Source organism: Bos javanicus, chromosome 17 (assembly GCF_032452875.1).
Source record: "Bos javanicus breed banteng chromosome 17, ARS-OSU_banteng_1.0, whole genome shotgun sequence".
Classification (NCBI taxonomy): Eukaryota; Metazoa; Chordata; class Mammalia; order Artiodactyla; family Bovidae; genus Bos; species Bos javanicus.
This window is the reverse complement of record NC_083884.1, coordinates 44,443,779-44,587,957: the sequence shown is the minus strand read 5'-3', so window position 1 is coordinate 44,587,957 and position 144,179 is coordinate 44,443,779. Positions and strand designations below refer to the sequence as shown.

General features: G+C 41.3%; 3 protein-coding genes across 23 annotated transcripts; 1 reads left to right on the top strand and 2 right to left on the bottom strand.

Moving 5' to 3' along the window:
- Window positions 1–5,066: 5,066 nt before the first annotated feature.
- On the bottom strand, window positions 5,067–33,138 carry ZNF84 (zinc finger protein 84). 6 transcript variants are annotated; one of them, XM_061384379.1, is made up of 7 exons: window positions 32,877–33,138; window positions 31,189–31,301; window positions 27,820–28,012; window positions 19,625–19,813; window positions 13,915–14,041; window positions 12,553–12,648; window positions 5,067–11,155 (listed from the first exon to the last, which is right to left on the bottom strand). In XM_061384379.1, the coding sequence occupies exons 4-7, from the start codon at window positions 19,676–19,678 to the stop codon at window positions 9,183–9,185; spliced, it is 2,250 nt and encodes a 749-aa protein (XP_061240363.1). In that variant the 5' UTR covers window positions 19,679–19,813; window positions 27,820–28,012; window positions 31,189–31,301; window positions 32,877–33,138; the 3' UTR covers window positions 5,067–9,182. The 6 variants fall into 6 exon arrangements, with proteins under 6 accessions (XP_061240363.1, XP_061240364.1, XP_061240365.1 ...); XM_061384380.1 differs by having other exon boundaries at window positions 32,897–33,138; XM_061384381.1 differs by lacking the exon at window positions 32,877–33,138 and adding an exon at window positions 31,351–32,833 and having other exon boundaries at window positions 31,189–31,243.
- Window positions 33,139–46,403: 13,265 nt separating this feature from the next.
- Window positions 46,404–75,939, bottom strand: ZNF26 (zinc finger protein 26). 3 transcript variants are annotated; one of them, XM_061384374.1, is made up of 7 exons: window positions 75,834–75,898; window positions 70,149–70,299; window positions 69,932–69,984; window positions 69,248–69,492; window positions 51,562–51,688; window positions 51,229–51,324; window positions 46,404–49,083 (listed from the first exon to the last, which is right to left on the bottom strand). In XM_061384374.1, the coding sequence occupies exons 1-7, from the start codon at window positions 75,835–75,837 to the stop codon at window positions 47,732–47,734; spliced, it is 2,028 nt and encodes a 675-aa protein (XP_061240358.1). In that variant the 5' UTR covers window positions 75,838–75,898; the 3' UTR covers window positions 46,404–47,731. The 3 variants fall into 3 exon arrangements, with proteins under 3 accessions (XP_061240358.1, XP_061240359.1, XP_061240360.1); XM_061384375.1 differs by lacking the exon at window positions 69,248–69,492 and having other exon boundaries at window positions 75,891–75,939; XM_061384376.1 differs by lacking the exons at window positions 69,248–69,492; window positions 70,149–70,299; window positions 75,834–75,898 and having other exon boundaries at window positions 69,932–70,053.
- A 62-nt stretch (window positions 75,940–76,001) lies between these two features.
- Window positions 76,002–108,291, top strand: ZNF605 (zinc finger protein 605). 14 transcript variants are annotated; one of them, XM_061384365.1, is made up of 8 exons: window positions 76,008–76,071; window positions 78,941–78,973; window positions 80,580–80,654; window positions 80,756–80,877; window positions 81,659–82,924; window positions 99,383–99,503; window positions 99,741–99,833; window positions 103,220–108,291. In XM_061384365.1, the coding sequence occupies exons 5-8, from the start codon at window positions 82,721–82,723 to the stop codon at window positions 105,013–105,015; spliced, it is 2,214 nt and encodes a 737-aa protein (XP_061240349.1). In that variant the 5' UTR covers window positions 76,008–76,071; window positions 78,941–78,973; window positions 80,580–80,654; window positions 80,756–80,877; window positions 81,659–82,720; the 3' UTR covers window positions 105,016–108,291. The 14 variants fall into 14 exon arrangements, with proteins under 14 accessions (XP_061240346.1, XP_061240349.1, XP_061240351.1 ...); XM_061384364.1 differs by lacking the exon at window positions 76,008–76,071 and adding an exon at window positions 76,088–76,274; XM_061384373.1 differs by lacking the exons at window positions 76,008–76,071; window positions 80,580–80,654 and adding an exon at window positions 76,088–76,282 and having other exon boundaries at window positions 81,659–81,682; window positions 82,764–82,924.
- The last annotated feature ends 35,888 nt before the right edge of the window (window positions 108,292–144,179 follow it).

Here is a 144,179-nt window from a genome sequence, read left to right as displayed (position 1 = left end):
AACATTTAAAAACATATATTTATTTGTTTTTGGCTGCTCTGTCTTTGTTACTATGTGTGGGCTTTGTCTAGTTGAAGAAATCAGGGGCTACTGCCTAGTGGCAGTGTGTGGGCTTTCCATTTCAGTGGCTTCTCTTGTGGAGCACAGGCTCCATGATACATAGCCTCAGGAGTTGCAGCTCACAGGCTTTAAAGCACAAGCTCAGTAATTGTGGTGCTCCGGCTTAGTTGTCCCAAAGCATGTGGAATCTTCCCTGACAAGGGATTGAACTGGTGTCCCCTGCATTGAAAGGGAGATTCTTAACCACTAGGCCACCAGGGAGGCCCTAACATTTGTTTTGTTAGACGTTTATAGGCTCATTGTGACCTGACCATGATCTGACCATGATCTGACCTCAAGGACTCACATTTTCCTAGGATGCTGGGGATCCCATCACCCAGCAGTTTCTCAGGGCCCTGGCAGAAGTGTCTTCTAGTCCCTCTTGGAGGTCAAAATTGGGGAAATTGGTGAGTAAATTACTCATGATAAATCTACATCAACAACCATATTTCCTTCAGTATTTATATTATGGCAGGGCATTTCTGGTATCTTAGTATTGGCCTCTGCCCAGTTCAGCTTTCAGCTAATTAACTAAACAGAAACAAAGGTACCAATAGATCAACAAAATCAAAATCTTGCTCACTGTAAAAGCTAATAGACATACTTCTGCCAAGATGGAATAAGAAAACAGAATTTATTGATATTATTAATGAACAATTCAATGTAAGCACAGAGAAGATTCCAGTTAGTAAGAAAATACCTATAACTTGATGTCAATACATCATATAAATTACTAGAAAACCAGCCTACTCAAACTTCCTGGATAATCTATGAAGCAGGGGCTTCCCTTGTGGCTCAGTGGTAAAGAATCTGCCTGCCAATGAAGGAGATACAGGTTTGACCCCTGATCCCATATGCTGTGGAGCAACTAAGCCCATACACTACAACTACTGAGCCCGTGCTTAAGAGTAACTCTGAGCCTATTAGCCGAGGCTACTGAAGCCCACATGCCTAGATCCTATTCACCACGAGAGAGGCCACCTCAATGAGAAGCCTGCGCACGGTAACTAGAGTAGCCCCTGATTGCCACAACTAGAGAAAGCCCATGCAGCACTGAAGACCCAGCACAGCCAAAAATAAAACAAATGAAATAATTTTTTAAAAAATTTAACAAAAACCTATAAAGCAATGTGCAGAAATGTGAGTCTTATGGTATCTTCAGTGCTGCTACTGCTGCTAAGCCACTTCAGTCGTGTCCGACTCTGTGCGACCCCATAGATGGCAGCCCACCAGGCTCCGCCATCCCTGGGATTCTTTAGGCAAGAACACTGGAGTGGGTTGCCATTTCCTTCTCCAGTGATGAAAGTGAAAAGTGAAACCGAAGCTGCTCAGTCGTGTCCGACTCTCAGTGGACCCAGGGACTGCAGCACCAGGCTCCTCTGTCCATGGGATTTTCCAGGCAAGAGTACTGGAGTGGGATGCGAGTTGCTAATCCTTTTCAGGGTGTTGCCTAGCTTCTGGAATGCATGTGGTGCATCAGGTCTCCAAGCTACTGGCAACTTCCTGCACAACTTGTTTGACTGGCATGATTTCACTGCTGCGGTGGAGCATGCTTCTGTGCATGTTCAGATAGTCTGGATCTCTTCAAGCTATATTATAACAATCCAGGAGTAAAACTGAATGTGTAGTGCTGTCTGCTCCATGGTAATGAAAAATTTTCCTTTTTCCTAAGAACGATACAAAGAATGCATTTGTGAAATCAAAGTCTGCATATTATGTATCTAAAGGCATGAAAATCTGCTTTAGAAACAATGCCACGTGTGCAAATTGGATCACTACTTGACTGAGCTTGTGTCCAGTCTATAGTCATTCTCTAGGCCTCGTTAGGCTTCTACACCATCTATGCTACCTAATTAAACAGGATTATGATAGGAATGGTCACCTTGCCAATCTTTAAGAACACACTAATCTCTGCCACCCTCCCTGCTGAGCCCTTTACCTGGAATGCAATATATATATATATATTCATTTACTATCTTATCTGGGGAGTAAGTTTCAGAGCCATCCATCTGGCCTCCTCACCATGGTGGCCCTTAACCAAAGACCAGGGATCCAATGCAGGGGTTACTCTAATGGCCAAGAATGTCAATCCTGTCCAACAGCAGTCTCTTCCACCAGGGCTGATTTGGCCACTATTGAACATCTAAAATAAGAGACGAAGACTGAGTCCCCAGTATAGTACCATTACTAGGAAAGACCAACTAGCACTTGACTATTTTGGCCCTCAAAAGGCCAGTGTTTGTCCTCACAGGAAAATCTAATATTCCAGGCATGTGTTTTCTTTCCTGCCCCCAGGGCCTCAGCCAGCACCACTATCCAAAGGCTTACAAAATGTCTGGTCAGCCAGTATGCTATCCCACATACACTGCATCAGTCCAGAGGACCCACTTTGCATTAAAGAATGTGCAAGACTATGTCCAGCACAAAAGGACCCACTGCATGTACCAGAAGCTGCTTCTGCAAGAGAGCTTTGGAACAGCCTAGTGAAAGCACAGTTGAAGCCCCAGCTCAGAAGCAATATTTTGCCAGGACAGGGTGCTGCCCTTCAGAGTCCAGTCTACGAAATGGACAAAAGCCAGTGCTGTGTTCTCAGAGTGGAAGAACCCAGCAGTGAGGGTAGGCCTCACCAACCACCACTACCAAAGGCCCTCCAGGGGCCCTTGTGCTTCCTGGACACCTCACTCCAGGCTGCAGAGTTAAGAGGTCTTGAACCCCACAGGAGACATACATTTCACCAGGGACAGAGCGTTTTCCACTTAATTAATAAAGACAGAAACGACTTGAGGATTGTGCTCCTTATAACCAGGGACCAGCAGGAAAGAGGAGCTGTTGTCTATGCAGGGTGTCTGATACATCATGGGGAGAATGGGCTGCCATCATACACAGGGCAGGGAGTCTGAGTTGATGCGGGTAACACACTGAGATCCTTCTTGGAGTTTCCTTGCCCACTTGTGATGGTAACTGGAGAAACACAGCAGCTTGGGTGTGTGAAGGGCATGGTGACCAGGGCTCAGAGCCCTTAGGAATGAGGATCTGGCTCACGCTGATGTCAGCAATGGTGGTAGCTGTGAGAATCTGGAATGCATAAAAGGTGAGAGCAAACAGTTGCAACAGGAGGGCTGTAGTTCTTCCTGATTTTCCTCTTCTTAGTCTCTCTCTAGGCAAACCCAACCTTGGAAGGGATGCTCTGTGCAGTTGTGGAGCTGAACCACCCAGATCCCTCTTCCAGGAACAACCTGATGCCCAGAGGCAGGGACTTCCTCCACTTGCCAGCTTATCCAGAGTTGGTCTCAGGGGAAAAGGGCTGCTTCACCTGAGATCACTCTCTCCTCAGGGCAGCCTGCCTCTACTGACTGACAGCTCAGGATTGTAAGGGCCTGAATGTCATGGCCAAATATGTGACACTTTTACGAGTGATTCTCTTCAGAGCCTTTGCTGGTCTGGCCAAGGTCTCCACAACCTACAGTGCAGTTGTGATTTTCCTCTGACCAATCCATTCCTTTCTCTTCTCCCATTACTTCATGTTGATTCTCAAAAAACATCTTGCACCTCAAAGTTCACCTCTGCCAGGAGCCAGCGTGAGGAACTCCGCCCATGGCAAAGGTCATGAGGAAGGAGGCTTGACAGACGTAGAGGCAGGATTGAGCTTCAGGAGTCCCCCTGGAAATTCTTGAGCATCTACCTCCAAAACCAGAGTCTGCCTACTTTACTGCTTTGTGCTCTCACCTCTGACTTTACGGGGGGCTATCCCCCACCACCATCTCTCTTTCTGAAAAAGAGTTAACTTACAGCTCCAGTTAATAAAGTTCCTGGGCGCGACAAGAGTGTTTTCGTTCACAAACCCTTCAGATGGCTCTCTAACTTGCCTGACAGGCTTACCCGGACTCCTACAGCTATGCATACAATTGTTTACAGTCTCCCAACCGCGAGAGGCATGGGAAGCTTAAGATATTCAAATAGTATAGAGCCTCTCGGAGAGTTAGAAATTGTTAGAATAGAACTAGTAGAAGATTTCATTGTTGAGCCAATGCTTGCTGCCAAGCTTCCACATCCCCTGTATTGTATCCTTGGAAGTGTATTAATTAATATAGTTGGTATGTAGAAAAAATAAGTAGTGGCCTTGGTGTTAACAACTTTATACCCTTAAGGTAATAAATTCTTTCCTTTGTTGTAAACCCACTGCACATCTGCCCTGTAGGAATGCAACTTTATCTAACACCTTCGGAGGATGGCGCCAAACTTTAAAATAATTACTCTTAGAGAAAATAAGTCTTATGGTTGACAAACCTTTATCAGAGTCATAAAATGTTAACAGGCCTTCTGGCCAGAAGATGATATAAATCACAGAAACTATTTGTATACGATAAGTTTGCAGAAAAGAAACACTGGTTTCGATAAGGATCAAAGACTGCTGACTTTGCATGATTTCACACCCCCTATTATCCTCTATGTGCAACTTAGGGTATAAAAGCCCCTGTTGAAAATAAATCTATGGGCCTTGCTCACTGAAGCTTGGTCTCCCCGTGTCGTTCTTTCTTGTTTCCTTTTCCTCCTTTTCTCCTCTGTTCTTCCTTCATGCCAAAATAATTTGGAGCACGGGGGTCCTCTGCAACCACTTATTTGCCTGGGCTTCTAAGACCCACTCGAGAAGGTGTCTAAGGTGGGGCACCTTCCGCTATTTGAGAGGGCGCCTGCAGCCTCTGTGGTCAGAGCAAGTTTGGTGTCACGAACTTTATTGATTTCCCGTGTAAACCAGTTATTATTGAGCATCTAATAAATCTCTCAGCCTTTGCTATACCTTAATCGCCAACGCTGTCATCCTGAGGGAATCCCTGGATCCAACCGGGGCTGGACCCCGGCACACCTCAGTATCTGCTTCCAGAGGCCCCAGCTTATGATACAGTCTGATCTTGCTGTCAGTGAGGAGCAGCACTTGGGTTGTAATAATGAACACAACTTGAACCAGCTGAAACAAACATGGGGATTTATTATAAGGATATTTGGGATATCTCACAGAAAAAAATCCAATAAGTCCAGGCAGGAAAATGGCAGAGATGAACCCAGACTTCAAGACGAGAACCAGATCCTGGAACCCAGCCAGGATGCTCATGACTTGGCTTCCACGGTGGCTTCACACTTCTCTCATTGCAGCTATGCCTCCTCATGTGGTAGAGAACACAGCCACTGACACCACTCACATTTATGTACCAAAGCTTCAGTTGTTAAAATTATATAGACAAACAAGAGAGTCCTAGCTTTCCAGAAGCTTCCTAATGGGAAAGATAAAACATGCAACGATTTTATCACCAGTGAAATACATGTACAGGTTCACATAGGTTGAATAGGTATTTAACAAGGAACAAAGGCATTTCAGTGGCAGTAGATCGACAAAAAAGCACACACACACAAAAGCGTAAAATGAGAGATTGTAGAACTCTCAAATAGTTTAAGGACGCAAAAACAAAACAAAACCAAAACTGTAAGAGGAAAGATAAAGTATTCAGAAATTATGAACAGGTATGGTTTTGTATAAAAGTCCTCATATACCATGAGGATATTACAGCTTAAGTCCACAATTGTGTGTGTGTGTGTGTGTGTGTGTGTGTGTGCATGCACGCACACACACGTGCTCAGTCATGTCCAACTCTTTGCAACCTCATGGACTGTAGCCCACCAGGATCCTCTGTCCATGGGATTTGCCAGGTAAGAATACTGGAGTGGGTTGCCATTCCTTCTCCAGGTGGATCTTCCTGATCCAGGGACCAAAGCCATGTCTCCTGTGTCTCCTGCATTGGCAGGTGGATTCTTTACTGCTCAGCCACTTGGGAAGCCAAGTCTACAATTAGCCATATGGTATTTCAATACAAGAGTGTATAGTCAGAATTGCATCTTAAAATAACTAGTATATATATAAGTGCAAAAAATGGACTGAAAGGATGAAAAGGGCAAAAAATATGCATACAGCTGCAAAAGTCATGGATGAATTAGTTAACTGGCATGCAGGCCAGCACTAGGTACTCAGCATCTGAAAACTTGTTGGTATTATGTTTGTAGGCTAACAAACTCAATGAAATTGACAATCTGGGCACATACTGGAGTAAATGACCAAATGACTGAGATCTTGAGTGTAGAGTTCAAATATCTATGGATGTATACTTTGCTATGTAATGCAGATATTGGTAGATATGTCTGGTATTCTTTGGGTTCATTTCATCTCAGGGTTATACATGTGATCAAAATGTCAAAGGAAATCAAAATATCAGGAACATATAGACCCATACAGATAATGGTGTCTGAAAATATCAAAGCCCACAAAGAAAAACTGAACACAAGGCAATCCTGGTATAGGTCTCAGAATTCATAGATAGGACCTCCAGAAGATCCAGTACTTAGTGTAAGGAATATAATAGAAAGTATGCCCTGCAGGATTGTTTCCACACCAGGGGAGGAGCCTGGGTGGTGAAAGAGGAAAGGGAAAGAGATGCTCCTCCTCTCAATTATTGAGCTTCACAAAACCATAGGTAAATCCAGCCTAACTTTAAAATTGGCTTTCTTCTTGATGCAGCATTTGCAGTAGAATCAGTGAGGAGAAATATATTTTTGTGGTTTACCAAGGTGTCTTAAAAATGTAACACTAAGAATCTCTAATTTCAGAATCAGAGGCCTCTTGTGACCCTTCAGAAGACAAAATGCCAGGTGAGTTCTACACCACACACTTGGGATGTGGAACATCAGGTATTTTGATAAACAAAAGCCCTGCTGCCAGCATCAGCCCTGGCACGGGATGACTGACATCAGACCCTTAGGAATCACATTCGCCCTTGGGATTCAATCAAAAGGTCAGTGAAGTTTCATCATCTCATAAAGGAAGTTCTAAGATTAACTGCTTAATAGTTCAAAAATAATCTAGAACAGGAGTGAGAAAAACTTGGAAGTTTTTAGACAACAGACTCCTGGGCCCAATCCAAGACCCAACAAGTCAATCACTGGGCTGAGGAAAGAGACCCAGGATAGATGGAAAAGAAAAAATGGAAAACAACAACAACAACCCACAAAGTAAAACACCACACTGTAACTACTTGTTTTTTACATAGGTCTGTTTCACCAACCTGGTAAAATGACCTTAAGGTATTAGTGAGAAAAGTCCATACATTTATGTATGAATAAAAATTTGGGAAATAGGATTTTGTTGAAATTCTGGTACAATAGTTCATGAAATTACCCTCATTTATTTAATATTCCAATTTTACAACAATGATGTAAAACTGTAGGTAAAGAAAAAAATGCTGCTAGAATCAAAGTTACCAAACACCACACTGTTAAAACGACTTGCACATGAGAGAAGACCTGATTTTTCCAAGTATGGAAACTAGACTAGACTTTTCTGATTTTCACCATCATACAAAAAACATAGTTGATTTTGTCGAACGACATTATAGAGAAATTACTACAAAAGTCTAAATAGACGTAGGCATGGGTCATGCATTTCCAGAAGGAACACCCTTATAAAATGGTAAGCACACATGGGAACTTTCTCTTGTGCATGATATGACAGTTGAAAGGCAAGTGAAACACAAATATTTCCAATGATGAAATAATAAAAAGCTTGTTTTCTGATACCTGTCTGGTAATCACAGAAATCTGCAGGAAGGCAAAATAGGCTTCCTGGGATACATAAAAAATATGGTTCTCACCACAAAATCTTCTGTCCTTTATATTCTCTGGATAGTGACTCTCAAATAACTAGTTTCTTCATCTAATTTTTACAGGATATTTTAGAAAACACCAAAAACATAATAGCAGCACACAATATTCATGACAATTCATCACAGTAAATTAAAATACAAGTTGTTCTTGGGTGACATAACACTTAAGATACACACACTGGATGCATGGAGGTACCTCGTTACACAAGGAGGGCATTCTGCTCCAAGTTAATGCCACTGAGCAGGAGTGCAGAGCCACAGTGCTCACTCCTCACAATTCACTCATACCATTCTGCAGTTCTACACTAGAATACTTATTAACCAGGTTTTATATAAACTGTTTCTCAGAGTCTAGGATCCAAAAGACTTTATATAATGTTGGCTTTTGCTACTAAAGAGAAAGGTCACTGACAACAATAGAGCCTTTTATAAACTAACAAATCACAAGGAAATGTGTTGATATTACATGCTACTTATTGAGCAGTAAGACATGTCCTATGAGTTACCATTTTTATAGTATTATTAAAATAGAAAAACCAGTGGCACATAGTATGTCTTGATAGACATCAGAGGCACTACAAGGCATGTACATCTCATGCTCCCAATTACATTACCATCTGTAATTCCAAAATACAAAACACAACCTGTGACACAGGAAAATAAGCCATAATTATATACCATGGAGAAATTTTGTATTCCAAAGACTCAATTTATTGACGTTTTTAGAAACTTCATACTTGAGCCTTAATATAATTTAGAACCAGTTATTTTTGGTACCCATGTCTATAAAGACTGCATGGCTTTCTATTATAGCATTATTTCAAGGGGCATGTATTTCTAATGTCTTTAAACTGTTAGGTATACCCACAGGACACAATATGGTGGGGTTACTTGCCAAAGATTGTCCTATATATAGGATTTTCAAAGAATTCATTCCTGAGGGCATCTTCTTATGTACAATGAGCTGTTATTTCTTGATGAAAATATCACCTCACTTGCTGTATTCATGAAGTTTTCCTTAACTCACTGGAATAGGGTTCATTTTCAGTGGTAATTTTTCCAATGGCTAATGAAATTTGATCTCTGGAAAGCTTTCTGATAGTCACAGTATTCTTCTGTACTGTTAATTTTCTACTGTAAAAGGTTTGACGACAGTTTGAAAGCTTTCTGAAATCCACTGCAATTCATAGGGTCATTCTCCCTCTAAGGATTCTAATATAATAAACACATTAGTCTGCTGAAAGCTTCCCTGACATAACCTATTTAGAGTTCCTAACTTAAAAGTGTATTCAGACATATAAAGTGATGTAACTATTATCTGAAAGATTTACCATAACTGATGAAGATCTCTGTCAAAGACTAACATTAACACCATTCTTAGGATTTCTTTACTGTATGAGTTCTCCGATGATTAATGAGCTGTGACTTTTGGGAGAAGGCTTTCCCACATTCACTGCATTGAAAAGGTTTCTCTCCTGTATGGATTCTCTGATGATTAACAAGCTGTGACTTCTGAGAGAAGGCCTTTCTACATTCACTGCAACTGTAGGGTCTCTCTCCCGTGTGTGTCCTCTGATGTGGTATGAGGTGTGACTTCCTAGAGAAGGCTTTGCCACAGTCGTTGCATTCAAAGGGTTTCTCTCCTGTATGTGTCCTCTGATGATTTATGAGACTTGACCTCTCCCTGAAGGCTTTCCTACATTCACTGCATTCATAAGGTTTTTCTCCTGTATGAGTTCTCTGATGTCTAATTAGTTCTGATTTTTCAAAGAAAGCTTTTTGACAAAGACTGCATCCATACGGTTTCTCTCCTGTATGAATTCTCTGGTGAGTATTGAGCTGTGACTTCTGGGAGAAGGCTTTTTCACAGTCCCTGCATGCATAAGGTTTTTCTCCTGTATGGGTTCTCTGATGTGTTGCAAGGCTTGACTTTTCACCAAAGGCTTTCCCACATTCACTGCATTCATAGGGTTTCTCTCCTGTGTGTGTCCTCTGATGTGATATGAGATGTGACTTCTGACAAAAGGCTTTCCCACACTCACTGCACACATACGGTTTTTCTCCTGTATGAATTCTCTGGTGATTAGTGAGGCTTAATTTTTCACTGAAAGCTTTCCCACATTCACTGCACTCGTAGGGTTTTTCACCTGTATGAGTTCTCTGATGCCTGACAAGCTGGGATTTCCTACTGAAAGCCTTCCCACACTTAGTGCATACAAAGGGTTTCTCTCCTGTGTGTGTCATCTGATGTGATAAGAGGTGAGATTTCTGGGAAAAGGCTTTCCCACACTGGATGCATCCATGAGGCTTCTCTCCTGTATGGGTTCTCTGATGGTTAATTAGACTAGACCTCTCTCTGAAGGCTTTCCCACATTCACTGCATTCATAGGGTTTCTCTCCAGTATGAATTGTTTGATGTCTAATTAGCTCTGATTTCTCAAAGAAGGCTTTTCTACAATCACTACATCCATAGGGTTTTGTTCCTGTGTGGGTCCTGTGATGTGTGACAAGCTGTGACTTCCTGCTGAAGGCTTTTCCACATTCTCTGCATTCAAAAGGTTTCTCTCCTGTATGAATCCTTTGATGATTGATGAGATTTGACTTTTCACTAAAGGCCCTCCCACATTCAGTGCATCCATAGGGCTTCTCTCCTGTGTGTGTCCTCCAATGTGATATGAGATGTGACTTCCGGGAGAAGGCTTTCCCACACTCACCACATTCATAAGGTTTCTCTCCTGTATGTGTCCTCTGATGGGATGTCAGCTGTGACTTTTGGGAGAAGGCTTTCCCACACTGGTTACAATTGTAAGGTTTCTCTCCTGTATGAGTTCTATGATGTGTAATAAACTGTGACTTCTGGGGGAAAGTCTTGCCACATTTACCACAGCCATAGGCTATTTCTCTTATATGTCTGCTCTGATGTTTAATGAGACTTGATTTCTTACTGAAGCGTTTCCTACATTCACTGCATTCATAGAGCTTCTCCCCTGAACGACTTCTGTGATATATGATGATCTGTGACTTCTTATAGCTAACTTTATCACATGCATAGTATTTTAACCAAGTATCAGTTTCCTCAGTCTTGGTATGGAGAAATAATTTATCAAATATGTTTAAGTCAGCTGGTTCCATTCTTCCATAGTTTGCTTTTGGAATAAGAAAATCTAAATGATGTTTTAAAATTAATCCATCTATGTCACCTTCTTTGTTTGATTTCCTTAAAGGAATAAAGTTCATGCTCAGATTAAACTTTTTTCCAAGTGCATCACATTCATGATCTTGTTTCATATTTTTAAACTTCTTGTTATCCTTGTGCCAAGTCATGTGACCATTTACTTGAAAGACTTGATCTATGAAGGAAAAAAAAAATCCCATAAGTCTTTCCATAGTCGTGTTTATTGAATAAAAACCTAGAAATGCTATTTGAGGGAACTAATGCCTTTTAATGTTTAGTTTCCTAGTATGACTGCAATGTCTAACCTCTAGGTATTGAAAAACACTTTAAACACTGTAAACAAGAACAGAAAGCAGACAGTAGATTAAGTTTAAATGAAACTGACCACCAACTTGGAGCAAAGGGAGTAATTGCTGAACAGGCTACATGGGCTCACTCCACAGGTCCTCAGTGTCATCTGCCCCCCTTCAGCCACACTCAGAGGACACTGCAGCTCAGGCCAATTGTGGGGCCCAACCAGCGTGCCCACATCGCTCCACCACGAGATGGAGAGATGGGCTGCAAGTGCATTTTTGGGCCATGTGCAGGGATGCCAGATACTCTGGAGCCCTAATATTCCCTGGGGCAATACTCAGTCACTGAGGGACAGGAGGCAGAGGGTGGTACTAGCTTTCTGGTTCCTCAGAGGGTTCCCAGAAGCACACTGTTCATGCATTCCTCTCTCACCCCATCTCACTTCCCCTTCTCCCACTAACACTGTGGAGATCACAGTCCCACTAAGTATCTCAGGGTCTGCTTTTGAGGCACCTTGAATTAAGTCAGTGTCACACAATAGGAAACGAGGAGGAGGGCCCAGCTGATCAGAGCAGTGCTGGATGCTTGGTGGTGCCACGTAACTCACAAAAGAAGGTGAGAACTGGGATCTACACTAGCTAGTAATTTGGGAAGTTCAGACTAGCCTTAGTTTTAAGTGGGAATAGAGAAGTCTTTCAAAAGATGTTTTCCAAAGGTAAAAAACTTAGTAAAAAAAAAAAAAAAAGGTAGAAAAGAGGTAATTCCATATACTCCATGTCTAAGCTACAGAAAAAGCACAACAGAACTTGACCAACTAGGGGAGAAGTGGACCAACAGTTTGGGAGGAATGATAATCCACTTTCTGATATAATAAGGCTGAACAGAAAGGGTTTCACATCAGAGACACCCAAAGCAAGGAAAAATAAAGCCCTGATGGTCAAGCACAGGTGTCTTTGACCACAGAGAGAAGGGAGGACAAAAGGAGATTAACCACATCAGGAGACAGAATACCTAACAAGAAGTCAAAGTCCCAGATGTGAAAGACTGGGAATAACGTCATGGGCCAAACCAGCTGGAAACATTTCACTTCAAGCTACGAGCAAAGAAGCCACATGTAATGTGATTCACTTCAGTAGCTCATGTTAACTGTCCTGAATCACCGTTAAGGGTTTGAGATTTTGAACAGAGCCCTCTAAGGCACATTTCAAGGATGCCAACCACCACCCTGCTGAGAATGACTTCCACCTTCTCTCCTCTCTCTGGTCTTCATACACTCACCTATTGAGCCTGAACTTGGAATTTCTCCATCTCCTGTCCATGGGTCTTCTCCTTGCTCCAATTTAAGGATGACACCAGGTTTCATAACTTCATACCCTGTTCAGGGAAAATCACAAAGACCTTGGCCCCTACTGCATGGCCTTTGAGGCCTCTGAAGAAGGAGCAAGGTTTGGAATTAGTTGACCCAGTGAAGCCACCCACATGAATACCAACAAAGTAAACAATCCTCAGAGGAATGGTAACAGTCTCCCCAGTGGATAATATGGTCTAAGAATCTTTGATTTCTATAACTCAAGTCCAAAACCATAAACCCTTCAGAGTCTCTGTAGTTGGTCTGCTCTGGTTCAAATTCAGGCTCATTTCCTAGCTGTCAGGCCTTGGGAAAAATACTTAACTTTTTTCTTTGTCTCAATTTCCTCATTAGAAGAAAAAAAAGAAAAAAAAAAAAGAGTGCAACACATCTGCCACACAGAATTGCTCTTACAATTGAGTCAATATAAGAACAATATGTGAAATTCGGTAAATTACATGCCTCAGGAGCTTTGTTGTTGTTCAGTCACTCAGTCATGTCCGACTCTTTGTGACCCCATGGACTGCAGTATGCCAGGCTTCCCTGTCCTTCACCATCTCCCAGAGCTTGCTCAAACTCATGTCCACTGAGTCAGTGATGCCATCCAACCATATTCAATCTTTCCCAGAATCAAGGTCTTTTCTAATGAGTTGGCTCTTCACATTAGGTGGCCAAAGTATTGGAGCTTCAGTTTCAGCATAGGTCCTTCCAATGAATATTCAGGATTGATTTCCTTTAGGATTGACTAGTTTGATCCTCTTGCAGTTCAAGTGACTCTCAAGAGTATTCTCCAACACCACAGTTCAAAAGCATCAATTTTTAAACACTCAGCCTTCTTTATGGTCCAACTCTCACTCACATCTATATATGAAAACTAGAAAAACCATAGCTTTGACAATATAGACCTTTGTTGGCGAAGCCTCAGGAGCCTAACTACCACTATTACTATTAGCTTCAGAGGCGGCACAATGAAATTAAGACTTCATTATTGGAAAGTGAGGTTCAAATACTTTCCCTGGGACTGTCATAGTCCAAGAACTTTGATCTCTAAAATTTAGGTCCAAAATCATTAAAAATTTTGCAAGTCCCAGAACTCTCAGAAACTAAAAAAGAACAAGCAAGGTACTAGACACAATATGAGGTCTTCTGGGAAGTTTTTCTTTTTTTGGCCATGCCACAAAGCTCTCAGGATCGTAATTCCCTGACCAGGAACTGAACCCAGGCCCCCTGAAGTAGAAGCACAGAGTTCTAACTGCTGGACTGCCAGGGAAATCCTGGGTAGCTTTTCTTACCTAGTGACACGAGACTGCTATAATTCTCCAACATGACATCCTTGTATAAGTCCTTCTGATGGGGGTCCAGTAGCTGCCATTCCTTCTGGGTGAAGTCCACAGATAAATCTTCAAATGAGAATGACCCCTGTAAGAGCACAATCCTAGTGAATCAGAAGCAGGAATCACTAGGTGATGTAGGAAACAAGTACCAGAGCTTAAACACATCATTCTTATCACGGCAAGTTACAGAATGTCTATTGGGTCCCAACTTTTGCACTCTATTTTGTGAGATAAAATGCAATTACGCATTCTTTCATCCTCTCATTTACATGAGAACTGAAATACATGACTTTAAATTTTCCAAACCACCAACAAAGTTTTCACTGAATGTCAAATTTGGCACCAGAAGAGGCAGTGACAAAAGAAAGATAATAAAACAATATCCTCAAAAACTTCTTAGGTTGTAGACATACACAAATATGTACACTTATAAATAAAGCAAGCTGCTTTAAGAGTTGAGGCAGAAAGGCCAGTGAGGGCATGACATGGGTCAGAGAGGGAGCCCAGCACTCCATCTATGGTCATATCAGTCTCTATTGAAGAGATGATACATGAAATAAAGTTTTAGGAAATTAGTAGTGGTTTCCAGAGAAAAGGGGGTACAAAAGCATTCTGAGTGACAGCAGATCCAAAATGGGAACCCAAACTGCTAGGGGTAACACAGTATAAACAGTTCAGTCAGACAAGGACACAGGGTACATTGTAGTGAATGGACAGCAGGCCACAGTGGGAGCAAGGCAGATGTGGTTACCACACCTTATCACTGCTGACAATTAGCCATTAGAGCTTTTACAGGATGGAAGTGATATAACTTAATTTAGGTTGCAGAAAGATACCCAGATATTTTAAAAATTAATTTTATTTATTTATTTTTGACTGCTCTAGATCTTTGTCGCTGTGCGTGGCCTTTTGCTTGCTACAGTGCACAAGCTGCTCAGTGAGGTGGCTTCTCCTGTTGCAAAGCACAGGCTCTAGGGCATGGGCTTTTGGTAGTTGTGGCATGCAGGCTCTAGAGCAAGCAGGCTTAAGTAGTTGTGGCTTGCAGGCTCTGGAGTGTAGGCTCTGTAGCTGCATGGGCTCAATTACCCCATGGCATGAGGAATCTTCCTAGATTGGGGATCGAACCCCTATCTCCTACATTAGCAGGCAGATTCTTAACCAATGGACCACTAGAGAAGTCGTGATACCTGGATTTTAAATCAAGATGGATTTCTGTCCCAAAGTCTTCTAAGATGACAAGAAAGCATAAACATACTCTTTTAAAAATTCAAAATACCACCAGAAAATAAGAAACCTGACTGTAAACAGCACATCACACACTTTGAGAGTGATGAAAGGGAAAAATCTACAATCAAGAATACTCTGCCTACCAAGGAATCTTGTTCAGATTTGACAGAAATCAAAAACTTTAAAGACTAAAGAAAACCTAAAAGAATTCAGCACCACCAAACCAGCTTTACAACAAATGACAAAGGAATGTCTCAAGGTGAAAAAGAAAATTAAGAAACGAGAAAGTCCACCAGTAAAGGCAAACACACAGTAAAGCTGGTGATCCACACATAAAGCTGGTAAGGTTAAAAGACAAAGCTTAAAATCATTTATCAATAAGCAGTTAAGGGATCATAAAATAGATGTAAAATATGGTAACAACAGTAATTGTGCGGGGAGGAGAACACAAATGCAGGCTTTAAAAAATGCATTTGAAATTAAAAAGATGAGCAACTTAATCACTTATATATACAGATTGCTATACAAAGACCTCATGGTAACCACAAATCAAAACATCTGTAATAGATATACACACCAGAAAAGAAAAAGGGATACAAGCCTAACATTAAAGAGAGTCATCAAATCACAAGAGAAGAGAACAAAAGACAGGAAAAAGGAGACCTACAGAAACAAATCCAGAACTTCTGTGTCACAAAAGAGGACACTATATAATAATTAAGGGATGAATCCAAGAAGAAGATATAATAATTGTAAAAATGTGCACCTAACATAGCACCTCAATGTATAATGCAAATGTTAACAGACATGAAGGGAGAAACTGACAGTAACACAGTAATGTGCTGTGCTGCTGTGTTCAGTCACTTCAGTCATATCTGACTCTTTGCAACCCTATGGACTGTAGCCCACCATGCTCCTCTGTTCACTGGATTCTTTAGACAAGAATACTGGAGTGGGTTGCCATTTCGTTCTCCAGAGGATCTTCCTGACCCAGGGTTTGAACTTGCCATCTCCTGTGTCTCCTGCATTGCAGGTGGATTCTTTACTGCTGGGCCACTGGTTTTATATATTACACACACACACACAAACACATAAAATAGGGGACTTTAACACCCCACTTACATCAATGGACAGATCATGTAGACTAAAGAATCAGTAAGGAAACACTGGCCTTAAAGAACACATTAGACTAAACTGGTTAATATAAACATAGAGAACATTACACTCAAAATCAGCAGAATATACAATCTTTTCAAGAGCATGTGGAACATTCTCCAGATCACTGCAAAACAAGCCTACATAATTTTAAGAAAACTGAAATCATATCAAGCATCTTTTGCAACCACAACATGGTTGAAGAAATCAACTGCAAGAAAAAAAAATGCAAAAAATACAAGCACATGGAGGCTATAATATGCCAGTGATTTAATGGACCACTGAACAAATCAAGGAGGAAATAAAAAAAAAAATACATAGAGCCAAATGAAAATAAAAACATGATGACCCCAAACCTACGGGATGCAGCAAAAGCAGTTCTAAGAGAGAAGTTTATAGTGATACAAGCTTACTTCAGAAAACAAGAAAAATCTCCAATAAACAAGCCAACCTTACATGTGAAGCAACTAAAAAAAGAAAAACAAAATCCAAAGTTAGTAGGAAGAAATCATACAGATCAGAAGAGAAGTACCTGAAATAGAGATAAGGGAAGAAAAAAAAAAGGAAAAGATCAATGAAACTAAAAATTGGTTTTTTGAAGAGACAAAACTGACAAACTTTTAGCCAGACTCATCAAGAAAAAAGGGGAGAGGGCCCAAATCAATAAACTCAGAAATGAAATTACAACAAACACTACAGAAATAGAAAGGCTCACAAGAGACCACTACAAGTAACTATATGCCAATAAAATGGTCAACTTGGAAGAAATGCAAGAAAAAGACATACAGAAAGGAAAAATGGTTGTCTGCGAAGGCCTTACAGATAGCTGAGAAGAGAAGAGAAGCTAAAGGCAAAGGAGAAAAGGAAAGATATACCCATCTGAATGCAGAGTTCCAAAGAATAGCAAGGAGAGATAAGAAAGCCTTCCTCAGTGATCAGTGCAAAGAAATAGTGGAAAACAATGGACTGGGAAAGACTAGAGACCTTTTCAAGAAAATTAGAGATACCAAGGGAACACTTCATGCAAAGATGGGCTCAATAAAGGACAGAAATGCTATGGAACTAATAGAAACAGAAGATATTAAGAAGAGGTGGCAAGAATATACAGAAGAATCATACAAAAAACATCTTCCTGACCCAGATAACCATGATGGTGTGATCACTCACAAAGAGCCAGACATCCTGGAATGCGAAGTCAAGCAGCCCTTAGGAAGCATCTCTACGAACAAAGCTAGGGGAGGTGATGGAATTCCAGTTGACCTATTTCAAATCCTGAAAGATGATGCTGTGAAAGTGCTGCACTCAATATGCCAGCAAATTTGGAAAACTCAGCAGTGGCCACAGGACTAGAAAAGGTCAGTTTTCATTCCAATCCCAAAAAAGGGCAATGCCAAAGAATGCTCAAAGTACTGCACAATTGCAGTCATCTCACATGCTAGCAAAGTAATGCTCAAAATTCTCCAAGCCAGGCTTCAATAGTACATGAACTGTGAACTTCAAAATGTTCAAGCTGGATTTAGAAAAGGCAGAGGAGCCAGAGATCAAATTGCCAACATTGGCTGGATCATCGAAAAAGCAAGAGAGTTCCAGAAAAACATCTACTTTTGCTTTATTGACTATGCCAAAGCCTTTGACTGTGTAGATTACAACAAACTGTGCAAAATTCTTCAAGAGATGGGAATACCAGACCACCTTATCTGCCTCCTGAGAAATCTGTATGCAGGTCAAGAAGCAATAGTTAGAACCAGACATGGAACAACAGACTGGTTCCAAATTGGGAAAGGAGTATGTCAAGGCTGTATACTGTCACCCTGCTTATTTAACTTATATGCAGAGTACATCATGTGAAATGCTGGGCTGGACGAAGCACAAGCTGGAATCAAGATTGCAGAGAGAAATATCAATAACCTCAGATACACAGATGACACCACCCTTATGGCAGAAAGTGGAGAGGAACTAAAGAGGCTCTTGATGAAAATGAACGAAGAGAGTGAACAAGTTGGCTTAAAACTCAACATTCAGAAAACTAAGATCATGGCATCTTTCATGGCAAATAGATGGGGAAACAATGGAAACAGTGACAGATTTTATTTTGGTGGGCTACAAAATCACTGCAGATAGTGACTGCAGCCATGAAATTAAAAGATGCTTGTTCCTTGAAAAGCATCTTTTCAAGAAAAGCTATGACCAACCTAGACAGCATATTAAAAAGCAGAGACATTACTTTCCCAACAAAGGTCCATCTAGTCAAAGCTACAGTTTTTCCAGTAGTCATCTATGGATGTGAGAGTTGGACTATGAAGAAGGCTGAGCACCAAAGAATTGATGCTTCTGAACTGTGATGTTGGAGAAGACTCGTGAGTGTCCCTTGGACTGCAAGGAAATCAAGCCAGTCAATCCTAAAGGAAGTCAGTCCTGAATATTCATTGGAAGGACTGATGCTGAAGCTGAAGCTCTAGTACTTTGGCTACCTGATGCAAAGAACTGACATTAGAAAAGAGCCTGATGCTGGAAAGATTGAAGGCAGGAGGAAAAGGGGACAACAGAGGATGTGATGGTTGGATGGCATTACCAACTTGATGGACTTGAGATTGAGCAAGTTGCAGGAATTGGTGATGGACAGGAAACCTGGAGTGCTGCAGTCCATGGGGATGCACAGTTGGACATGATTGAGTGACTGAACTGAACTGGAAGCAATGGACAAATTCTTAGAAAAGTACAATCTCTTAAGACTGAACCAGAAAGAAATAGAAAATATGAACAGATCAATTACCAGTAATGAAATTGAATTAGTAATTTAAAAACTACCAACAATAAAAGTCCAGGAGCAGATGACTTCACAGGTGAATTCTACCAAACATTTAAAGAGTTAATACCTATCCTTATGAAACTATTCCAAAACTTGCAGAGGAACACTTCCAAACTCATTCATGGTGCCATCATCACCCTGATACCTAAACCAGACAAAGGTATCACACACAAATAAAGAGAATTACAGGCTGATATCACTGATAAACATAGATGCAAAAATCCTCATCAAAATACTAGCAATGTGAATCCAACAATATAGTAAAGGGATTGATCATACACCATGATCAAAAGGAGTTTATCTCAGGGAGAGAAGGATTTTTCGGTATCTGCAAATCAATCAACATGATATACCACATTAACAAACAATAGAATAAAAACCATATAATCATCCTAATAGATGCAAAAAAGGCTTTTGACAAAATTTAACACCCATTTATGATAAAAACTCCACAAAGTAAGCATAGGGGGAACATACCTCAACATAATAAAGGCCATATATGACAAACCCACAGCTACCATCATATTCCATGGTGAAAAGCTGAAAGTATCCCTTCTAAGATCAGGAACAAGACAAAGATGCCCACTCTTGCCACTTTTATTCAACAGTTTTGGAAGTCCTAGCCATGGCAATCAGAGAAGAAAAAGAAATAAAAGGAGTCCAAATCTGAAAAGAAGAAGTAAAATTATCAGTTTGCAGAAGATATAATACTATACATTGTTGTTTAGTTGCTCAGTCATATCTGACTTGTTTGCAACCCCATGGACTACAGCCCACCAGGCTCCTCTGTCTGGGATCCCATGGGATTTCCCAGACAAGAATACTGGAGTGGGTTGTCATTTCCTTCTCCAGGGTATCTTCCCAACCCAGGGACTGAACACTTGTCTACTGCTAAGTCTCCTGCAGTGCAGGCAGATTCTTCACTGCTGAGCCACTGGGGAAGTCCCTGATACTATACACAGAAAGTCTTAAAGATGCCACCAGAAAACTACTAGAACTCATCAATAAATTTGGTAAAGTTTCAGGATACAAAATAAATACACCAAAATCCATTGCATTTCTATATACTAATAATGAAATATCAGAAAGAGAAATTAAGGAAACAATCCCATTTACCACTGCATCAAAAAGAATAAAATACCTAGAAATAAACTTATCTAAGGAGGCAAAAGACCTGTGCTCTGAAAACTACAAGATGCTGACGAAAAAAATTAAAGGTAATACAAATAGATGGAAAGATACACTATGTTTTCTTGCATTGGAAGAATCAATACTGTTAAAATGACCATAATACCCAATCTACAGATTCAATGCAACCCCTATGAAATTAGGGCATTTTTCACAGAACTATTAATAGAACAAATAGTATTAAAATATGTATAGAAACATAAAAGACCCCAAATAACCAGTAAAGAATCTTTAATAGAGCTGAATGAATCATAGCCTCTGACTTCAGACTATACTACAAAGGTACAGTAATCAAAACATTATGGTACTGGCACAAAAGCAGACATATACATCAATGGAACTAGATAGAAAGCCCAGAAACAAACCCACACACTAGGGTCAATTAATCTTCAACAAAGTAGGGGAAAACATACAACAAAGAAAAGATAATCTTGTCAATATGCAGTGCTAAGAAAACTGGGCAGTTACATGTAAATGAATGAAAGTAGAACCTTCTCTAACACCACATACGAAAATACACTCAAAATGGATTAAAGACCTAACTGTGAGACTGGATACTATAAAACTCCTTGAGGAAAACACAGGGAGAATACTTTTTGATATAAACCTCAAAAATAGTTTTTTGGATCTGTCTCCTAGAGTAATGGAAGTAAAGCAAAAATAAACAAATTGAATCTAATTAAACATAAAAGCTTTTGCACAGCAAAGGAAACCAGAAACAGCATTTAAAGACAACCTACAGAATGGAAGAAAATATTTGAAAATGATGTGACTGACAAGGTCTTAATTTCCAAAATATACAAACAGCTCATAAAGTTCAATATCAAAAAAACAAACAATCCAATCAAAAAATGGGGCAGAAGACATTAGTAGACATTTTTCCAAAGAAGACATATAGATGGTCCAAAAGCACATGAAAAGATGTCTAATTATTTTTTTTTTTAAAGTGCAAATCGAAACTACAATAAGGTATCACCTCACAGCAGACAGAATGGTCATCATCAAAAAGTCTAAAATAATAAATGCTGGAGAGGGCATGGAGCAAATGGAACCCTCCTACACTGTTGGTTGGAATGTAAATTTGTGTAGCCACACTGGAAAACAGTATGGAGGCTCCTTAAGAAACTAGTAATAGAGTTACCACAGACTTGGCAATCTCCCTCCTGGGCATATATTCAGAAAAGATGAAAACTCTTATTTGCAAAGATACATGCACCTCTTAAGTTCACAGCAGCACTATTTACAATAGCCAAGACATGGAAGTGACCTCAATGTCCATGGAAAAATGAATGGATAAAGATGTGGTACACAGTGGAATACCAGTCACAAAAAAGAATGAAATCATGCCATTTGCAGCAACATGGATGGACCTAGAGATTATCCTGCTGAGAAGTAAGTCAGACAGAGAAGGACAAGTATTATATGACATCACTTATAAGTGGAATCTAAAAAAGTAATACAAATGAACTTATTTATAAAACAGAAACAAACTCACAAATATAGAAAACAAACTTATGGCTACCAAAAGGGAAAGGACGGAAATGTGAAGGGATAAATTAGAAGTTTGGGATTAACATATACACACTACTATATATAAAATCCCATTGACAATCAACAAGGACCTGCACAGGGAGCTATATTCAATATCTATAATAACCCGTAATGAAAAAGAATCTGAAAAAGAATATATATATGCATATAGATATAAACGCTATAACCTGAAAGTAACACAACATTGTAAATCACCTATACTTTGATTAATAAAATACTTATAAGTGATTGTTCATATTAGTACTACTGATAAAAATTATATTTATATAACAAATGTACCAAAAAGTATAAATATTCCAAGTGTCCATCAAGTGGTGAATGGATAAATAAAAAATGATATATTCAACATAATGGAATACTATTCAACAATAAGAATGTGTTTCTGACATATACTAAAACATAGATGAACCTTAAAAATACTATGCTAATTGAAAGAAGCTAGAAACAAAAGATTACACTTTTATAAAAATCCATTTATATGATATTTCCAAAAAGAAAACCTGTATAGACAGCAAGAAAATTAGTGGTTGCTTCAGGCTGGGGATGGGAGGAGGAACCGACTGCAAATGTCACAAAGATTCTCTTGGGATTATAGAACCCTTCTAATACTGGATTGCAATGATGGTTATACAATATAAAGTTACTAAAAAAATTACTGAGTTATACACTTGTCAGTGATGTCAGTGGATACTACTGACATAGTTCAATAAAGGTGTTAAAAAGATAACAATATTAATCAATTTATGCCAACATACATGACAACTTAGATAAAATAGATATATTTCTTGAAAGACAATGTACTCAAAAGTGACAGAAGAAAGAAGGTCTGAATTAGTCCTTTAACTATTACAGGAATTGACCCTCAGAATTTAAAACCTTCCTTCAAAAAAACCACAAGTTTTAGATGGTTTCAGAGGTGAATTCTTCCCAACATTCAAGGAATAAATAAAATGATCTCATATAAATTCTTTCAGAGAATAAACAGTGCAAACTTCTCAATTCATTTTATAAGGCCAGCAGACCTCTAATCCCAAATCAGACATGAACACAACAAAAGAACATTACAAGCTCTTAGAGAATCAAAATTCCTAATAAAGTGTTAGCAAATTGAATTTAGCCATGCAGAAAAGGGGCTTCCCTGGTGGCTCAGACAGTAAAAAATCTGCCTGCAATGCAAGAGACCCGGGTCTGATCCCTGGGTTGGGAAGACCTCCTGGAGAAGGGAATGGCTATCCACTTCAGTATTCTTGCCTGGAGAATCCCATGGACAGAGGAGCCTGGAGGGCTACCATCCATGGGGTTGCAAAGAGTTGGACACGACTGAGCAACTAACACACACACATGCATAAAAAGTATAATGTGGCCTGACCAAATGAGGTTTCTTTCAATTATGTAAGATATTGATTCTGAAATCACTATTATATTAACAGAATAAAGGAGAAAAGCCATTATCATTTCAAAATGCAGAAAAGGCATATTGTGAAAATCTGTTCATTGTAAAATACTATCAACAAACTAGAAATAGAAGGAAATTTAATCTGATAATCATAATCTATAAAATATGTACAGCTAGCATCATACTTAATGGTAAAACACTGAGTGCTTGGTCTCTGAGGACTAGAACAGCACTGTCCAACAGAATTTCTTGTGATGACAGAAATGCTCATATCTATACCATCCAATAGGAGAAGGCAATGGCACCCCACTCCAGTACTCTTGCCTGGAAAATCCCATGGATGGAGGAGCCTGGTAGGCTGCAGTCCATGGGGTCGCTAAGAGTCTTACACGACTGAGCGACTTCACTTTCACTTTTTCACTTTCATGCATTGGAGAAGGAAATGGCAACCCACTCCAGTGTTCTTGCCTGGAGAATCCCAGGGACGGGGGAGCCTGGTGGGCTGACGTCTATGGGGTCGCATAGAGTTGGACACGACTGAAGTAACTTAGCAGCATACCATCCAATATAGTCACTGACAGCCACCAGTGTCTACTGAATATGTCAAAGGTGACTAGAAACTGACTTTTATATTTTATTTAATTTTAATTTAACAGTATGTGAAGCTAATGGGTATAGGTTATACAACTGGTTTTTGTGCCATTTTTTTGGGATGGCAGATTTCTGTGCTATTAGTGGTGGGTCCCTCCTGAGTTTATGGAACAAGGTAACTCATGGTGGGCTGCTGGAGTCTCCAGGTGGGCACTGGCCATGCTGGAAAACCAATCATTGGATTGGAGGGTTGGGGCTTTCAGAGAGATGCTATCAGTCCAACCTCCATGGAGCAGACAGGGCTGGAGGCTGAGTTCCATCAAATGGCCAGGGATTTAATCAATCACACCTACACAGTGAACACCCAATAAAAACTCTGGATATTTCTGCCTCAGGTTAGCTTTCTGGCTGGTAATCAGACATAGGCCAGGAGGATGATGTATCCTGATTCCACAGGGAGAGGGCACAGCAGTCCTCTGTTTGGGACCCTGCCAGACCTCACTCTGTGTCTCTTCATTTGGCTGGTCCTAATTTTTGGCCTTGTAATAAAACTAGTTTTAGGTATAGCACTTTCCTAAGTCTTGTGAACTGTTCCATCGAAACTGAGGGGGTCATAGGAACCCCCCAAATTTGCAGCCAGTTGGACAGAAGTGTTGTGTGTGGCCTGAGGACTCTCGAACTTACAGCTATCAACTAGTGAAGGCACTCTTGTTGGGGATGGTGCTCTCACTCTGCAGAGTCTGTGCTAATTCCAGGTGGCTGGTGTCAGAAGTGAGCACCTGTGATGTGCTATGTAGTGGACAGCGCAGGCCTGGGTGTTCCTAATGAGACAAGGGTGTTCCTAATGCCACCTCTAGTCTACAAAGTACTGCAGGAGGTCAGAACAATACAATGCGAGGAACAAGTATAAATATTGAAAACAACATGTAAAACTGTCATAGATGGCATGATTACATAAAGAAAATCCAAAAGACCCTACAACAATTAGAATTAGTTCATTGTGGACATTCTTCTTGGATATCACATCAAAACTAATCAACTGGTCTCACAAAAATGAGCTGCAATGTAGAATCTTCATTCATATTGGTAAACTTCTCACATGGTCACATTAAAATCTACTGTTTTATCTTGCTTCTTAAATGGATCATTTACTCATTAATGATTTTACAAATCATGCATTGGCCATGTGGAAAACTGGTTTCCTGAGTTTAAATCTCACAAAAAAAATGGCTTTACTAGTTAATTTTATAAACATTTAATGCTGAAGTAATTCCAATTTTACTAAACTCTTATATAATGTGGAAGAAACTTTTGATAAACTTTTTGACACTTGCATGATCTTGATAACAAAACTCAATAGGGATACTGCTAAGAAGGGAAAAGCAAAGGCCAAGTTACACATGAACACTGATTTGAAAATCCTAAACAACATCACCAAAGTACTATACTGAACAAAATATAAAGAGGAAAATATATCAAAAATAAGCTGGAGTTTATCCCCCAAATTCAAGGTTGATTTAATATTTAAAAAATAATAATTGATATTTACTATATTAATAGATTAAGGAAAAACATATCATCATCTCAGTAGATACAGATAAAACATATCTGTAAGTGGAAGAATGTACATCACAGGAGCTACAAATAACAGAAAAATCTAACAGCTTTAAAAAAGCACATTTATGTTTTTCAAAAAGAAGGACTAGATTTCATAAGGGAGAATATAAAAGTATGAAAAAGAACAAACAGATGAAACAACACACCAAAAATTGAAAAATAATCAACATTTATTTGTTATAGAAAGTCTTAGCAAACTAGGAAGTCAGTGGAATTTCTTTTTATTAAAAAAAAAAAGTATTGCTGATATTTTTATAAACATGGAAATCTAACCAAATCTAAAGAAAAATTATTAGTTAGTTTAAATGGGCTTATGAAGTTCCTGAATACCAAGACAATATGCAAAAATCTAGTATATTTCTATGTTTTGGCCATACTTTAAAATTATAACAAAATTTTATGATAACTAAATTTTAAGCTACTAATTGTAGGGCAGAAGAGGTACAAACTGAGCCTTGATGTAGTTTGTGGTACTAGAGAACAGCATTCTAGTTAGTAAATAAGAAAAATGTTACAAGGAGGGTGTTATCATTTTGCAGCTCCTAATGAAATGATCCATACAAGCAGTGATCATTTAAAGCCATAGCAAGACAAAGAGAGACCTGTGGGCATCGTGCAACTCCTGAAAGAAGTACCACAACAACTTCTGAAGCATTCTTGCCAAGAAGTCACACTTGAACCTGATCAAACCTCAGTGTGGAACTTGCTGTGATGATGGAAACGTTCTTTACCTGTGCTACCCAGTTCATGGCTGTCCAATCTGTGGCTACTAAGCACTTGAGAGGGGACAACTGTGACAAAAGGATTTAACTGAATTAACTTAAGTTCAGTGGTATGTGGCTGGTGGCTTCAGTACTGGACAGCACATCTCTGAATCTACCAATTTACAGGAAACCCAGGTGACAACACACCAGTAACAGCATGGGGATGTATCACCCACCACATCACTTATTCAGAGCCTTCAGATAGTGAGAAACTACAGATCAATGGCCTGGCCTCTTCAACAAATGATTTGGATAGAAAAAAATACGCAGTGTCAAGATTAAGAGACAGATTAACTGCACTGTATGAACTTTACTTGAGTCTGATGCAAACAAATGACAATTTATGAATTTATGAGACTAATGGAAACTTGATAGTGGCTGGATTTGATGATATTAAGAAGCTGCCTTCAGGGACTTCCCTGATGGTCCAGTGGTTAAGAATCTGCCTTGCAATGCAGGGGACAAGGTTTGAGTCCTGGTTTGGGAACTAAGACCCTACAGGCTGTGGAGTAACTAAGGCCATACAACGCAACTACTGAGCCCATGTGCCACAACCAGAAAGTCTGTGCACTGCAATGAAAGATCCTGAAAAGATGCAGGAAGAACCTGCATGCCACAACTAAACACTGACACAGCCAAATAGATAAACTTTTTTTTTTAAAGCTTTGAAAAATATAAACTGAGGAAATTGAATGTATATTTCTTAAAAAAGAAGAAGCTGTCTACATTGAAGAGCTTGCAAATGCAATGAATCTCAGAAACAAATGAAAGTGAAAGTGAAAGAAGCAAAACACAAATGAGCATGCACAACAGCAGACAAAACCAACTGCAGTGTTTGCGGATAAACACTTAGGAGTAAAACTAAACAGACAAGCAAGGAAATGGTTACAGAAGCTAGAGTCCTGGTTCCCTCTGTCAGGAAGAAGCTGTGATTGGGATTGAAATTGTGATTTCAATTTCTTGAAATGAAATGGTGGTTTCATGGGTATTCATTTGATAACACAGTAAGCTGCACTTTAATATTTTATGAACTTTTCTCCATGTGAATTCTGCTTCACAACTAAAGAGGTAAATAAATAAATAATTATGGTGATTAAGTTCGGCTTTGGCATACTACCCTTGGGTCACATTCTGTGGAAAACCATGAAAAATGGCTACAATACTCTTGTATTTATTACAATGTTTCTCCTGAGGACACTACCACTATATCATTTATTTAAAGGCTTCCCCAAGGAGTGACCAATAAATACTTACTTTCCATGAAGAATTTTGCTTTTTCATTTAGATAATACAATTCATATGTTTATTACACTTGTCGAGAATTTGAGAAGTTTATAGCTCATTCAGTAATTATGTAGGACACTAAGGCTTATAAAAATCGAAACTTTAAGAACTTCTCAAGGCCCTATAGTTATTGCATCACTGCTTTGATTTTGTCCCAGTTTGGATCTTCCATTCTGAGGGTATCTTCCCCTGACTTCTTAACAATGTAATATTTTGTTTTTCACTCTTACATACTCCTTCTAATCCCCTGGAAAAATAATGAGGAATAAACACAAACTCACCTGTAACATGGTCATTTCTGCAGCCTGTGTGAGATGATCAGCAAGTCTGAGTTTTGTTCAGTCCTGTGGCCTCTGCTTCTACCCTGAAGCTCTGGAGTGAGGTCTTTAACACCAGGAATGAATTTCTCTGCTGGGAATGCCTTTCTTGTCTCATACGAGCAGGCTTATTTGTGGGGAACCAGGATCTGTGAACCTGGGGACCAATGCACTTCAATTGGTATATTCATAGTGCACCTAAAATCCCTTCCTTTCTTGCTGGGAAATAGGAATGGATAATCATCTAATGCCAGAGTGTCTTTTCTGTATAACTGACACAGGACTACCAGGGATAGAAATAGAATGTGATACAAAAGAATGGCAGAAGTGCATGTCTCTGCACACAGATAAAGATTACTCAGCAGAAGTAATCCTGAGATTCAGTTAATGTCCACTGAGGACACTGAGGGACAGTGCTGGGAAGGACAAGGCAGCTTTGTGTTACATAGACTTTTGGAAAGCTTATGTGATTTGTATTAAAACAGATCTAAGTTTTAATCAACTTTTTCCTTTTCCTGGCTTTGTGACTTTGGGTAAGAACAAATAGAAAACTAAGGTTTAAAATCTATAACCTTCCTAATTTATGTCTGCCAATCATATCAATTTCTAAAGGAAGTATGTTAAATTCAGATTGGCCAGTTTTTCCTTGTACTTCTGTTGATGTTTTGATTATATGCTTAAAGTTATGTTGTTTGAAGCATAGAGACTATATATTTCTGGAGAATTAATCTTTAGTTGCTATGTAATGCCATGGGGATTCTGAGGAATAAATGAGATATTAAAGGGAAAGTGACTAGTTCCTGGCAATAACAACAGCTCTCACATCTGAGTCTTTTCAGTATATAAGACAAAATACTAAACACTTTATAACAACCCTCACAGACAACCCAAAAGGCATTTGACAAAAAAGCATTAAAAATCTCCATTTTATAGAACAAAAAATGAAACTTAGAGTGTGCCAATGACTGCACAACTATTAAGTATCAGCAATGAATGCTATTCTCTTTTTTGCTATGTTCAGGGTTGTTGACATTTAGTTGCTTAGTCGTGTCTGACTCTTTTTCAAACTCCATGGACTATAGCCCTCCAGGCTCCTCTGTCCGTTGGATTTCCCAGACGAGAATACTAGAGTAGGTTGCCATTTCCTTCCCCAGGGATCTTCCTGACCCAGGGATCAAACCTGCGTCTCCTCAATTGTCAGGTGGATTCTTTTATGACTGAACCACCTGGGAAGTCCTACATTCAAGATATTTACTTCCAAAATCATACAGTTATTGTGTGTATTCATGTACAGATATGTTCACACACTCACCCTACATCTCAGAATTAGCTCTTATTTCCATGCACACATTCTGTCACCTTAGTTCCACAGAAACACAAATGAAGAACAGCCTGCTCATCCCTATGACACACTAAAGCAGCACTTCAAACACCAACCTCTTCCCTTTCATGTCTTCCTGTGATTCAGCCCTTGGTATCAACTCAGAAATACATATTGAAGTTCCTTCCAGTTACACAAGAAATGATTCTTTTATATACCCTAAATTGTGAAAATATATTCATTTTAGAACTGGAACTGGCACACATAAGAACTAAACAAAGAGATCATAATTATTACAGAAGTAAAATATGATGACAAAACTTAGAAATGTATATAAACTAAATAAGAAAAATTTCTTTCTTGTGACCAAACATAACCACTCTTAAGAGGTGGTATAAACAATCTGGATATTTTTAACAAAAATATAAGGTCACATTTAAAAACTGTTTTTGCTTTCTTCCCACTATGCAAACCATCTTTCCAGGTCAACAGACATAGTACTGTAATATCAACAGCCTTCTTATTTAAACAAATAAAAAGGTAGAAAAAAAAATATGTATATCAGGAAAAAATACATAAAATATAGAAATATACATGACAAGAAATGTATACAGTTCATAGGCTAAAGCAAACTAAAACCACCGATGGGGACTATAAAAATAGACTTCCTCACACACAAATTGGTCTTTCTAGGACAGAAAGACTTCATAATTCAGCCCTGAATGATTTATATTTTTAGTCAATTCCAATCACAATCTCAAAAAAAATTTTTTTAACAAGCAATTCTAAAGTTCACCTGGAAGAAAAAAAGGTACAGGAACAGCTTTGGACATTTTTGGGAAACACAAGATAATGAGTGTAAATAGGTCCATGTAATATTAACATATATTGTAAAATTATATTAAAAAAAAGTATTTCATACTGTCTCCACAAAAGATTTACAGCTAAATAAACCATAACAGCCCAAATATGTAAATCTCTCACGCAATAAATGTGGCACTTCACACCCAAAGTAAAACCCGATTACTTAATGAATAGGAGAAGTGATTAACACTTGAAAGAAAATAAAGCCAGATATCTATCTCATATATTACAACAAACTACAGTTGACCCTTGAACAATTTGAGGGTTAGGGACACTAACCCACCTCACCACCCATGCATTCAAAAATCCTCAAATAATATTATAGTCAGCCCTCTATATCCAAGGTTCATATCTGCAGATTCAGCCAACCTCTGATCATACAGTACTGTGGTATTTATTGAAAAAAAACTGCATATAAGTGGACCCACGCATTTCATACCCCTATTTTTCAAGGGTCAACTGTACTTTCAGAGGGATCAGAACTTAAAATAATGAAAACCATGATAGTGCCTAAAGAAAACACAAGTGAGTATTTGTGTAGTTTGGGGGAAAATGTCCCTACACATGCTACAAAGGCAAAAGTAAAAAAATGTTACTTAAAAGCCAGTAGATTTAACCATTAAAAAAAAGTAATAACCTCTGTGTGGTTCAAGAAAAGTCAATCATAATACAAACATACACACATACCCCAGATAAGGATGATACACCTCTAGTAAATAAATAGGTCATTTCCTTTGTGTTACACTTTCACTTTATTTCATGGAATAAAAATTAAGCAGGCAGCCAAATTCACAATGTGATCTTTAAATTTCCTTTGTCAGAAACTACTTGGCAAAGTTTAGTTGGGTTTCAGAGAAAATTTATCAAGAGTAGAGAGAAATGTTGAAATGAGGCATAAGAATCTGAGGTGGAAAAAGTGTGATAAGCCATCAGTGTGGTAGTTTTTAAAAATTTGATATTAACTGCTCAGCACAATAGATTCGACCTTATTTTCATTTAATTTATACAAATGTTTTTGCAGGTTGGCTCTTGAGAGAGCTCTCCCTGAGTGCTCTTCCCCTTGACTTCCATGTATTCCTTCAGCAAATGGAAGCCTACCCCCTACACTATAGAATTTGACCCTTTTAACTTTATGGGTTTGAGTTTACCTCAGCAGTTTCCTGCACAGCACTGCAGTTCTCCCCATGACATGCTCACGTTCACCTGCAGGAGGAAGGGGCACCTTCATCATCATCCCAAAGTTCCCACTCAGCATCAAGTCCTGTGGAATTACAAGGGAAAAAGAACAACGAAAAGTGACATTTACTCACACCTATCATGTGCCAGGTTTCCCTGGTGGCTCAGTGGTGAAGAACTTGCCTGCCAATGCAGGAGACACAGGTGGGATCCCTGGGTTGGGAAGATCCCCTAGAGAAGGAAATGGCAACCCACTCCAGTAATCTTGCCTAGGAAATCTTGAGGACAGAGAAGCCTTGCAGTCCATGTGGTCCCCAAAGAGTCAGACACAATGTAGCAACTAAACAACTATGTGCCAGATGTTCTATATACCACGCTGTCTTTTTCGATGCATTCAGCATTCATTACAGAAGTAATACTGCACAAAAGTTCATGTGCCCCAAACAGATGATATATGCAAGAATGGTAGATTGGGGCCACTGGTTCCATGCAGTCTACCCCAGGGCCTGTGACCAAAGATCCACAGCAGCAGTAGAAAGAGGGATGGGCAAATGTCTTGGGCGTCCCTGTTTATATTCCCAGTATACGCATGATAGAGTCCCCTGTCCAGGGATGATGGCAGCAGGGCAGACTAAGGAGAAAAATAAGAGAAAGAAAAGATTTCAGGGGCAAGTTGAAAGAACTCCCCCAGAAAGGTCAAACTCCCCACTTGGGACAAAAAATATCCCACTTGGGATTGTAAGGGCTTTAAGCAGGATATGCAGCATATTCCCAATTTTGTTGTTTTTTTCTTAAAGGGAACAAATAAGGTTATTAACAATATACACACATTTATTGACTAAAAGATGTACAAAACGTTAGCAGTGACTATTTTCTGTTGATGGGATCATGAATGATTTTCATTTGAATCTGTTTATCAATACTCTAAACTGACGACAGTGAACATATTTTAAAATCCTTAATCCAAGAAAACAGGCAAGCAAAGTAGTTTCAGTCCAGCACCATGTGGTTGAAATAAACAGTAAGGAATCAATAAGTAATCAATAAAATAATGTGTTTTAATGACTGCAAAAAGCTTCCAAGCTAGGGAAGAAAAGGTCATTTCTTGCCACTCCCTCGGTTTCAGATGAAAAGCCTGAGACCCAGGAACTGTGAGTTGACTGTTTCAAGTGGCAGTTGTGGGTCAAAGTCAGAGACAAGGCTTGAGGCCAACGCTGTCCTCACCGCATTAGCAACTGTCAAAGTTGTCTGGCTTTTTTGTTAGTAGAGACGCCTCGGAAAAAATCCTACTGATAAAAGCAGAGGCAAGCTGGGTGGAGCCCGGATGGAGGCGAACAATCGGGTCGCCCCGCGTACACGCCCAGGGTGCCCCCACGACTGGCCGTGTGTCCCGAAGGTCGCGCGCGGCCGGGCACGCGCGTGGGAGACACCACCTGTACGAGCCGGTCTGGAAGGAAACGTCAAGGTGCTCAGCACTGGCCGCGGCGGAGGAAGGGCCTCCCCCCACTGCTAAAGCCCACCGGTGCCTACCGCAACCCAGCCACTGAGATCCAGGCAGAAATGCGGACGCCCACTTGCAGCCCTGGCACGACCCCCAACCCGGCCCCCACGAGCCCTCTCAGCCCCCGCCGCCCGCCCCACAGGGATCCAGCCCCGGAACCTGCAAAAAATGCCTCGGACCACGGACGCGCCGGACGGGGACCTGGACCCAAGTGACCGCCCCGCCCCCGGGCTTTGCGCGACCCGGGCAGATCCGCGGGATTCCCGACGGCCTGGAGCCTAGCCGGGGAACAGCGCGCGCACGAGCACGCGGACACTTGCACAGTGGCCTCTCGCGTGGTGGCGAAGGACAAAGAGAGGGTCCAAGCCGGCTGCAGAGGGTTGCGCGTGCGCGCGGGAAAGGCCCTGCCGAACTACACTTCCCAGGAGGCCCTGGGACACGCAGCGTCAGGAGTCGCTGGAACGCGGGTCGGTCTTGGAGAAAACAGAAAAATAATTGTAACACATTTATGGAAAACAGATAATAAAGCACAAAAAAAGCGAAGTTAATCTATAACTCAAGTGCAGTGGGGTAGGTTATAATTTTCACTATTTTTTTTTTTAAAGAGAGTAAAAGGCAGGATGAAAAAAGAAAATGCAGAGCCACAGACACTTAAGAGATTGAGAATCCACTCTGTATTAATAAATTCTAAATTCTTTATGGTTCTCAAGGAGTAGATGTGTCAGATTTGATCCGAGAAACGAGAAAACGTGGACGTGAATAAAAATGAAGACAGTATCAGGGAATCTGTGCCGAAAAGTATCCATTATTGCGTTTCCAATGAATTCTTTCAAACATCCAGTGATCAGAGAACTCTTATATTTAAATAGTTTTAGAGGAATTAGAAGAAGGAAAAGTTTCTATTTATTAAATAGCATAAAGGTACCAAAATGGACAAATCATGATTTAAAAGGAAGCACAGACAGAACTTGATTATTGCTGCCCATGCAAAAATACTGAGAAGTTATCAACAGATAATTTTTTGTAGGATATTTTGTTAATATTTTGTAGAAATAGAAATATTTTCGTAGACTGGAAACCAAGTGGATTCTATTCTAGAAATATAAGGGTAATCAGGGTATATATTAACATAAGTAAATAAGTTAAAGGGAAAAACTGATATTACCTCCACGAGATGAAAAAAATGTTTAACTGAAAAAATACATTATAGGTTTTAAAATATAAATTAAAAAAATTGTTTCCTAATTTAGCCTAATTGAAAAAATATCCATTTCAACTATTAAACCACTATGCTGCTTAAAGGTGGAATATCATTAGGAGTTAGGAACAAGGGATCCATACTCAGGATTCAGATTTTTTTTTTAACCAGGCTAATACTGGTAATTTCCTGGTGCTCCAGTGATTAGAACTCCTTGCTTCCACTGCAGGGAGCTCGGGTTTGATCCCTGGTGGGGGAACTAACCAAGATCCCACAAGCCTGAGTGGCATTGGGAGCAACAGAGTCTTAATCACTGGACAGCCAGGGAAGTACCCCCTACCATGCTGTTCTGAAGAGAAAACTATTCGAACTAATAAATGAATTCAGTATAATTGCAGTAGAAGATTGTAGATATCCTTTATCACCTTAAAAGGAAGTTACTTTCCATTTTGAATTTGTTAAGGACTTGGTCCTGAAGAATGGCTGGAATATATTGAATATTTTTCTTTAGCTGTATAGGTAAATAAATATGTATTTTATAATAACCTATTTCTGCTTTAAGATTAATAAACTTCAATATTAAATTATCTTGTGTTGGGAGCCGCTTTAGGCATTACTGACAAAATGGAGGCACAGCCCCAACTCCCTCTCCTTGTCCCGCAGGCATGGACCCGGGATGAAGGAGTTAGGCCTTGTGATCCTGACTTGTTTTTTCCTCCCCGCAGCTGAGTTGACTGAAAAGAATATTAAGGTGCTTATTGTTCTTGAGAGGAGCATGAGAAGGCACAAAGTCTTCTGCAGCTGTGCTCAGAGAATAATTCATAAAGTTAATCTTTGACATTCGTTCAAGGACCTTTACAGAAGAGTGTTCCAGGATGAGCACGTAGGCCGCAGCTTGAGGCCATGGGAGGGATTGCTATCTGAAACCTATTTGTGAGGGAAATGTTTATGGCAAAGGAGTTTGCTGAATTTAGGGCTTAGGAATAATTAAAATAGTTAGAAGCTAAAGATTTAAGGAATGTTGTAATGTTAGCATATTTTACTATAGCTTCTAGAGATTAGGAATTTTGGAGATATTAGTGGTTAGAAGCCTTTTAGAGAAAGTGAGCTCAGGATACTAGGGGCAAACAGGATTTAGAAAGATAAGAAAAAAACTGAGGAATGTGGTATGCAGCTCAGACATTAGCATGAGTTACTATGTATTCACAAGGACACATGAGAAGTAGATAAGAGAATTGCTGAGGCAGGAACTCCTTTTGAGGGGCAACAATGATTTATGGAGACAACAAATCTGGGTCAGGGGGAACTGAAAATGTCAAACCTCTGACCTAATGCTTTTGTAAAAGTATAAAAGAGAATCTTAAGCTTGAAATAAATATGCAGTCTAAGAAAACTGAGAGGCTGCTTCGTTTCTCGCCGACACCGCCCATCCCTTCAGGCCGATTCCCTGGCTGCTGGAGCTGGACTCCGGCAATCTTGAACATATTATTTACTTATAAAGTTGAACAATACTGTCCTTTTTTGTGTTGGTCCAGTTGTCGTTCAGTCGCTATGTCCAACTCTTTGTGACCCTATGGATTGCAGCATACCAGGCTCTTCTGTCCTCCCTCCAGTATCTCCTGCAGTTTGCTCAAATTCATGTCCATTGAGTCAGTGATGGCATGCAAACATGTCATCCTATGCCACCCTCTTAAATCTTTCCCATCATTAGAGCTTTTTTCCCCAGTGAATTGGCTCTTATTGGAGCTTCAGACTCAGCATCAGTCCTTCCAATGAATATTCAGGGTTGATTTCCTTTAGGATTGACTGGTTTGATCTTACTGAAGTCCAAGGGACTCTCAGGAGCCTTCTCCAGTGCCACAGTTAGAAAGCATCAATTCTTCGCTGTTCAGCCTTCTTTATGGTCCAACTCTCACATTCGTACATGACGACTGGGAAAACCATAGCTTTGACTAATGAACCTTTGTCAGGAAAGTGATGTCTTTGCTTTTTAATATGCTGTCTAGGTTTGTCATAGCTTTCCTTCCAAGGAGCAAACATCTTTTAATTTCATGGCACCTGTCACCATCCACACTGACTTTGCAGCCCAAGAAAATAAAATATGTCACTGCTTCCACTTTTTCTCCATCTATTTGCTCTGAAGTGATGGGACTGGATGCTATGATCTTAGTTTTCTGAATGTTGAGTTTCAAGCCACCTTTTTTATTCTCCTCTTTCACCAAGAGGCTCTTTAGTTTCTCTTCACTTTCTGCCATTAGAGTGGTATCATCTGCACATCTGAGGTTGTCTATACTTCTTCCAGCAATCTTGATTCCAGCTTGTGATTCATCCAGCCCAGCATTTTGCATGATGTACTCTGCATGTGTGTGTGCTCAGTCGCTCAGTTGTGTCCAACTCTTTGTGACCCCATGAACTGTAGCCTACCAGACTCCTCTGTCCATGGGATTTTCCAGGCAAGAATACTGGTTTGGGTTGCCATTTCCTTCTCCAGTGAGTACTCTGCCTCTAAGTTAAACAGGCACGGTGGCAATACACAGCCTTGTCATACTCCTTTCCCAAACTGGCATCAGTTTTTCCATGTCTGATTCTAACTGGTCCAGTTACTCTTCTACATAATAGATCATGTCACAATTTAGTGGCTTATTATATCTCACACTTTCCTGGGTCAGAAATTCAAGATAACCTCAGCTAGGCAATTTTTGTCTTAGGATCTTTCATGTGATTGCAATTAGTTGATAGCTGGAGCTAGACCAGCAGGTGCTGTAACACTTGGGGTGGTGTAGGCATCTCTCACTCTTCCAGTAGTCTCAGGCCTCTTTAGTTCATCTCTTTGTGTGAGCTGTTTGCACCTCTTCATAGCACAGCAGCCTCAGGGCAGTTGGACTGCTTACCTGGCAGCTGAAATTCTTCATCAGGAAGAGCTTCTGTGAACAAGGTGGGAACTGCATCTCCTTTTATGACCTGGTCTTGGAAGTCTCACAGCTTCATTTCTGCTGCAATCTGCTGTCTATGAACAATTCACTAGCCCGTCTGGATTCGAGAGGCAGGGGACACAGACCTCTCCTCCCCATGGAAAAAGTGACAAAATCATATTGTCACACTGAAAGAGGTTGCTGTGTAAGAGGTGCTCTTGTAGTCATCTTAGGAATACACAACTTACCACAGTCCTCTGGCTTTGACAGTTGATATCTGCAAACTATAACTGTCTTCTGTTCCAAGACCCCAAATGTCTCATTACATTGTGGCATCAGATTGATCAGTCTCATTCTAGAAATCAGGCCCTGCCTGGGGTGAGGCTCTTCAGGACTTCTCCCTTGGATACAACTCTTACGTGCTATTTCTCTCAATCAAAGTACCTGTTATCTTCATCTTACACACATGTAATGCAATAGTAAGACACTACTATTCCAAACTGGGGACAACAGGAGTCCTCATACAGCAGTTGCTGGGGATAGAGCAGCCACTGATCCATAGAAATTCCAAATCATGCTAGGTATATGTTACCAGTTCACTGCTCACGTAGAGTTCTCCATACCTCTTAGCAGCACCTTAGATCTTGGTTCTGCTGAGTCATCCTTCTTTATTCATAAAATGTGATCCATATTTGCCGTTGAGTATCTTTTTCAGCCTGCTTCCTGTCCAAAAATGATTGGGAGCCCAAAGATCTCTTTTTTATTTTGTCCAGCATTTGTCTTTTTCATTTCAAGGTAATTTGGCTGTTTTTATTTAGTTTTCATTAAAACATTTTTATTTAGTTAGTTATTGTTTTGGCTGTGCTGGGTCTTTGTTGTAGCATGGGCTTTTCTCTAGTTGTGGTGAGTGGGGACTACTCTCTAGTTGTGGTGCACAGGTTTCTCATTGCAGTGGCTTCTCTTGCTGCAGAGCGTGGGCTCTAGGGTCTGGGGGCTTCATTAATTGTGGCTCCTGGGCTTTAGGACACAGGCTCAATAGTTGTGTCACTAGGGCTTAGTTTCTCCACAGCATGTGAAAACTTCCCAGACCAGGGATCGAACATGTGTCTCCTGCATTGGCAGGCAGATTTTTTACCACTGAGTCACCAGGGAAGCCCCAGTATGGCTGTTTTTTAAAACTTTGTGGTGTATATGTATATATTTATACTATCTTTCTGTTTACAATTAGCTTTCACTTGTTCCTCTTCTTGCTGGGAACCCTACAATTAGCCATTGTTGTTTAGTCTCTAAGTTGTGTCTGACTCTTTGGGACCCCATGGACTGTAGCCCACCAGATTCCTCTGTCCATGGGATTTCCATTACTTGTGGTTGGAGGCATGCTAACTAAAGGGATAAAATGAGTGTCTAATAAAGGAAAATGGTGAAATTGGAACTTGTTTGAGTAGAAAGAAAAATACAGGACAAAATTACATAAGTATGGCTAATTGTAGGGCTTCCCAGGTGGATCACTGGAAAAGAATCCACCTGCCAATGCAGGAGACACAGGTTGGATGCCTGGGTTGAGAAGATTCCCCTGGACAAGGAAATTACAACCCATTCCAGTATTCTTGCCTGGGAAATTCCAGAGGAAACTTGTGAGCTACAGTCCACTGGATCACAAAAGAGTCAGATATGACTGAGTGACTGAGCAGGCATGCATATATCCTCAAAATATTATTTTAGGGATAAGACTTTGTCTTAGGGATAAGTCTTTGTTATCCCTTTCTTTGTCATGGAAGGTCTGTTTTTTTATGAGAAATTTCACAGAGGCTTTCTTGTAAGATCTTTTTTTTCCCTCTGAAGAGGTACATGAGGTACCCTCTGAGATTTTCCTGAAATCTTCCCTAAGGATCTTTTGATCCCTGAGGACCTTTCTTGCTTTAAGAATGCTTTCCTGGAATAAAAGACTGTACTGAGCCACTGATAATTCCTCATGGAGTGGTTCGTTTTTCAGTTCCTCTCTCCACTCTCATATTGTTATGAAAAGTGAAAGTTTTTAGTCGTTCAGTTGTGTCTGACTCTTTGTGACCCCATGGACTATAGCCTGCCAAGCTCTTCTGTGGAATTCTTCTGCAAGAATACTGGAGCAGGTAGCCATTCCCTTCTCCAGGGGATCTTACTGACCCAGGGATTGAACCCAGGTCTACCTGCATTGCAGACAGCATTCTTTGATGTCTGAGCCACCAGAGAAGTAGCATGAGAATAAGGCAGGTAGCACAGTAACACTGTGCATAGAAAACTCTCAGCTCTACCATTAGAGGTCATTATGTTATTGAACCGAACTTGGGTCCACTTGCTACCACCCAGCAAAGCCAAGCTACTGACACCAGGTTGTGGTGAAGGGAAGTGCAGTGTTTACAGCAGGTGCCCAATGTGGGGCCAAGCAAGGTGCATGGTTGGCTATTGCTTGATGGCTTTCAGGGAAAGTTTTTAAAGATAGGGTGAAGGAGAGGGATTACAAGGTTTGTGATCAGCCTGTGGACATTCTTCTGATTGGTTGGTGGTGAGGTAATCGGGGCTCAACATCATCAATCTTCTGGTTCCAGTCTGTCTGGGGCCTGCGTCCTGGTGTTCAGCATATACTTAACTTTTCCGTCTGCTGCAGGTTTCAGTATCTGCAAAACATTTCAAAGGATATAGCTCAGAACATTATCTATAGCCCCTGAAAGAAAGAAAGTAAGTGTAGTCGCTCAGTCATTTCTGACTCTTGGTGACCCCATGGGCTTTAGCCTGCTGGGCTCTTCTGTCCATGGAATTCTCTAGGCAAGAGTACTGGAGTGGATTGCCATTTCCTTCTCCAAGGGATCTTCCTGACCCAGGGATTGAACCTGGGTATCCAGCATTGCAGACAGATTCTTTACTGTCTGAGCTACAAGGGAAGCCCGTGAGGGGGAACTAAAGGTCTTTGAATTTAGCAGCTAAACTATTATTATTTAGTCTTGCTTGACTATTTTCCTTTCTTTCTGCATTTTCTTACTTCTCTGACTAAATTTCTTCTTTGGAACTTGGGGAAGGCCTAGGAGGCTAAGGGGCTTACCTTGTGGCTCACACAGTAAAGAATCGGTCTGCAATGTAGGAGAGCCAGGTTCAATCCCTGGGTTGGGAAGATCCCTTGGAGAAGGAAATGGCAACCCACTCCAGTATTCTTGCCTAGAGAATCCCATGGACAGAGGAGCCTGGGAGGCTACAGTCCATGGGGCCGCAAAGCGTAGGACACAACTGAGCAACTAACACACACACATACACTAAGAGGCTGAAGTTTTTGTACAGATAAGAGGCAGGGGGAGGACATGGATGGGAGTGGTGTTCTGTTTTGGGAAGACCCCATAGGGTCCTGCTTGATTCATTAAATGACAGTACTGAGAAACGTTCTGTGGCTTATAACAAAACACCTTTTCTCCCATGTTCCCATAATGCTTTCCTCATATCCCTTTAAGCCTCCATCAACAACCTCCTTTAGGATCTTTAGGCTCTTCTAATATCCTTCCAAAGGGTCCTTCAGTCTTTCACTAATATTTGCCTCAGAAGTCTGCCACATTCTTCTCACCGCCCAGAGCCAAAATCAGTGGCAGATGTTTTAAGATTTTGTTTCAGTAGTATCCCACTTCAAAGAACAAATTTCTATTCCAGTCAGTACTGCTGCCTAAAGTGTCACCCCAAACTATAGCATAGATAACAACAAAGGGGTTACATCTCTTGTGATTTCTGTGGATCAGGAGTTCAGGGAGGTTTCCTCATGCATTTGCTGTCCTTACGTGGCTGGAGCTGGGGAGTGTGGTGCTGGAGGATGTGGGGGATGAACGAGCATCTTTTCCTCTCCATGGAGCCTGAGCCCAGTCTCTCTCCCGGGATTCTCTGAGGTTTCTCCATGATGGGCTGCTCACAGGGCCACATAAGCTTCAAGAACATGTGTTCCAGTGAGGCAAGCAGAAGCACTTTCTCCACCCTCTTTTAGCTACAGACTAATCACCAGCCAACAAGACTCTAAGTGGGAGGACTGGCACAATCACATTGTAGAAGAAGATGCAAGATGGGACATATTGTTACAGTTAACTTTGGAAAATAAAATTTGCCACATATGTAAAAAATGGTTCATTTTTGGTAATTTCATATAGTTCAACCTAATATAGACATGAACAAATGTGTGGGGAAAGAAACAAACTCGAATTCCATTTTATTCAGAAGTCTTAAATCTATTAGGTTGTCTTCTAATTTTTTTCTATTGTGTCTATCCAAGAAACGTAATTTTCTATTGTGTCTATTTTTTGGTGTGAAGGTTATGGAGGATTGTAAAATGAATTTGAGAGTAATCTATTCTTTAAAAAATTTCTAGTACTGCTTGTATAACATAATGGTGATCAAGTGTTTCAATGTTTGGTAACAGTTTACTGTTCAATAATCTAAGCTTGTTACATTTCATTGAGGGAAGTTTTTGACTGCAATTCAGTTTCCTTATTTGCTATTGATTCATTGTTTTAGTTTTCTGCTTTGTCAATTATGGTAATGTATAATTTGCAAGAAAATGGAAAATTTTAATCTAAAATTTCATATTTAGTGGCCTGTGGTTATCCTTAGTATTTCCCTATTATTTTAAAGAATCTAAATTACCTGTATTTATGTCCCTTTTTATGTAATTTTAGTTAAAAGGCCTTCTCATGAATGTTCATGAATCTATCTGAGAAACAGAAAATTACAAATTATTAATATTTGGAATCTTTGTTTGCAGTTCCTCCTTTTCAACTTACCTCTTCCTCACAAAGGCAGACACTATCCTAAATATTTTGGTTATCATTATCTTGCTTTTTAATTCATCATCTTATCACTTACACATATGTGCCTAAGTAATATATAATTCCATTTCACTTTATTGGCCTTTAACTATGGTGTTATGTTATACACAGCCATCTGAGAATGACTTTTCTCAATACTGTATATCTAGGACATAAACATATTGTTTATTCAATTGTAGTTTATTTCATAGTTACATAATATTCCATTGACTATTTCATTGACTGTACATAATAGTTTATTCATTCTCCTTTTACATCTTTATTAGATTAATTTTGTTTTAATTGAAAATTTTATTGAGATAATTGCAAATTCACCTGCAGTGTAAAAAACACAAAGAGATCTCTTATACAATTTTCCCAGTTTACTCCAATGTTAACATTTTGCAAAACTATAGTATCACAGCCAGAGTGTTGACAGTGATACAATCCACAAGACTTAACTGTTTTCCAGTTTTACTTAACACTCATTTGTGTGTGTATTAAGTTCTATTTTATCACCTGTGTGTTTATGTAGGGTTTCACAGGTAGCATGAGTGATAAAAGAACCCACCTGCAAGATGCAGGAGATGCAGGTTTGATCTCTGAGTTGGGAAAATCCCCTGAAGTAGGAAATGTTTATGTATTAATGACTACACTTAAGATACAGAGCAGTTCCAACACTACAAAACTTATTTTGTATTTTGATACTTTTGAAAATGAATTCAGTGTATTAAATCCTATTTTATGAAAACTTTGTGGTGTGTAGAAGTATTAATAGGATTGATGTGGATAATCTGACGTGACATCCAAAGACCTTGCTAAATTCATTTTTCTCTTCCTAACTGTATCATTTACAAATAATTTCATGCTATTAAAAAGTTGAATAAATACTACAGAAACACAGAATTTAAAAAATTGTACAGAATTCCTAAATACGTTTTATCTATATTTACACAACATTTACATTTGACCACATCTGCTTTCTCTATAAAAGAACATATTTTTCTTGAAAGGTATGAGCATGAGTTGCAGGTGTGAGTTCTCTACACTCCCCAAAGCTTCAGTGAGTGTCTCCAACAAGTTCATTCTATTATCTAATGACAGTAAAATTATAAAATTGAGGAAATTAATGCAAACACAGCACTATTATTTAGCATACAAAACTTATCCAGATTCCATCAGTTGCCCAGAAAATGTCCAAGAAACAATGTGGGTTCATTGTGCAGCTCCCTGTCCCTTTAAGTGTTTAAACTGGAGCAGCCTTTTAGCCTCTGTCTTTTACATCCTCAATATTTTAAAAATTGCATGTCATTGTCATGGTAAATGGCCCAAACTTGGTGTTTGGTATTGCCTCATAATTTAGATTCAGGTTATGCATTTTGGGCTGGAATAATATATAAATGATGTTGTGCCCTCCTCTGAGAATCAGAGCAACCAGTTCCCTGATATTTGATTGTACCAATAGTTGCAATATTAGTTTTGTTTAATTAAGGTGGTAAATGCCAGATTTCTTGTTTTCCAACTATAAGCAGTAAGCATTTTGTGGAAAGATGTTCTGAAACTAATGAAACTGTCACCTAGTTTTAGCATTCATGGATGACTCTTGCCTTAAAGAATCACTGTGCTGGCTACCAAGCTGTGAGTTTCTAATCTGTCATTTCCTTTTGTATTTATTGATAGTCAATTTTTAAAAGAGTTTTCCCTTCTTCCCTAGTTGTTTATACATATACAATTATATATCAATGCAGATATATGCATTTTTATTTTATTCTTTTGAGTTGTAACCTGTTATTATTTGGTCCCAGTTTTGACCAAAGCCTTAGAGCTGTTTGTGATACCCTTTGGGGCTTGTTCTGTGGCCTAACGTGTGATCTGTGCTGCACAATATTTCACAGTACTTGGAGAGTATGCATTCTTCTGCAGTGGAGCCGAGTGGCTCACCTGTCTGTTAGGTCCAGCTGGTTTAGAGTATTGTGCAAGTTGCCTGTTTCCCTGTCAAGTGTTATGGGTTCAGTTGTTCCACCACAAAAGAGATATGTTGGAGTCTTCACCCCCCATCTCAGAATGTGACTTTAGAGACAGGGTCTTTATAGGGATAATCAAGTTCAAATGGTCATTAGGGTGGGCCCTAAACCAATGAAACTGGTGCATACATGTGTGTGTTCAGTTGTGTACAATTCTTTGCAACCCTGTGGGCTGTAGCTCACCAGGCTCCTCTATTCATGGAATTTTCCAGGCAGGAACTGGAGTGGGTTGCCATTTCCTTCTCTAATATGACTGGTATCCTTATAAAAAGAAAAAATTTAAACACAAATTAGACACACATAGGAGAAAATGATGTGGAGAGACAAAGGGAAAAGATCAATATGCAGAAGTCAAAGAGAGGCTTGGAGCAGATTCTTCCCTCAGAATCTGCCAACTCTGTTGGCACCTTGACTTCAGATTTCTGGCCCCCAGAACTATGAAATATATGAAAAATAAATTTTTGTTTCTTAAACTACTTGTTTTGCAGTACCTTGTTACAGCAGTCTAGAAAATGTATAAGATTTTGGTTGCAAAATAAGGTGTTGCTTTAGCAAATACGTAAAAATTTGGAAGTGGCTTTGGAACTGGCAACTGATGGAAGAGTTTTGAGGTACTTGATAGAAAAAGCCCCGATTGCTTTGAGGGCATTATTGGTAGAAATACGAGAATGTTAAGGTACTACTGGTGAGATGTCAGATAAAAATGAAGGACATGTTATTGGAAATTGGAGAAAAGTGGGAGATAACTTGACTGACATGTGTTTCAGTGGACAGAGGACAGAACTTGTGAGTGACGAATTGGGATATTTAGCTGCAAAGATTTCTAAGCTAGGTGTTGAAGTCATGACTTAACTTTTCCTTGATGTTGATAGTAAAACATGGGAGGACAGAGATAAACTGAGACTGTATTGTTAAGCAAAAGGAACTAGACTGCAAAGGTTTGGAAGACTCTCAGCTTACTCATATTGCAAAAAGCAAGAAAGCAAGCTCTGGAGAGAACACCAAGCATGTGGCCAGACACTGTTTGCTCAAGAGATTATGGGTATATGACTTATGAATCCAATCAATCATTTCGGTAAAAATGCTACCAACTTGGACTCAAAGGAATAGAAAGGTTAAAATGAAGGAACTTTGTCAAACTTCTGAGATTCTACAGGCAGGAAACAGGTTGATAGAGCTTTCTAGCTGTGGACACAGACTGAGGGTGGGGCCACTTTCTTGGTTCCAGAGGGCAAAGCCTCCTTTTCAATTCCAGAGAGCTGCCCCACTATTCAGAATTAAAGATTCAGGGCCACCATCCTACTGGGCTTAGAGGACAGAACATTTAGCCACAGATGATTATTCTCAGACCTTAACATCTAATGGAATTTACCCTGCTAGTTTTGGGGCTTCTCTGGGACTCATAACACCCCTTATCCTGACAATTTCTTCCTTTTGAAATGGGAATGTCTATCCCATGCCTATCTGATTATTGTATTTTGGTAGCAGATGACTCTTTTGGTTTCATAGGTTCACAAATGGAGAGGAATATTGCCCCAGGATGAATCATATCCCAAATCTCACCCATATCTGATTTGGATGAGATTCTGGATTTAGAGTTGATGCTGGAGTGGATTAACATTGGGTGGGGAGGAAATGTTGGGCAGGGGTGAATGCACTTTGCATGTGAGAAGGACATGAATTTGGTGGGGTTGGGGGGCAGGAGGGCCGACTGTTATGGATTGAATTGCATCCTGTCAAAAATACATTGAATTCCTAACCCCCAGTATCTCAGAATGTGGATTAGAGACAGGGCCTCTACAGAGATAATTAAGTTAAAATTAGGTCAATAGAATGAGACCTAAGTCAATATGATCAATGTCCTTATAAAAAGAGTACATTTGGACACAGCTGGTAACTGAGACATGGGGTACTGGCAGAATAAGCTTCCTCCTACAAGGAATGATCCACTTTTTCAGGGAAGGAAGGGCCTCTACATCGGGAGTTAGCAGGTTCTGGGGTAATACTGTATCTGCCACAACCACTCAACTCTACCACTGTAGTGTATAAGCAATTTACAGCCAGGTTATGGCTGGCTGTGTTCCAATGAAACTCGAGTGATGGACACTGAAATTTTAATTAAATAATTTTGTCATTTCATAGTTTGGAAAATTTTTAAACCATTTAAAAATGTAAAAGCTTCTTAGCTTGCCATCCATAAAAGTATCATCAATCTGTATTTGGACCATGGTTTGCAGTTTGCAAACTTCTAGGCTGTATCCCCGAGTGACAAGCATACAAAGTGTATCATGAGTTTGCTAGGCTGAGTCCTCAGATTCTTCACAGGATCCTCTACTCAAATGATCGATTATCAAGAGACACTTTTTCTAACATGTATACATAAGGGATTGGTGCACTTAAGGTAGATGACTCTGTACCTCAGCAACTGTGTCTTTGATTTCCATCATCTCAACCCTACAACTCTTGAGTAAGCAATTATTTCCACAATGTCAGAGAACTGCTGACAACACTCTGCGCTGAGATGAGATTCAGGCCTTCAAGTCTGGCCTTGTGTTTAAGAGCTGATGGAACCAGAACTAGCCATTTCATCTGATGTTCCAGATTTCCTCATAAATTTAAAAGTTTTCTAGGACAATAGCTCCTGAGTGTTGCCAGAATCTTACCAACAGAGTCCATGAGGTTCTTGGTGTACATAAGCAACAACACTATTTCATACTATGAGCTAAAAAATCCACTTTGGAATATAAGTAGAAATCTGAAAGATTTTATTCTTGTCTTAGGAATAAACCTAAACCACAAACCCCACTTTTCTTTAACAGTTTACTATCCAACAGTTTACTAACAGTTTATTCCAGTGACACTATTTACCAATTAAAGCCTTTCAGTTACAAGAAATAGAACTCATTCTTCTTAACATTAGCAGAAAATAATATTTTTATTGCAAATATGAGGAAGCACACAGAACACCAGAAAATTAGGTTCAGAATATCCAAAGTTATCCTGAGAAATTGAAATAGCAGGAACTAATTGATGGTCTTAAAACTGTGGTACAAGCATGAATTCTGATATTTCCCTTCTGGTTCATGTGAGACTGAATTAGAGACTCAAACTCCTGGAAAAGATGTTATCATGACTCAACCGTGGCACAATGCTCACCTATGGCTGGTGGGAAGGACACCCTGAGAGATACACCACAAGGATGTGCACAACATAGGAGGAGTATTTCTCCAGAGAATTCTAAGCCACTCTTATCAATAAATAGGGAGCAGACACCAAATTGCTAAATACAATCAATCTTCATTACCATGAGTGCTCTTGGAAAGCAGCCCTGTAAAAATGGACAGACCCACTTATTGAATAAGTAAAATCATTTGGAGTAAGATAAAATCCTTTCATTTATTAAAATTCAAGCTATTTTAGTTATATTGCTAAGAAATAAAGAGACAATACTGATACTTAGCATTTAATATAAAGAATATTGGAAGATGTTATTCCACAAATTATCAAATATAACAAGTTACATTTAAAAATAAAATACCAAAATTAAAAAAAATGCTATGCAGTATTACTCAGGAAAGTCACACTCCATGCCCCTGAACCTTCAAAATATGTTCTTTGCTATTTTCCTATTAGTTACATATTAAAAAATAAAACAAAACTACTTTATCCTCCACCAAGGACTTTCTTCACTCAAAAACAGCATCAAATCTGGAACATGACTCCCCATGTAACACATCTTCTATGGAAAAGTGCTTTCCTGATTTATTAAATTCATATGGACTTAATATGCATTTCCCAAATTAAATCTTCATAATTATGCTACTGTATATGATACCATTACTGCTCTTTATTCCTTCAACCATTCTCCTGTGTATAAAGATTTGCATGACTTATTTCTGAAAGCTTTTGCATCTTCATTCCAAATATGATTGGTCTCTCTCCCACATGACTAATCTGATTAGAATGTACTTTTAGGTGTTCCTACTTATATATCCTGCTTCTATTATCATCTGAATTCTCTTGAGGATCAACTTCTGTGAGTATGCATCCAAATTTATTCTGTTCTGATTTCTCACTTGTGAGTTTTTCGATGTATACGAAGCCCTGAATTCCAACAGAAGGATTTCCCACACTCAGAGCATTTCCATGGTTTCTCTCCTGTATGAACTCTTTGGTGTTCACTGAGAGATGACTTCTGAGTAAATGCTTTCCCGCACTCACTGCATTTAAACGGTTTTTCTCCTGAATGAGTTTTCTGGTGTATCTGAAGTGATGCCTTTCTGGGATAGGCTTTTTCACATTCACTACATTCATAGGGCTTCTCTGTTGAGTGAGTTCTTTGATGTATAATTAGCTGTGACTTCCCACAAAAGGCTCTCTCACAGAAACTACATTCATAGGGTCTCTCTCCTGTGTGTGTTCGCCTGTGTATAACGAGGTATGATTTGCTGCTGAAAGCCTTCCCGCACTCACTGCATCCATAAGGTTTCTCTCCTGCATGAGCTCTCAGATGTGCAGTGAGCTGTTCCTTCCTGCCAAAGGCTTTCCCACACTCACTGCATTGATAAGGATTATTTCCTGTATGAATTCCCTGATGCACAACAAGTTGTGTCTTCATATTGAAAGCTTTGCCACAGTCACTGCATTGATAGGGTTTTTCTCCTGTGTGCATCCTAATGTGAACAAGGAGGTATGACTTACTCCTAAAGGCTTTCCCACATTCACTGCATTTATGGGGTTTCACTCCTGTATGAGTTCTCTGGTGCACAACAAATGGTGACTTCAAACTAAAGGCTTTCCCACATTCACTGCATTCATATGGTTTTACTCCTGTATGGCTTCTCTGGTGTAAAATCAGTTGTGATTTCCAGCTGTAGGCTTTCCCACATTCACTGCACCCGTAAGGTTTCCCTCCTGTGTGAATTTCCTGGTGGACAATAAGTTGTGACCTGAAAGAGAAGACTTTCCCACATTCGATGCAAGAGTAGGGCTTTTCTCCTGTGTGGACTCTTTGATGAGCATTGAGGTTTGACTTGGCACTGAAGGCTCTTTCACATTTAGTGCACTCATATGGTCTCTCTCCTGTATGAATTCTGAGATGTACAATGAGCTGTGATTTACAACGAAAAGCTTTCCCACATTCGTTACATACACAGTTTTTTTCTATACTATGAGTTCTTTGATGCTTAATAAAATATGATTCTTTATACCCATGAAATTGATCAGTATTCTTTCTTAGACAGCTTGTGGCTGAAGCTAAGTTTTGTGTCAAACTTTTTCCATGTGTTTTATATTTAAGGAGTCTTTGTCTTGAAGAAATGTGGGTTTTGCTCAGATGAAGTTTTCCAAATGCATTACAAGCATAGCTTCTCTGAACACTTTCAAATTCATTATGATTTTTCTGGTACCATTCTTCCCAACCGTCTAAGAAAAAAAAAACAACATTGTAATTTAAAAATCATAAATAAACCTGATTAGAATTAAAACACTTTAGAACTGCTATTTAATGAGTGTTTTTCTTCTGGTCCAGGCCTCTGACAATGGTTCAAAAGAAATAATGGCCAAGTGCACACACACACCATATAACCAAGTGTGGGGGCAAGGGGAAATGAATCAAACCACAATAAATCCCTCTACAGAAATGGGTAGCTGATAAGCAGTGATGAGAAGTATTTTTTATATAGAAGTTTAAAAAATTTAGCCTGCACTTACTGATAAAATCCATTGCCAACTATTTATGCCAATTTTATCATTTCAGCAGTTTACTCAAATGGTGAATCAACAGGGTACATAATAGCTAGGTATAACGTTTAAGATGGTACAATGAGATATTAAAACAGGGATTGAGCCATAAGAAAATTAAGGTAAAAACATTTTAGACAGAAGCAAGAGAAACTCCTAGATTTGAGACTTGAGAAGCAGGAGGTACTGCTCTTTGAGACTGAAAACACTGGGAGAGAGACATGTTTGGAGAAAGACAAAGGACTTTGTTTTGGATCTTATTATACTGGAGATCTTCATTAAATATTCAAACATAGAAGCAGGTAGGCAGTTACACCTAAGTTCTGCTGCTGTTGCTGCTGCTAAGTCGCTTCAGTCTTGTCTGACTTTGTGCGACCCCAGAGATGGCAGCCCACCAGGCTCCGCCGTCCCTGGGATTCTCCAGGCAAGAACACTGGAGTGGGTTGCCATTTCTTTCTCCAATGCATGAAAGTGAAAAGTGAAAGTGAAGTCGCTCAGTCATGCCCAACTCTTAGTGACCCCATGGACTGGAGCCTACCAGGCTCCTCCGTCCATGGGATTTTCCAGGCAAGAGTACTGGAGTGGGGTGCCATTGCCTTCTCTGCACTTAAGTTCAGTGCTCAGTAAAAATTAGGCATCAACAGCACATACAAGGTATTGAATGACATGAGGGAAAGAGCCCTGGAGAAGGTCACATTTAAGGTTGGACAAGAGATGTAGAGAAAATGGGAAAGTCTATCTGTGAAGCCTGAACACTGTGATGATGAGAGTTATAGAAAGGCAAGGTTAAAGGAAAGCAGCAAGAACAGGGCAAGGTCTCGACAGCACGCATCAGACACAAGCCTCAGTCACCCTAGGACATGACTGCTGTACTGGGGACCTCAGAAGCTGTCCTGTTTCCTCAGGACTGCTTGCTAAACATTTTCTTCCCCAAAAAAGAAAACGGTGGGAAAACTGAAGAGGAAGAGCAATTTCAGAAGTGTCTTCCAATTTCTGCCACTGAGAATGCAGAATGGGAGATCAAGAGCTCTGTCCTGAAGCATATAAAGCTGGAACCAGAGTGCAGGAAGAAGAGAGGAGGGGATGACAGCTCTGCTGTTACAACACTGGGCAGAAAAAGTTCAATTTTCAGGATGGAAGAGTCCTTCCAGAGTTACGATATAGAGGAGAAGCCCAAACTTGGACAACTTGAAAGGGAAGAGAAAGAGTAATCAGGGAAACAAATATAAGGTGATAAAAACCACTTAAGGCTAGGTTTCAGAATTCTTTTCAGAAAAGTGCCCAAGGGACTTCCCCAGTGTCTGGTGCTTAAGACTCCATGTTTCCACTGCAGGGGGTATGAGTTCTATCCCTGGTCAAGGAACTAAGATCCTGCAAGCCATGAGGTGTGGCAAAAAAGAAAAAGAAAGAAAAGTGCTCAAGAAGGTAAGAGTTGTAATTTCCAAATGACTAGTGTGAGAAGAGTGAAGGAAGCAATGAAACCTCCTAAGATGGTCAAGAGGAGAGAAGGAGAAGACTGCAGGTAAAGTTGAGGGAATTAACTGCAGAGGCAAAAGGGAAAATAAGGCCCATGACCACAGTAAGGAATGTGCTTGAGGGAAGGAAACTAACCCAGAAAGCAACCTTTGAGCAGTGTGTAGAGAACAGCCCACCAGCCTCTTGGAGTCATGGGAGGCAAGTGATAGCCCTCACCTGAGGACTCTTGGGCTCATCTTGAGCTGCTCCAATGGTACAAGAGGTTAGAGAACAGTTCCCACACATGACACTGCCTGAATGCCAACATGGTTTACTCCCCACCTCCCATCTTCATGGTATCTGCTCACCCACCTGGACAGCTCTGATGGGAAACCTCGAAGTTTATGATCCATGGCTCTTCTCCTTGCTCCAACTTGAAGATTAAATCAGGTTTGGTACCATGATACCCTGTTAAGGGAAAGTCATAGAGAATGTAGTCAGACTGCTGAGGACTAAGAGGTCAGGAGGGAGGAAAGAAAGCAGCTTGTTTGCACTTGGGGAAGATGACAGTGAGGAGCTGAGGGTTCAGTAGGGGCTAAAAACATGTAACCTCCAGAGGCTTCAGGGTAGATCAACAAAAGAAAAGGCAATGGTGACTTATGACTCATGATCTGGGCTTGTACAGGCTCATGAAGCTGTACTTACCTACAGACACCAGGTTACTATAGTTTTCCAGAGTCACATCCCGGTACAGGTGTTTCTGCACAGAATCAAGCAGCTGCCACTCTTCCCAGCTGAACTCCATAGATATATCCGTGAATGACAACAACTCCTATAACAACACACACATTACTCAATAGGCTGCAATTACAGTTGGAGACATGGAGAAGCTGTAGAGGATCCAGGAAAGGAGAATATCCTCCACAGTCTGCCTCCTGTGCCCAGGCCACCACTTCTTTTGAGAGGGAATTAAAAATACTACTAATAATTGAGCCTCCATGTGCCACATAATCTTTTGGGTTCTGAAGATTTCAGGATGAGTGAAACCCATTCTGGTCTCAAGAAGGTTTTAGTCTTGTAGAGGGAAACAAACATCTATGCTGGGGCTGGGGTGGGGGTGGGGGAAGCAGTCAACCAGGAGCCCTATTTTAAGCCTTTTACTATTTTTAAGCTTGATAAAAATAAAATACAAAAGAACTACTAAAACTTTTTTAATGGGACAAGCATAATCAAGAAATAAGGATAAGAAAATTATTATGACCAAGACTATGTGCATAAAATCTAGGATATAGAAGCGATTTTAAAGTTTGCAAGCAATCACTATACAAAGGCAGTTCTGCTATAATGTGGTATGTATTTACAAAAAAAAAAAAAAAAAAAATCACCACTATGAAAGTCTCAGGCTTATGGGAAGAACAGGGCTGGGGTGTAACACCTTTATCACCACACATGAAAAAAAGAAAATAAAAAATCTTAATAAAAACAGTAGAGTTTTATACATGTTTAATGGTTAAGAAATATATAAATACCACCACGAATATGGCACTGTACCTTATAAAAGACCCGATGTTTGTGTCAGAAGCACTGTAGTTTATTATAGAATGGTGAAAATAGGCTTGCCTGAAATCAGAAAGCTCACAGCATTCCCTAACATATTGAAACAAATTTACATTTTTAAAGCAAACACGACAGCAGAGTTGACTGTATTTATACATTTGTTCCAATAAATATGAAAACTTAGAAGAGATAGAAACTTTCCTAGAAAATCAAAGTAGTCAAAATTTTCCCAGAAAGAATTAGGAAGACCAGACTGATGAGTCCACGATCATAAAATACACTGAAATAGTAATCAGAGGTATAGCCTCTCCATAAAGTAAACAGCCCCACACTATCTATAAAAGTAAGTTTTATCAATATCCAAGAAACAGAAAATTTCTCCCATAGATGTAGAGCCAGGAAATGATGGTAAACTCATTATATAAACTTGTATAATCTCACAGAGAAGGCAAGACAGCACAACTTGCACAATTTCATTTGTTAAAAATACTTAGGGCTTCTCTAGGCGTCCAATGGTTAAGACTCTGCCTCCCTATGCAGTAGACACAAGTTCAATCCCTGGTCTGGGAAGATTGACATGCCACAGGGGAACTAAGCCCACGATCAATAACTACCGAACCCACACTCTAGAGCCTGTGCTCTGCAACAAGAGAAGCCACCTCAGGAAGAAGCCCAAGCACTGCAACTAGAGAATAGCCCCCAATTACCACAACTAGAGAAAGCCCGAGAGTGGCAATGAAGACCTAGCACAGCCAAAAATAAATGAATAAATAAATCCTAAAATAAAAACCCAAAACCTAACGGGAACTTCCCTGGTGACCTAGTGGTTAAGTTTGCACTCCCAATACAGGGGGCCTTGGTTCAACTCCTGTTCAGGGAACTAGATCCCAGTGGTGCAGGGCCTCAGAGAACAGTTCCCACACATGACACTGTCTGAGTGCCAGTGCAGTCAAATAAGTAAAGTGAATATTTTTTAAAAACCTAGATAAAAATACTAACAAATATTTAGATAAAAACATTAAAATGAATCCTATACATGCATAAACAATAGTTTACGAAAGAAATTATTCCAAAAAATTAAAGGACAGTCCAAACTTTACAAAAAAACAAAACTGTAACAAAGAAATAAGTAACATTAGTACATTAATGGAAAACAATTATCTCAATAGAGAAACAAAGTACTATGATGAAACTTAACACCTTCAAAAATCAGAATTCAGTTCAGTACAGGTAAAAGTAATTTCCCTAAGCCTATAAAAAATATCATACTTTGTGTGAAACATTAGAAGTGTTCCCTCTAAAATCAGGAACAATTTGAAATTGTTCTTCAGAAACAAGTTGAAATCTTCATATCAACTCTACTAGTCAGTGCTGTCCAAGAAGACCTGGCACAGTGGGCACAAAGCAAAATACCAATGATAAACATTAAGCAAGGAGGAAAAACTACTCTCATTGTCTAAAAACATGATTTTCTGACTAAAAAACCTAAGAGAAACAGCTGGCATAACGTGAAAATCAAGAAGACACATCAAGAGGGCAGCAATTTTTTAACAAAATCAACATGCAATAGCTATTTGATACATCAACAGTAACCAACTTGAAAATGTAATAAGAAAAACCACAACACAAATTGACATAAAGTATTCAGGAATAAAACTTAAAAATAGAGAAAAACATAACCAAAAATACATGTGATAAAATACATAAATGTAGAGAAAAAGAAAACACAATAGGGAACAAGATGGTGGAGGAGTAGGTGGATGTGGAATACATGTCTTTTCATGGATACATCAGGAATACACCTTCAGACACAGAAGTGCTTGCAGAACACGAGCTGACAGCAGACAGGAGTACCTGACCACTGGAAAAGAATATAGAGAACCACGCAAAACTTCGTAGGATGAAGGAACTAGGGGGAGAAACAGGTGTATTATTAGGACTGGACCTGCCCTCAGAGGGTGGGGTAACTGAAGCAGGGGTCCGATCTCCACATTGGGGCAACTGTCTGGGTCAGAGGAGAAACATTTAAGGCCGAGAGTGAAACAGCTGATCTGTGGCAGCTTAAATGGAATGAAAATCAGACAGTCCTTGCCACAGCCATATGTACCCTGGACAGGGACACAGGTCCCCTAGAAGGCACAGTGGCTGGGAGCTGGTGCATAGGATTGTGGAGCAATCCCAGGGCGAGGGCTGCCGTTGACTGCAGAGAAATGGACCGAGGGGATGTGAGGGAGGAGACTGTGGTGGGAAATGCCTGTGGAGGAAAGCCAGGCAGACATGGAAGCAAGGCGATACTGCTGAGTCATGTGTAGTGGGTGAAGCCATCGCCATAGCCTCTATCTCCCTACATGCTAGCATTGGCAGCTGAACCCATCAAGCGCCTGACACACTGAACTACAGAGTAGGACCCCACCCAGGGTGCTCCTTTAAGTGACTGATGTGCCAAACTACAGAGTAGGACCCCAGCCAGGGGGATCCCTCTATGTGCCTGACGTGCCCAACAACAGAGAAGGACCCTAGACAAGGGAGCCCTGTAAATGCGTGAACAGGTGGAGCTATAGAGAAAGACTAGCGAAAAGGCCTTCTGATCACCAGCTATCAAGGTCTTGAAAAAGACTCTGATAGGGCCAATAACTCCTATGGCTGAGGCAGTCCGTGTCCCTGCACACTTGGCACCACCAGGGTACCCACTATCCAAACAGCTGCACCACCTTCACATTCAACCCTCACTGGGGCAGAGCTGCCACAAGCAAAAAAGTCTTGCGTCTATGCGCGTGAGGTCGCTTCAGCCATGTCCAACTATTTACGACCCTGTGGACTGTGGCCTGCCAGGATTCTCTGTCAGTGGGATTCTTCAGGCAAGAATCAGATCAGATCAGTCGCTCAGTCGTGCCCGACTCTTTGCGACCCCATGAATCGCAGCACGCCAGGCTTCCCTGTCCATCACCAACTCCCAGAGTTCACTCAGACTCATGTCCATCGAGTCAGTGATGCCATCCAGCCATCTCGTCCTCTGTCGTCCCCTTCTCTTCTTGCACCCAATCCCTCCCAGCATCAGAGTCTTTTCCAATGAGTCAACTCTTCACATGAGGTGGCCAAAGTACTGAAGTTTCAGCCTCAGCATCATTCCTTCCAAAGAAATCCCAGGGCGGATCTCCTTCAGAATGGACTGATTGGATCTCCTTGCAGTCCAAGGGACTCTCAAGAGTCTTCTCCAACACCACAGTTCAAAAGCATCAATTCTTCGGCGCTCAGCCTTCTTCACAGTCCAACTCTCACATCCATACATGACCATAGGAAAAACCATAGCCTTGACTAGACGGACCTTTGTTGGCAAAGTAATGTCTCTGCTTTTGAATATGCTATCTAGGTTGGTCATAACTTTCCTTCCAAGGAGTAAGCATCTTTTAATTTCATGGCTGCAGTCACCATCTGTAGCGATTTTGGAGCCCAGAAAAATAAAGTCTGACACTGTTTCCATTGTTTCCCCATCTATTTCCCATGAAGTGATGGGACCGGATGCCATGATCTTTGTTTTCTGAATGTTGAGCTTTAAGCCAACTTTTACACTCTCCACTTTCACTTTCATCAAGAGGCTTTTTAGTTCCTCTTCACTTTCTGTCATAAGGGTGGTGTCATCTGCATATCTGAGGTTATTGATATTTGTCCCGGCAATCTTGTTTCCAGCTTGTGTTTCTTCCAGTCCTGCGTTTTTCATGATGTACTCTGCATATAAGTTAAATAAACAGGGTGAAAATACACAGCCTTGACGAACTCCTTTTCCTATTTGGAACCAGTCTGTTGTTCCATGTCCAGTTCTAACTATTGCTTCCTGACCTGCATACAAATTTCTCAAGAGGCAGATCAGGTGGTCTGGTATTCCCATCTCTTTCAGAATTTTCCAGTTTATTGTGATCCACACAGTCAAAGGCTTTGGCATAGTCGATAAAGCAGATGCTTTTTTGGAACTCTCTTGCTTTTTCCATGATCCAGTGGATGTTGGCAATTTGATCTCTGGTTCCTCTGCCTTTTCTAAAACCAGCTTGAACATCAGGAAGTTCGCGGTTCATATTGCTGAAGCCTGGCTTGGAGAATTTTGAGCATTACTTTACTAGCGTGTGAGATGAGTACAATTGTGTGGTAGTTTGAGCATTCTTTGGCATTGCCTTTCTTTGGGATTGGAATGAAAACTGACCTTTTCCAGTCCTGTGGCCACTGCTGAGTTTTCCAAATGTGCTGGCATATTGAGTGCAGCACTTTCACAGCATCATCTTTCAGGATTTGGAATAGCTCAATTGGAATTCCATCACCTCCACTAGCTTTGTTCATAGTGATGCTTTCTAAGGCCCACTTGACTTCACATTCCAGGATGTCTGGCTCTAGGCGAGTGATCGCACCATCGTGATTATCTGGGTCGTGAAGATCTTTTTTGTACAGTTCTTCTGTGTATTCTTGCCATCTCTTCTTAATATCTTCTGCTTCTGTTAGGTCCATACCATTTCTGTCCTTTATCGAGCCCATCTTTGCGTGAAATGTTCCTTTGGTATCTCTGATTTTTGAAGAGATCTCTAGTCTTTCCCATTCTGTCGTTTTCCTCTATTTCTTTGCATTGATCGCTGAAGAAGGCTTTCTTATCTCTTCTTGCTATTCTTTGGAACTCTGCATTCAGATGTTTATATCTTTCCTTTTCTCCTTTGCTTTTCACTTCTCTTCTTTTCACAGCTATTCGTAAGGCCTCCCCAGACAGCCATTTTGCTTTTTAGCATTTCCTTTCCATGGGAATGGTCTTGATCCCTGTCTCCTGTACAATGTCACAAACCTCAGTCCATAGTTCATCAGGCACTCTATCAGATCTAGTCCCTTAAATCTATTTCTCACTTCAACTGTATAATCATAAGGGATTTGATTTAGGTCATACCTGAATGGTCTAGTGGTTTTCCCTACTTTCTTCAATTTCAGTCTGAATTTCGCAATAAGGAGTTCATGGTCTGAGCCACAGTCAGCTCCTGGTCTTGTTTTTGCTGACTGTATAGAGCTTCTCCATCTTTGGCTACAAACAATATAATCAATCTGATTTTGGTGTTGACCATCTGGTGATGTCCATGTGTAGAGTTGTCTCTTGTGTTGTTGGAAGAGGGTGTTTGTTATGAGCAGTGCATTTTCTTGGCAAAACTCTATTAGTCTTTGCCCTGCTTCATTCCGTATTCCAAGGCCAAATTTCCCTGTTACTGCAGATGTTTCTTGACTTCCTACTTTTGCATTCCAGTCCCCTATAATGAAAAGGACATCTTTTTTGAGTGTTAGTTCTAAAAGGTCTTGTAGGTCTTCACAGAACCGTTCAACTTCAGGCAAGAATGATGGAGTGTATTGGCCAATACTGGTTGCAGTCCCTTTCTAGAGCACTATATTTCCTGCTGCCCTAGCTGCCAACCCCCCTGAGTACCTGATGCTTACAAAACCCCTGTGACTCAAGCAGCTGCACTACTTCCACACCTGGCCCTCACTGGGGCAGACCCAAGTCCTCCAAGGCAGACTCAGGAGCAAACCCCAGTGGACAACCCACACGCAGAGGTGGAAGTAAAACCACAAATGAAACCCAGGAGCAGTGTGGCTAAGGAAGAGGACCCAAAACCTTCCCACCAGCTGTACCAGCTGCAGATTAAATTCACATGATCAGCTAGGCAGACTCTGTATCTATGGTATATATAAAAGGACATTGAGAGCTCCCACAAAAGAAAACACACTAGTTCTGATAGTTGTGGACACTGGAGACAATAACACAGAGGAGTAGGACCAGATTAGAGTCTGAGCTGCCCCCCACATCAGGTCCAGAAACCAGTGCAGTGTTGGAAGGCACCCTAGTGGGGCAAGGTGGACTGTGACTCCCAGCAAGGGAAAGAATGCTGACAGCACTGACTCAAGAAAAATATTTACTATTCTTATATTTTTACTTATTTGGTAGTTTCTTTTGGATTTCTTTCTTTTTTCCCTCTGTTGTAGTTGCCAATTTTATTAGCCCTATGGAATCTAATTAAGCTTTTGAGATTTTTTTTTCAGTCACACTTTTTATTGTTGTTACAAAACTCTGCCTCTATGTTGGCCTTTTGCGGTTCTGTGGAGTTTTGCTTTTATTCTCTTTTTCTCTCTCTTTTTTTAGTTTTAATTAAAAAAATTAAGCCTATTATTATTTTTTATACATTTACTCACTGTTTGCCTTCCCTATTGTTCTTTTCCCCTTACAATTAATCTTTAATGTACATAAATCTTCTTTATCTACCTCTGCTTAACTTCACATATCTATTTTTTCTTTTCTTCCCTCTTTTCATATTTGTTAGTTTTGGTTTCACTGCTTTATTTCCCACTTGCACCTTGCATTAGTTTCATTTTCCAGTTTTTGGTTTAGTTAAGTTGTGTTAACTGGTAGATATCATTTTTGTTTTCTTTTGTTCACTAGGTCAATCTACTGTACTTTATTTTTGTTGGACTGTTTTGACTGTGCTTATAGGTGTGTTTGTATATTCCATTATTTTAATTATTATTTGCCTGATTTTGTAACTGCCATTTGTCTGGGGTTCATCTTTGGTTTCTTGTTTTCGGGTATTTGTTTTAATCTCACTTAATGCCATAACAAACCACCTATGGGATCTTCATTCCTGGCCAGAGATCAAACCCTAAGCCTTTGGAGTGGGAGCACTGACTCCAAGATCCTAGACTACCAGAGAACTCCTAACTCTAGGGAGTATCAAATAGTGAGGACTCACACAAAGGAAACCACTTGAATACAAGACCTGGCATCACCCAAACACCAGTAGCACCCCATGCAGGATGCCTCATCCAAACAAACAAGACAAAAATACAAACCCAATCATCAGCAGACAGGAGTACCACCTCACTCGCCCTCTGCACAAATCTCAACCTATACAAAGCTTACACAAACCACTGGACCAACCTTAGGAGGGCAGAAACCAAAAGGAAGAAAGAATTCAACCTTGAAGCCTGGAAAAAGGAGACCTCAAACACAATAAATTAAAAAAAAAAAAAAAACACAATGAAAAGGCAGAGAAGTACTACACAAATAAAGGAACAAACTAGAAACACAGAAGTTCAAATAAATGAAGAGGAAATAGGAAAACTACCTGAAAAAGAATTTGGAATAATGATAGTAAAGATTATCAAAACCCTCGAAAACAGAATTGAGAAAATGCAAGAAACAATTAACAAAGACCTAGAAGAATTAAAGAATAAACATACAGAGAAAAACAACACAATTACGGTAATTAAAAATACTCTAGAAGGAATCAATAGCAGAATATCTGAAGCAGAAGAATGAATCAGTGAGCTGGAAGATAAAATGGTGGAAATAACTTCTGAAGAGCAGAATAAAGTAAAAAGAATGTAAAGAGTTGAAGACGGTCTCAGAGATCTCTGGGACAATATCATACACACCAACATTTGAATTATAGGGCTCCCAGAAGAAGAGAAAAAGAAAATGCGTGAGAAAATTTTTAAAGAAATTATAGCTGAAAATTTCTCCAAGATGGAAAAGGAAATAGTCAATCAAATCTAAGAGGTGCAAAGAGTTCCATACAGAACACACCCAAGGAGAAACATGCCAAGACACATACTAATCAAACTAACAAAGATTAAACACAAAGAAAGAATATTAAAAGCAGCAAGGGAAAAGCAACAAGTAACATACAAAGGAAACCCCATACGTTTAACAGTTGATCTTTCAGCAGAAACTCTGCCAGCCAGAAGGGAATGGCAGCATATATTTAACGTACTGAAAAGGAAAAGTCTACAACCAAGATTACTCTACCTGGCAAGTATCTCATTCAAAATTGATGGAGAAATCAAAAGCTTTTCAGACAAGCACAAGTTAAAGAGAATTCAGGGCCACCAAACCAGCTTTACAACAAATGTTCAATGGACTTATACAGTCAAGAAATATAACAGAAGAAAAAAGATCTACAAAATCAACCCCAAACAATTAGAAAATGGAAGTAGTAACATATATATCAGTAATTACTTTAAACATTAATGGATTAAATGCTCCAACAAAAGACAGACTAGCTGAATGGATACAAAAACAAAATCCATATATATGCTGCCTACAAGAAACCCACTTCAGACCTCAAAACACATACAGACTGAAAGTGAGAGGATGGAAAAATATATTCCATGCAAATGGGAAGCAAAAGAAAGCTGGAGTAGCAATCCTCATATCAGACAAAGTAGACCTTAAAATAAAGAAGATTACAAGAGATAAGGAAGGTCACTATATAATAATCAAAGGATCAATCCAAGAGGAAGACATAACAATTGTAAATATCTATGTACCCAACATAGGAGCACCTCAATACATAAGACAAACACTAACAGACATAAAAGGAGAAATTGACAGTAACACAATAATAGTAGGAGACTTTAACACCAATGGACAGATCATCAAAACAGAATATTAATAAGGAAACACAAGTCTTAAAATGATACATTAGATGAGATGGATCTCATTATCTTCAGGACATTCCATCCAAATGCAGAAAAATACACCTTCTTTTCAAGTGCACGTGGAACATTCTCCAGGATAGACCACATCTTGGGTCACAAATCAAACCTCAGTAAATTTAAGAAAATTGAAATCATATCAAACATCTTTTCTGGCCACAATGCTATGAGACTAGATATCAATTACAAGAAAAAAACTGTAAAAAACACAAGCACATGGAGATTAAACAATATGCTTCTAATTAATGAACAGGTTACTGAAGAAATCTAAGAGCAAATAAAAAAATTCCTAGAAACAAATGACAATGAAAACGTGACAACTTAAAACCTATGGGATGCAGCAAAGGCAGTTCTAAGAGGGAAGTTTATAGCAATACAATCCAACCTCAAGAAACAAGAAAAACATTGAATAGACAACCTAACTTTATACCTAAAACAACTGGAAAAAGAACAAAAAAAACCCCAAAAATCAGTAGAAGGAAAGAAATCATTAAGATCCAAGCAGAAATAAATGAAAAAGAAGTGAAAGAAACAATAGTAAAGATTAATAAAACTAAAAGCTGGCTCTTTGAGAAGATAAACAAAATTGACAAACCCTTAGCCAGACTTATCTAGAAAAAAAAGAGAGAAGAATCAAATCAACAAAATTAGAAATGAAAAAGGAGAGGTTACAATAGACAACGGAAAAATACAAAAGATTATAAGAGACTATTATGAACAACTTTATGGCAATAAAATGGATAACCTGGAAGAAATGGACAGATTCTTAGAAACGTTCAATCTTCCAACACTGAACCAGGAAGAAACAGAAATTATGAACAACTCAATTACAAGCACTGAAATCGAAACTGCAATAAAAAATCTCCCAAAAAACAAAAGCCCAGGCCCAGATGGCTTCACAGGAGAATTCTATCAAACATTTAGAGTAGAGCTAATGCCAATCCTTCTGAAACTCTTTCAAAAAATTGCAGAGGAAGGAACACTTCCAAACTCATTCAACAAGGCCATCACCCTGATACCAAAACCAAACAAAGACAACACAAAAAAAGAAAACTACAGGCCAATATCACTGATGAACACATGAAAAATCCTCAACAAAATTTTAGCAAACAGAATTCAACAACACATTAAAAAGCTCACACACCATGATCAAGCTGGGTTTATTCCAGGGATGCAAGAATTCTTCAATACATGCATACCAATCAATGTGATACACCATATTAACAAACTGAAGGATAAAAACCATACAATAATTTCAACAGATGTAAAAAAAGCCTTTAACAAAATTCAGCACCCATTGATGATTAAAACTCTCCAAAACAATGGGCACAGAAAGAACTTACCTCAACATAGTAAAGTCCAAATATGATAAGCTCACAGCAGACATTATTTTAAATGGTGAAAAACTGAAAGCATTCACCCTAAGATCAGGAGCAAGACATGGGTGTCCACTTTCACTGCTATTATTCAACATAGTTTTGGAAGTCCTAGCTACAGCAGTCAAAGAAGAAAAAGAAATAAAAGAAATCTAGATTGGAAAAGAAGAAGTAAAGCTTTCACTGTTTGCAGATGACACGATACTGTACATAGAAAACCTGAAAGAGACTATCAGAAAACTACTAGAGCTAATCAGTGAATTTAGCAAAGTTGTAGGATATAAAATCAATACAGATAAATCATTTGCATTCCTATATACTAACAATGAAAAATCAGAAAGAAAAATTGAGGACTCAATCCCATTCACCACTGCAACAAAAATAATTAAATATCTAAGAATAAACTTACCTAAGGAGACAAAAGAACTGTACACAGAAAATTATAAGACACTAATGAAAGAAAGCAAGAAAGATGACATAAACAGAAAACAGATGGACAGATATTCTGGGTAGGAAAAATCAATATTGTGAAAATGACTATACTACCGAATGCAATCTACAGATTCAATGAGATCTCTATCAAATCACCAATGGTATTTTTCACAGAACTAGAACAAAAAGGGAGAAGGCAATGGCACCCCACTCCAGTACTGTTGCCCGGAAAATCCCATGGATGGAGGAGCCTGGTAGGCTGCAGTCCATGGGGTTGCTAAGAGTCAGACAGGACTGAGCAACTTCACTTTCACTTTCCACTTTCATGCACTGGAGAAGGAAATGGCAACCCACTCCAGTGTCCTTGCCTGGAGAATCCCATGGATGGAGAAGCCTGGTAGGCTGCAGTCCATGGGGTCCCACAGAGTCGGACACGACTGAAGCGACTTAGCAGCAGCAGCAGCAGAACAAAAAATGTCATGATTCATTTGGAAATACAAAAGACCCTGAATAGTCAAAGCAGTCTTGAGAAAGAAGAATGGAGGTGGAGGAATCAAGCTTCCTGACTTCACACTATACTACAAAGCTATAGTCATCAAGACAGTATGGTACTGCCACAAAAACAGAAATATAGACCAATGGAACAAGATAGAAAGCCCAGAAATAAACCCTTGCACCTATGGGTACCTTATTTTTGACAAAGGAGGCAAGAATATACAATGGGGCAAAGATAGCCTCTTCAATAAAAGGTGCTTGGAAAACTGGACAGTTACATGTAAAAGAATGAAATTAGAACACTTCTTAACACCATACACAAAGATAAACTCAAAATGGATTAAAGACCTAAATGTAAGACCAGAAAATATAAAACTCTTAGAGGAAAACATAGACAGAACACTTGATGACATAAATCAAGGCAAGATCTTCTATGACCTGCCTCTTAGAGTAATGGAAATAAAAACAAAAGTAAACAAGTGGGACCTGATTAAACTTAAAAGCTTTTGCACAGCAAAAGAAACTCTAAGCAAGGTGAAAAGGCAACCCTCAGAATGGGAGACAATAATAGTAAATGAAACAACTGACAAAGGATTGATTTCCAAAATACATAAGCAGCTCGTACAACTCAATGCCAGAAAAACAACCCAATCAAAAAGTGGGGAAAAGACCTAAACAGATATTTCTCCAAAGAAGATATGCAGATGCTTAACAAACACATGAAAAGATGCTCAACATCGCTCATCATCAGAGAAGTGCAAATCAAAACTACAATGAGATATCATCTCACCCTGGTCAGAATGGCCCTCATTAGAAAGTCTACAAACAACAAATGCTGGAGAGGGTGTGGGGTAAAGGGAACCATTCTGCACTGTTGGTGGTAATGTAAATTGATACAGCCATTACGGAAGACGGTATGGAGATTTCTCAGAAAACTAAGAATAAAACCACCATATGACCCAGCAATCCCACTCCTAGGCATATACCCTGAGGAAACCAAAATTGAAAAGGACACTTGTATCCCATGGTTCACTGCAGCACTATTTATAATAGTTAGAACATGGAAGCAACTTAGATGTCCATCGACAGATGAATGGATGAAGTTGTGGTACAAAAACACAATGGAATATTACTTGGCCATAAAAAGGAATGTGTTTGAATCAGTTCTAATGAGGTGGATGAACATAGAGCCTATTGTACAGAGTGAAGTAAGTCAGAAAGAGAAAGATAAATATCATATACTAATGCATAAATATGGAATCTAGAAAGATGGTACCCCACTCCAGTACTCTTGCCTGGAAAATCCCATGGATGGAGGAGCCTGGTAGGCTCCAGTCCATAGGGTCGCTAAGAGTCAGACACTACTGAGCGACTTCACTTTCACTTTTCACTTTCATGCATTGGAGAAGGAAATGCAACCCACTCCAGTATTCTTGCCTGGAGAATCCCAGGGACAGAGGAGCCTAGTGGACTGCCGTCTATGGGGTCGCACAGAGTCGGACACGACTGAAGCGACTTAGCAGCAGCAGCAGAAAGATGGTACTGAAGAATTTATTTGTAGGGCAGCAATGGAGAAACAGACATAGAAAACAGACTTATGGACATGGGGAGAGGGAAGGAGAGGGTGTGTATGGAGAGAGTAACATGGAAACTTACATCACCATATATAAAATAGATAGCCAACAGGAATTTGCTATATGTCTCAGGAAACTCAAACAGAGGCTCTGTATCAATCTATAATGGTGGGATGGGGAGGGAAATGGGAGGGTGGTTCAAGAGGCAGGGGGTTGATTCATGTTGAGGTTTGACAGAAAACGACAAAATTCTGTAAAGCAATTATCCATTGATTAAAAAATAAAAAAAGAAAACACAATAGCCCAGATACAGGAAGCAATGTATCTACTGACAGATGAATAGATAAACATACAACACACAGACACACACACATACTAGAATATTACTCATCCATTAAAAGAAAACCCACAATCTTGCCATCTGTAACAACATGGCTAGAACTAGAAGGTATTATGCTAAGTGAAATAAATCAGACAGAAATACAAATACCATATGACCTTACATGTGGAATCTAAAAGATTAAATGAACAAATAAACAGAACAAAACCAGACACATAAATACAGATACCAAAAAGGTGGTCGCCAGAGGTGGAAGGATGGTGAAACAGGTGAAGGGGATTAAGAGGTACAAATCTCTAGTTATAGAACAAATTAGCCACGGGGATTCAGCATAAAGAATATGGTCAATAATATTATATGGGGACAGATTACTAGACTTGGGGCGGAGATCATTTCATAATGTATGCAAATGTCAAATCACTATGTAGTACATCTGAAAATACCATAATATGGTGTATCAACTATATTTCAAATATATTCATATTTTTTTAAAAAAGAAAAAAGAAACCTGAGTTTACAAGGACCTGAGTAATTGAGTAACATTTATGATATATAGATTCAATATGGTATAAACATCTCAACAAATTAATTTATAATTTCAATGTATTATCAAAATACGAAGATATTGCATTTTATTTCATCTAATGGTAAGTATTTTCTAATACTCATTCACGATAAATAAGATTATACATTTGGACTATAGCTGCTACAACTAGAAAATTAATGGTAAATTACAATCCATGAACATCGAGACCCACGGATGAAAGGAGAACTAAATGAGCCAAATTCCAAAGAGTGGAGAGCTCTTCCGAGATAAGCTAAGAGTGCTCTGGCTGTTTACTTCGCTGAGGGCATTTGTCCAGCCTGAGAATAGGCAGGGTGGGCTCAGCTGAGACAGAGGATGACACCAAGAGAAAAAGAAACCAGTAGACCCTGCGGTGCCCACCCTGGACAGCAGGCTCTTCCCACCAAGTGTTTGCTGAGCGTGGTCAGTGCAGGAACTGAGCAGGAAAGGCAGACTGATTCTCCCATGGTTTCGAGGCACCAAGGGCACAAAGTACGCGAGGAAGGAGCCTGCGATCAGCACACCCTTGAAAACAAGGTGATCCAAGTTCAACTAAAGCAGCAATCCAGTCCCAAACCAGCTTGATGCCTGTTTAGATGAAATGATCAGTCACTCCCCATCTGTACAACAAAGCAAAGGGGAAACCCACTCTGGTAGAAAGTAACATTGAACTTCAGTCTCTGTGGTTCTTTTTATACCAATTCACATACACAAACACACTCATGCACAAGTAAAGAAAGAATAACAGAGCTAACTTGGCAAAATAACAATGGAGGAATCTGGGTGAAGAGTGTTTTTTTTTTTTTTAATATAATACAGGAGGTTATTTTATTCTACTTTTGCTACTTCTCTAGTTTTGAAATCATTTCAAAATAAAACATAAAACACAATAAACTCTTTGGGCTCTCCAGATGATCGTTTGCACACTTAAAGGGCCCTTCACAAGCTAGCCCTGCTCTCACATGCTCCCCATTCTGGCCATATGCCTTCTTTCCACTACACAATGCATCTGCTGGTTCTCACGGCAAGGCCACCAACTTAGCTGCCTCCAAAGCCTGGAATGCGTCATGTTCTGTGCCTTCATCTGCCCATGATCATCAAGTTGTCATTCAGATTCTGCTTAAATGCTGCCCCAAGACAAGTAGCCACCCAGCCACTCTCATGTGCACAAACACCCACAGTTTTGTTCATGATGTTCCTCTGATATGTCTTACCACCTCCCACACCCTCCATGGGGTTATGGGCCCTGTTAATCTTGTTCATCCCTACACACCCTAGAAAATTACCTGGCATAAGAGTCAATAAATGTTTGCTAAATACATGCACTCAAAAATAAGGAAATACAGTTTACATTTATCAAAGTCTCTTAGGTCCTAAGGGCAATAAGAGCACTGACTCTGAAGACATTCTGCGTGGGTCTGCATCTTAGCTCTGCCACCCTTGTCTCATTTCCCTTACTAGTTTGGGACTGTGGGCAGCCTCACCAGTTTCCTCAGCTGTACAATGGGGACATACTTGCCTCAAAGGGCCCTGAGACTTTAATGACGTCACACACACAAAGTGCCTAGGCCAAGAGTGGTGTCTATTAATGTTATTCAATAATTGTAAAGTCTTCTTTATTAATAGGTCCTGTACACTTATAATGGAGAAGGCAATGGCAACCTACTCCAGTACTCTTGCCTGGAAAATCCCATGGACGGAGGAGCCTGGTAGGCTGCAGTCCATGGGGTCGCTAGGAGTCGGACACGACTGAGAGACTTCACTTTCACTTTTCACTTTCATGCATTGGAGAAAGAAATGGCAACCCACTCCAGTGTTCTTGCCTGGAGAATCCCAAGGAAGGCGGAGCCTGGTGGGCTGCCGTCTATGGGGTCCCACAGAGCTGGACATGACTGAAGCGACTTAGCAGCAGCAGTACACTTATAATGTTCATTTATTTTATATTTCTTAATTGCTATCGCAAATACATTCTCTCATTGTACTTTCTGTATAATTATTGTTTAAAGACAAAAAGTTAATTGGTTTTTGAGGTTAACTGTATCCCTCAGGCCACCTTAATGAAATCCTTTCCCCCTGACACCAAAACCCTTCCTGTCATACTTGATCACCTAAAAAAATACTATTACTATACTATTACTAATTGCTTCTTTACATCCTGCTGTCCATGTGCTAAGTCGCTTCAGTCATGTCTGACTCATTCTGACCCCATGGTCTCTGGCCCACGAGGCTCCTGTCCATGGGATTTTCCAGGCAAGAATACTGGCAAGGGTTGCCATTTCCTTTTCCAGGGGATCTTCCAGACCCAGGGATCAAACCTGCATCTCTTTTGTCTCTTGCATTGGCACTCAGGTTCTTTACCATTAGTGCCACCTACACTCCTAAGGAAATCAACCCTGCATATTCACTGGAAAGACTGACTGATGCTGAAGCTGAAGCTCCAATACTTTGGCCACCTGATGTGAAAAGCCGACTCACTGGAAAAGACCCTGATGCTGGGAAAGACTGAGGGCAGGAGAAGCGGGTGACAGAGGATGAGATGGTTGGATGGCATCACGGACTCCACGGACATGAATTTGAGCAAATTCTGGGAGATAGTGAAGGACAGGGAAGCTTCGTGTGCTGTAATTCATGGGGTCGCAAACAGTCAGAAATGACTGAGTGACTGAACAACCACCACCACCTATACTATTACTAATCACTTCTTTACATCCTGCTGTCCACAGCCTAATGCAATTCCTTCACCTCTTAGGAGGTGAATATCTGTAGCACACCCGGTATTCTGTTTGCTCTGGAAAAAGTGCTTTAGACCTATAAATTCTGAAATCCAAGAAGCACCTTTTGGCCTTATGAAATACTTTCAAGGAATTTCACATCATGGCTTCTAAGAAGTTCTCTTTTCTCAAGTTTGTAGGGGAAAAACCACTCTCCAAATGTTCTCTCACCTCTCCTGCACCCCAGCCCCTCTTTAATGCAGCCCTTGTCATTGTCCTGAGGCCTCTATTTGGTCCTTTTTGGTGCTCTACTCCTATACCTATAACTCCTATTGTTAAAGGCACTAACATAGGTGCCTTTAATCGGTACATGTTAGTTGAAAACTCCCACCTGAGCTACAGACTCAACTGTAGGCACCACATATTAAAATACCTACAAAGCTACACTCTGAGGTCTAGTGGTAAAGAATCCACCTGCCACTGTAGAGGACATGGGTTTGATTCCTGGTCCAGGAAGATCCCACATGCCTCGGGGCAACTAATCCCTTGCACCTCAACTACTGAGCCCCTGCTCTAGAGACCAGGGACCATAACTATTAAGCGCACATGTTGCAACTACTGAAGCCCGCTTGTCCCAGAGCCTGTGCACCACAAGAGAAGTCACCGCAATGAGAAGCCCAGACGCTGCAACTAGAGAGTAGCCCCCACTCACTGCAACTAGAGAAAGCCGGAGCAGCAAGGAAGACCTACCCCCGCCACCACCACCCCCAGCCACAGGCAAAGATAAATAAATCTTAAAAGAAGGAAAGGGAAAAATAAAAAAAGCTACATACACTCTGTCCCTGGATACTTCTTCCAACAGTGTTCTCAAGACCGGACACATCACCGGTGTACCAACAGCTCAGGATTTCAGCATTCGCTGTTAAGTCTCCCTCTGGTTCAGTCCTCCAACCACCTGCACGGTCCAGAGGGTCCACTGGCTCTCTCCTCTCACAACACTGCTCCTTCCCGCTTTGAATCCTTAAACTCCTTCCCCGCCATCCTGCCCAACGACTCTGTGCGCCAGACCACAGCTCCTCTAAAACAAGAAACGTACGTGATTTCTTTGCACTGCCAGCATCAATCTCTGGATCCAGCTCACGAGGGTACTCAGTATACAAACATCTGAACAAGCTAATGAACAAAAAGAAGATAATTTCCCTGCTGATGCCCTGAAATATGGACGCGAAGACAACTCTATACTTGTGTGTGGAAAACCTGAAACGATAGAGGATCATTTCCTTCACAAGGGCCCTCACTGCCCTCAGAATTCAGGGTCCGCTGTAGACAACAAAGCAGAGTAACTGCCCACGGACAGGGCACCGGACACCAAGTGCCAGAAGACAAGGAACGTTTCTGGAGACTCAGGGGGATGGCGGGGAATATGTGAGTTCAGGCCCTGGTGTGACCGTGAAGGGATGAAGAGGTCCGCCCTCACGGCCGAGTCAGCTTTCTTAAGTGAAAAAGTCCCTACTTACCGAACACGAAGCTGTCGGGAACCTGGTGGCCATCCCGGGCTGTTTCGTGCAGGCTGCGGAGGAGAGAACCGAACTCTGAGGATATCCCTGCTGGTCCCACCCCGCCCACCAAGAGGGGGTCCGCGGGCACCAGGCACCTGCCCCTCCGGGGCTGAGTCCCTCTTAGGGAAGGGGCTTCCGGGCCCGGGCAGAGGGAACTTGGACAATGAGTTTGTACCGCTCTGTAGCCCTGATGCGGGAGGGACCGAGGCCGGGCTGGCTGCTTCTACGCCGGGATCGACCGTGGGGGCTCAGCTGGTCAAGATCCTGTTTCGCACAGGACGTTTCTGGGCCAGGGTAACTTCGCGTCTCAGCTAGCTCCGCAGTCTCTGAAACAGAACGCCCCCGCCCCGCCTCTGAGCACAGAAGCCCTGACGGATACAGCCCGTTAGGCGCGTACTCCTTCACAGCCGCAGGGCGGCGCAGGCGGAAGTACGTCACGTGACGACCAGCGGCGGGCAGAAAACTACATCTCCCAGAATCCTCTGTGCAGGAAGAGGACCTGGATAGACGGGCGAGGCCTCATGGGAAAGGCGGGCGGGCTCTAAGAGAGTCGGTATAGGTCGTTTCCTCCGCTGCTCAGAGAAGAGCTAGCGTCTGGACAGTGGCCGGTGGTTCGGTCTTGAGGCCAAACCAGGTAGAGTTCGTAGAGGAAGGCACAGCAGAGAACGACACCGTGTGAGACTATGAGGCGCAGTGCACAGGGTTATAAAATAGTATATCAGTGTTATACTGAATATCAGTGCACGAAATAATAGTTACCAACTTTATAGAGGAGAAAGTATAGTAGATGAGAAGTAGAAGTACATCAATATTGGGACACACAAACGTGCGGTTGTCCAAGACAGAGCAAACAATAGTCAACTGGAAAAAAATGCACTACCTGAAAGTTAGTGTTCTGTTTTATTCTGTGGGCAAAACTGAGGACTTAAGCCCGGGACACAGCAGCTCAGATAACTCTGAGAGGGGACTGCTCTGAAGAGGCAAGGGGAAGTCAGGATAGGTAGGAGTTTTTGCAACAAAGATCTAGTCGTTGGAACATCAAAAGATTATTGATTAAAGAAAACTAGATAGCTCAAGTTAAGGGATTTACTGCTTTTCCATCTATGGGAAGATACAATAGTCTGTGCTCACTGAAATCATTCCTTTGATATGCACTTCAGCTATCTGGGGCCAGTAGTCTGTGTTTTCTCATCCTGAGACCCCCTCAAGGCTCACAGTCAGGTAGCTGTAATGTGATGGCTTGAAGGCTGCAATATCCTTTGTTTACTGATATGCTAGGCAATATTAACTATAAATTGAAAGCATAATTTAAAAAGGTCTTTCTGTCTGAAAAAAAATTGTTTTTAAAAAGTCTTATCTTCAACTGACAGCAAATGAAATAGGGAAATACAAAACTGTAGACAACACTATGCATTAATTTGTGGGAGAAACTACGAGCAATGATGACAGGAAATTTCATAATCTTAAGTAATTATATGGAGTAGGAAATGGCAATCCACTCCAGTATTCTTGCCTAGAGAATCCCATGGCCAGAGGAGTCTGGTGGATTATGGTCTATGGGATTGCAAAGAGTTGGACACAACTGAGCGACTAAGCATAGCATAGCATAAGTAATTATAGTAGTTATAATAGTAAAAACAAAACAATAAGAATTGAATTCTCAAAAAGCTAAAGAACAAAGTAAGCCTAGGGCTTCCCTAGTGGTCCAGTGGTTAAGAATCTGCCTTGCAATGCAGGGGACATAGGTTAGATCCCTGGTTTCAGGAAGAGCCCACATCCCTCGGGGCAACTAAGCCCAGGTGCCAGAACTACTGAGCCTGCACGCCAAAGGAGGTGAGCAGCAACTCCTGCCACCACTTGGGGAAACTACTGAAGCCCAGGCACCTACAGCCCGTGCTCTGCAACAAGAGAAGCTAGTGTAATGAGAAACCTGTGAACCACAACTAGAGAAAGCCCCACACAACAATGAAAACCTAGAGCAGGCAAAATAAATAAATATATATATTAAAAAAAAACCCAAACAAGGTAAACCTAAAAAAGGCAAAGCAGAGGAAATAGTAAAGATAAAAGAAAAAAAATTATCCAAAATTAGCAAGGACAGAAAAAAAGTGAAATAATACTGTGAATCCACTCAAAGTAACTGACATATATAGAACACTGTAACTAAAGATATTAAATACACATAACTTTTACATGCACATGGGGCATTCTCCAAGATAGTCCTATGTTGGATCACAAAATAAATCTCAATAAATTTGAAAAGACTGCACCCATTAAAAGTATATTTTCTGACAATGGTAGAACTAAATTAGAAATAAACCCTAGAAAAATGTAGGAAGTCCCCAGGTTTTTGGAAATTAAAAAACACAGTTTCAAGTAATTGCTAACTCAAAGAAGAAATCACAGGAAAATTAGAAAATACTTTGAACTGAATTGAAGTGAAAATGCAATGTACTGTAAATGTCTACATCACTAGAAATCCAAATCTGAGCTCTTTCTTTTATTCCACTTACCTTCAATTTAATCTTCCCTTTCTATCTGAACCCAGAACTGCTCAGTCGCTATTATGATCTCATAAAATTGCCAAACAAACTGTATTCTTAACAAATCCCTAATGCTCTATGCCCTGTTCTCTGATGGAAGGAAACTCAGCACTTAAGATCTTTCTTAGGCTGTTCTCCCACTTGAATTGTCATTTTATGTCATTTAAGTAAATTTAAATGAATAATCCCTAATCCTACTGTCTTTTGAGATCTTACCATATTAGACCTTAGTCTAATTCTAAGGGGAATTGGATTAATTCCCCTTATTCATAATTCTGAACCTTTTGTTATAATATAAAACTGCTACTGCCTTAAAACAGTGCAGAACTATTTTTAGGGACGAGGTCCTAGGATTGATATTGGTTTATAATGAAATGGCAGGAAGTCTTGGGAAAGTGTGTGACAGAAATAGATAGCTGTAAGAATAATTAATGACAGTGTATAGCAAAGAGGAAACCAAGGAGAACATTAGAGTGTGTAAGGTATGATAGAATACAACACAGAGATAACCATTCTATTCATAGAAGATTAGGGACAGTGATCGGGGCAACTGCATGCAAAAAGGAAGTAAAGCTACAACAATGAATAAATGCATACCTATTTGTTTCTGTATTTTTCAGCGATTTAGCTTAGGTTTTTGTTGTCATTTGTTTTAATTGGCATGGGAATTGATGCTGGAAATGAAGTAGAAGGTAGATGGGCTACAGGGCTGAGCAATTGGAATTTGTCAAGATGAGTAAATTGAAGTTTTGTTTTCCTTGACACTAAAAAGGAAACAGTTTAAGGCAGGAGCCGAACTCTGCTGAAGAAAATAGATAAGACGACCACGTCTATCACTTTTGAGATCAAGGAGACCTGCCCTGACCGCGCATGCACAGAAAGGCTCCTCTGGGGTCAAAAAGGAAGGGGGTGCTATCTCATAATAGGCCAAAAGATGTACATGCAAATTGGGGAGAGCTCTGGTCCAGGTCAGATGGGGAGAAGGAAGTGAGATAATTGGCCAGAGAAAAACAAAGACCCAGAAGAACTACCCTCGGATGGCACACTCCTTGTTAAGCAGGATGCCCGCCCTCTTCTCTGGGTGCATGTTTCTGCCCTGTTTTTGTCTTAAATAAATAAAATGCTTCTCTGTGTGCTCTCTCACATGTTATGCTCTGTCCCTAATAATAAATTTTGTGCCTGTTTTCAAGTTTTTGTCTCCCTGAAACACTTGTTTTCAACAGGGACAAGAGCCAGAGAAGCTTCAAATCTAGCCTCCAGCCTCTGGTGGTTAGAATTCCTGGTTTTCACCCCAGCTACCCCAGGTTCATTTCTTGAACTGGGAACTAAGGGAAGCAGGGAACTAAGATTCTGGTTCAAACCACCACTCACTGTTGTCTCTGTGAGATCAGAAAAACCATGCTTAATTAATGCATTAAAATTTTTAAGATTCGTTTGGATGCAAATGCCAGAAATATAGCTCAGATTAGCTTAAACTAATAGAGAAAATGTATTAGCTCTCATATATAAATGTATATATATAATATATAAATGTATATGTAATGTATATAAATGTACTTTCTTTCCCCCTCACCACCTGGGAAGATATCATAAATGTATATAACATAGGTATTATATATCGCTCAGTCCGATCTGACTCTCTGCGACCCCATGGACTGTAACCCACCAGACTCCTCTGTCCATGGGATTTTCCAGGCAAGATACTGGAGTGGGTTGCCATTTCCTTCTCCAATGTGTAAATTATAAAATAAATTATAGCTCTTATATAATAACTGAAAGGAACAGGCAGTAGGCTTCAGGAATGACTTGACTCAAAACTTCAATCAGCATTACACTACTTTCTCCCTTTCTCCATTCTTTCTGGTTGGCCTCATTTTCAGTCAAACTTTCCTCATGAAGTAGCAGAGGAAAACTGACACTTCTTTCATAATAGTTCTGGAAAATATATGGGGATTGACTCTCACAGAGTCAGTATCCTTTCCCTGAACAAGAGTCACAATGACCAATGATCTAGCCCTTGGCTTATTGTATAAAACCAATACTTCATTGTCTGGAGCTCCACTGAAACCACATAGATCAAGCATAGGAGAAAGCTTGTTTCCTAAAGAGAAATTGAGATAAATTATCAGAAGAAAAGGAATGGATGTAAGGAAGGCAAAAATAAAATTTCTTAGGTCCTCTATTTCTAGAATTACTGATTCCCCTGATACATGAATTCATCCTGGGACAGTCACAGCATGAGAAAGCACTGTGTGACATTTTCAATGCTCAAGTCATATTGCAAAGCCTCAAAATTCATTCTTGTCTGTCCCAGTGAATTTTGATCTCACCATATTTATGAACTGCAGTAGGACTTGTAATCTGAACCATGTAAATTATTCTTATGGCCTTTATAGCACGTCATTCTTTGTTTCCTCCTTGCATGTCTAATTTTTTTTTTCTACTTAAGTTCTAAGCTTTGGGTAAAAAAGTACTCCTATTTATTTTATTCCCAATCTTGGAAACAGATTATTTTAGATATTGAATTTGTTCATTGATTTATATGGAATATGCTTAGAAAAATTATTTCTCCATTTAAAAATTGTCTTTTTTATAACAATTTCTTCTCAGTCTCAGCTTCCCTGATCTTCCATTCTCTTTCTGTGGTTTTGAAATGGAACAGGACCCTAGAGTCCTTACCCACCATGTCCTCTGCCTGCCTTTTGTCTGTGGAAAACTTTAGTCAAAGAATAAGTTTAATTGGAGAAATGAGAAATGCAGAAACAAAGGAAAACAGTCAAAGGAGATCAAATAATAATAATATAGTCATTAAGCATAGTCAAGGACCTTCAGTTCTTTCTCAAGGGCTATAGATAATATTCTGAATCATATCCCGGGAGCAGTCTTATAGATACGAAAAACACCAGGGTGAAAAAGTTAACTACATGATGAACAGACTGTACCCACAACACAATGGGTCCTGTTGCCACAGTGCTGAGAATTGGCCTCAAAGAAATGGGAACAAATGTACCCTGGAACTGAAGATTAACTGTACCTAAAGCAACCAATGGAGAAGGCAATGGCAACCCACTCCAGTACTCTTGCCTGGAAAATCCCATGGACGGAGGAGCCTGGTAGGCTGTGGTCCATGGGGTCGCCAAGAGCCGGACACAACTGAGCGACTTCACTTTCCCTTTTCACTTTCATGCATTGGAGAAAGAAATGGCAACCCACTCCAGTGTTCTTGCCTGGAGAATTCCATGGACGAAGGAGCCCGGTAGGCTAAAGACCATGGGGTCACAAAGAGTCAGACATGACTGAAGCGTCTTAACACTTACGCATGATCAAAAATGAAAAGGACTGTGTGCAGATTATGAAGGAAGCGCCCCCTGTACCTTACAGCTCAGCCACAAAGCGTTTTGCAACAGGAAAGAGCACACCTGTCCCTCAGCGGGGCGCGCCGCAAGCCCCTCTGGGAAATGTAGTTCTAAAGCGAGTGGGACTCTGGGAAATGTAGTTCTGCGTGGACACTGCCGAGGCCCAGCCGCGTCCGCCTCGGTTCTGTAGACCAGAGGGGTAAGGTTGTGGGGGGCTGGGGCTGGGGCGGGGACGGGGCTGTGGGCTGCTTGTGGCCTCTGCGTCCGACTGGGGCCGTGTGATGACCCCGGCGCGGACCGGCTTGCGGCGACGCCGGCGTGTGTACGAACCAGCTCCGGAGCCGGGAGCTGGGGGAGGCTCGGAAGGATTTTCCTGCTGCGCAGGCTTCGATTCCGGTGCAGGTGCGGGGGTACGTTGCGGGTGAGGCTGTGGGGGAGGGGCATAGGGCGGCATAGGGGGCGGGGCGGCGCGGGGTAAGGGCTAGAGGTGGCAGAGCAGAGCGGAGCGGGAGGGAGCGGGATGAGGGGCAAGGTTTGGAGGATTGGGGTCTGTAGGGTTGGGTGTAAGTGTCGGTGGTGTGGGAGTCTGGAGGGAGATTTGGGGGTCCGGGAGAGGCCTCCGGTGGTGGTGGGCGATGAAGGGACTGTGAAGCAGACCGTGAAGCTGATTAATTTGGGGGTCACTTGAGGGTTGATATATTGGAATGTCTGTGGAAATCAATAATTTGGGGTTAGGGAGGGATGAATTGTTGTGAAACCAGTGGAGGGAAGGATTTTTTTTTTTTTTTTGGAGGCGGGGAGCGGGGGCGGCGACAGCAGGCGCTGGGAGAGAGGGAGCCCAGAGGTCACCCTCTGGAGTGAATGAAGGGCTGCTTGGTGTCACTGTGCACTGGGGAAGTGGATTGAGGATTTGTAGGAATAGTTAAGGCTCTAGTGATCCATGATTTGGGTGCCTTGGATTGGGGACTGGACCCAAAGGAATGAATGATAAGGCCCTTGAGGGGAGTCTGTTTGGGCAGGGTTGAGAGGGCTCCGAGTGGTTGAACTGAGGATTTCGTTGACAGGCCTTTTGGTTGCTGCAGTGTTAGACTTTGTTCCCTGTGCTCCTGGAAAACAGGAAGGTTAAGAAGTCTTCCCCTTTCCAGGGTTCAAGGAAACACCTTCTTGCAAAGAACCCTGTTCCCCTCACAGGACTCTCTTGTTTACCTGTGACAAGGCCATGGATAAATATGATACCAACTCCTCTCATCCTTTACCTCATCAATGATTAGCTGAACTGTTTGTCCTCACACATCAAAGCAGTTATTAACCAAACTTCTTTGGTTCAGCTTCTCTTCTTCCTACAGTTTCCTGAACTTTGGTGCACTGCAGCTTGAGCAGCCTTACAGCCCTGACACCCCGCCCCACCACCCCCGGCCGCCCGCCCATTGAGAAATGGCCAGCCTCTGGTGAAATGTCCTGTCATCTGCCATCTGGTCACCCTGCCCTTTGATCCGGCATCCTGACACCTTGCCGAGATGCTTCTACCTCTTAGGGCCACAGCGTTTTCCCTACTTCAGCACCCTGCACCACCCATGATAATAAATTCTTGGAGTGAAATATTTCTTTGCCAAGTCTGCATTTTTTAAAAGATTCACTTATTTATTTTGGCTGTGCTGGGTCTTCATTGCTGCATGCAGGCTTTCTCTAGTTGTGGCAAGTGGGAGCTGCTCTTCAGTTGTGCTCAGGCTTTTCCTTGTGGTGGCTTGTCTTGTTGTGGAGCCTGGGCTCTAGAGTACATGCTTCATTAGTTGTGGTGTGTGGGCTTAGTTGCCCTGAGGCATGTGGGATCTTCCCTGACCAGGCATTGAGCTGGTGTCCCCTAAATTGCAAGGCAGACTCTTTAATGACTGGACCCCCAGGGAAGCCCTGTATTTGTTTTGGCCTGACAGTTTAGTGGTAGCTTTTTTAGTGGAGGGGAGTGACTAGGGTGGCCTGGGCTGGTGAGTGGTCTGGGTCTGTGTTTGGGGATCTGGTGACCGAGATGTCAGGTTGGGGGCTGTGTATCAGTGTTGGGGGTCTGCGCTTAAGTTGATAGGTGGCCTGTTGGGGGTTATGAGTGAGTGGAAAACGGGGATGGTATTTGGCATTGTTGGAGGGGCTGGGGGTGTTGGTGTTTGTATGGCTCTGGAGGCCCTTGCAGAGTGATGAGCTGTGGGGATATCAGCAAGTGGTGGGTGAGCACAGGGTGGACTAGAGAGTGGATATCAAGGAGGTGAGTGGCTGGCAACCCTATGTGATGAGGGGCTGGGGACCACTGGGGGGGTTAGTGACGGGGGCTAGTTTAGGTGGTAGGTGGTGATGGGATTTAGCAAGCCTGCACCTGTGAAGGTGAGTGGGTGGGTACCCATAGAAGGGAGTGATGGGAGGTCTGCAGGTGTCCTTTGGGACTCAGCATGTGAGATTCCAGTGACAGTTTCTAGTCAACGAGGAGCCTGGAGATTTTTGAGTGGGATTTGGAGGAGCCAGTGATGGGGTTTCTTGGTGACATTGAGAAACCTGTGGGAATCGGAGGTAAGGGGCTCTGGGATTGTAGTCAACTAAGGGGTCTGTTGGGATACCTGTGGCTATGCGCAGGGCTGAGTGAGGGAGAGCCTGCTGTGACCAGGAGCAAACGGTTCTGTACTGTCTGATTGGGGATTAAGCTGTGGTGAGAGACTTTGGGATTCATTGATTCACATACTTCTGTGGATTGGTTTTGTCACTGGTTGTTGGTGATTGGGAGCTTTGCAAGAAGAGTGTTGGGGACCCACAGTGTGTCTAACTGATGGCCCAGACACCCTGGAGGGATGGTGGACACGTAAGGGTCAGTGGTTTGTGTTCAGTTATTGGGGCTGGGGAATTCTCAGGTGGTCAGTTAGTGTGATTGAGGTGGTCTTTGGAACGTGTGTTTTAGGGGCTGTGGGTGTTGGTGATTGCAGGGCCTGTGAGCGTGGTGTTTTGGGGTTTGGATGGATCATGTGTGGGCTCAGGCAAGACTCTCAGGTTGTGAGCTCTGTTCAATAACTATGTTGTCTTTTGTTCTTTAGCCCCTCTCATCCAGCACCTGTGTGGCCTTGTTGGTGAGTGATGGCTCCTTTTACTTGAATGTTTTCTTAAGAATTCTCAGTGACCCCATTGACTCTGAATCCTCCCACTTGTGTCTGATGCACCTACATGGGTGTGGTTGGCCTATGGCCTTCCAAAGGGGGCTCCACCTCCTCAGGGCTCAGCTAAGAGTCATCTCCAAGGAGTATCCTCCATGTACCCACTTGTCTGTCACATTTGAAGTTTCTTCTGAGCTCTCTGACAGTCAGAAATTTTTTTGATGTTTGTATCCCACCTGAGAGGGCAGGGATCATCTGTCTTATTTTGTGGTCTCTCCCATGTGTCCAGAGCAGGGCCCAGTAGTAAGAGACCCTTAACAAATTGTTGCTTTCCTGAGCCATAAATGAGACTGTGAGTGTGTGTGTATGCACTGGAGTGTGTGTGTGTGTGTGAGAGAGAGAGTGTGAGCATGATTGTGTGAGTGAGAGAGATCTGATGTGGATGTGAGAACAGAGTGCAGGAGTATGTTGGATCCTGAGGGAGAAACAGAGTGACTCTTTTGTGTGTTAGTACAGTCAGCACGTCCCCTTTTCCAGAGAAGCTGCAGGAGGGCTCCTGTGCATCAACCCAAAAGGGGTCCAGATGAGATAGATGCTTCCAGGGCAGGTGGGCCTGCATCTCAAGGAGCCCAGGTTTGGAAAGCATTGACTCTGGAGTCTCTTCCCTCAGCCTCCTAGACCACTGGGACATTCCCTTGCCCAGGAGCCCCAAAGAGCTCCCTGCATGTCCCAGGAGGAGGTGCTTTTCCCTTGGGTGTCACTCTCTGCTCTCAAAGGAAGTTTTTCTTGAGAGACCTGTTCTCAAGCACCACGCTTTTCACACTGGACTGAGGAGAGTCCAGTCTCATTGGGAGACATTGATCTTTGTGTCCGCTGCACCCACATGTGGGCAGAACCCATGGCATTACTCTCCCTTCCCACCAGTAGGAGTTCTTCCTGCCCTGGATGCCCTTGTTCTGCCCTCTACCACTGTTTCAGTCAAATTCAAAATCCAGTCTGTCTTTCCAGCCTCGCTGGTTCTTGACTCACTGCAGGTCCTCTCTGTACCTGGTCCACACTGGGACCTGCCCTCCCTCCCTGGCCTGTGTCTTCTCTTGATCTCTCAAGGCCCTTGATCGACGATGTTGGGAGCTGGTTTGTGGTCTGGCCGGCATTGAGCAGTGTTCCTGGGTTTCCTTTCTCTTTCCCTTGCCGACTGAGCAGTTTGGGGCTCCTAAACAGGTGGTGATGAAAGCAGACTTCCTTTGTCTGATTCCAACCCTCAGCCCAACCCTGAGGGTGGCAGGAAGGACCTCAAAGGGGCCGATGTTCTTTCCACTCTTGTTAGTGGCCCTGGAGCAAAACCTGGCAGTGTGCTGACACCCAGGCATAACTTTCTGCCCTCACTTGTGAAGGATGAGTCCACACATCTCTCTCTCTTCAACTGGGACACTCAGGATGCCTCCTTCCCCTTCCCGCCATTCTTAATAGAACAACAGGCTCCTGCTCTGGATCTCCTGTAGGAATTATGTTCTCTTCTTTCTCAGTTTACTTTCTGGAAAAGTGTCCATTGATTGTCCATCACATCTGGTCTTCCTTGCAGCCTGTTAGCCTGTGGGGACCAAGCCAGGAACACGAACATCTCAGGGGGCGCCTAGCAGTCACTCCCAGACCACAGGTTTGGACCACAGCACTGGACAGATCTCAGTAAGGAGACAGAGTTTGTCCCTCGTGTCCCCAGGTTTACCAGGAACTGTGTTTTTGGACACTTCCTTTCAGGTGTACCCTCATGAAGGAAATCACATCCCTGTGTGACCCCGCCCCTGTGGCGTCCTTGGCTCTGATCCGGTGTCTGGCTGATGTCAGTGACCTGGCTCGTGAGTGGAGGAGAAATTGAAAGTGTAAGTATTTGTGTGCATGAAGATGTAGTATTTTATTTGTGATCATGCTGATCTTAACTGTTGGTCCATCTATTCTGATAATTCTGCCTAAGGTGATCTCTGTTTTACAGTTTGTGATCTTTTAAAAAGTTTTTAAAGTAGTAGTTGTATTTATTTATGTGGTTATTTGATTCTTTGTGGATATAGTTTAACAAACCAATCCAGAAAACTTCTCCACAAAAATAGAAGAGAAAGAATAGTTTTATTATTGAATAAAAATTAAACCAGAATGTGATGTCCACTTTAGACAATCTGCTAAAAATATTGCAAGAGACAGGAAGAGATGGTGTTCTTTTCTGTAGCCACGCAGGTACAACCTGCTAGACAGACCTGCAACACAGTCTTAAGGGATCATCTGTCACACACAGTTCATCCTAAACTTACCTGATAGTTGGAATGGCTACTGTTTTAGCTACTTGCTTTCACCCAAAGGAAAAATACACTTCTCATGTCTTTATGATGGGAGTTAATTTTCCAGCTTGGACCTGGGTGCCACAGTCAGGCCAGTCAGGCTGCTATCCTCCCAGAGACCAGGAGATAGGGATGTGTCTACCTGGATGATTTCAGAGACACCTCCTAGGTCCATAAGAAAGACACTGATGAGTTATTAAACTTAGTTTTAGAAAAGATTTACGTACATCCCAAAGGGGCAGAGAAAGATTTTGTAATTACACATTTTCTACAGTAAATGCTCTTGAAATAGGGATCTGAGGGGTCTTTTTCTTTTTGTTCACCCTCACAGGCTCTGAGCTGGATCACCCTAAAGGTGTTATCTGTCTACTCTCCTGCTCCAGTGATTGTATTAGAGAAGGGCTGAGACCAGGCCTTGGAAGCAGAGGGGAGGGAAGGGGCCCCAGGGCCAGCAGTGTTGACCTCAGAACCATTGGATAGCCCCATATCACCCCCTCTGCAAGCAGCTCTTCTGAGCAGGGACCAGAGACCTTAGAAAGAAGCAGGCTGTGGAGCAGTTTCTCTAGGGTACATGGGAAGGTGGGAGATGCAAATGTGCCTGAAGGCAGCTGGGAGCCTTGCCAGTTCTGTGATGCCTAAACTCAGCAGAGATTTTGATCTGTCTCCTGTCACCCCTTGGGAGCCCATGGCCTGGGCTGTTGTGCTGGTTTCTGAGGGAGGAGCAGGCAGTGTTTGCCTGAGCGTGAGGTCAGAAAGAAAGGATGGTAAAGGTTCCTTTAGGCCTCTCTTCTTGTGGTGTCTACTCTGGGTTGTAACCCTGTGGATCAGCTGCAAACCCGCACCCAAGTGTCAGCTTCCCCAAGGCCTGTCTCCCCTGAGGTCTCATACCTTCTTTTGGCCATTTCTTTTAGTTCCTCTGATCTATGCTTTCCTTTGGCTCCAAGACTGATTTTGGAGTAGAGGGCCAGCACCCCAGGATGCTTCTCCATCTTGATCTAAAAGCTCTTTCCTGTCCCCTATCTTGCCTGGAAGTGAGTTGCATTTTATTCTGTAGCACCAGTGCCAGGCATTTCATTTAAGTTCCCTCGGGAAAAGATGCTGCAGGGTCAGTGAGCCAGGACTGTCTTTCCAGACTTTATTGCTGCCCCTGCAGAATGGTTTGAAGTGTTAGGCTCCCCTGGAGCCTTTGGTTGAACCAACAAGGCAGGTGCTCCCGTCAGGCATTCCCAGGTGGGAGCTGGGCTGCAGAGCACAAAGTGTGCTGCAGGCCTGGCCTGGCTGTGGTTGGCTCAACTGACATGTGCCAGTAGCTCACTCTCCATCTTGTTCCTTAGCGCTAGCAAATAGCCCGTCTGAGTTCCCAGTTATAGAGAACCAAGATTGAGGTCCCCAAATGAATGACATCATCTCAAATAAGATTCCCATTGCAACTCTAGGCCATGGGTCTCAGGATCAAGACTTGTGTGAGATAAGAAAGAAGAGGCCTCAGGACTTGGGGTGCATTCCTATCTTTGACCAGAGGTTCAGAGTATCAGGACAGAGAGAAGTCACAGAGAGAGCAGATTTTCCAGAACTGGGGAAGATGATGAAGTCACAGGTAAGTTGTTTGTCCTCCAGTCGTTTTACCTGTGGGTAGATGAGGCTTCCAGGCATTTCTTTTTTTAAAAATTTTTTTATTTTTAAACTTTACAATATTGTATTGGTTTGCCAAATATTGAAATGAATCCTCCACAGGTATACATGTGTTCCCCATCCTGAACCCTCCTCCCTCCTCCCTCCCCATACCATCCCTCTGGGTCGTCCCAGTGCACCAGCCCCAAGCATCCAGTATCGTGCATCGAACCTGGACTGGCAACTCATTTCATACATGATATTATACATGTTTCAATGTCATTCTCCCAAATCTTCCCACCCTCTCCCTCTCCCATAGAGTCCATAAGACTCTTCTATACATCAGTGTCTCTTTTGCTGTCTCGTATACAGGGTTATTGTTACCATCTTTCTAAATTCCATATATATGCGTTAGTATACTGTATTGGTGTTTTTCTTTCTGGCTTACTTCACTCTGTATAATAGGCTCCAGTTTCATCCACCTCATTAGAACGGATTCAAATGTATTCTTTTTAATGGCTGAGTAATACTCCATTGTGTATACGTACCACAGCTTTCTTATCCATTCATCTGCTGATGGACATCTAGGTTGCTGCCATGTCCTGGCTATTATAAACAGTGCTGCGATGAACATTGGGGTACACGTGTCTCTTTCCCTTCTGGTTTCCTCAGTGTGTATGCCCAGCAGTGGGATTGCTGGGTCATAAGGCAGTTCTATTTCCAGTTTTTTAAGGAATCTCCACACTGTTCTCCATAGTGGCTATACTAGTTTGCATTCCCACCAACAGTGTAAGAGGGTTCCCTTTTCTCCACACCCTCTCCAACATTTATTGCTTGTAGACTTTTGGATCACAGCCATTCTGACTGGCATGAAATGGTACCTCATAGTGGTTTTGATTTGCATTTCTCTGATAATGAGTGATGTTGAGCATCTTTTCATGTGTTTGTTAGCCATCTGTATGTCTTCTTTGGAGAACTGTCTATTTAGTTCTTTGGCCCATTTTTTGATTGGGTCATTTATTTTTCTGGAATTGAGCTGTAGGAGTTGCTTGTATATTTTTGAGATTAGTTGTTTGTCAGTTGCTTCATTTGCTATTATTTTCTCCCATTCTGAAGGCTGTCTTTTCACCTTGCTAATAGTTTCCTTTGTTGTGCAGAAGCTTTTAAGTTTAATTAGATCCCATTTGTTTATTTTTGCTTTTATTTCCAATATTCTGGGAGGTGGGTCATAGAGGATCCTGCTGTGATGTATGTCAGAGAGTGTTTTGCCTATGTTCTCCTCTAGGAGTTTTATAGTTTCTGGTCTTATGTTTAGATCTTTAATCCATTTTGAGTTTATTTTTGTGCATGGTGTTAGAAAGTGTTCTAGTTTCATTCTTTTACAAGTGGTTGACCAGTTTTTGACCAGTTTTCCCAGCACCACTTGTTAAAGAGATTGTCTTTAATCCATTGTATATTCTTGCCTCCTTTGTCAAAGATAAGGTGTCCATATGTGTGTGGATTTATCTCTGAGCTTTCTATTTTGCTCCATTGATCTATATTTCTGTCTTTGTGCCAGTACCATACTGTCTTGATGACTGTGGCTTTGTAGTAGAGCCTGAAGTCAGGGAGGTTGATTCCTCCAGTTCCATTCTTCTTTCTCAAGATAGCTTTGGCTATTCGAGGTTTTTTGTATTTCCATACAAATTGTGAAATTATTTGTTCTAGCTCTGTGAAGAATATTGTTGGTAGCTTGATAGGGATTGCATTGAATCTCTAGATTGCTTTGGGTAGTATACTCATTTTCACTATATTGATTCTTCCAATCCATAAACATGGTATATTGCTCCATCTATTAGTGTCCTCTTTGGTTTCTTTCACCAGTGTTTTATAGTTTTCTATATATAGGTCTTTAGTTTCTTTAGGTAGATATATTCCTAAGTATTTTATTCTTTCCATTGCAATGGTGAATGGAATTGTTTCCTTAATTTCTCTTTCTGTTTTCTCATTATTAGTGTATAGGAATGCAAGGGATTTCTGTGTGTTGATTTTATATCCTGCAACTTTACTATAATCATTGATTAGTATTGACTAATCATTGATTAGTTCTAGTAATTTTCTGGTGGAGTCTTTAGGGTTTTCTGTGTAGAGGATCATGTCATCTGCAAATAGTGAGAGTTTTACTTCTTCTTTTCCAATTTGGATTCCTTTTATTTCTTTTTCTTCTCTGATTGCTGTGGCCAAAACTTCCAAAACTATGTTGAATAGTAATGGTGAAAGTGGGCACCCTTGTCTTATTCCTGACTTTAGAGGAAATGCTTTCAATTTTTCACCATTGAGGATAATGTTTGCTGTGGGTTTGTCATATATAGCTTTTATTATGTTGAGGTATGTTCCTTCTATTCCTGCTTTCTGGAGAGTTTTTATCATAAATGGATGTTGAATTTTGTCAAAGGCTTTCTATGCATCTATTGAGATAATCATATAGTTTTTATTTTCCAATTTGTTAATGTGGTGTATTACATTGATTGATTTGCAGATATTGAAGAATCCTTGCATCCCTGGGATAAAGCCCACTTGGTCATGGTGTATGATCTTTTTAATGTGTTGTTGGATTCTGATTGCTAGAATTTTGTTATTGATTTTTACATCTATGTTCATCAGTGGTATTGGCCTGTAGTTTTCTTTTTTTGTGGGATCTTTGTCAGGTTTTGGTATTAGGGTGATGGTGGCCTCATAGAATGAGTTTGGAAGTTTACCTTCCTCTGCAATTTTCTGGAAGTGTTTGAGTAGGATAGGTGTTAGCTCTTCTCTAAATTTTTGGTAGAATTCAGCTGTGAAGCCATCTGGACCTGGGCTTTTGTTTGCTGGAAGATTTTTGATTACAGTTTCAATTTCCGTGCTTGTGATGGGTCTGTTAAGATTTTCTGTTTCTTCCTGGTCCAGTTTTGGAAAGTTGTACTTTTCTAAGAATTTGTCCCTTTTTTTCACGTTGTCCATTTTGTTGGCATATAATTGTTGATAGTAGTCTCTTATGATTCTTTGTATCTGTGTTGTCTGTTGTGATCTCTCCATTTTCATTTCTAATTTTATTGATTTGATTTTTCTCCCTTTGTTTCTTGATGAGTCTGGCTAATGGTTTGTCAATTTTATTTATCCTTTCAAAGAACCAGCTTTTGGTTTTGTTGATTTTTGCTATGGTCTCTTTTATTTCTTTTGCATTTATTTCTGCTCTAATTTTTAAGATTTCTTTCCTTCTACTAACCCTGGGGTTCTTCATTTCTTCCTTTTCTAGTTGCTTTAGGTGTAGAGTTAGGTTATTTATTTGACTTTTTTCTTGTTTCTTGAGGTATGCCTGTATTGCTATGAACTTTCCCCTTAGGACTGCTTTTACAGTGTCCCACAGGTTTTGGGTTGTTGTGTTTTCATTTTCATTCATTTCTATGCAAATTTTGATTTCTTTTTTTATTTCTTCTGTGATTTGTTGGTTATTCAGCAGCGTGTTGTTCAGCCTCCATATGTTGGAATTTTTAATAGTTTTTCTTCTGTAATTGAGATCTAATCTTACTGCATTGTGGTCAGAGAAGATGCTTGGAATGATTTCAAATCTTTTGAATTTACCAAGGCTAGATTTATGGCCCAGGATGTGATCTATCCTGGAGAAGATTCCATGTGCACTTGAGAAAAAGGTGAAATTCATTGTTTTGGGATGAAATGTCCTATAGATATCAATTAGGTCTAACTGGTCTATTGTATCGTTTAAAGTTTGTGTTTCCTTGTTAATTTTCTGTTTAGTTGATCTATCCATAGGTGTGAGTGGGGTATTAAAGTCTCCCACTGTTATTGTGTTATTGTTAATTTCTCCTTTCATACTTGTTAGCATTTGTCTTACATATTGGGGTGCTCCCGTGTTGGGTGCATATATATTTATAATTGTTATATCTTCGTCTTGGATTGATCCTTTGATCATTATGTAGTGACCGTCTTTGTCTCTTTTCACAGCCTTTGTTTTAAAGTCTATTTTATCTGATATAAGTATTGCTACTCCTGCTTTCTTTTGGTCCCTATTTGCATGGAAAATCTTTTTCCAGCCCTTCACTTTCAGTCTGTATGTGTCCCCTGTTTTGAGGTGGGTCTCTTGTAGACAACATATGTAGGGGTCTTGTTTTTGTATCCATTCAGCCAGTCTTTGTCTTTTGGTTGGGGCATTCAACCCATTTACGTTTAAGGTAATTACTGATAAGTATGATCCCGTTGCCATTTACTTTATTGTTTTGGGTTCAAATTTATACACCGTTTTTGTGTTTCCTGTCTAGAGAATATCCTTTAGTATTTGTTGGAGAGCTGGTTTGGTGGTGCTGAATTCTGTCAGCTTTTGCTTGTCTGTAAAGCTTTTGATTTCTCCTTCATATTTGAATGAGATCCTTGCTGGGTACAATAATCTGGGCTGTAGGTTATTTTCTTTCATCACTTTAAGTATGTCTTGCCATTCCCTCCTGGCTTGAAGAGTTTCTATTGAAAGATCAGCTGTTATCCTTATGGGAATTCCCTTGTGTGTTATTTGTTGTTTTTCCCTTGCTGCTTTTAATATTTGTTCTTTGTGTTTGATCTTTGTTAATTTGATTAATATGTGTCTTGGGATGTTTTGCCTTGGATTTATCCTGTTTGGGACTCTCTGGGTTTCTTGGACTTGAGTGATTATTTCCTTCCCCATTTTAGGGAAGTTTTCAACTATTATCTCCTCAAGTATTTTCTCATGGTCTTTCTTTTTGTCTTCTTCTGGGACCCCTATGATTCGAATGTTGTAGCGTTTAATAATGTCCTGGAGGTCTCTGAGATTGTCCTCATTTCTTTTAATTCGTTTTTCTTTTTTCCTCTCTGATTCATTTATTTCTGCCATTCTATCTTCTAATTCACTAATCCTATCTTCTGCCTCTGTTATTCTACTATTTGTTGCCTCCAGAGTGTTTTTAATTTCATTTATTGCATTATTCATTATATATTGACTCTTTTTTATTTCTTCTAGGTCCTTGTTAAACCTTTCTTGCATCTTCTCAATCCTTGTCTCCAGGCCATTTATCTGTGATTCCATTTTGATTTCAAGATTTTGGATCAATTTCACTATCATTATTTGGAATTCTTTATCAGGTAGATTCCTTATCTCTTCCTCTTTTGTTTGGTTTGGTGGGCATTTATCCTGTTCCTTTATCTGCTGGGTATTCCTCTGTCTCTTCATCTTGTTTAAATTGCTGAGTTTGGGGTGTCCTTTCTGTATTCTGGCAGTTTGTGGAGTTCTCTTTATTGTGGCGTTTCCTCACTGTGTGTGGGTTTGTACAGGTGGCTTGTCAAGGTTTCTTGGTTAGGGAAGCTTGTGTCGGTGTTCTGGTGGGTGGAGCTGTATTTCTTCTCTCTGGAGTGCAATGAAGTGTCCAGTAATGAGTTATGAGATGTCTATGGTTTTGGGGTGACTTTGGGCAGCCTGTATCTTGGATCTCAGGGCTGTGTTCCTTTGTTGCTGGAGAATTTGCTTGGTATGTCTTGCCCTGGAACTTGTTGGCCCTTGTGTGGTGCTTGGTTTCAGTGTAGGTATGGAGGCGTTTGATGAGCTCCTGTCAATTAATGTTCCTTGGAGTCAGGAGTTCCCTGGAGTCAGGGTTTGGACTTAAGCCTCCTGCTTCCAGTTATCGGTCCTGTTTTTACAGTTGTTTCAAAATTACTCCTTCTATACAGCACCACTGATAAAACATCTACGTTAAATGTTAAAAAAAACGTTAAAAAATCTACGTTAAATGACCACCGTGAGGGTCACCCAGAGAGGTTCACAGTGTTACATGGAGAAGAGAAGAGGGAGGAGGGAGTTAGAGGTGACCCGAATGAGATGAGGTGGAATCAATAGTGGAGAGGGTGGGCTAGCCAGTAATCACTTCCTTATGTGCACTCCACAACTGGACCACTCAAGAGATGTTCACGGAGTTATACAGAGAAGAGAAGAAGGAGGAAGGAGACAGAGATGGCCAGGAGGATAAAAGGGGGGAATGAAAAGGAGGGAGACAGATCCAGCCAGTAATCAGTTCCCTAAGTGTTCTCCACCGTCTGGAACACACAGAAGTTCACAGAGTTGGGTAGAGTAGAAAGGGGTTAGGGAGGAGACACAGGCAACCTGGTGGAGAAAAAGGAGAGTCCAGAGGGAGAGAGAGCAGTCAAGCCAGTAATCTTGCTCCCTAGTGAAAAATGAGTACTGAAGATTGGGTTCTTAAAGGTACAAAATTGGTAACAAATACATAAAAGCAGAAATTAAAAATCTAGAGTAGAGTTTGGAATTTCAAAAATACAATGTTAAAGAAAAGAAGAAGGAAAAGAGAGAGAAAAAAAACAAAAACAAAGTCACAAAAATTATAAAGAAAGTATAGGTACAAAATTGATAACAAATACCAAAAAGCATAAATTAAAAATCTAGAGTAGAGTTTGGAATTTTAGATATACAATGTTATATAAAAGAAGAGAAAGAAAAAGAGGAAAAAAAAAGTCAAAAAAGTTATATAAAAAAATATAGGTACGAAATTAATAACAAATACAAAAAAGCTAAAATTAAAAATCTAGAGTAGAGTTTGGAATTTCAAAAACGCAATGTTAAAGGAAAGAAGAAAAAAAAGTCAAAAAAATTATTAAAAAATATATAAATGAAGTTTGCTTTGAAAAAAATAGGGTCTTTTTTTTGCTAAGTAATAGTAAGTTATAAAAGTGAAAATTAAAGGAATAATAGAGGACTTAAAATTCTTTAAAAAAAAGAAAGAATGATTGTAAAAATAGTAAAAATATATCTAGGACTTTCTCTAGTTTTGTTGTGGGTATTGTGGGTTCAGTTCACTTTCGGCTAGTTCCTTGGTCCGACTTATATTTCTCAAGATCTATAGGCCCCTTCCTACATAGTCGGTACTAACCACAGAGTTTTAATCTTTGCCTGTAGCTTCCAAGGCGGTTCCCTCTGTTATAGATTCTTCTGTTTGCTGGTCTCTTCAGTGTCTGGTTTCTGCCCTGACACAAAGGGGATGGTGGAGGACATTTTTTTTTTTTTTTTTTTAGGCTCACTTGTTCAGTCGCACTGTGGGGAGGGAGGGATGCTGCAAACAAATAACACTGGCATGTGCTTGCAGTGTCTCAGCCACACTGGGTCTGCCCCCGCTCACGGCACGTGTAGCCTCCCTGCCCACACCGCTCAGGCTTTAGGCTGCTCCGCCGGGAACCATCTGTGGCAGGCTCTGGGCTGCTTGCACCTCCCAGGTCCAAGCCGCTGAGGTTCGGGCACTCGGGTAGTCCTCAGAGGCGCAGACTCGGTTGGGCCTGCGTTTTGTGCCTTTCCCAGGTCCGAGCAGCTCAGGTGACGAGGTGTTTGGCGAGCGCGATTGCTGTGACTTATCGCCTCCCCACAGCTCAGTTATCTAGGTGTACAACCAGCGCACCTTCTCAGACAGATGTTGACCATCCAGACCCCCAAGAAGTTTTAGTTAGCAAAGAAGACTGCTTACAGTTTTATAGATAATGTCTCTCTGGGGCTGCGAATGCCCCCTTCCAGCTCTGGCTGCCTGTCACAGGAGGGGGATGGTCTGTAGCCGGCTATCTCTGTTCAGTCCTTTGTTCCGTGTGCGGGCCTGGCAGTGTCTTAGGTTACGGCTGGCTTTTTGCATGGTAGATATCCCACAGTCTGGTTTGCCAGCCCAAATTATTTCGCTCAGATAGCGCTCGGGGTATTCAGGCCAGGTCCTTACACTAAGCGATGCAGCCCACGCCGTGCCTCCCTGCCCAGCCCCCGCTTGCTAGTGGCGTGTGCACGCGTCTGTGCTGCTTCTCCGCTGAGAGAGTTACCGTAGGGCTCGTAATCTGCGGTTTTTAATTGTTTATTTATTTTTGCTCCCTGTTATGTTGCCCTCTGCGCTTTCAAGGCTCAGCACAGATTCGGCAGTGAGAAGGTTTCCTGGTGTTTGGAAACTTCTCTCTTTTTAAGACTCCCTTCCCAGGACGGAACGCCATCCCTCCCTCTTTTGTCTCTTTTTTTGTCTTTTCTATTTTTTCCTTCCTCCTTTCGAAGACTTGGGTTGGTTTTCTGGGTGCCTGATGTCCTCTGCCGGCATTCAGAAGTTGTTTTGGGGAATTTACTCGGCGTTTAAATGTTCTTTTGATGAATTTGTGGGGGAGAAAGTGTTCTCCCCGTCCTACTCCTCCGCCATCTTCCTTCCAGGCATTTCTACAACCAACAGGAAAGGTTTAAATACATTTAAATTAAAGCCAGAGAAAACGTAAACTTGGAAAGGAAGGTGGTCAAAAGAAATACAAGGTGGACCATAGAATCATACAAAAATCTTGAAGTTGGGACACAGACATGTGAGAAGTAAGGCCCTGCACTGTTGGAATTGAGCCGCAAGCTTCCTTAGGTGTCCCCAGAAGCTGCCATAGAAAGAGAAACAGGAATAGCTGCATGGTTTTCTCTGTCAGAAAGCAGACTATTACTGACTTAGCAGAAGCAAACATTTCCTGATGATTACATGTAAAGAAAATGCTTGGATAACTGTTTATGTAGATGGCGTGGTGAATGACGTCCTGGAATGGGTGAACATATTTCCGAGGGCTATTCCTTGCGGGGATCCTCAGTGTAGGTGGAGGACATGGGAGTGGACAGCAGGCCTGGGCCCACACCCTACTTCTGTTCTGCTTTTAGGGAAGAAAACCTGAATCATCTTGCAGAATTGGTTGTTACAAAACCTTAAAATGGCCTCCATAAATATTCTCTCAGTTGGAATTTCAATACATTTAAAAAAAAATTATTTATTTATTTTGGCCTGTGCTGGGTTTTCATTGCTGCACAGGCTTTTCTCTAGTTGAGAAGAGTGGGGGCTGCTCTCTAGTTGTGATGCACAGGTCTCTCATTGTAGTAGCTTCTTTTGTTGAGGAGAAGTGGAGTGGCTACTGTATTAGCTTTTTGCCTTCACCCAAAGGAAAAATACACTTCTCATATCTTTATGATGGGAAGTAATTTTCCAGCTTGGAACCAGATGCCCCAGTCAGGCCAGTCAGGCTGCTGTTCTCCCAGAGAACAGGAGACAGGGATGTGTCTTCCTGGCTGATTTCAGAGACACCTCCCAGGTCTATAAGAAAGACATTCTTGAGTTATTAAACTTCATTTTAGAAAAGATTTGGTTGTTAACAAGAAAAAAAGATCTGGGGCATGCGGGCTTCAGGAGTTGTGGCACATGGACTCAGTAGTTGTGGCTCCCAGGCTCTAGAGCACAGGCTCAGTAGTTGGGGCATATGGACTTAGCTGCTTCGCAGCATGTGGGATTTTTCCTGATCAGGGATCAAACCGATGTCTCTTGCATTGGCAGGTGGATTCTTTACCACTGGGCCACCAGGGAATCCCTCAGTACACTTTAGCTAGGAGTTTTTTGGCTTCTGTTGGCAAAAGCTGGACAGGAAGATGTCTGCTTTTAGCTCCTTTTCCTGACTTTTTTTTGATCTGTGTATAGGTGATTTACAGTGTTGTGTTAGTTTCTTCTGTACACCAACGTGAGTCAGTTACACATTTATATGTATGTGTGTGTATGTGTGTATGTATGTATGTGTGCTAAGTCGCTTCAGTTGTGTCTGATTCTTTGTGACCCTGTGGACAATTGCTTGCCAGTCTCCTTTGTCCATGGGATTCTCCAGGCAAGAATACTGGAATGGGTTGCCATGCCCTCCTCCAGGGGATCTTCCTGATGCAGGGATCGAAACTGTGTCTCTTACACCTCCTGCATTGGCACGTGGACACTTTACCACCAGTGCCACCTGGGAAGTACATACACACATGCGCACACACACACACATATTTTTCATATTCTTTTCCGTTATGGTTTATCACAGGATATTGAATATAGTTTTCTGTGCTATTCAGTAGGGCCTTGTGGTTTATCTATCCTATATATATGTGTATGTTATAGCTTGCATTTGCTAACCTCAAACTCTCAATTCATCCCTCCCCAACCCCTCTTCCTGACTTTGTTGACTCAAGAAACAGGACTGCAGTGTCTCTTCAAAGCGATTCCTGTCCACCTAGCTAACCTCCATGCTCTTTGCCTCCCTCCCTTTCTTTTCTTCTTTTAAAAATTCTGTTGTTTAAACTACTGTAGGCCTTTCCCTGTTCCTGCTGTGTTCTGAGTCAGGAGTTCAACAGAGCTGAGAGGGCTGAGCTGCTGATAACTGCAGCATCAGGGTGATGGTATCAAAGCCTCTAATTGCTGTGATGGCACAGGTGAGAACCAGATGCTGATGAAGGTGCTAACTTCCCATTACCTTTTCCTGAGGAGTGAATGGTGCCTTGATCGTGTGTGGATAGCTCAGCACGGTTGTAGAGGTGTCTTGCCCTCACTGCCTGGGAGCTGTGAACAAAAGGTTCCGGCAGGTTTATGGACTTGGGGGTTAGAAGGAGGGGAAGAGGAGGTGGGAGTGGAAAGTACAGGATACTGGGTCAGAGTAGGGACAGTGTCTTCAGGTTCCCTGCCTGCCATCCCACTCTGCCCTGCCACCACAAGGGGATTTTAGCAAGGTACCCAAGAAAGGCCTGTGCCAGAAGCTCCAGGTAGACATAGTACACCCCTCACCCCTCGAGTCTTGGGGAGAGCACAGGTTGTGCTTCAGGTCTGGGGGTGGAGGTGGGGGCAGCATCACCCAGGAGGCCTGGAGATAACCCCTTGTGACTTGTGGTGAGACCTGAGGATTCACATGTAGGTTTTTAACCAGGAGGCAGACTCCTCTGTTCCACTGCTTAATTTTTTCAGGACCTGAGTTAGAAACAGGCTCCCCCATCATGAACCTGAGCAGGTCAGACTTGGAGGGACTGAGACAGGAACCAGGGAATTAACCTGGGGCAGCAGCAGACAGGGCCCTGAGGAAGACCCTGGAGCAGGATGATGAGGACTGCCTCCCAGGTGGTCTTAGCTGTTTCTGAATCAGGAAGGCTTGTCTCAGTCCATCAGGAGGCTTCTGGAGTTGCTTTGTGAGTCTTTTGTGATCTGGCACAGGACAGTGGTTCACTTAGCACAGCCCTGGAAGCAGGTAGAAGCTGGCTGGAATGCCTACCTGCCGGGGCTGAGACAGTGGGGTTCCCATAGCTGGGGGTACACACTAGGAGTGCAATCCCAGAGTCCCCAAGCAGGATACATTTTCATCAGGCAGTGAGGTTAAACAGGGCCTTTCTGTGGGCCTCCCAGGACATCAGCCTGGTCTGAATAATTTAGTTCAGTCCTTGGTTTGTGAGGGACTGCCTGGGGTGCTTAGTTCCAAACTGTTTGTCCAGGACCTCCCACCTCATGGGGTGGCAACAGCACCCAGGCGGTGGTGTCTGGGAAGTGCACGGGCCAAGGCCACCCTGTGCTTCTGGCCAGCAGCCCCATCAGGACAGGAAGGCCAGAAAGGTGTCAGTCTGCATCCAGACAGAGCAACACAGGAGTCGTTTCTTTTGTTTCTTGTTTTGTTTTTTTTTTTTCCCCCAGGAGAAAGGGAAAGCTCTAGGAGCAAGTCTGAAAAACAAAGATCATTTATATCCTTCTCCCTCCCCTGTGCCTCTCCTGGTGCTGGGCTTTATTTTCTTTTTTCTGTTATCATCAGTGTGTCTCATTTGATAATCAAAACTTGGAAAGAAATCATCTTCTGTTTTTATCCAGACTCTATCTGGAAAGACTCTTTGTCCCTACACAGAGGGGCAGATATTTTTATGTAATTTAAGTGGAGCGATCATGTTTAAGAATTGGTTAGCAGAAACTCCTGAAATTTTAAAAGATTTAAAAATGGTTTTACATGGGCACTTCCCTGGCAGTCCAGGGGTTAAGAAGTCATGTTCCCAATGTAGGGGGCACAGGTTTGATGCCTGGTCAGGGAACTACTAAGATCCCACATACTGCACAGCATGGCGTAAATTTCTTAAATAATGTAAAATTAAAAAAAAAATTAAATAAAATGGTTTTACATGATCTCCCACTTGTTGAGTCTTCAGGACGGCGTGGCAGGGAGTGGAAGGCTCTCACAGTGGCTCCCACAGAGTCTGAGGTATCAGCGACTGTGAAAGGAGGACTGTGATTGCAGACAGCCTTTCCAGGCATCCAGCATAGTGAGAAGCGCCCTCATGGGAGCTGCTGCACTGGGTCCCAGGCTGCCTTTCTGAGCTCTGTGCTCCAGACTGGGGTTACCTTGACCTCTCATCAGCCCCTTATGTCTCTCCTTAAACTGTTAATTAAGACACTCACTGAACCCCACAGCAAATCTGGGGCTGTGATCAGATGCAGTGAATTCAAAACCCAAAAAGGAAGTAAATGTGGTCAGGTGGAGCCTGAGAGTGTGATTTGCATTGGGGGAACCCACAAGGATGGCCAGAGCAGACCCCAGGAAAGTGTCAGGGTCCAGTGAAACCCTTTGGATGGGATGAGAAGCCCAGCGAGGTCCACCTGTGGAGTACATCCTGGCACAGGAGCCTGTCCTGGGGCAGTGTTTTCCATCTTGTCCAGCATCTGGAAGGTGGGACAGCTTTCCTCAATGTTTTGGCCCGTTCTGACAACATGGCAGCACACGCATGTGGGCCCAGCCTGGGACAGTGTCCGTCTCCACAGCATCCTGTCCTGGATCCAGAAGGGGTTGAACATGTCTCTTGCTTCGGACGGGGGCAGTTCCAGACTCTCTTTGGTGAGCATCCACACAGCTGACATCAGTCTTGTTAGGAACAGAACTTGGTTTCGTCCAAATGTGTCACCCCCGTGGGGGGCTTGTTTTATGTGGGTTTGAAGCTTGCTGTGGGGTCAGCTGTAGCTCATGAGCCGAGAGACTCAGCGTCCCCAACATGCCTCTGTGTTCCAACCCTGACCATGGCAGTCTCCACAGTCTCCATCATGGCTGGGGGTGGAGGCCAGCAGGGGCACACAGATACTACATCAGTGCCAGTTGCACACTCAGTAATGGGGCCCAGTATAGTTATCTTTGGAGCTGGTGGCGCCCTTAAGGCTGGGTGTCGGGTTTGGGGTGGGAGGGCAACTTCCCGCCCTACAACCTGTCAGGTAGAGCCTTTGTAATTGCTTGTAGTTAAGCCTGAAAAATTCTGAGCCGGAATTCTCATGTGAGTTTTAAAACATGTATAAATTCATGTAATTAACCTCACAGTCAGGACTCAGGATAGTTCTCTCTCTCCCAAAATTCCTGGGTGTCACCTTCTTGCATCCCTAACCTCTGGCAATAACTGATTTGTTCTCTGTCTCCATAGTCTTGCCTTTGCCAGAATGTTAGATAATGTAACCATGAGTGTATAACCTTTCATACTGACTTTTTTTGCTCATTCTTCAGTAGTTTGTCCCTTTTTCAAAAGATGCAAACTCCCTGATGGATTTCAGGGAAGAGTTCTTTTTTTTCTTTTAGCTGTGCTGGGTCTTCATTGCTGCAAGGCTTTTCTCTAGTTGTGGAAAGTGGGGGCTACTCTCTAGTTGCAGTGCAAAGACTTCTTATTGTGGTGGCTTCTCTTGTTGCAGAGCACAGGCTCTAGGCACACAGGCTTCAGCAGTTGCAGCTTCCAGGCTCTAGAGCACAGGCTCTATAGTTGTGGTGCATGGACTTAATTTCTTCTTGGCATATGGGATCTTCCTGGATCAGGGATCGAACCTGTGTCTCCTGCATTAGCAGGAGGATTCCTTACTATTGATCCACCAGGGAAGCCCCAGTTTGTCCCTTTTCATTTGCTGAATGGCTTCATACAGTAGGTCCTATATGTGGAGACACTGGTTTGCTTCTCTGTTTGCTGGTGCAGGACGTCCTGGTTGCCTCCAGTTCTTAATAGGCTGTGTTTATCTGCATATAGGTTTGAACATAAGTTTTTGGGTGAGCATAAGTTTTTAGTTTATTTGGGTAAATACCTACAAATGGTCTTGCTGGGTAGGTGTATGTTCAACTTTATGAGAAGCTATGAAAGTGTCCAGAGTCCCTGCCCTGTGTTCCCACAGCATGAACGGGAGTTGCTGTAGCTCTGCGTCCTCACTGTCATTTGTCAGTTCTGTTCTGTTACTTTTTCATTTTAGCCATTCTGATAGGGATGTAGTAGCAACTCAATATTGTTTTAATTTGCATTTCCCTATTGACAGATGATATTGAACATTTTTTCATATATTTTCAATCTTACATCTTTTTTGATGAAGCATATGGTAAGATCTTTTGCCCATTTTTTAAACGATGTTATAGTTTTAGTGTTGTTAAGTCCCGTTAACATGCTTTCTCAGATAAGTGATTTGCAACTATTTCCACCTAGTATGTGCCTTGTCTTTTCTTTCTCTTAATGGTGCCTTTCATAGAGAAAAAAAATACTAATTTTGAAACAGTTCAGTTTTATTAATTATTTCTTAAATGGACCATGTGTATTCAGTGTTGTGTCTAAAAACTCATTGCAAAATCCAGTCACGCAGGTTGTCTCTTGTTTTTTTCTAGAAATTTCATTGTTTTGTGTTTCATATTTAGGTCTGTGTTCCTTTTTTTAAAAAAATCTGTTTATTTGTTTTGGGCTGTGCTGGGTCTTTGTTGCTGTGTGGGCTTTTTTCTAATTGTGGTAAGTGGGGGCTACTCTGTAGTTATGGTGCATGGGCCTCTCATTGCGGTGGCTTCTCTTATGACTGAGCACAAGCCCTAGGGCTTGTAGGCTTCAGTAGTCTCAGTACGTGGGCTCAGTAGTTTCAGCTCCTGGGATCTAGAGTACAGGCTTTATATTTGTGTTACACAGGCTTAGCTGCCCCATGGCATGTGGAATCTTCCTGGATCAGGGATTGAACCTGTGTCTCCTACATTGGCAGGCAGATTCTTTATCACTGAGCCACCAGGGAAGCCCTGTGGTTCTTTTTGAGTTGATTTTTTGGTAAGGTGTAATGTGTATCAAGGTTTGTTCTTTTGCTTGTGGGTATCCAGTTACTTTAGCTCATGTGCTGAAAACTCCCTGCTCCGAGGAATTGTAGGTGCACCTCTCAAAAGCCAGGGAGCTTACCTGTGGGGGTCCACTTCTGGGCTTTCTGTTCTTTTCTGGTCACCAACATCTGTAACCTCTCACTGATACCACCTTGTTATCGTGTGCATTTATAGGAAGTCCTGAAACCAGGTAATGTGAGTCCTGCAATGTTGCTGTTCTGTTTCCAAATTGTTTTGGATATTCTGGTTCCTTTGCCTTTTATCCCCATACCCTGAATGTACTTGTATCATGGCCTCTGAAATGCCTTATTGCCTCTGGCCAGAAAAGACTGAAAAGTATAGGAGAATATGATGTTTTTCTACTCATCTTTATATTTCTAGCACCTGGCATAGTTCCAGGCCCCTTAATTGCTGGAAAAAACATGCGTTCTAAAGGATAGCTAGTTCCTACTTCAGACCAGTACTGCTCATAGGGAGGAGAGTGTTCTAGAAAGGTAGATGTGGTTTTAGTTCTGACAGTGACTAAGAACCATCCCTGTCCCTTAGGCCTTGCACCGCATGGGGCAAATGTGCCCAGCTAAGTGGTTTAATCGCTCAGTCTTCTCCAACTCTTTGTGACCCATGGACTGTAGCCCACCAGGCTTCTCTGTCCACTGGAGTTGCCATTTCCTTCTCTAGGTAATCTTCTTGACCCAGGGATTGAACCACATCTCCTGTGTCTCCTGCATTGCAGGTGGATTCTTTACCCACTGAGCTCTCAGGGAAGCCCTTTCTCAGCTAAGAATTATTCCGAAATCCCAGTGGCACCTTCTTTGAGAAACACTGCTTGTTTAAAGACAGCCTATTCCAACTTCTTATCCTATGGGTAGATGGGTGGATAAGTTTATGAATTCATAATGATGAATATTTTAATAACTCTTTTGTTTTTCTCTCAAAGTATAATAGTGCAAGATTAGGATATCATTTTACTGTGTAGAAAAAATTATCCCAAACCTCAGTGGCTGAAGTTTAAACATTTATCTCAGTTTCTGTGAGTTAGGAATCTGCCAGTGGCTCACCCATTTGGTTCTAGTGGAGAATCTCACACGATCCTGTCTTCAAAATGTTGAGAATTGCTGTGGTATGAAGGTCACACACTTCAAGCTTACTCACATGGGTGTTGGCAGACCTCTGGTCCTTGCCACGTAGGCTTGTACACAGAGCTGCCTCACCATGTGGCCCTTGGACTTCCCCAAAGAGAGCAGGAGGGGGTTCCCAAGGTAGAAGTCATGTCCTCTTATAACCTGGTCTTGGAAGGGAGATCCCTTACTTCTACCCTATTCCATTCAGTGGAAGTGACTTGATAAATCCAGCCCATATTCAGGACGTGGGGCAGTGAGGGTTAAACAAAAGCACATTTCCAGGAGTTGGAGATCATGGGTCCAGCTTTCAGGCCACTTGTTGCTGTAGAAAAGGAAGCCTACATTCAGCAAAGAGAATGACTTCAGATTTAACAGGGATTATACTTTTTTAGATATCGTTTGAAGATGTGGCTGTGAATTTCACATTGGAGGAGTGGCAGCTGCTTAATCCTACTCAGAAGACCTTGTACAGAGACGTGATGTTGGAGAACTATAGCAATCTAGTTTTATTGGGTAAGAACATTCTCATGTAGTACAGTGCATACCCGGTAACTGGATATGCACATACCTCTAAGATATTACTGACTTTGGATTTAAGTTTCAGATGTCAAAGAGTCTTTGATTTTGACACCCAAGTGAAAAGTTTTTATTTGCTTTCTTTGTTTTATAGCCTCTGAGGTGAAATAGTCTTCATATTTAAGAGTCCCCTCAGCCCAAGCAATTGGGACTCTCTGTGTTTCCAATTGACAGGTTATCAAGTTATCAAACCTGAGATGATCTTCAAGCTGGAGCAGGAAAACCCATGGTTATTAGATGAAGAAATCCTAAGTCAAAACTTCTCAGGTGAGAAATAATCAGTTTAGTGGCAGACAGCGAAAGTTAAATCTCAGGTTTTTGATGATAGATTGGTACTTTTGAAATGTTATTTGTAAATAACTCTGGTTAAAGCTTCTCCATCTTTGGAGTTGACTCAGGACTCTGTGTCCTGATCTCCACATCAGGATGTGTCCCCTTTGGAGCTGGTAATGAAATGTGCCTCTAGTGGCACAGTCATTCAGGACCTTGCATTCTTGATCAGACCCTTCTTTGAGTTTCCCCAGTTGACTTTTTCTTCTCTCCTGCCCCAGTCCCACCTGCAGAGGCTTCTTTTCTCCTCTTTAAGAATTCATAATTTTTTCCTGTTTTAGGTGATGCTGTTACCTTTGAATTTCCTTTATTATTTTGCTTTTCTCTCCCTAATTTATCAAATTTCTGTTTCAAACTCACATAGAGTAGACTGTGAGTCCATGGACAGAGAATAGAAGTCTAATGCCTAAAAGCATTCTTCCTGCCTCCTTGCAGATAAGAACTTCAGGGTCAGCATCCAGGGCATCTTTCTGGTGCCTTTGATGTTTAGCTTCTAAAGCTTCTTGTTTATCCCTTCAAATGGTCTGCGGGGGTTTAAGACTTGCTGTGTGATATATTTTACCTCCATTTGAGTTGAATACCCTCACAGTATGGCAGCATCTTATCTGTGAAGTTTTTTCCTGTGCCCAGAGGTCACAGTTGACTCCAGTTGAAGTAATTCCTTCCTTGTGTCTTTCACATGTTTCTCTGCATGTGGGCTTTTGTGCACACTTTTTCAATTAGATACCCTCCCCCTCTTTAAGCTCTATTTTTTCACTTCCACAGTGTTTCTTGACTCCCAGCCTTTTCTGAAATCTCTACCTACTGAGCAGTATTGTAGGAACCTGGGTCTGATCACACACTATCTATAATTATCTATAATTTCTTAACTAATTAGGTCTTGAGGTTTTTTCCCTACGTAGAAAGATGGTAACTAACTTATTATTCTCTGTTCTTTATGACATTTATGCTGTGTAATTACTAAATATTTCATTAATTGGTTGTTGTGAGGCCAGGTAAAGCAGGATCTGTCTTATTTTTCAAATAATTTCTTTAGTACAAAGGTTTTCATCTAAGTAAGTGTTTCATCTTATTTGGGAAAATACTTCAAATTACGTATGTCGGCACCATTCACATGGATGATTAGGACTGGGTATGCGTAGTTTGGAAAAGCTGTCAAGATAGACTTTATGTTCCTCCATTAATTTAGAACCACTGCTATTTTGTGAAATGAGAGGAGTTGAGATAAAGTATGAGTCATGAAATAACATTGCAGGATCAGGGAATTATAATTTAGAAGATAATATAAAATAATTCAGCTTGAACATAATACACTTGTGTCAAAATGCAAAATTAATTATCAGGATTAACTATATAGAAAGGAATTGCTTTAGAAGTTTAATGATAAGTGAATAGGGTTGTATTGAGGGCTTGTATGTACTATGTAGTGGGAGTACATCAGTGAAAAACTCAAACCTGTTCCCTACCTTCATTACATTCCAGTGGGAGAGACAGAAGTAAGGTGATTACCTATCTGATAAGTGCTATGAAGAGAATAAACAGGGTGTTTGTTAGTGTGCCCTTAAAATGATATGAAATAGGCATACTGGAAGCTGGGCAGGGAGGAGCCCAGTGTTGTGAGAGGAAGTTGAGGGCTGGAAGGAGCCAGGCATGCAGGGGTGTGTATGCTGTGTTAAAAGCCCAGATTTATCAAAGGTTTTTAAACAAGAGGTTTAAGCAAAAGGTTAGAGTACATTTTATAAAGATTGATGTGTGGAGACTAGAATTGGGAGGGCATGAGCCTGGAAGTGGGAATATCAAATGAAAAATAGGATGAAATGAAGGCTGAATGAATCAGAGTGTAACGGAAACAGAGATGTGGGGAAACAGACCTGTACCCCTACCAAGGATGATACTAGTAAAACATGGTCTATGTGTTTGCCAAAGTGCCAAGATTTTTAAAAAATTTCTTTAATAATTTTTTTGGTACAGTTTAACCTCAGTATGGTTTTATATCATTTAATTTATTAGTTTGGATATATATCTTAATCTTATTCCTTGATTTGAATTAAAATTTATTTTTCTTTACTCTTACATTTCATGAGACAATTTTTTATAAACTCTTAAAGAGTATCTCACACTTACATGTCTGTAGGACATATAAGTGTCTCACACTTATATGAGAAGCTTATATAAATGGTATCTAACTTCCCTCTCTAGTCTTTAAAATGCCCATGAACAGTGTTATCATCTTTTACTCACTGAAACTCAAAACGTTGAATCTTTTTTTTTTCTCCTCCATATCCACAGCTCTAGTTAGCTCTTCCTCTGAAATTCTGATATATCTGAGGGTTGTTAGATGAGGCTATTTCCCTCCCCAGATAAATTATCCTACAAAAAAAGAGTGATTGCTTTATATTTGAGATCTTGCCGTATTTTTTTCATCTTGGGAGTATTATCTCACATTCCTAGTAAAGAATATCATAAAGTAAACAAGCTTAAAAGATCATTAAGGGAGATCACAGATAACTGTACTTACAGGGTAAAAAAGAAAACTGTCCTAATATTATGCAAAGTATACTTGTGGTTTTGAGTAATTTACATCATATACAGATTCAGTATATAGATGATGATTCAATTAAAGTATCAGAAACCTTAATAAAGGTGTTGATGCTGAGCTCTGGAGAACTCTTAGATAATTCCAAAAAAGTATTTCTCATGATGGTGAAATTGCAGATATCAGTGATTTGGGTGATGATTTTGAATGAGGATGCTTTTTGAATGTACTGATAGTACAGAAAACTAACATATCTCACCTTTCAGACATGAAAGTTGATATCCTGTGTTTGCTGTCATTGTATTCAGTGTTTCTTCCTGTGTGACATTCAGCACTGTGTATTAATCTTGCTGTTCTCTGCACTTTGATACTCAGTACATCTGATACTGTGATACTCAGAAGTACTCAGTCTTCCCTCATGGGAGTACCTACTTGCCCTTTTCTGATTTCTGTTAATAATGTCTGGGCATATAGAAGATAATCAGTAGGTTATTGTGGAATGAGCACAGTGTTTGATTAGAAATTGCTTGTCTTTTTTATCTCATCATGATCACTTGAATATATTTCATTTTTCCTTATTTTAAAGTTTGTGTTTATAAACATTTGTAATTTCAAAATCTGTTTTCATTTCTATTAAAAAGTTCAAAGCCTAATAAGTAGATATTGTATGTGGGAGATTTTTTTTTTTTTTTAATGGACTGGGCTCATGCTCCATTTCTGAAGATTTGTTCAATAAGCTTAATGATTAGGGAAATTTACACAGTATGGTTCATTTTTTCCTTTTTAGAAAAAGTCTGGCTAGATAATAATCTCAAAATGTGGCATCAGGATAATCAAGACAAGCTTAAAAGTTTGGAGAGAGGCCGTGAATATGACATCTTTGAGAGAATGTTTCATTTAGGCATTAACTTTGATCATTTAGGAATGAGATCCCATAAATGTGGCACAGGTGAAAAAAGTCTGAAGGATCCTTTTGATTTTCTTATTCCAAAAAGTAACTGTGAAAGAAAGAAACTTGATGAGCTTAATAGGAAATTATTATTTTGTATTAAACCTGCCAGAACTTATGGTGGAATAAAATACTCTGATGGCAATACATGTAGAAAAGTCAGCAGTAAAGAGCCAGGACTCATTATGAGCCATATACCACACACAGGAGTCTGTTTGTGCATGGAATGTGGCAAGGTTTTTAATAAAAAGTCACAGCTCATTATACATCAAAGAACTCATACAGGAGAGAAGCCCTATGGATGCCGGGACTGTGGGAAAGCTTTCTCCCAGAAGTCATTGCTCACTATTCATCAAAGGACTCATTCAGGAGAAAAACCATATGGGTGTGGGGAATGTCAGAAAGCTTTCAGTAGGAAATCACTGCTCATTTTACATCAGAGAACTCACACAGGAGAGAAGCCCTATGGCTGCAGTGACTGTGGGAAAGCCTTCAGCAGGAAGTCACAGCTTAAAAGACATCAGATAACCCATACGATAGAGAAGCCCTATGGCTGCAGTGACTGTGGGAAAGTCTTCTCCCAGAAATTAAAGCTCATTACACATCAGAGGACACACACAGGCGAGAAGCCCTACAGATGTAGTGATTGTGGAAAAGCCTTCTTTTGGAAGTCACAGCTTATAACTCATCAGAGGGTTCATACAGGGAAGAAGCCATATGCCTGTAGTGAATGTAAAAAAGCCTTCAGCAGGAACTCACTCCTCATTAGGCATCAGAGGATCCATACAGGAGAGAAACCCTATGAATGCAGTGAATGTGGTGAAGCCTTCATCAGAAAACCACAACTTGTTAAACATCAAATGACTCATACGGGAGAGAAGAACTATCAGTGCAGTAATTGTGAGGAAGCCTTCTTTAAGAAGTCAGAACTAATTAAACATCAAAAGGTTCATTTAGGAGAAAGACCCTATGGATGTGTTGAATGTGGAAAAACCTTCTTTGGAAAGTCACAGCTCCTGACACATCAGAGAACTCACACTGGAGAGAAACCTTATGAATGTAGTGCCTGTGGGAAAGCCTTCACCCAGAAGTCCAGCCTGGTGTCCCATCAGAGGACACATACAGGGGAGAAACCTTATGAATGCAGTGAATGTGGGAAAACCTTCAGTGAGAAGTCAAGTCTCATTCACCATCAGAGAACCCATACTGGAGAAAAACCCTTCGAATGTGGTGAGTGTAGGAAAGCTTTTGCCTGGAAGCCACAGCTTCTTAGGCACCAGAGAATTCATACAGGGGAGAAACCCTATGGATGCAGTGAATGTGGAAAGGCATTTGTTCAGAAAGTACAGCTCATTAAACATCAGAGAAATCATACAGGAGAGAAGACCTATGGATGCAATGACTGTGCAAAAGCTTTCTTTGAGAAGGCACAGCTCATTATACATCAGAGAATTCATACAGGAGAGAGACCCTATAAATGTGAGGAATGTGGGAAGTCTTTCACTAGGAAGTCACACCTTATGAGGCATCAGAGGATCCATACAGGGGATAAGTACTATGGATGCAGTGAATGTGGGACTGTCTTCCACAGGAAGGCGCAGCTCCTGATTCATCAGAGAAGTCATATGCTGTAGACATGGGGTGAATGTGGTGAGTGTGGGGAGTCTGCCATCAGATGTCAGGTCCCTGACATTCCAAGGACATGTATGGGAGAGAAACTCTGTCACTGCAGTGACTGTCTTACCACATAGAATTTAGAAAGAGAACCTTTTTTTGTTGTTGTTGTTAAGTAGACGATATAGGAAAGTCTTCTCCCAGGAAACACAACTTGTGGCATATTGATGGCTCCTCAGTGTGGAAGTCTTATCAGTATTGTGTTAAGTATAGACCTTTCAGTCAAAAGTGCCAGGCTATTAAATTTTAGAAGACCTAAACAGGAGAAAAAATCAATTGTTGTAACAAGTGAGTGAAAATTTCATTGGGAAATGGTAGCCCAGAGTACACTAGATAATACATACACAAAGGAAGTAACTGAGTATTATATACTATAGGTCTCATGCAGAGGAGTAGTCCTAGTACATTGAAGAATTTGATAAGCATGATCCCTGTTGAAATAATTCTTTAAGAAGGTTATGTTTATTGTATATAAATTTTTGTAAGAAAATAGGCATTTTTAAAGTGGTAGCTGTGTTTGAGGTGTGAAGACTTCTTTCTGCTTTCTGTTAGGGTGGTATAATAAGAACCACATAAACTCTCCTGCTTTAAACAGCTAGAAACTCCATTTATGAAATAGTGGTTTTTAGACATATGTCAAGTGCAGGTTTATGATCCCTGGCAGGAGGTGGACAAAATAAGGACAGCCCCACGACTGCCCAGCCTACTACCTGGGGACCACTGTCAAGGCTGCAGGTCAGGGAGTTGAATGAACATGGTCTTGCTGAACTGAAGAGGGTTTCTGAGTTGGCATTTGAGGAACCTCGGTAGCTAGAATTTGCAGGTGAAGGGTGCTGGGTAAGAAGGAGCTCCCCAGAGAGGAGGCTGTATAAATCCTCAGTGAGTCCCTCTTTGAGTATTTGGCTTTAGTCCTTATTTGCATGTGTGTGGAAGAAAACTGAGACTCTGAGAGGAGCTGGGTAGCAGGGAGCTGAACAAGCCCTGGAGCTTAGCACAGGCTGAGACAGTTTGTGTTCCCACCAGCCACTTGGAGGCAGCTTTTTGCACAGGGGCATCAAGGGGAGTTTCCAGAACAGAGTTGTCTTGGGGACGGTGGAGAATCGCTTAACCTAGATTAAAAGCTACTCTGGACCCACAGTGTTTGACATCCAGAAACTTACCTGGCACACCAAGAGGCAGGAACATATGACTTGTAACTACAAGAAAAATCAGTCAATAGAAAGAGGAAAGACTGAATTGATGGGAAGTAGTAGATAAGTATATTCAAATAGCTACTGTAAGTATAAAGTAGAAGAAAACATAAATTTGATGAAACCTGGAGTGTAAGATACACTTTTAAAAGCTCAAATGGAACTTCTCAGGTTGAGAACAACTCTGAAAAATAAAAAATAAAAAAACCCAACTGGAATTAAGAACATATTAGACATAGAAGAAGGAAAGAAATCAATGAATCTGAAGAGTAAGAATGAAAATTATCAAATGATATACCCAGAGAAAAACACTGTGGGTGGGGGGAAAGGAGGACAGGAAATTAGTTAAAAGTGGTGTAATATACATGTAATGGAAGGTCTAGAGGAGAGAGGTGAGAGGCGGCAGAAAAGGGATTTGAATAAATGATGGCTGAAAAATACCCATATATGATGAAAAGTATAAACGCACATATTCAAGAAGTTCAAAGAACCCAACACAGAAGAAACATAAAGATGCCAATGGACATCACAGTCAGTTGATGAAAACTGGAGTTAAAGAGAACAATTGTTGGGAATTCCCTGGTGGCCAAGTGGCTGGGAGTCTGCCTTCCAATTCAAGGAGTGAAGGTTCAGTCCCTTGTCGGGAAACTGAGATCCCCCATGACGTGTGGCCCAGTCAAAAAAAAATTTTTTTTAATTGAGCAATTGTAAAATGCCTGGAGAAAAAAGGACAGGACACACCCACAGAGCAAAAAATTACAATATACTTCTGGTCAGAAACTATGCAAACTATAGGACAGCAGAATGACGCTGTTAAGTTACAAAAGAAAATAAAGAACCTCCCCTGCCCCACAGCCTGGAGTTCAATTGCCTGTCAAAAACATCTTTCAAAAATGAAACCAAAAAGGACTTCAAAAAAGCAAAATCAGAGAGAGTTCCTGCCTTCAGGAAACATTGAAGTTTGGGGACTGCAGGAAAACACCACTCTGGAAATGAAAGGTTCTGGAAATGGTGAATGCATGGGTGAATATGAAAGATTTTTGTCTTTATTTTAAAATTCCTTAAAAAGGTAATGAACTGCTTTAAACCAAACTAATGACAGCATACCTTGGGTTAAGATCTACTTAGAAGTAAAGTGCTACAGTAGTACTTAAGTATGAATCTATAAAAATAGTTGAAGAGACTTGTGTTGTCTGAGTCAGAGATGTGGGATGACTTGTATCTTTAGCAGCTACATGATGAAAAGTGTCTGTGTTATGGATCTGTACATGTGCTCATGTTCTCTGAGTGTTCTCCATGTCCACACCATTTTCCTCCTTTCTCTGTACGCCCAGAGGGAGTGCACTGCTTCCTAGGATTTCTGCTTAGGTTTGGAGAGGCGAGGTGTGTGTCACCCCTGCTTCTCTCCTGCTGGCACACATCTGGGGGTGTCTGTCCATGTGGCTGAAGCTCCTATGTTCACCACAGACCCTCCCCCTGCTCATCAGACATAAGGGTGTTGTTAATTGCTTCTGGGGACTTCACCATCCCTGGTTGATTTTCTTAATTCTAGACACACTTCTGTAAATAGTTTGTTTATTAAATATTCTTGAGTTAATAATTTTAAGTATAACGTTTGTTACAAATGATGAACGTTTGACCAAATTTTGAGTATCAGTTACTGGTCCATGGGGCATAGGCTGACATCTTTTGAGATTTCTTACACTCAAGATCAGTATTTTCTCTTTGTGTTTTAATAATTCAGTAAAAAATTATAAATTCTTTGTGTGTTTTGTTTTGCTGCAAACATAAATGACTCTGGAGATTGTTACCATCTGCTCCATACGCCGGTGGTCTCACAGCAATAGACTGAACATCATGAGGTCTTTGTGCTACCTCTGGGTTGGTTGACCTTACAAGAAAGCATTATTATTTTTGTTAAATATGTATGGGCAAGAAAAAGGTAACTCATTACTGAGTGAAGAAAGAAAGGAATAATGTACTGTACTTCCCTGTACTCTTATTTTAAAAACTTGTGCTGTGCAATTAAAATACTCTTATTCCATATTTGGCTTTTTTTAATTCTGTATAATTCACAGTCTGTCATCTATACACATGATTTCCCATTTCAGGATTCAGAATCACCCCCAGAGAACCTCTTTAAAGGCTCCATACTAGATTCCATCACAGACACCATGCCAAATTGAAAATCAACTTTCCTAAGATTAAAACAGAGGTTCTTAAGGTATAGATTCATGTGTGTGTGTGACTCTTTGTGACCCCATGGACTGTAGTCTCTCCAGGCTCCTCTGTTTATGGGATTTCCCAGGCAATAAAACTGGAGTGGGTTGCCATTTTCTTTTCCAGAGGATCTTACCAACCCAGGGATTGAACTGGCATCTCCTGCATAGGCAGATGGATTCTTTATCACTGAGCCGCTTGGTAAGCCCTACGTGAAGCATAATAAGTTAGGCTGAAGTAGACTGTTAAAGAGGCCAGCATAGATCCAGTGTAGCACGCTCCCTGTCATTTATCGGGTATCCTTTTGCACCCGGTCATTTTCTGCTACTGCACACAAACGGCCTGTCTGTAATAGTGCTCTGTGATCTGTTTATGATAGTGAAATGGTTTACCCCATTGAGATTCTCCCCTGACCCTTATTGGCCACATAGTGAAGGGAAAAGCCCTTCTCACTCTGATTATCTTAGAAAATTCTGTTTGTGTCCTGATATCTGTCTATAACTTAGAAGCAGGCAGTGTGACCTTGATATGTCATGATTAGCTCAAAAGAATGAAATGCAAGTTAAAGTATGCTTTTCTTCCACATGGGATAGATTCCTCTCAACACTGCAAGCTCAATCTCCATATCAAGTCACCTTGGTAAGTAGTGGATTTGTTCCAGGGCCAAGTCTGCAGATTTGGTGATGCTATATGATTACTCTTTATTTTCTCTGTGGGCTCTTTGTAGCTTTTTTTTCACAATTACTACACAATTCATCCAGGCAGTCTTGACATCTTGTTATCAAGACTCTTTTAAAATGCTAAGATGAAGTACACTAGGAACAAATTTATTTAATGCCTGAATACCTACATCATTATATTTAGATATTTGTGCATGTGTGCTCAATTGCTCCTTCGTATCCGACTCTTTGTGACCCCATGGACTGTAGCCCTCCAGGCTCTTCTATTCATGGGATTATCCAGGCAAGAATACTGGAGTATGTTTCCATTTCCTCCTCCAGGGCATCTTCCTGACACAGGGATAAAACCCGTGTCTCCTGCATTGGAGCCACCTGGGAAGCCCCCAAATCATTAAAGGTGTCCAGCAAAGATAATGTAGCTGTGAAGCAGTTACTGGTGAGATGAAAAGGAGAGAAACACAAATAAGGTGACGTTTGTAAATTGAGGGTCTCAATTAAAGCACTACTCTCATTTAAATTGTTCATTAAAAAACACATCAAGCTCAGACTCACAAAAAGATGTGCAAAGTGGATTAACTTTCACTTACTTGTTAGAGACCATGTGAAGGAAACAATGAAACCAGAGATGAGATGCTGGTACTGCAGCCATCCAAAGTGGTATGGATGTGTCCCCAAACCATGACATCACCAGACAGCTATGAGCACAAAAGCAAATCATATATTTTTGTCCTCCTGGGTATAACATTAATAGAAAGCAGAGTGCATCCAGTGATGGCAATGTCTAGTCAGGACCATGTGCTCCCGTGTGAGGGTGGGGTCAGTGGTTGATGATGAAGCCAGGCTGCTGCCCCTTGTTGAGGATCAGGTTCTGCCCTGACTTGGGGCATCCAGAGATCAGAACATGGTGGTGTCAAATCACGCCTGCTGCTGATACTTCCTCAGTGCTGCATTTGAAAGGAAAACATCTGTACCCATCTATATATACTGAGTAAACAGTTTGATGAATTCATATGTGTGAGTGTGATCCTTAGGAACAGTAAACTCTAGTTTCCTTGCCAACGAGGTATTCCAAACAGTCTGAACTCACACCACTTTCCAACCTGTCATGATGCAGATACACTTGTCACAGAGAAAAAGCAGTTGGTAGTGGTGGTATGAGTTCATACTCTGCCCAGAACTTAGCTCACCTGCGTGGGTCCTGGGGTCTGTACAGAGAAAAATAGTCTGTTTCTTTTACAAACTAATCTGGGGACTCATCTAATCCTCTTGAGTTTTAAAAGAGAAGGATAGGGCTTCCCTGGTTTCTTAGTGATAAAGAATCTGCCTGCCAATGCAGGAAACATGGGTTTGATCCCTGATCCTGGAAGATTCCATCTGCCACGCATCAAAACCTGTGTGTCACAACTACTGAGCCTGTGTTAAACACCCTGAGAACCATAACAAGAGAAGTGACTGAAATGAGAAGCCCACACATCACAACTAGAGAGTAGCCCCCACTTGCTGCAACTAGATAAAAGTTCAAGCAATAACAAAGATGCAGCCCAGCCAGAAATAAATAATTTTTTAAACAAGCATAGGATACTTAGAGATTAGCCATACCAAGAGCATAACTTTCAAGAAAAAAGAGATGAGACATATATAAGAAGGTTCACCCACACCTACCCTCCACCTTCTGAAGAGGAGGGTCTGGGTAGGGCCATAGACAATTCAAGCTGGAAACCCATCAGATGCTGAATCCACATCCCCACTGAATATAGGGTAGTCTTACCAGAGATGTCACAGCTAGGCCCAGATCCCACATCACACGTCTGGTGCTGTCCTGTCTTAATTTCCTTGCTAAATGAAAAAAGGCAAGATGGTTGTCTGAGGAGACCTTACAAATAGCTGAGAAAAGAGAAGTGAAGGGCAAAGGAGAAAAGGAAAGATATGTCCCTCTGAGTGCAGAGTTCCAAAAAATAGCAAGAAGAGATGAGAAGCCTTCCTAAGTGATCAATGCAAAGAAATAGAGGGAAACAATAGAATGGGAATGACTAGAGATCTCTTCAAGAAAATTAGAGATACCAAGGGAACATTTCATGCAAAGATGGGCACAATAAAGGACAGAAACAGTAGGGACCTAACAGAAGCAGAAGATATTAGGAAGAGGTGGCAAGAGCACACAGAAGAGCTATACAAAAAAAGATCTTAATGACCCAGATAACCATGATGGTGTGATCACACCCCTATAGCCAGACATCCTGGAGTGCGAAGTTAAGTGGGCCTTAGGAAGCATCGCTCTGAACAAAGCTAGTGGAGGTGATGGAATTCCAGTTGAGCTATTTCAAATCCTAAAAGATGATGCTGTGAAAGTGCTGCACTCAATATGCCAGCAAATTTGGAAAACTCAGCAGTGGCCACAGGACTGGAAAGGGTCAGTTTTCATTCTAATCCCAAGGAAGGGCAATGCCAAAGAATGTTCAAATGACCACACAATTGCAGTCATCTCACATGCTAGCAAAGTAATGCTCAAAATTCTCAAAGACAGGCTTCAGTATGTGAACCATGAACTTCCACATGTTCAAGCTGGATTTAGAAAAGGCAGAGGAACCAGAGATCAAATTGCCAACATAGAAAAAGCAAGAGAATTTCGGAAAAACATCTGCTTCATTGACTATGCTAAAGCCTTTGTATGGATCACACAAAGTGTGGAAATTTTTAAAGAGATGAGAATACCAGACCACTTTACCTGCCTCCTGAGAAACCTGTATGCAAGTCAAGAAGCAACTGTTAGAATTGGACATGGAACAGCAGACTGGTTCCAGATTGGGAAAGGAGTACGTCAAGGGTGTAAACAGGTCACCCTTGCTTATAACTTATATGCAGAGTACATCATGCGAAATGCCAGGCTAGATGAAGCACAAGCTGGAATCAAGATTGCTGGGGTAAATGTCAATAAACTCAAATATGCAGGTAACACCATCTTTATGGCAGAAAGTGTAGAGGAACTAAAGAGCCTGTTGATGAAAGGGAAGGAGGAGAGTGAAAAAGCTGGCTTAAAACTCAACATTCAAAAAACTAACATCATGGCATCTGATCTCATCACTTCATGGCAAATAGATGGGGAAACAGTGGAAACTGCGACAGACTATTTTCTTGGGCTCCAAAATCACTGCAGATGGTGACTGCAGCCATGAAATTAAAAGACGCTTGCTCCTTGGAAGAAAAGCTATGACCAACCTAGACAGCAGATATTAAAAAAGCATCAGAGACATTACTTTGCCAACAATGGTCTGTATAGTCAAAGCTATGGTTTTTCTAGTAGTCTTGTATGGATGTGAGAATTGGACCATAAAGAAAGCTGAGCATCAAAGATGTGAGAATTGGACCATAAAGAAAGCTGAGCATCGAAGAATTGATAAGCTGAGCATCGAAGAATTGATGCTTTTGAACTACAGTGTTGGAGAAGATTCTTGAGAGTCCCTTGGACTGCAAGGGGATCAAACCAGTCCATCCTAAAGGAAATCTGTCCTGAATATTCTATCGAAGTACTGATGCTGAAGCTGAAGCTCCAATACTTTGGCCACCTGATACGAAGAATTGACTCATTGAAAAAGAGACTGATACTGGGAAAGATTGAAGACAGGAGGAAAAAGGGATGATAGAGGATGAGATGGTTGGATGACATCACCGACTCGATGGACATGAGTTTGAGCAAGCTCCTGGAGTTGGTGATGGACAGGGAAGCCTGGTGTGCTGCAGTCCATGGGGTCACAAAGGCTAGGACACAACTAAGAGACTGAACTGAACTGAACTGAACATCAGGTCCCATCTTTGACTCATGCCTAAGTATGGGTGTTATATGTCACTCATTTGCCTTGTTGAGAGCTTTCCTTATGGAAGCAATGAGAAACCACCTGCTCTGGCGCAGTCAGTGCTGTGCTGGTGACAGGTGAGCTGTGTCTGGTGCCTCTCTTGTTTCTCCTACATTTATCTATTTAGTGTGCTGCTCCACACTCGCTCTAAGCTATTTTGATACCACAGTCCCACCAGGTGGCAGGATTGGGCGTGAACTCCTCCATCTCCCTAGACATGAAGTGCTCTCTGTTATACCACTGTTAATTATGCTATTTTCATCCCTGTATAAGTCAGCTAATTTATTCGGATACCTCAAAGTCCTTACTGGCATTTGTCACAAACTAAAGCTGGAAAGGTTGAGGGTCTGAAAAAATTAAGATCACAAAAGGCGTATCTCATTTGGATTATTAGCCATTTTACTATTGCATAGTTTTTGACAAATTAAACTTTTTTGAGCTCTAGTTTCCTATCTGTAAATTAAAATGGGGTTGTGGAGTCTTGCAGTGTATGTCCAGTCCTTTCATCCTGTTCTGGGGCCTGGAATCCTGGCACACTCTACTTACTTTTGGGCAGCACTCTGGCCTGCCTAGCTGCAGCTGTATTCTATCCCAGTGGCAAGTGACTGCCCAGGTTTTGGGCAGGTGACTCAAGAAGTGTATTTACCAAAACCATATAAACAGGTGCTGAGAAGTGACCTCACTCTGAGTGCAGAGCTGCTCTTACCCATCCCCTCTCTTTGCAGGGAGAACCCAGCCATCAGCCAGGATGGAGAGTTGTAAGACTTAAAATGAAGTAGAGGGCTTCCCTGGTGTCTTAGTGCTAAAGGATCTGCCTGCCAATGCAGGAAACATGGGTTAGATCCCTGATCCGAGAAGATCCCACATGTCATGGAGCACCTAAGCCCATGTGGCACAACTATTGAGCCTGTGCTCTAGAGCTTGTGAGCCACAAGATAAGTTACTGCAGTAAGAAGCCCACACACTGAAACTAGAGAGTAGCCCCCACTCACCGCAGCTAGAGAAAAACCCACGCAGGAACGAAAACCCAGCAAAGTCAAATAAATAAGTAAAATCATTACCAAGAATCAAGCAGACATGTGACTCTAAGAAAAGTCCCTAGTGTCATTTGAGGTCTGGACCCACTTTTCCCTGAGGTAGCTACACTCAAATTCTCTGTTTCCTAAGTTTCTTTTCTGCTTTAGTTGCATTTTGTCTCTTGCAATCAAGAGAGTTTTGACTAAAATAGGTATTACACCTGCTTTCACTGTTTCCAAGGTTCTTCATAAGACTGAGGTAAAAAATAGTGCATAGGCCTCTTACTTTTTTATGTGCAAAACTGTGCTAACATACATATAATATAAAATGCACCACCCTAACTATTTTAAGTCTGAAAACAGCAGAAGAGTTGATGCTTTCAAATTGTGATGCTGGTGAAGACTCTTGAGAGTCTTTTGGACTGCAAGGAGATCACACCAATCAATCCTAAAGGAAATCAATTCTGAATATTCATTGAAAAGACTGATGCTGAAGCTGAAGCTCCAATACTTTGGTCACTTGATGCGAAGAGCCGACTCATTGGAAAAGACCCTCATGCTGGTCAAGACTGAGGGCAGGAAGAGAAGGGGGTGACAGAGGATGAGATGGTTAGATAGCATCATTGACTCAATGGACGTGAATTTTAGCAAACTCCAGGAGGTAGTGGAGGACAGGGAAGCCTTGCATGCTGCAGTCTATGGGGTTGCAAAGAGTCGGACATGACTTAGTGATGGAACAACAACAATTCCAGTGTGTTAAGTATATTCATAATATTTTGAATATATTACCACCATCCATCTCAATAGCTCTTATCATCTTGCAAAACTAAACTTCTGTACCCATTAAATGTCCCAAGGCCCCTTCCACCAGCCTCTGGTTACCTCCTCTCTACTTTCTACATTAGGTAACATTCAAGTGAAATGGTAAAGTATTTGTCCTTATGTGACTGCCTTATTTCACTGCACACAGTGTCCTCAGGGTTTATCCATGTTGTAGCAAATGTCAGAATTTCCTTTAAGTCTGGATAATATTCAATTGTATATATACATCCCATATTGCTAACCCATTCATCCATTGATGGACACTTGAGCTGTTTACCCATTTTAGCTGTTGTGAATGATGTCAGTGTTAACATTGGGTGTACAGATGTTGCTTTCAGGCCCTGATTTTATTTATTTATTTTTTCGCTGTGCTGGGTCTTTGTTGCTGCATGGGCTTTTCTTTAGTTGTGGCAAATGAGGACTACTTTCTAGTTGTGGTGCATGGGCTTCTCATTATGGAGGCTTTTCTTGTTGTGGAACACAGACTTTAGGGCACATGGGCTTCAGTGGTTGAAGCTCATAGGCTCTAGAGCACAGGCTTAGTAGTTGTGATGCACAGGTTTAGCTTCTCTGAGGCATGTGGCATACTCCTGGATCAAGGATTGAACCGGTGTCTCCTGCATTAGCAGGTGGATTCTTTACCACTGAGCCACTAGGGAAGCCTCTTGAATGTTGAGTTTTAAGCCAGCTTTTTCACCCTTGTCTTTCGCCCTCATCAAGAGATTCTTTAGTTCCTCTTCACCTTCTGCCATTAGAGTGATATCATCTACATATCTGAGGTTGTTGATATTTCTCCAGGCAATCTTGGTTCCAGCTTGTAATTCATCCAGCCCAGCATTTTGAATGGTATACTCTATGTAGCAGTTAAATAATCAGGGTGACAATATACAGCATTGTCATACTTCTTTCCCGATTTTGAACCAGTCTGTTGTTCCATGTCCAGTTCTAACTGTTGCTTCTTGACCTGTGTACAGGTTTCTCAGGAGACAGGTAAGGTGGTCTGGTATTCCTATCTCTTTAAGAATTTTCCACAGTGTGTTGTGATTCACACAGTCAAAGGCTTTCATGTAGTCAGTGAAGCAGAAGTAGATGTTTTTCTTTTTTAAATTTTATTTTATTTTTAAACTTTACATAATTGTATTAGTTTTGCCAAATATCAAAATGAATCCGCCACAGGTATACATGTGTTCCTCATCCTGAACCCTCCTCCCTCCCCATAGATGTTTTTCTAAAATTCCCTTGCTTTGTCTGTGATCCAGTGTAGGTTGACAATTTGATCTCTGGTTCCTCTGCATTTTCTGAACCCAAATTGTACATCTGGAAATTCTCAGTTCATTTAGTGCTGAAGCCTTGCTTGGAGAATTTTGAGCATAGTCTTGCTAATATGTGAAATGTGTGCAATTATATGGTAGTTTGAACATTCTTTGGCATTGCCCTACTTTGGGATTAGAATGAAAACTGAACTTTTCCAGTCCTGTGGCCACTGCTAAGTTTTCCAAATTTGCTGGCATATTAAGTGCAGCACTTTAACAGCATCATCTTTTAGGATTTGAAATAGCTCAACTGGAATTCCATCACCTCCACTAGCTTTGTTCATAGCAATGCTTCCTAAGGCCCAATTAACTTCACACTCCAGGATGTCTGGCTCTAGGTGAGTGATCACACTATCATGGCTATCTGGGTCATTCAGACTTTTTTTGTATAGTTCTTCTGTGTATTGTTGCCACCTCTTCTTAATATTTTCTGTTTCTGTTAGGTCCTTACTGTTTCTGCCCTTTATCATTCCCATCCTTACATGAGATGTTTCCTTGATATCTCTAATTTTCTTGAAGAGATTTCTAGTCTTTCCCATTCTGTTTTTTTCTCCTCTATTTCTTTGCATTGTTCACTTAAGAAGGCTGTCTTATCGCTCCTTGCTATTGTCTAGAACTCTGCATTCAGTTTCCTTTCTCCCTTGCTTTTTGTTTCTTTTTTTTCTCAGCTATTCGTAAAGCCTCCTCAGATAACCACGTTGCCTTCTTGCATTTTTTTACCCCTTTAGGATAGTTTTGGTCACCACCTCCTGTGCAGTGTTACAAACTCTGTCCATAGGTTTTCAGGCACTGTGTCTACCAGATTTAATCCATTGAATCTATTTGTCACCTCCACTGCATAATTATAAGGGATTTGATTTAAGACATACCTCAATGGCCTACTGATTTTCCCTCCTTTCTTCAACTTAAGCCTGCAAAAAAAAGAAAAAAGAAAAAATTAAGTCTGAATTTTGCAATAGGGAATGGTGGGCTTTAATAATAGTAATAATAAATATATCAATATTAGTGCATCAAAGGTAACAAATATACCACAGTAATTGTTGACTGTTGTTGTGTATTGTTTAGTCACTAAGGCGTGTCTGATTCTGAACGACCACATGAACTGTAATCTGCCAGACTGTTCTGTCCATGGGATTTCCCAGGCAAGAATACTGGAGTGGGGTGCCTTTCCTTTTCCAGGGGATCTTCTCTACCCAGGGATTGAACCCGTATCTCTTACATCTCTTGCATTGGCAGGCAGACTCTTACCCGTGAGCCACCAGGGGAGCCCTATACTTCAGTAATATAAAAGTGTATATATGTGTATATAAGTGTATATATAAAAGCTATATATGACAAACCCACAGCAAACATTATCCGCAATGGTGAAAAATTGAAAGCATTTCCCCTAAAGTCAGGAACAAGACAAGGGTGCCCACTTTCACCACTAATACTCAACATAGTTTTGGAAGTTTTGGCCACAGCAATCAGAGAAGAAAAAGAAATAAAAGGAATCGAAATTGGAAAAGAAGAAGTAAAACTCTCACTGTTTGCAGATGACATGATCCTCTACATAGAAAACCCTAAAGACTCCACCAGAAAATTACTAGAGCTAATCAATGAATATAGTGAAGTTGCAGGATATAAAATCAACACACAGAAATCCCTTGCATTCCTATACACTAATAATGAGAAAATAGAGAAATCAAGGAAACAATTCCATTCACCATTACAATGAAAAGAATAAAATACTTAGTAATATATCTACCTAAAGAAACTAAAGACCTATATATATAAAACTATAAAACACTGGTAAAAGTAATCAAAGAGGACACTAATAGATGGAGAAATATACCATGTTCATGGATCGGAAGAATCAATTTGGTGAAAATGAGTATACTACCCAAAGCAATCTATAGATTCAATGCAATCCTATCAAGCTACCAACGGTATTTTTCACAGAGCTAGAACAAACAATTTCACAATTTGTATGGAAATACAAAAACCTCAAATAGCCAAAGCAATCTTGAGAAAGAAGAATGGAACTGGAGGAATCAACCTGCCTGACTTCAGGCTCTACTACAAAGCCACAGTCATCAAGACAGTATGGTACTGGTGCAAAGACAGAAATATAGATCAATGGAACAAAATAGAAAGCCCAGAAATAAATCCACGCAACTATGGACACCTTATCTTTGACAAAGGAGGCAAGAATATACAATGGATTAAAGACAATCTCTTTAACAAGTGGTGCTGGGAAAACTGGTGGACCACTTGTAAAAGAATGAAACTAGAACACTTTCTAACACCATACACAAAAATAAAATGGATTAAAGATCTAAACGTAAGACCAGAAACTATAAAATTCCTAGAGGAGAACATAGGCAAAACACTCTCTGACATACATCACAGCAGGATCCTCTATGACCCACCTCCCAGAATATTGGAAATAAAAGCAAAAATAAACAAATGGGATCTAATTAAACTTAAAAGCTTCTGCACAACAAAGGAAACTATTAGCAAGGTGAAAAGACAGCCTTCAGAATGGGAGAAAATAATAGCAAATGAAGCAACTGACAAACAATTAATCTCAAAAATATACAAACAACTTCTGCAGCTCATCAATTCCAGAAAAATAAATGACCCAATCAAAAAATGGGCCAAAGAACTAAATAGACAGTTCTCCAAAGAAGACATATAGATGGCTAACAAACACATGAAAAGATGCTCAACATCACTCCTTATCAGAGAAATGCAAATCAAAACCACAATGAGATACCATTTCACACCAGTCAGAATGGCTGCCATCCAAAAGTCTACAAATAATAAATGCTGGAGAGGGTGTGGAGAAAAGGGAACCCTCTTACACTGTTGGTGGGAATGCAAACTAGTACAGCCACTATGGAGAACAGTGTGGAGATTCCTTAAAAAACTGGAAATAGAACTGCCTTATGACCCAACAATCCCACTGCTGGGCATACACACCGAGGAAACCAGAAATGAAAGAGACACATGTACCCCAATGTTCATCGCAGCACTGTTTATAATAGCCAGAAGATGGAAGCAACCTAGATGTCCATCAGCAGAAGAATTGATAAGAAAGCTGTGGTACGTATACACAATGGAGTATTACTCAGCCATTAAAAAGAATACATTTGAATCCGTTCTAATGAGGTGGATGAAACTGGAGCCTATTATACAGAGTGAAGTAAGCCAGAAAGAAAAACACCAATACAGTATACTAACGCATATATATGGAATTTAGAAAGATGGTAACGACAACCCTGTATGCGACCGCAAAAGAGACACAGATGTATAGAACAGTCTTTTGGACTTTGTGGGAGAGGGCGAGGGTTGGATGATGTGGGAGAATGGCATTGAAACACGTATAATATCATATATATATATATATATATATATATATATATATATATACATATATATATATATATTAAGTGTACATACAGGGGACACTGAAGATAGGGGATGCAGGATATAAAGGAACTCTTTGTACTTTGCAATCAGTTTTTATGTAAAACTGACACTGCTCTAAAAAATGATCTAGTGATAAAAAAAATACTACACATGGGCCTTAAAAAAAGAAGTTTACAAGTTTGTCTTTGTCATAGATATAGATTTTTAAATCCTCAAAATGTGAACAGAAATTGATCAGGCAATACACATGTGATTTTATATGTACACAATAGACATTTTTATGTATTTGAATACTGCTAAGTCACTTCAGTCATGTCTGACTCTGTGCGACCCCATAGACGGCAGCCCACAGGCTCCCTCGTCCCTGGGATTCTCCAGGCAAGAACACTGGAGTGGGTTGCCATTTCCTTCTCCAATGCATGAAAGTGAAAAGTGAAAGGGAAGTCGCTCAGTTGTGTCCGACTCTTCGCGACCCCATGGACTGCAGCCCACCAGGCTCCTCTGTCCATGGGATTTTCCAGGCAAGGGTACTGGAGTGGGGTGCCATTGCCTTCATATATTAAATAAATAACATATAAATAAAGACTTTCTGAAAACCTATAAGCAAAAGTTCTTCACAGAACGTGTGAACATTGGACTAATGGGAGCTCTTATCCATTGCTGGTGAATATACATCTTTATTTAATATATTTAATATTAATATCCCTGGATACTAATTCTGTGTGATTATTGTAAACTCCTTCTGATGTGTTGCTAGTCTTTCCATTTTGCTTGTGATTTTTTGCTAGTGAATACACATTCATGGACTTGCCTGGTGGCTCAGATGGTTAAAGAACCTTCCTGCAATGCAGGAGATCAGGGTTCAATCCCTGGAGCAGGAAGATCCACTGGAGAAGGGAATGGCTACCCACTCCAATATTCTTGCCTGGAGAATTCCATGGACACAGCCTGGAGGGCTACAGTCTATGGGGTTGCAAAGAATCAGACACAACTGAGTGACTAACGCACACACACAGACACACATCTACAGGAGGACAAGGAAATGTGTAAGATTGTTCCTGGAAACTGTTGAATCAGTTGCAAAAGTAAAATTTAGAACAAGGTGGCAGAGGAGTAGGTGGATGTGGAATACATCTCTCTCCATGGATACATCAGGAATACACCTTCAGACACAGACGTGCATGCAGAACACCAGCTGAGAGTGGACAGGAGTACCCGACCAGTGGAAAAGAATATATGGAACCACGCTAAACTCGGTAGAACAAGGGAACTAGGTGGAAAAACACGAGTGTTAGTAGGACTGGATCTACCCTTGGCGGGTGGGGGAACTGAAGCAGGGGTCTGATCCCCACAGCAGGGCAGTTGTCTGAGTCAGAGGAGAAACGTTTAAGGCTGAGAGTGAAACAACTGATCTGTGGCAGCCTAAATGGAGTCAGATGGTCCTTGCTAAAGCCACACATATGCCAGGCAGGAACACGGGCACTGGAAGGGACAATGGCTGGGAGCTGGAGTTTGGGGTTGTGGTTCAGTCCCAGGGTGAGGGCTGCTGTTGTCTGCAGAAAGACAGATTGAGAGGATGTGAGGGAAGAGATTGTGGTGGGAAATGCCTGTGGAGGAAAGCCAGGCAGCCATGGAAGCAAGGTGATACTCCTGAGTCACATGTAGAGGATGGAGCCATCACCATAGCCTCTCTCCACATGCCAGCATCGGCAGCTGAACAATAGAGGCTGGCCCATCAAATGCCTGATGCACTGAACTACGGAGTAGGACCCCACCCAGGGTGCCCCTTTAAGTGTCTGATGCACTGATCTACAGAGTAGGACCCCAGTCAGGGGAGCCCCTCTATGTGCCTGATGCACTGAACAACAGAGAGGGACCCCAGGCAAGGGATCCCTCTAAGTGCCTGAGCAGGCAGAACTATGGAGAAAGACTGGCCAGAGAGGCCTTCTGATGGCCAGCTACGAGAGGCTCACAAAAAGACTGGTAGGGCCATAATTCCTTCTACGAAGGCAGTCTGTGTCCCTGCACATTTGGCACCACCAGGGTCCCTGCAAGCCAAGCAGCTGCGCCACCTTCATGCTCAACTCTCACTGGGGCAGAGCTGCCACAGGCCAAAAAAAAAAAAAAAAGGTCTTGTATTTATGCGTGCAGTGTCACTTCTGTCTTGTCCAACTGTTTGTGACCCTGTAGACTGTGGCCTGCCAGGCTTCTCTGTCAGAGGGCGTTCTCCAGGCAAGAATACTGGAGTGTATTGGCCAATACTGGTTGTTGTGCCCTTCTAGAGCACTATATTTCCTACTACCCTAGCCGCCAATCCTCCTGAGTACCTGATGCTGCCAGAACCCCTGCAACCCAAGCAGTTGTACCACTTCCACACCTGGCCCTCACAGACAAACCGAAGCCCTCCAGGGAAGCTTCAGGAGCTAAACCCCAGTGGACGACCAACATGTAGAGGTGGAAATAAAACCACAATTGAATCGCAGGGGCAGTGTGGCTACGGAAGAAGACCCAAAACCTTCCCACCAGCTGACAAGCTGCAGATTAAATCTACATGGTCAACTAAGCAAACTCTGTGTCTATGGAATATATAAAGGGCCATTGAGAGCTCCCACAAAAGAAAACATACTAGCTCTGATAGCTGTGGACATTGGAGGCAAGAGCACAGAGGAATAGAACCAGATTAGAACCTGCCCCCACAGCAGGTCCAGAGATCAGAACAGTGTTGGAGGGCATCCTAGGGAGGTAAGGTGGACTGTGAGTCCCAGCATGGGAAAGGATTCTGACAGCAGTGACTCAAGAAAAACATTTATTATTCTTATTTTTTGACTTGTTATGTAGATTCTTTTGGATTTTTTTTTTCTTTTTCTTTTCCCCCCTCTGTTGTAGTTGTTGATTTTTTTGGCACTAAGAAATCCAATTAAGCTTTTGGGCTTTTTTTTTTTTTCCTTCTTCCTCAGTTACATATTTTATTGTTGTCATAAACCTCTGCCTTGACGTTGGGCCTTTGCAGTTCTGTGGAGTTTCCCTCTTTTTTCTTTTCTGTTTTTATAATTTTAATTTTTTAAACCTATTATTTTTTGTACATCTATTGCTTTGTTTGCTTTTCCTACTGTTCTTTCCCCCTTGCAGTTAATCTTTAATGTATATAAATCTTCTTTATCTACTTCTATTTAACTTTGCATATATATTCTTTCTTTTCTTTATCTCCTTTCCTCTCAACATATTTGGTAGTTTTCTTTTCATTGCTTTATTCCCCAGTTGGCACTTTGCATTAGTTTTGTATTCCAGTTTGTGTTTTATTTAGTTTTGTTCTGGTAGATATAATTTTTGGTTTCATTTGCTGGGTCAATCTATTGTACTTAATTTTTGTTGGACTGTTTTGATTTTGCTTATGGGTGTATATGTATATGTGTATATCCAGTCACAGTTTCTATTGTTATAACCCTCTGCCTCTACATTGGGCTTTTGCAGTTCTGTGGAGTTTTCCTTTTTTCTTTCTTCTTCTGTTTTTTCCTCTTTTCTCTTTTTTATTTTAATTTTTAAAAACCTATTATTTTTTCTACATTTATTCCTTTGTTTGCCTTTCCTACTGTTCTTTTCCCCTTGCAGTTAATCTTTAATGTACATAAATCTTCTTCATCTACCTCTGTTTAACTTTGCATGTCTATTCTTTCTTTCCTTTCCTCTCAACATGTTTGTTAGTTTTGTTTTCATTGCTTTATTCCCCCACTTGGCACCTTGCTTTAGTTTTGTTTTCCAGTTTGTGATTAAGTTAGTTTTGTTCTTAACTGCTAAATATAATTTTTGATTTCCTTTGTTCACCAGATCAATCTACTGTACTTTATTTTTGTTGGACTATTTTCACTTTGCTCATGGGTACATATGTATATGTGTATATTCCATTATTTTATTATTATTTGCCTGATTCTGTAACTGCCATTTTTCTGGGGTTCATCTTTGGTTTCTTGTTTTTGGATATTTGTTTTACTCTTCCTTAATGCCATAGCAAACCACTTGTGGAATCTTCATTCCTGACCAGAGATCAAACTCTGAGCCTTTGGAGTGGGAGCACTGACGACAAGACCCTAGACTACCAGAGAACTAACCCTAGGGGATATCAAATAGTGAGAACTCACACAAAGGAAGCCCCGTGAATACAAGACCTGGCATCACCCAACCACCAGTAGCACCCTGTGCAGGATGCCTCATCTAAACAATAAACAAACAAAAATACAAAGCCAATCATCAGCAGACAGGAGTACCACTTCACTCAGCCTTGCCCATCAGAGGAAAAACAAACAAACAAACAAAAACTCAGTACAAATCTTACCCTATACGAAACTCATCTAAAACCACTGGACCAACCTTAGGAGGGCAGAAATCAAAATGAAGAAAGAATTCAACATTCTTCAAGGAAAGAATTCAACTTTCCTTGAAGCCTGGGGAAAGGTGACCTCAAACATAGTAACATTAAAAAAAAAAAAAAAAAGGCAGAGAATTATTGCACAAATAAAGGAACAAAGTAGAAACACAGAAGTCCAAATAGATGAAGAGGAAATGGGAAAATTACCTGAAAAAGAATTCAGCATGATGATAATCAAGATGATCAAAAACCTTGAAAACAAACTGGAGAAAATGAATCAATGGAGAAAACAAGAATCAATTAACAAAGACCTGAAAGAATTAAAGAATAAGCACACAGAGACAAACCACACAATTACTGAAATTAAAAATACTCTAGAAGGAATCAATAGCAGAATATCTGAAACAGAAGAACGAATCAGTGAGCTGGAAGATAAAATGGTGGAAATAACTTCTGAAGAGCAGAATAAAGTAAAAAGAATGAAAAGAGCTGATGATAGTCTCAGAGACCTCTGGGACTATATCTAATGCACCAACATTCAAATTACACATCTCCCAGAAGAAGAAGAGAAAAAGAAAGGGTAAGAGAAATTTTTGAAGAGATTATAGTTAAAAATTTCCCCAATGTGGAAAAGGAAATAGCCAATCAAGTCCAAGAGGTGCAAAGAGTCCCATACAGGGTAAATCAAGGAGAAACATTCCAAGACACATACTAATCAAACTAACAAAGATTAAACACAAAGGATATTAAAAGCAGCAAGGGAGAAGCAACAAGTAACATAGAAGGGAAACCCCATACGCTTAACAGCTGATCTTTCAGCTGAAACTCTGCCAGCCAGAAGGGAATGGCAGGATATATTTGAAGTAATGAAAGGGGAAAATCTACAATGAAGATTACTGTACCCAGCAAGGATCTCATTCAAAATTGATGGAAAAATAAAAAGCTTTTCAGACAAGCACAAGTTAATATAATTAAGCACCACCAAACTAGCTTTACAACAAATACTAAACGGACTTATATAGTCAAGAAATACAACAGAAGAAAAAAGATCTGCAGAATCAATCCCAAACAATTAGAAAATGGCAGTAAGAACATATATATCAATAATTACTTTAAATGTAAATGGATTAAATGCTCCAAACAAAAGACACAGACTGGCTGAATGGATACAAAAACAAGACCCATTTATATGCTGTCTAAAAGAAACCCACTTCAGACCTCAAGACACATATAGACTAAAAGTGAGAGGATGGAAAAATATATTCCATGCAAATGGGACGCGAAAGAAAGCTGGAGTAGCACTCCTCATATCAGACAAAATAGACCTTCAAATAAAGAAGATTACAAGAGATAAGGAAGGACACTATGTAATGATCAAGGGGTCAATCCAAGAGGAAGCCATAACAATTGTAAATATCTTTGCACCCAACATAGGAGCACCTTAATACATAAGATGAACACTAACAGACATAAAAGGAGAAATTGACAGTAACACAATAATAGTAGGAGACTTGAACACTCCACTGACACCAATGGACAGATCATCAAAACAGAAAATTAATAAGGAAACACAAGTCTTAAAATGATACATTAGATGAGATGGTTCTCATTGATATCTTCAGGATGTTCCATCCAAATGCAGAAGAATACACCTTCTTTTCAAGTGCACATGGAACATTCTCCAGGATAGACCACATCTTGGGTCACAAATCGAACTTCAGTAAATTTAAGAAAATTGAAATCATATAAAGCATCTTTTCTGACCACAATGCCATGATAGCAGATATCAATTACAAGAAAAAAAACTAAAAAACACAGGGGATGTGGAGATTAAACAATATGTTTCTAAATAATGAAAAGGTTGCTGCAGAAATCAAAGGGGAAATTAAAAAATTTCTAGAAACAAATGACAATGAAAACATGAAAACTCAAAACCTATGGGATGCAGCAAAAGCAGTTCTAAGAGGGAAGTTTATAGCAGTACAATCCGACCTAAAAAAACAAGAAAAACATCGAATAGACAACCTAACTATAATACCTAAAACAACTGGAAAAAGAAGAAAAACAACAACAACAAAACCCCCCCCCCCCCCAAAAATTAGCAGAAGGAAAGAAATCATAAAGAGCAGAGCAGAAATAATTGAAAAAGAAATGAAAGAAACAATAGTAAAGATTAATAAAACTAAAAGCTGGTTCTTTGAGAAGGTAAGCAAGATTGACAAACCTTTAGCCAGACTCATTAAGAAAAAAGAGAGATGAATCAAATCAACAAAATTAGAAATGAAAAAGGAGAGGTTATAATAGACAATGCAGAAATACAAATGATTATAAGAGACTATTATGAGCAACTGTATGGCAATAAAATAGATAACCTGGAAGAAATGGACATATTCTTAGAAAAGTTCAATCTTCCAACACTAAACCAGGAAGAAATAGAAATTAGGAACAACCCAATTACAAGCACTGAAATTGAAGCTGTGACCAAAAATCTCCCCAAAAGCAAAAGCCCAGGACCAGAGGGCTTCACAGGAGAGTTCTGTTATTTAGAGAAGAGCTAATGCCCATCCTTCTAAAACTCTTTCAAAAAATTGCAGAGGAAGGAACACTTCCAAATTCATTCTATGAGGCCACCATCACCCTGATACCAAAACCGGACAAAGACGACACAAAAAAAGAAAACTTCAGGCCAATATCACTGATGAACATAGATGCAAAGATCCTCAACAAAATTTTAGCAAACAGAATTCAGCAACATATCAAAAAGCTCATACACCATGATCAAGTTGGGTTTATTCTAGGGATGCAAGGATTCTTCTGTATACAGAAATCAATGTGATATACCATATTAACAAATTGAAAGATAAGAACCATATCATCTCAATAGATGCAGAAAAAGCCTTTGACAAAATTCACCTGCTGCTGCTGCTGCGTTGCTTCAGTCGTGTCCGACTCTGTGTGACCCCATAGACAGCAGCCAACCAGGCTTCCCCTCCCTGGGATTCTCCAGGCAAGAACACTGGACTGGGTTGCCATTTCCTTCTCCAATGCATGAAAGTGAAAAGTGAAAGTGAAGTCGCTCAGTCGTGTCCGACTCTAGCGACCCCATGAACTGCAGCCTACCAGGCTCCTCCGTCCATGGAATTTTCTAGGCAAAATTACTGGAGTGGGGTGCCATTGCCTTCTCCGCAAAATTCATCTAGTTATGATTAAAACTTCAAAAAATGGGCATAGAAGGAACCTATCTCAACATAGTAAAGGTCACATGTGATAAGCTCAAATAAAGGTCACATATGATAAGCTCATAGCAAACATTATTCTCAATGGTGCAAAACTGAAAGCATTCCCCCTAAGATCAGGAACAAGACAAAAGTGTCCACTTTCACCACTGTTATTCAACATAGTTCTGGAAGTCCTAGCTATAGCAATCAGAGAAGAAAAAGAAAAGGAATTCAGATCAGAAAAGAAGTTGAGCTCTCACTGTTTGGAGATGACATGATACTGTACATAGAAAACCCTAAAGATAGTATCAGAAAATTACTAGAGCTAATCAGTCAATTTAGCAAAGTTTCAGGATACAAAATCAATACACAGAAATCACTTGCATTCCTATATATTTACAATGAAAAGTCAGAAAGAAATTTAGGAATCAATCCCATTCACCGTTGCAACAAAAAGAATTAAATATCTAGGAATAAACTTAGCTAAGGAGATGAAAGAACTGTATACAGAAAATTATAAGACACTAATGAAGGAAATCAAAGATGACATAAATAACTGGAGAGATATTCCATGTTCCTGGGTAGGAAGAATCAATATTGTGAAAATGACTATACTACCAAATGCAATCTACAGATTTGATGCAATCCCTATCAAATTACCAATGGCATTTTTCACAGAACTAGAACAAAAAATTTCACAATTCATATGGAAATACAAAAGACCCTGAATAGCCAAAGCAGTCTTGAGAAAGAAGAAGGGAGCTGGAGGAATCAAGCTTCCTGACTTCACATTATACTACGAAGCTACAGTCATCGAGACAGTATGGTACTGGCACAAAAACAGAAACATAGACCAATGGAACAAGATAGAAAGCCCAGAAATAAACCCTTGCACCTATGGGTACCTTATTTTTGACAAAGGAGGCAAAAATATACAATGGGGCAAAGACAGCCTCTTCAATAAAAGGTGCTGGGAAAACTGGACAGCTACATGTAAAAGGATGAAATTAGAACACTTGCTAATGCCATACACAAAGATAAACTCAAAATGGATTAAAGACCTCAATGTAAGACCAGAAACTATAAAACTCTTAGAGGAGAACATAGGCAGAACACTCGATGACATAAGTGAAAGCAAGACCCTCTATGACCCACCTCATAGAGTAATGGAAATAAAAACAAAGGTAAACAAGTGGGACCTGATTAAACTTAAAAGCTTTTACACAGCAAAGGAAACTATAAGCAAGGTGAAAAGACAGCCCTCAGAGAGGGATAAAATAATAGCAAATGAAACAACTGACAAAGAATTAATTTCCAAAATATACAAGCAGCTCATACAACTCAATGCCAGAAAAACAAACAACCCAATCAAAAAGTGGGAAAAAGACCTAAACAGACATTTCTCCAAAGAAGACATACAGATGGCTAACAAACACATGAAAAGATGTTCAACATTGCTCATTATTAAAAATCAAAACTACAATAAGATATCACCACACACTGGTCAGAATGGCCTTCATGAAAAAGTCTACAAACAATAAATACCGGAGAGGGTGTGGAGAAAAGGCAACACTCTTGCACTGTTGGTGGGAATGTAAATTGATACAGCCACTATGGAAGACGGTATGGAGATTCCTTAAAAAACTAGGAATAAAATAACTGTATGACCCAGCAATCTCACTCCTAGGCATATACCCTGAGGAAACCAAAATTGAAAGAGACACATGTATCCTATTGTTCATTGCAGCACTATTTACAATAGCTAGAACATGGAAGCAACCTAGATGTCCATTGATAGATGAATGGTAAAGAAGTTGTGGTACATATATACAATGGAATATTATTCAGCCATAAAAAGGAAATGCATTTGAGTCAGTTCTAATGAGGTGGATGAACCTAGAACCTATTATACAGAGTGAAGTGAGCAAGAAAGAGAAAGATAAATACCAGATTCTAACACATACATACGGAATCTAGAAAACTGGTACTGAAGAATTTATTTACAGGGCAAATTTATTTATTTCTCTTTACAATGGAGAAGCAGACATAGAGAACAGACTTATGGACATGGGGAGGTGGGAGGAGAGGGTGAGATGTATGGACAGAGTAACATGGAAACTGACATTACCATATGTAAAATAAATAGCCAACGGGAACTTGCTGTATGGCTCAGCAAACTCTAACAGGGGTTCTGTATTAACCTAGAGGGGTGGGATGGGGGAGGGAGATGGAGGGAGTTTCAAAAGGGAAGGGATATATGTATACCGTGGCTCAGAGGTTAAAGCGTCTGCCTCCAATGTGGGTTCAGTCCCTGGGTTGGGAAGATCCCCTGGAGAAGGAAATGGCAACGGACTCCAGTACTCTTGCCTGGAGAATCCCATGGAGAGAGGAGCCTGGTAGGCTACAGTCCACGGGGTCGCAAAGAGTCCAACATGACTGGTTGACTTCACTTTAACTTTCATGGCTGATTCATGTTGAGGTTTGACAGAAAACACCAAAATTCTCTAAGGCAATTATCCTTCAATAAAAAGTAAATTAATTTAAAAAACTAAAAAAAAGTAAAAATTACTTTGGGACTTCTGTGGTGTCTCAGTGGAAAAGAATTTGTCTGCCAATCCAAGAGATGGGTTTGATCCCTGATCAGGAAGACCCCACATGCTGTGGAACAACAAAAAGCCCATGTGAGTCACAACTATTGAGCCTGTGCTCTAGAGCCCTTGAGCTGCATCTGGTGAACCTAGGAGTTCACATTAATATTTTTTTTACAATGCTGGTTTATCTTGCTAGTCATAGGATTTTATTAAATCCCAGGGTGGCTGGCCAGACCTCCTCCAGGAGCTCAGGAATCCCAAGACCCACTCCCTATCTTATCTATTTTTGACTCTTGGCTTGCACTCCTAGCTTATATGCAGTCAGGGCAGAGTCCAGGCAGGTCAGAAGCAAGATTAGAGGCCTTCTCTGCTTTCCTGTCTCTGTAGACTGAACACGATTGCTTCCGCTTAATTTCCCTTACAGTGGCCCTCAACTTGTGTGCATGCTGGCCCTTTTCTGCCCAGATGACTGCTCACAGTACTGACAGGATTTAAATAACTTCAGCCTGTGTGTCATCCCCAGCTGTCATGGTTGGAGGATCCCTCAGATTGAGAGCTCTTGGACCCATTGCAGGTTCAGCAGGAAGTATGTGTGGGAGTATCCCTCTGCTAGAGCCATGTTACAGTGAGACCTGGTGTTGTGCCCTGGTATCTGACTTGGATCCATGTTTTGTTGACAATCCCACACCCCTTGTAGCAGCATTCAATCCATTTCCCCTACTGCTTTTCCAGTGCCTATCCTCTTTCCCAGCCTTATCACCTCTCTCTATCCATCAGGTCTGCTAACTTCAGTGCCGTGCCCTTCAGTGCCCTGTTTCCTGGGCCCACCAAGACCCCCTGCATGTCCATTGCTGCCTCCAGACTGCTGGAAGCATTGTGTGGGAGATGGACTGCCCACCCTTGACTTGCCTGGCTCTGGTGAGGTCTCCTGTGTGTGAGTTCAAGATGGGTTCCAGCCAGTTTGTGATTGGTCACACTGCCCACTGTCCACACAAGAGCAGTTGATATGCTGGCTAGACTTGAGGAGATGGCCTGGTGCCCCAGTCCCACTCCCATGCCATAAAGGGGCTGAGCCTGGGGATGGCACTAAGGGATTCTTCTTTTCTTCTGGGTGGTTAGCCATCCTTGCCCTGGGCAGGGTATTTATTTGGTCCTCCTCTCTCACCTTGAGGTGAGTGCTGCCACCCACTGCTGCATTCCCAATGGCCTGTGTTCCATATGCCTGGGATGTTTTTGAGCTGATTCTCTGGGTCCTTGCAATGCACACGACCTGGTTGTTTCTGCTGTTAGTGTATACTATTCTCAAAGATTAAAGCATGTATAAGTATGCATGGGACTAAAACAGTGTATGTCTCACTAAATCAGTTATGATTCTTTTGGTCACTTACTTGTCTCCTACTTGAATAATAGGCAATGCTAGAGTTCACTACATGCCAATGAGTGATGACTACTTTCACACCAGAGTAATGCATGCATTTATCAGCTCCAACAACACTCTTCCCATGGCCATGACTGGGGGATGTGTACCACTGGCTGTGGTGATTCATTCAAATGTTTGCCTAATCAGCCTTTGATGGTAGTTCTCATACCTACTTATGAGTGATGGGGAATCAGGGTTTGAGTCAGGAGAGGGACCTGATTAATGGCTCCCACATTCAAGGAAGGCAACAGGTATGCAAGTGACAGATACCTGGCCCAGAAAAGTAGTGATGAAAGGACTCTCTTTGATTTTCCAAGTCCTATGAATGACTGCTTTAAATCATTCCACAAAAAAAGATAGATAAATTCCACAAGAATCCACTGTAGGGCAGTCAGGAATTCCATCTACAATAGGGCATATTAGAGATGTTGCAGTTAAAACACGTCTGGCATGATTTTGGGAGTGGGCGGCTAGTCCGTCATGAAACAGAGTCATTGCCCATCCCTGCCTCTTGGTACTCCTCAAACTGTTAGCCAAATGTCTGTGGGTCCAGAAGCATTTGCATTGAAAAAGCTAGGGTGTTCAAAGCAGGTCTGAGCCATTGGGATATCACAGCTAGGAATAATGGAATACAACAGTGGTCCTATTTTGTTCATTTTCAAAACAGGCCACAGTTAAGAGATACTGGAGTATTATTATTACACACTGTAGGTGAAATTCTTGAACTGGTGCGAGATGGACCAGAGAGCTGTGCCAAGAATGTTTTTATTGATCATGAATGAAAGTTGGAGATTCAAAGAAGATCAGACACCATCATGATTCTGACCATAGCTGATGGTGACTGACAATGTGGCTGTGTTGTTCTTCCATATCCTGCTGGACAGCTGAAGGGAAATGAAACTTTTTGGTTTCTTGGGGGGTATGGTTGCAAAGCTGCAACTTTAAAGAATTGGTGGAAGGGCATCACCAGGAGTGGAGTGGAGCTGGAGTTAATGTCTTAACTTGACTCAGAAGAGGAAATCTGACATGGACAGGATTGTCAGATAGCTCTTTAGTGATTTTGTGGGTGGTGCTGCATGGCCACTGGTTGAGTGATTTCTCTGTTTAATTCCAATAATGAAAGGTACTCTGGTATGCCAATTCATTATATAATCCCTGAGCAGTGTCTTCTAAAGTTCTTAGAGATACAGGTGGCATTTAGCCACCCCAAATTGAAGAAAAACAGGTGTGTGATGGTTTTAGATTGCTAGGGCTACACACATGACACACTGAATGGCTGAAGATGTGCCTACACTCTATCAGCAGGTGGAGGTAACCCACTGAACCCTTCTTGTGATGGAGATCACAGTTATTCATGATTGACGAGTTCCCAGGCCCACACTGCTGAGTTCTCTAAGTGCAGGTTTTAAGCTTATGTTGAGTCCCTGTTTTCTGGTTCTTACCACCCATCACTACTACTGATAAGAATGTTTTGGTGAGGCCCTCCAAGTGGCTTCTCTGGGGTTGACCAATGGTCCTGATGTAGTGCCAGGTGGTGATAGTTGAACTTTAGAGGAAGTAAAAATAACAAGGTTCCCATAGCTTGTTTCCACAGGTCAACCTGTGAAAGGATCATTAGCAAGAGCATAGCAATATCAGTGCTATCTTGGGCCACTGGGGAGCCTCCACCAGTGTTGCATGGAAAGGAGGGAATAATGTGTGGAGACTGTCCTTCCACATTTGTGGTGGTGTTAAGGGCAGGGAGAAATGGGATGGTGAGGAAGGGACTGGTGGGGGGAGGCTTCTTGCCGTCTCCCTACTGGTTTCCTCAATGTTCCTCCTCGATTCCCATCTTAGATGTTCAGGGCAACCATGTCCATGAGGCCTTTGGTATGTCTTCTGCCAGGTCACCCCACCTACTGGGAGGTGGGTTGAGGGTTTGGGGACTGTGTCTCCTGTACCTTTGTTTCTGGCCTGGTCACCCCTGATTTTTAACTGCCCACATGTTGACTTTGGGCTTCTTAGGTGATGCTAGTGGTAAAGAACCTGCTTGCCAATGCAGGAGACCAAAGAGACCTAGGTTTGATACCTGGGTCCAGGTTTCCTTCCTGGAGGAGGAAATGGCAACCTACTCCACTATTCTTGCCTGGAAAATCCCATGGACAGAAGAGCCTGGTGGGCTATAGTCCATGGGGTCGCAAAGAGTCAGAAACAACCGAAGTGACTTAGAACAAGCAGCACCAGCATGTTGACTTCAGTACTTCTTTGGATGTGTGGTACAATCCCAGAGGGCTTTGACATTCATGTGGCTACTACTGCCTGCTGCTGTCTACCTTATACTGGTTCTCTGGTCATCAGCTCTAATGCTGCCACCCTTACATTTCTCCTCACCCTCTAAACTTCAATACTGACCCTGTCTGACTGTATTTCCCATTGTGCTCTACGGACTTGTGACCCACTTCCTGTTCCAGTCCCCACTCTCTGTTGCAAGACTTGGGGGTAGGTACAGGGAGAGCTGAGAGTTAAGTGTGAAAGATCATAGGGGCGCTTGCATTTTGGGGTAGCACTGGACAGCAGCAGGACTGAGAATGTAGTGTGATGGTGCCTCTTGGGCCCCAGTCAGAGGCCCAAAGTGCTGAGGTCCGCTTCCCTTGGGTGGCCACAGAAGCAGTGTGGTTGTCAGTGGTGAGACAGAGGTTGTGGGGTGTTCCATACCTGCCTTTCCTGACTTACTCTTTCTAATTACCTGGGACTACACAGGTGTGGAGGTTTAAAGTCTCATGAGAGTTACCCTCCTTGGGTGTCAGGGAAGTTTCGCCAAAGGGCAGTGGGGAGGCCTGTCCCTGTTCCCACAGCCCATGTGCCCAGGCTGGAGCACCACACTGTACCATGGCCACACTGTGTGCACACATGCTCTCTATCTGGGGAGATGGGCCCCCGTGGAGTTTGTGGGGCATCTGAGGTTTACCTGTGTGAGCAGTCCTTGTTCAGTTATCACTTACGTTGTGTGCCTTTATGGGGTTGTGGATTTGGTGGTGACTTTGCAGGGCCCATGGGCCCTCAGTCTGCATAAGTGCAGATATGGTGCCCCAAAGCACAGCACACCAAATTTTCCTTTGACTACTGCTTGCTTGAGGTACTTTTGGCAGGGAAAGCAGTGGTGCTGCTTTCAATAAGAGAACAGTCATACACACTGTCAGCCATGATCAGGGCTTTCTGTGCATCCAGGGTCCCTTACTTGACCCCACCTGGGTGAGTAATGTTTGGGCAGGAGGTTTGCTGCTATGTGAATGGCTGTGCCCCAGGGCTCTGTGCCTAGCAGTGAGATGTGAGATAAACCTGTTTTTCACCATACCATACTTTTTGCGTGCCAGTTTGCGGCTGGGAGTAATTGGTGTCCATCGCTCGCTGGGATCTCTCAAATGGCAAAGAAGAAATGTAGGAGGGTTTGTGGTGAAGGAGGCCCTGGCAATTGCGGTCTACCCAATGGAGGTTTCTCAACCTGCTGCAGTCAGGAAAATGTAGCATCATCTGACCCCCCTCCACCCGTCTCCTACGGCCAGAGTCTAGGGCCTAGCTTTCCTTGTGTTCATTTCCCACGTACCTACAGCATTTCTTTAATGGGGGTTTGAGTTCCAGAGAATTCACACACTAAGCTGGACTGCTGATCCAGGGTCTCCCTGGAGTCCACAAGCATTCAGGATTTTTTCTGGTGCAACCTCAAACCCACCCCCTGCCTCCCTCGTCCCCGCTCCGTCCCTCCCCCTCTCTCCTGAAAGTCCGTGGGCGTGGGGAAGCCCCCGGATCTCGCTTGTGCCTTTCTGGGCAGCCCGTGACAGCCGCATCGGGTCTCGCTGGCGTTTCCTTGGACTTTTCCCCCACTCAGGAATCGCATGGGGAGTGTATCTCCTTCGTGGCAGGCTCCTGGTGATATCTTCCCAGCCCTCCCCTACCTCCCTCCCAGCCCCCTCCGTGGCATCGCGCAGTACTATATTGTACCTAGCCGAGCCATGGGTAGCTCAGAGGAGGGCTCCCTGAAAGAGAGCATTTAAAAGGCCCGCGCTGCCGAGTTCTCCGCGGCCTTCCGGCCATGGGATTCTTCCTCAGGACGGTTTGCTCCTGTTGTCGGGCGCCATCTAGCGGCCACTTTATATCTGCTCTTCCCTCTGGAGTGGAGCAATTTTTCTGAGATCCTAAAAGATGATGCTGTTAAAGTGCTGCACTCAATATGCCAGCAAATTTGGAAAACTCAACAGTGGCCACAGGACTGGAAAAGGTCAGTTTTCATTCCAATCTCAAAAAAACGCAATGCCGAAGAATGTTCAAACTACCGCACAATTGCACTCATCTCACATGCTAGCAAAGTAATGCTCAAAATTCTCCAAGTGAGGCTTCAACAGTATGTGAACCAAGAACTTCCACGTTCAAGCTGGATTTAGAAAAGGCAGAGGAACAAGAGATCAAATTGACAACATCCGTTGGATCATAGGCAAAGCAAGAGAGTTCCAGAAAAACATCTATTTCTGCTTTATTGATTATGCCAAAGCCTTTGACTGTGTGGATCACAATCAACTATGGAAAGTTTTAAAGAGATAAGACTACTAGATCACCTTACCTGCCTCCTGAGAAACTGTATGCAGGTCAAGAAGCAACTGTTAGAACTGGACATGGAACAATAGACTGCTTCCAGATTGGGAAAGGAGTACATCAGGGCTGTATATCGTCATCCTGCTTCTTTAATTTATATGCAGAGGAAATCATGAGAAATGCCAGGCTAGATGAAGCACAAGCTGGAATCAAGATTGCCAGGAGAAATATCAATAACCTGAGATATGCAGATAACACCACCCTTGTGGCAGAAAGCGAAGAACAACTGAAGAGCCTTTTGATGAAAGTGAAAGAAGAGAATGAAAGGCTGGCTTAAAACTCAACATTCAAAAAACTAAGATCATGGCATCCGATCCCATCAGTTCAGTTCAGTTGCTCAGTTGTGTCTGACTCTTTGCAACCCCATGAACTGCGGCACGCCAGACCTCCCTGTCCATCACCAACTCCCGGAGTCCACCCAAACCCATGTCCATTGAGTCGGTGATGCCCTCCAACCATCTCATCCTCTGTCATCCCCTTCTTCTGCCCTCAATCTTTCCCAGCATCAGGGTCTTTTCAAATGAGTCAGCTCTTCACATCAGGTAGCCAAAGGATTGGAGTTTCAGCTTCAGCATCAGTCCTTCCAATGAATATTCAGGACTGATTTCCTTTAGGATGGACTGGTTGGATCTCCTTGCAGTCCAAGAGACTGTCAAGAGTCTTCTCCAACACCACAGTTCAAAAGCATCAATTCTTCGGCACTCAGCTTTCTTTATAGTCAAATCAATATAATTAATATTGTCACGATCTCATTTATCATTTATCAGATTCAAATTTATCCTGTTTATTATTCTATTTGAAATGTCTTATTTTATAAATTAAGTGTATATATATGTGTGTGTGTGTGTATATATATATATATATATATAAAGTCCACCTCTTAAGAACATCTAAGTTAATCAACAACTCTTATACAGTTTCAGGTTTTCATTCTTTCATTCTTTCGTTTATTTTTGGCTGCATCTAGTCTTAGTTGCAGCGTGCAGGCTGTTAGTTGTGGTGCACGGGCTTCTCTCTAGTTGTGGTGCACTGCTTTCTAAGCATGTGGACTGTGTAGTTGTAGTGTGTAGGCTTAGTTGGCCCATGGCATTCAGGATCTTAGTTCCCCAACCAGGGATTGAACCCATGTATCCTGTATTGGAAGGTGGATTCTTAACCACTGAACCTCAGGAAAGCCCCTGCAGTTTCAGTTTTTACATTTGTGTTTCAAATCATGCCGATGCCAAGTGATTTCTTGAAGTAATACCCAGTAACTTAAATTTTAGGATTTCATAATCTAAGTCTGGCATGGCCTGTCAAATGTACCTGGGGAAGATGATGCCCCCTTATTTCAGAGCTTTATGTAGTTAGTACAGCAGTCTTCCACTTAACAACTAAGTTGTGCTTTACTTGTAGTCCTAGGAATTTCTGAAACAGTGAAAGCAAGACCCTGGTTTTATTTAATACCTGTAGAAACTAGAAACCAACCTGTGATTCCAGCAGCACCCAGGCTTGTAAAGTGATGTTCTGATTTCTGTTCCAGGGCTCAACTCTGGACCACACTGTCCCAGGGGGTGGCAGCTGCTGTGACTACCTGCCACTTCACAAACCATGCAGGAAAGGCCTTCTGCTTTCACCCTTCATGCCTCCATCACATCCTTCAATCCCTGCTGTCACAGTAAATACAAAATTGCCTTTCTACTCTATCATTGGCTTGCAGATGTACTTCCTGTGATGTGATTTGGATCATCACAATTCTATTGACATCCCAAAGGAGCCCACACAGTCACAGCATTGTTAAATGTTTCAATTTGTCATTCTGTTACCCATGATCCCTTTTACCACAGGCCTCAAATAACTGTGATCCAGGCATCTCTAACAAGATAAAATGGTGAGCAGGAATCTTGATAGACATCAAGATATTTTGCCATATGAAACAAATCTTGCCCCAAAGCAGGTGAACTTATTAAGAGAGAAATATATAAAACCAAAGACTGAAAAATAATCTTTTATCTGAAGATAACATCTTGCATTTGGAAATATCTCAAGTTGCTTTTCTCAAGTATAGGAATTCCAGATTACTGCCTTAAAAGTAAAATATGGGAATAGAATGATTAATTTCCCTGTAACTGAAGTATGTATTTCTTTCAGAACAACTTTAAAAAATTTCCTGCTCCTTTAGGGTAATTTCACCCTCCATGTCTCATGGCCCATATTTTCTTCTTTATGATAGCTTGCATGAAGTCCATATGACCAGTTGGAAATATATGGCCATCAATCTACCACCCATGTTATTTTGTTTATAAAGAGTGGAAACTCTCAAGTTCCCAAATGGGTGGATTGCTTTAAGAACAGATAGAAAGCAACAAGGAGATGGTCATGTTCCTCAAAGCCTTGGGGAGAATCCAGAACAGAGCAGAGTCTATATATAAGTGTATATAAATATTTATATGTATATAGATATTTGCATCTGTATGTGTAGAGATATTTATGTCTATATGTATAGAAACATTTATACCTACATATAAAGAGATATTTGTATCTATATGTATGCATATGTGTGTGTTAGGTCAGTCATGTCCAACTCTTTGCCACCCTATGGACTGTAGCCTGCCAGGCTCCCCTGTCCATAGGATTCTCCTGGCAAGAATACTGGAGTGGGTTGCCATGCCCTACTCCAGGGAATCTTCCTGAAACAGGGATGGAATCTGCATCTCTTAGGTCTCCTACATTGGTAGGCAGGCTCTTTAGCACCATGTGGGAAGCCCATACCTGTATATATAGAGATAGTTACATCTGTATATGAATAGAGATGATCATATCTGCATATAGAGAGATATTCATAATTATATACATATAGATTTGGGGGATGAGGAATAACTTAAGAGGTTGGGATTAATATATATACACTTTTTTATAGAAAAATAGATCATCCACCAGAGCCTACTGTATACAATGGAGGACCATATTCTACACTCTGAAATAACCTATGGGGCAAAGCCTTCTGAAGAAGGCTAGATATTGGTCTATATCTATAGGTCTATAATCTTGTTTCTGTACACTTAAAATGAACACAACATTGGAAATGAACAAGACTCTAATATAAAATAACCATTAAACTGAGAAATAAAATAAAATGCCTACTATATTCCCCTCAGGCCTCTGTCACCTTGGCTGGGATCACCTTGTTGGAGCCTCAACAATCTTGAGACCCAAGGGTAGACTGTCCTCGGGCTGAGGGAGCTAAGGATGTGCCAGCAAATGAGCCCTCAATGGGCCTGTCTTGTTTATCCCCTCTGTATGAAACCACAATCTCCAGACCAGGACTGGCCCTCCACAGCTAAACCAAAACTAATGCCCCCAAAGGATGCTGGAACCTTTGGGCTAAAAGAACTTCAAAAATTCATCTGGTCTGCACATCTCCTTTAGTTGGGTTTCCCAACTCCAGCCTCCTTCCTTAGAGTTGCCCCAATTTTAGACCATAACAACCACAGTAGGTCTGTATGCAGGTCAGGAAGCAACAGTTAGAACTGGACATGGAGCAACAGACTGGTAGATCAGCCCTGGGATTTCTTTGGAAGGAATGATGCTAAAGCTGAAACTCCAGTACTTTGGCCACCTCATGCAAAGAGTTGATTCATTGGAAAAGACTCTGATGCTGGGAGGGATTGGGGGCCAGAGGAGAAGGGGATGACAGAGGATGAGATGGCTGGATGGCATCACTGACTCGATGGACATGAGTCTGGGTGAACTCCGGGAGTTGGTGATGGACAGGGAGGCCTGGCGTGCTGCGATTCATGGGGTCGCAAAGAGTCGGACACGACTGAGTGACTGATCTGATCTGATCATTGATATACAATGTGGTGCAGGTTGTAGGGAAACAGAATGTGTTTTCAGTTTTATATGCTCTTCTCCATGGTAGCTGTTACTAATTTACAGTCCCATCAGTGGTATAGGAAGGTTTCCTTTTTCCCAGGTCTTCTCTAGCACTTATTGTTTGTAGATTTTTGATGGTGGCCATTCTGACCTGTGGGAGGTGATGGTATGTGGGTGTTTAGTTATACAGCTGTGTCCAACTCTTTGTGACCCCATGGACTGTAGCCCTCCAGGCGCCTCTGTCCGTGAAATTTTTCAGGCAGGAACAGTGGAGTGGGTTGCCATTTCCTACTCTAGGGGATCTTCCTGAGTCAGGGATCATACCTGCATCTCCTGCATCTTCTGCATTTGCAGGTGGATTCTTCACCACTGCGCCACCTGGGAAGTGTGGGGAAAGTCCTTGTATCTTTGATTTGGACTTCTCAAATATTGAGTGATATTGAGGAGTTCAACATTCACAAAACTAAGATATGGCATCTGGTCCCATCACTTCATGGGAAATAGATGGCGAAACAATGGAAACAGTGTCAGACTTTATTTTTTTGGGCTCCAAAATCACTGCAGATGGTGATTGCAGCCATGAAATCAAAAGATGCTTACTCCTTGGAAGGAAAGTTATGACCAACCTGGATATCATATTAAAAAGCAGAGACATTACTTTGCCAACAAAGGTCCATCTAGTCAAGGCTATGGTTCTTCCAGTGGTCATGTATGGATGTGAGAGTTGGACTGTGAAGAAAGCTGAGCACTGAAGAATTGATGCTTTTGAACTGTGGTGTTGGAGAAGACTCTTGAGAGTCCCTTGGACTGCAAGGAGATCCAACCAGTCCCTTCTGAAGGAGATCAGCCCTGGGATTTCTTTGGAAGGAATGATGCTGAGGCTGAAACTCCAGTACTTTGGCCACCTCATGCGAAGAGTTGACTCATTTGAAAAGACCCTGATGCTGGGAGGGATTGGGGGCAGGAGGAGAAGGGGATGCCAGAGGATGAGATGGCTGGATGGCATCACCGACTCGATGGACATGAGTTTGAGTAAACTCCGGGAGTTAGTGATGGACAGGGAGGCCTGGTGTGCTGCGATTCATGGGGTTGCAAAGAGTTGGACACGATTTAGCGACTGAACTGAAGTGAAGTGAGGAGCCCTACATGTATGGGTTTTTTTTAAAAAAAAAATTTAAGCAGTGTGAGTAAAATGTACGCATTAACATTGGCTTCTTGAGAGCCTGCCTTGTTTTGAATTCTCATGCAGTTACCCACCTCAGGCCATTTCTTGAAGGCAGGAGTATTGACAGGCCTGCAGACCTTGTGAGTATTAAGTTCCCATCAGCACCAGTTGTAAAGGTGGTGTTAAAAGAAACGACCACAAGGCGGCAAGATTTCGCCATTCTCCATTGAAACACAAGAGCTTTAGAGAACGTCGTATTTCTGGCTTCAAATTAGAGTGGAATATGCCACAGCACACACCCAAGGGTTAGTGCCTCATTACTTGTTCCCCATTAGTTTCTCCCAACACACAGGACAAATTCAAACCCCTTATATCTACTCTGCTGTGGGTCAGTTCAGTTCAGTTCAGTCGCTCAGTTGTATCTAGCAAGCCAAGCCTTCCTGTCTATCACCAACTCCCAGAGCTTACTCAAACTCATGTCCATTGAGTCGGTGATGCCATCCAACCATCTCATCCTCTGTTGTCCCCTTCTCCTCCTGCCTTCAATCTTTCCTAGCATCAGGGTCTTTTCAAATGAGTCAGTTCTTCACATCAGGTGGCCAAAGGATTGGAGTTTCAGCTTCAGCATCAGTCCTTCCAATGAATATTCAGGACTGATTTCCTTTGGGATGGACTGGTTGGATCTCCTTGCTGAAAGGCAAGGAGAGTGAAAGGCTATCGTGAAAAACCTATGAAGAAATAATTGCAGAAAAGACAACAAAAGGCAATTGGAATTACCTTCAGAAAGTAAAAATAGAGCTGCTAGGACATCATGCAGACTCAGTCTGAAGAATATTGGCAGAGAAAACCAGATTTTGTAAAGGTACATGTTGCAAAGTGTGCACTGGACTATTTACAATAGCCCATAAATAGAAGAAACCAAATGTTTATGGAGAGATGAAGTATAAAGAGTGATACTTGGACCAATGCACTATGACTCAGGTATTGAAAAGAATGAAATAGTGATATTTTCAGGAACATAGATAAAATTAGGTAATCAAGTTGAGTGTCAGAATCTGAAAGATAAATATAAGATATTACTTACAGGTGGAATTTAAAACTAGACACCAATGAATTAATTGACAAAACATAAACACACACAGAGACTTAAATAACAAACTTAAGGTTACCAAAGAAGAAAGAAGGGGGCAAAGAACAAATTGAAAGTTTAGATTTAACAATTACAAACATTACCTAAAAAGAGATAATCAACAAGAACCTATGTATCCCAACAGAAGTCTATCAATACTCTGTAGTTAACCTATATGGGAAAAAAATCCTTAAATGAATAAACACATGTATATGTATATAACTATTCAACCCACCCCAGTATTTTTGCCTGGGACATCACATGGACAGAGGAGCCCAGCCGGGCTACAGTCCATGGGGTCACAAAGAGTCGGACACGACTGAGAGACCAAGCACATACACCCACAAAACCCAGAACCTTGTCTATCAATGTTACTATAATAAGAAATAAATGTTAATTTTTTAATTAAAAAAAGAGGGAACGAAGTCAAGAATTTAGCTGTGTATTCTGGTATACTGCTAAGTCACTTAAGTCATGTCCGACTCTGTGCGATCCCATAGACGGCAGCCCACCAGGCTCCCCGTCCCTGGGACTCTCCAGGCGAGAACACTGGAGTGGGTTGCCATTTCCTTCTCCAGTGCATGAAAGTGAAAAGTGAAAGTGAAGTCGCTCAGTTGTGTCCAACTCCTAGTGACCCCATGGACTGCAGCCTACCAGGCTCCTCCATCCATGGGATTTTCCAGGCAAGAGTACTGGAGTGGGGTGCCATTGCCTTCTCCGATATTCTGGTATATTCCTCTCTAATTTACATACCCAAACTAGGACCTGCATTAAGGCTTTCATTGTCAGAGTAGCCAGTTTGGTAAAAGGAAACACTGCCACCATGTGGATATTTCCCAGAACAGCAATTTTAAAACTACTGCTTGCTGCTCTTACTGCTAAGTTGCTTCAGTCATGCCGGACTGTGTGCGACCCCATAGACGGCAGCCCACCAGGCTCCTCTGTCCCTGGGATTCTCCAGGCAAGAATACTGGAGTGTGTTGCCATTTCCTTCTCCAATGCATGTGTGCGTGCTAAGTTGCTTCAGTCGTGTCTGACTCTGTGCGACCCTATGGACAGCAGCCCACCAGGCCCCTCTGTCCACGGGATTCTCTAGTCAAGAATACTGGAGTGGGTAAACTGTTGCTTAAGGGCGCTTAATATTCAGAACAACTGCTGGGCTGTGTGAGTCAGTTCAGTTCAGTTCAGTCGCGGCAGACTCTGCGAACCCATGGGCTGCAGCACCCCAGGCTTCCCTGTCCATCACCAACTTCCGGAGCTTATGCAAACTCATGTCCATTAAGTCGGTGATGCCATCCAATCATCTCATCCTCTGTCGCTCCTTTCTTTTCCTGCCTTCAATCTTTCCCAGCATTAGGGTTTTTTCCAGTGAATCAGCTCTTTGCATCATGTGGCCAAACTATTGAAGCGTCAGCTTCAGCATCAGTCCTTCCAATGAATATTCAGGACTGATTTCCTTTAGGATGGACTGGTTTGATCTCCTTGCTGTCCAAGGGACTGTCAAGAGTCTTCTCCAACAACACAGTACAAAAACATCAATTATTTGGCGTTTAGCTTTCTTAATAATCCAACTCTCACATCCACACATGACTACTGGAAAAACCATAGCTTTGACTAGATGGACCTTTGTTGGCAAAGTAGTGTCTCTGCTTTTTAATACACTGTCTACGTTGGTCACAGCTTTTCTTCCAAGGAGCAAGGGCCTTTTAATTTCATGGCTGCAGTTACCATCTGCAGTGATTCTGGAGCCCAAGAAAATAAAGTCTGTCACTGTTTCCATTGTTTCCCTATCTGTTTGCCATGAAGTGATGGGACTGGATGCCATGATTTAAATTTTTTGAATGTTGAGTTTTAAGCCAGCTTTTTCACTTTCCTCTTTCACTTTCATCAAGAGGCTCTTCAGTTCCTCCTTGGTTTCTTCCATAAGGGTGGTGTTATCTGTTTATCTGAGGTTATTGATATTTCTCCCAGCATTCTTGATTCACCTTGTGCTTCACCCAGCTGGGCATATTGCATAATGTACTTTGCATATCAGTTAAATAATCAGGGTGACAATATATCGCCTTGATGTACTCTTTTCCCAATTTGTAATCAGTCTGTTTTTCCATGTCCAGTTCTAATTGTTGCTTCTTGCCCTGCATACAGATTTCTCAGGAGGAAAGTAAGGTGGTCTGGTATTCCCATCTCTTTAAGAATTTTCCACAGTTTGTTGTGATCCACACAGTCAAAGGCTTTGGCATAGTCAATAAAG

Coding starts and splice junctions, on each gene's coding strand:
- ZNF605 (XM_061384362.1), top strand. CDS start 82,721: ATGAATGACATCATCTCAAATAAGATTCCCATTGCAACTCTAGGCCAT. Junction 82,925..99,382: donor GGAAGATGATGAAGTCACAG/GTAAGTTGTTTG, acceptor ATACTTTTTTAG/ATATCGTTTGAAGATGTGGC. Junction 99,504..99,740: donor TAGCAATCTAGTTTTATTGG/GTAAGAACATTC, acceptor TCCAATTGACAG/GTTATCAAGTTATCAAACCT.
- ZNF26 (XM_061384374.1), bottom strand. Junction 69,493..69,931: donor TCCCGACAGCTTCGTGTTCG/GTAAGTAGGGAC, acceptor TTCTTGTTTTAG/AGGAGCTGTGGTCTGGCGCA. Junction 51,689..69,247: donor GAAGTATCCAGGGACAGAGT/GTATGTAGCTTT, acceptor GTGTTGTTATAG/GAGTTGTTGTCATTCACGGA.
- ZNF84 (XM_061384379.1), bottom strand. CDS start 19,678: ATGGAATATGATGGTAGCTGTGGGTTTGTCATATATGGCCTTTATTAT. Junction 14,042..19,624: donor ATGGCCTTTATTATGTTGAG/GTATGTTCCCCC, acceptor GTGCTCTTACAG/GGGTCATTCTCATTTGAAGA. Junction 12,649..13,914: donor TAGCAGTCTCGTGTCACTAG/GTAAGAAAAGCT, acceptor TTCCCTGAACAG/GGTATGAAGTTATGAAACCT.